Source organism: Leucoraja erinacea, chromosome 2, assembly GCF_028641065.1.
Source record: "Leucoraja erinacea ecotype New England chromosome 2, Leri_hhj_1, whole genome shotgun sequence".
NCBI classification, from domain to species: domain Eukaryota; kingdom Metazoa; phylum Chordata; class Chondrichthyes; order Rajiformes; family Rajidae; genus Leucoraja; species Leucoraja erinaceus.
In genome coordinates this window covers 104,954,808-105,098,986 of record NC_073378.1, presented here as the reverse complement: position 1 = coordinate 105,098,986, position 144,179 = coordinate 104,954,808, and the positions used below count along the sequence as shown (strand labels likewise).

General features: G+C 42.2%; 1 protein-coding gene across 5 annotated transcripts; it reads left to right on the top strand.

Annotated features, from left to right (window-relative positions):
• Positions 1–26,611: 26,611 nt before the first annotated feature.
• ppp1r9a (protein phosphatase 1, regulatory subunit 9A) lies at positions 26,612–143,513 on the top strand. 5 transcript variants are annotated; one of them, XM_055662542.1, is made up of 20 exons: positions 26,613–28,558; positions 53,917–54,049; positions 64,322–64,442; positions 69,676–69,780; positions 70,106–70,241; positions 78,791–78,949; positions 83,039–83,092; positions 83,871–84,100; positions 84,176–84,272; positions 92,947–93,142; positions 97,052–97,102; positions 99,706–99,863; positions 110,149–110,461; positions 110,903–110,987; positions 113,170–113,253; positions 118,166–118,364; positions 128,067–128,186; positions 135,356–135,379; positions 137,022–137,204; positions 139,870–143,513. In XM_055662542.1, the coding sequence occupies exons 1-20, from the start codon at positions 27,071–27,073 to the stop codon at positions 140,077–140,079; spliced, it is 4,146 nt and encodes a 1,381-aa protein (XP_055518517.1). In that variant the 5' UTR covers positions 26,613–27,070; the 3' UTR covers positions 140,080–143,513. The 5 variants fall into 5 exon arrangements, with proteins under 5 accessions (XP_055518542.1, XP_055518517.1, XP_055518552.1 ...); XM_055662550.1 differs by having other exon boundaries at positions 26,614–28,558; positions 92,947–93,136; XM_055662567.1 differs by lacking the exon at positions 113,170–113,253 and having other exon boundaries at positions 26,612–28,558.
• The last annotated feature ends 666 nt before the right edge of the window (positions 143,514–144,179 follow it).

Genomic DNA, 144,179 nt, shown 5'->3' with positions numbered 1-144,179 from the left:
ACTAAGAAATATTTTGATGAGTACTTGAAATGCCTAGAAGGCTGAGTGAAGGAAACTGGGATTAGTGTAGGTTCGTACTGAAAGGCCAGAATGAACACAGTGGACTGCAAGAGCATCTGTGATGTATGACTGTGATTCCATGTGATATTACTCATGAGAGATGTAGGAGTATAAGGCTGCAGAGAGGTTCAGAAAGGGAAAGAATTGTATTCACGATCACGACTAACAATTATTTATAGCTATGGTTTGTACAATCTTACTTATAATCAAATTGATATTATATCAACTCTTTTAAAAAAGCATTATAAAAAGCAAATAATTCTTATAATTTTGATACTTTTATATATATTGCTAGCAATTTTTTTTCAAGGAATTAATCTTGAATGGACAGTGCGCTTGCTGACTAAAATGTGCTTAGGTCAATTCTCTCATTGTTAAAGGATCTCCATTAATTATTGGCTAGTATATTGTTTATTTTTCAGTGAAGTAGAGCCATTTAAAAATATATGGTATAATGGTAATTTTTCTATATGGCAATAAGGGAAATATTATTTTAAAGTATAGTTTATTTTCTAATAATTTATTAGGTTCCCTTGTTTATAATCTTTTTCACTCGCAAACTGAAAATTTAATTTTAAAACAGTTCTACTTTATACAGGTTTTTTCCGTGTCCAATTAATTTAACTTTTAAATCATTCTATTTCAACATTTAATCACTTATGATTACTTGTTTTTTGCAAAATAAAGAACTTGCAAGGTCATCAGAATTCCAATTTTAAATGCGATATAGTGGTGAGTTATATCACCTTTCTTTGGTTTTCTGAAAGTGATAAAAAACCACCTTGTGTTGAAAATACAATAATACAGAATTGCTATGGTAACCGAATGCTATTTGGTTGAGATATGCCAGACATTTTACGTCCTTGAAAGAACATCATAAATATGCATAATGCTGCTTCTGATTAGTTAGGAGTAATGAAATCAAACAGGAATATCTGATTTAAATTATATAATGATTTAAAAATGATTTTTTTTTAAACAGATAGAATTTAGTGAATTTGTGAGACTAAAGGGCCTGTCCCACAGGCTATTTTTAGGTGGCTGCCGGCAACTGTCATAGTCGTAGCAAGTTGCCGAAAAACCGGCAACTGGACCCTCCTTCGACATAAAATTTGAAACAGAATCAATCTTTAACAACAAAAAACGGTCAGCACCGGCAACAACCTACGTCACCTGGCGACAACCTACATTAACCTGGCGATAACCTATGTTAACCTGGCGACAACTACAACAGCACCTACGTCATGAGAAGTTAAGCTACGCTCATTGGAATCAAACCCACTGTCGCTGACTGTCTCCGAAAAAATTTCAATATGTTGAAAATCCAGCAGCGACCAGAAAGACGTTACGCCTCTTTGGGCGACTGAGGAGACTACTCACGACCATACAGGCGACACCCTGGCAACCATGTGGCCACAGCCTAGACGCCTGTAGTCGCCTTTAAAATAGTCTAAAGTGGGACAGGCCCTTAATTTGAGAAATTGTACAAATTTGTGCAAAGGCATTAATGGGATTCATAACATGAAGGTTTTGAGTGAATTTCAGTCTAAATTGAAATTTAAACTTGATTGCACTCACAGCTAGATAAAATAGAAGATGCAGTAAAAAGCAAACTACAAAAGGAACTCAGCGGGTCAGGCAGCATCTATGGAAGGAAATGGATAGATGATGTTTTGGTACTTTGGTGCGGTACTTTGCACAGACAAAGTCTTAGTGTAAAAGGCTGTCTATCTATAAAAAAACTGTTCCTACTCAAATCTTCAAAATAGCACTTTATTTCCTCGAACAAGTGCCAAACAATGATAGTGGTTCACAGATGCATGCAAAATTCTTCACATCAAATGCATTGCATTGAAATCTGGTGAATATTATCAGGCAGGAAAATACAAGAAGCAATCTGGCCCAGGCAAGATTCTTCAATATGTAGATAGATGATCAACAAGCTAATTTGTTTTAACTAAATAAATGAGGAATGTTGACCAAGAGCCAGATAACTCCTCAGCTATTTTTAGTAGGAGTTCTGCAATCATTAATTGCAGAATGGATCTCAGTTTAACATTCCCTTCAAATACCAACTTTTCTAGAAGGACAACAGTCCTTTAAAACTGTAAGTTTAGTTTATGAATTTAGGTAGACAGAGATTTGAATCCTTTTAATTCAGAGAAAAGCTCACATTTGATTGCAAACTAGGAATGAAAGTGCAGAAGAGAGGTCATAATTCTTCGGGTTTTTTTCATTTACATTTATTTGCAAAAGCATCTGGTACTTTGTTGCAGTGAAGCTGAGTTTCATAAAATCTTTGAATTGACCCATGAGTGAAAGACTCGTGGTTGTGTACGAGATTCCAAGTTTATGATCAAGAGTTTAACTGAGTTCCCACGGATATGAATACGTTTGCCGTTTACTTGTCATTTCTGCGATGTTCCAAGTTCGTCTCCAGAGTTACCAAGTTCCTCTCCCGAGTTACTCTTGAGCCAACAACGTCTACTGACGTGTTGAAAAATCATCACATGGTAAAAATGACTTTGTTTTATTTAACTTTAAGTGTGGATTTATGTTTTCATTTTAGTGTAAATAATTTCATTGCATCTGTCTTTTCTTTAAAAAGTGGTTATCATGCATCTGCTTATCTGATGGTAGATCTCAAAACTTGCCATTGGGTGCTTTGCATTGTCTCTTTTATTGCCTGAATTTAGGCTTGTGCTCTATTTCTCAGCTGAATGAGGGTATATACTGGAAATACTTTGTGCTCCTTTTGTTGATTTTTGCATGTTTGAGAAGCCCTTTTTCAGACCACTGTGTTGTTTGCTGTGGTGCTCCTTTCCTCAATATGTGCAAAAAAGCATTTTTTATATTGAACAAGATGAATAAAGACTTTGCTTCACATTCATCGTGCTGTTTGTCTTATTTTCTGATCTACTGAGCGAGGACAATTTTTAACATTTAAAATGCACAGCATATGTCATGATCTATCCATAGATAGGACAGGATTGGAGGGTTACATAGAAACATAGAAATTAGGTGCAGGAGTAGGCCATTCGGCCCTTCGAGCCTGCACCGCCATTCAATATGATCATGGCTGATCATCCAACTCAGTATCCCGTACCTGCCTTCTCTCCATACCCTCTGATCCCCTTGGCCACAAGGACCACATCTAACTCCCTCTTGGTTGTGGACCAAGTGCAAGCAAGTGGGACGAGGGGAGCTGAAGCATTGTTGGCCGGTGTGGGCGGGCCGAAAGGCCTGTTTTGCACACTGTTTTAATCTAGGAATCTATCTGTCCTCTCTGATTTGACATACAAATTGGTATTTTCACTAAGCTAACTATCACTGACTCTCCCGACTCAATTCTGTGATACCGTCTAATCAAACGTCTTCAGTAAATGGAATTATAATGACACGCACGGGTTTCCCGCATTACATGCTGTAATAACTGAAGAAGGATCGCGACCCGAAACCTCATCTCTTCCTTTTCTCCAGAGATGCTGTCTGACCCGTTGAGTTATTCCAGCACTTTTTGTCTACCTGTAATAACGTTGCTGGGGTTGAAACAGCCGTCACAATCTTATGGGGAAGATTGACCGACACAAAGTGTTAATGGTGTGTCTCAATTGTTTTTGCTGAAGTAGTTTAATAGGCATCTTCGCACTGTTTCCAAAGTCAGACGGCCAACAAGGGAGACGATGCCCTGTGTGGACCACAACACCTTACCTCAGCTGTCGGAAGTCACAGTGAAGGTGGGCCATCATTTGACAAGTCACGTCTGATTGCGATGGATTGTGGTTTATTGTCATTTAATTTAGATTAGTTTAGAGATACAGCGCGCTCCGCACCGACCAGCGATCCCCGAACATTAACACTATGCTACACACACTAGGGACAACTTTCAATTATACCAAACTAAACAACCTACAAACCTGAGTCCTTAATTCTCACAAATGATTGTGAGAATCAAGATGTGAATATATTGTGCCACTTCCTCAATTTTGTGTTGTATGATGAAAGGAATATTACATTCAAGTCATGAGACTTTGTAGTGATATTAAAGTGAAGACTTCCAGACATCAATTTGTTTTGATAACAAAGAACTCTCTTTTATTACTTTTCAACACTTTAAGCTATTAGAAAAAGTGGGAGTATCCAAAAGAAATTAAAACATGCTCAAACAGGCAAAAAACAACATAAACATACAGATAAGAATCAACATCAGAGGGATAACGGAACTAATCTCCCAGATCACTGTTCTCTGTCCAGCTGTGAGTTCAGAGTGCCCACGAGTTAACACGGTAGACTCAAGAGTCACTAAGGTAAACTCAAGGGCCACCAAGTTCTTACAACGAGTTTAAATGTTTCAATTTTTAACTTCAACAGTAAATTTCTCTCGTGGAAAACTTTAAACATGTTTGACATTTTTCAAGAGTTAACAAGTTTCACGGGTACCTGCCGATAGCGCCACAAGTCGCTAAGTTGCGTCCACGAGTTCCTACGTTAATCGTACGTGATTACCACGAGTTTAATTTGTTTTAAACTCGGGGTCACTTGTGGGTCGACTTGCACCATGAGACAGGGGTTTGAATCTCAATAAGCTCAAGCACCAAGTGCCAACACTTCATTGAAATCGATTGTAGAGTCTGAAGACCTGTGAAAAAACAACTTCTAATTGCTGCAATGAAGAAGAAAAGATAAAGATTGGACATGTGAGGACTGTAGAAAGGTGTTATTCGGTGACAAAAACATTTTCCTGGTTCAGGGCCAATGTAGCTAACATAAAGGTTGTTTCAGCTACCATAGTTTTGGTCCGCTGCACCCTGTTGACGGAATGATGAGATTTGCCGTAACATATCAATGTATTGCAGAGAAGAATGGTGCCAGGAATGACAAGGATTTTTCCTGCTGGATCTGGGATATTCCAGAAGACATTGCACCATGTCACACATCAAAGATGGTGACCCAGTTTTTCCAACAGAAAAGAATACGTGTCTTGGACTGACCTGGTACGTTGCCTGAACTGAATCTGATTGAGAGGTTGTGGTCAATAAGCACACACTGAGAGGAAAGGACTGTACCATGACACATAAACTCATTGAGGCCATAATTCAGCTGTGGCATTGAGATGAAAAAAAAAATTGTAAACTGTTAGAATCTGAATGATTCTATGCCAAATTGTGTCAAAGAATTGATAAAGAACCGTGGTGGACATATAATGAAGTAAATACTTTATGGTACACAGATAATCAATAAAAGGTAGTCCTGCGACGTATGTTGACTTATTATGTCCGAGTATGTGCCTGATTCAATTTATTTGAGCTAGGATGTACATAAAAGATGAAAGAATGGCTAATCCTCTGCAATAAGGGTAGAAATTCAATAATTGTCTTGTTTTCTGATTTTCATAAAATTTATCTCTATAGCATTGAAGCTGTCAAAACTGTAACAGCATTACCTAGTTATCCGAGGTTACAAGGTTACCTTGTATGTATGTTGTAACCTTGTGTCAAGACAACAACCTTTCTTTCAATGTCAGCAAGAGAAAGGAGATAGCGATTGACTTCAGGAAGCGATACACCTACCCTAGTATATATTGATGGCGCCAAAGTAGAGATGGTTGAACGTTCTTCGGAGTAAATATCACCAGCAACTTGTCCTGCACCACTCATATCGAAACAATGGCCAAGATAGCACACCAATGCCTCTACTTCCTCAGAAGACTTAGGACGGTTTGGCATGGCCCCAACAACTCTCACCAACTGCTACAGATGCGCTATAGAAAACATTTTGTCGAGTTGCTTCACAACATGGTTCAAGAACAGCTCCATCCAAGACCACAAGAAATTGCAGAGAATTGTGGACGCAGCCCAGATCATCACACAAAGCAACCTTCCTTCCATTGACTCCATCTACACTTCATGCCTCCTCGGCAAGACCACCAAATTAATCGAGGATGAGTCTCACTCTCTGTTCTCCCCTCTCCCATCTGGCAAGAGGTATAGAAGTATGAAAATGCATACCCCCAGATTCAGGAATACTTTCTTCACAGCTGTTATCAGGCAACTAAACCATCCTATCACCAACTTGAGAGCCGTCCTGAGCTACTATCTACTTCATTGGATATCCGAGGACTATCTTTAATTGGACTTTACTGGACTTCATCTTGCACTAAACATTATTCTCTTTATCCTGCATCTATACACTGCGGACCGCTCCATTGTGATGTGTTGTGTTTCCGCTGACTGGCTAGCACACAACAAAAAGCTTTTCATTGTACCTCGGTACACATGACAATAAACTAAACAGCTTAGCAGATTCACAGAATATCTAAATAGCTCATCAGATGAATTTAATAGCAAACTGCCAAGGAGAATGAGGAAAACTGTTATTTTAGTTTTGCATTAAATCAGGCTTAATATTATTGAGTTATAACCAGCAAGAAGTTACAAGTTGCACTGTGATATGCATTGGACATTGAGTGGGACTCAGGGCTCTATAACATGAGCTAATAGTTTATTATGGTAAAGAAAAAAGCCAAATAAATGTAAATGCTTTAGGTGGAGCAGATTTTTTTTAAAATAATGAATCTTGGATCAACAAGATTCAGAGATCGGTGGCCAATAAACAGATGAGATCAGAACGATTAGGTTATTTTGGACAGGAAAGTATTGACTTGTTTGTGTATGGGTGTACTCCCCTATCATTCCTGGCCTGTTCTTGATTTTATCTTTCCCAGTAAATTACTCAGTGGTCGAGATGAACTCTTTCCACATCGTGGAGCAGGAATTAAGCCTAAGTATTCTCTTTATCTCATGTCACACAATGACATTTATAAAATGAATGTGTCCAGTATCTACAGGTTGATTTAAATATACGAATGTGGGATAATGCATGCTACAATGACAAATCACCTGAAACGTGTGCAGTGAAGAAGCTTCCGTTAGCAAAAAACTAATGCATTAATGTGATTACTTCTCATTCAATTAACTATCCCAGTTAATAAAGTTGTTATTAATTATATAGCTGGGGTTATACTATAGAAATCCATAAAGATATCATCTAATTTCTATTCCCTTTTAACCCCAATAAAGCTTTTATCTGTGCAATTATTTTAGCAGACGTTTAAATATATGACATTCTGGGCAGTATAATTCGAGATAATCCATTGATCACAATTTCAATTTGTCTCAGACCAAGTAGTTAGTACTAAGAATGCTTATTTTGCTGCTATAAATTCCTTTAATGCAGAAAATGCTATTTAAAGTTGATAGAGCATTGAGGCAGTGCGTGCTTTGAAAGCTCTACATGATATCCTGCACTGGCACTATGTACAGTTCTAAACAGCTTGGTTAGGCAAATAATGAGTCAGTTGAAGACATCGAGGACATGCCAGAGGGAGGGTAGTTGATGAGGTACAATATAAGCCACATCGATCTACCACACTTTGATATATTTCCTAGTGGCAAACCACAGATTCCAAAGTTTTCCAAGATTACCTCTGTTCATTTTTTTCCCTTGGCATAGATGCTGTGGCTTCACTGGAAAGGTCACTTTTTAGTCCCCGTCTCTTGCTGCACTTTATCTATTTTTCTTTTCAGATTTTTTAAACTGATATACCAGGGATAATGTCCTTGCTCTTCTATAAAATATTCAATGGGATCTTCTACCTGAAATAGCTAACGTTGCTTCAACTGTGCATCTCATCCAAAATAAGGCATCTTTAAGAAAGCAGTACACCCTCTGCGCAAAACACAAAGTGCTGGAGGAACTCAGCAGAACAGGCAGCATCTGTGGACAAAATGGGCAGATGATATTCTACAGATGCTGCCCAACCTGCTGAGTTCCTCCAGCACTTGTGTTTCATTCAAGATTCCAGCACAGCAGTTTGTTGTGTCTCCAGTGCTGCCTCTGTATTGTACTGAAGTGTCAGCCTGGACCATACATCACAATAATTCTGAGGCTACCAACTTGTCTGTAGATGACAATCAAGACAATATAGTTTATTCTCTCTCACATACCTATCAATTTCCCTTAATTCTCCCTCCACCCACCCCATGGGGTGATTTACTGTAGCCAATTCACCACAGGCTGGCACACTTTTGGGACATGGGGGGAAACCAGAGCAGCTGGAGTAGTCTTCTAGTCACAGAGTCTGCAATCTCCACACATCTAGTGTTAGAGGTCAGGACTGAACCTAGGTCATGGGAGCCGTGAGACTTCAAACAGATCAAATGGAGGGTTCATGTCACCACTGAAACATCTCACCAAGAATTGGTAAAATTAAGTGAAATCTAAATTAAATATATAAACTTTATATATTTGGTGAGATGTAAATTACTCCAAGTGAGGTAGGTGGAGGGAGAAGTAGGAGAGAGTGATGGGTATGTGAGAGAGAATTGACTATAGGAAAATAAGTGGGATTGATAGGAATTATCTGAATGGTCAGTCAGAAGGAAAGATGAATAAAATTAATGTTTGTTAACAACATCAAAAAAATATGGTATTTGCATTCTTCATCCCTCATAATTACAGACTCTCTCCTCCTTGTCCGCGTTTATATTTTCCTCTGCTTCACAAGCAGTGAGGCCACATCACGAGTGTTGAATGCAATGGACAAGGTTGGCATAACTACACATGGACTGCAGTACTGCAAAAAGTGGTGAACATTGCCCAGCCTATCCAAGGTTCTCCTCACCATCAATTTACAGGAGTCGCTGCCTCAAAAAGACAGCCAGCATCATTAGGGACCCACACCACCCTGGCCACACACTCATTTCGCTCCTGCCATCGGAAGGAAGATATAGGAGCCTGAAAACTGTGATGTCAAGGTTCAGGATCGGCCTCTTCCCTACATCCCATCAGGCAATTAAATACTACAATCTCCAAATAAGCTCTAAACAACACAAACATGGGGGCATTGGTTTTGTCTTTTTGCACTATTATTGTTTGTTGGTTTATATATATATATATACACAAACATTGAACATTTTTTCTCTTGTTTGTTATATTGTTTAACGAGTGCAATATTTATATATGCTATTGTGCTGCTGCAAGTAAGAATTTAATTGTTCTATATGGAACATATGACAATAAAACATTATTGACTCTTGACCTCCCTTGGAAAAGCTGCTGGGGCCTTGGATGGAAGTGACAGGAGTTTAGGGAAAGGTGTTACATCTGTCCCTAGGTTGCCTGGGAAGTGCCCAGGAAGGAAATGGGTTTGGTGTGGCCCCTTCTACATTGGCAAAAACAAATGTCGCCTAGACCATTTTGTTGAACACTTGTGTATGTGTATTAACAATGAATTCTGCAATTTCAATATCCCCCAGCCACCTGTTTCTTTCCCAGCCCATCCACAGCACACAGTGTGGACCCATCTCTCCTTCAATCTTGCACCACCCCAGTCACCCTTTATCCTTCCCCCACTCTCCCCATGCTCCTCACCCATCCTCTCGTCCCATATTCCCTTTTATTCCCTCTTTCTCTCCCCTGCAGGCCTGCACCCTTCTACCCATATCCATCCCTTCGGCTCTACCTTTCACTTCTCTTCTTTCCTTATCTGACACCCTCTTGGCTCCATGTGACCCCTGACCCTTTGTCACTATCTCCACCCATCTGTCCCTCACCTGCATCCACCTATCACTTGTCAGGTTTTGTCTCTTTTCCACCTTTCTCCTCCCCTACATCAGTCTGGAAGAAATGTCCTGACCTGAAATGGTGTCAATCCACTCCCTGCACAGGCTGACCCACTAAGTTCCTCTTGCCTCTGCTGATCCGAGCTGACAAATGCCTTTTCTGTAATATAAAGGAACTGCAGATGCTGGTTTATACCAAAGATAGATACGAAATGCTGGAGTAACTCAGCAGGTCAGGCAGTATCTTTGGAGAAAATGGATAGGTGATGTTTTGGGTCAGGAGCCTTCTTCAGACTGATTCTGGTAGGGAGGGCGAGGGAAAAAAACTGGAAGCCAAGAAAAAAAACAAGACAAATCTGGGCCTGCAGCTGATGACCTCAGGCAAGGCTGTTCCCTGATAGGGTCAATGTCGACCAGCCCAAGAAGGATATATAGTTGCGAATTGTGGAACTGGTTAACGGACTTTTAGTGGAGGAAGGAGAGGAAAGAGGGGGGAAGGTGTTTGTAGAAGTTACCTAAAATTGGAGCATTCACCATTCATACCATTGGATTGTAAGTTATCCAAGTGAAATATGAGGTGCTGTTTCTCAATTAGCGTGCGTCCTCATTATGGCAAAGGGTGAGGCTCCGGAAAGAATGGTCAGTATGGGATTGAGAAGGGAAATTAAAGTGGTTAGTAATTGGGCGATCCAGAAGGCTTTGGTGCATCAAGCCCAAATGTTCAGTGAGATACTCACTGAGTCTACGTTTGGTCACGCCAATGTACAGGAGAATGCAATTCTATGCTCTTTATGTCACTTTGTTAGAATTATCTATTCACATTGTAATCCCTCATCTAGATATAATACAATCGAAAATGTAAAAAATGCAGATGCTGGAAAACTGAAATAAAACCCAGAAAATATTGGAAATAATAAGGAAAGAGGACAACATCGTGAAAATCTGTACTTTTTCAGGTCAAAATCTTCCTCATCAGAACCAGAAAAGTAAAAAGAAAAGGTTATTTTCTAATTGCAGAGCATGGTGAGGGATGTTAGGACAAAGAGAATGTGTTTGATAGGATGCAGCCAAGGAAAATAGTTCAATATTTAGTTGTTCGTTTAATAGATTATCCAGAGCAATTAAAGAGAATGGGAGAGAAAACAAAGAGCCTTATTAAAATTGATAAATGTACATTAGAGCTATTGTTGAAACTGTAAAAAGAAAATGCTTGCAATGCTCCAATCATAATCATAATCAGAATAGTACTTTATTACCCAAGTATGCTTTGCAACATACAAGGAATTTGATTTGCCATACAATCATACCAATAAAGTGCAACAAGACACCCAAATAAATTTTTAACATGAACATCCACCACAGCGACTCCCCCACATTCCTCACTGCGATGGAAGACAAAAAAAGTTAAATCTTCTTCCCTTCTTTATTCTCCCGCAGACGGGGCACTCGAATCTTCCGTTGTCAGGGCGATCTTGGCTCCCTCAGCCGGTGGTCGAGCCCTCCGTGCCGGGACGATCAAGGGGGGCAACAGGGGGATCTTGGCTCCCCCGCGCCGGGTGATCCGACCCCGGGTCGGGGCTAGTTGAACCTTCTGCGACTTGGATCTTCCCGACATCAGTCTATACCCGAGACTGCAAGCTCCTCGATGTTGAAATCCACAGGCCGCAGTTGGAGCGTCGATCCCAGGCAAGGGATCGCAGGCTCCGATGGTAAGTTCAAGGCCCCGCGGTTGGGCTCAAAGTCAGTCTCGAGCAAGGCCGCCAGCTCAATTATGCTAGTCCGCAGAGCGACCGAAGATACAATCCGGAAAACAATCGCATGTCCAGCAAGATAAGAGACTGAAAAAAGTTTCCCCCGACCCCCTCCCCCATCCAGCACATAAAACAAACCAGAGAACATTAACACATACTTTTAAAACACACTAAAAATAACAAAAAAGACAAAAAGATAGACAGACTGCTGGCGAGGCTGCCATCGCCACTATATTGGGCAGTATCTATTGAGTAATAAGCTGAGTTAATATTACCTGCGGAGATCGCATTTTCCATTCATTACCTTGTTGGTTTACTATCCCTTGGGTCTATCCAAAACAAATTCTCTTTGATTTAAAACTCAGCTGGTCAAGCAGTCTCTGTGGAGGGAAATAGACAGTGCATTTTGGGTAAAGGCATGAGAGCCCTCATCTATTGAAATTATACCAATCATAAGCATCTATTAGGATTTGCTGATTAACTTGGTTACTTGTCAGGATATTGATCTTGGTGAACATGGTGAAGGTAATGACAAACATTAGACTAGATGGAGATAGTTATTTCCTGACATTTTTGTAGTGTGAGTGGTAGTTATCAATTATTAGTCATTCTCTGAATGTTGTCTGTCTTGCTGAACGCTGTTGCTTCAATTACCAAAGAGTTACAAATGGACTTGAATATAATGCAATCCTTGGTAAATACACCCACTTCTAACCTCATGATGGAAAGAAGCTCAGTGATGAAGAGCATTTTTTTTACATTTTCATGTAGATGCCAATGTTGTAACTGTACTGAAACAACTTGGATAGAGGTTTATCTAGCAGTCAAGTGTTGTTAATTGTCTTATGCACTTGGACCAGAACAATTAAATGTTTACTTGCTACAGATATACAGGCACATCTATATAATTAAAAGTCTCATCTTGACCACTTCCTGGCTGTGCTGTATATTGGGGGGAGCAGGACTATGAAACTCCGGATGCCTGGACGTGAGTCAGTCACTCTGCAAGATCATAGGGAGAGGCCACGACTGTCATTCTAAGCTGTGAATCAACTGAACTGTGAGTCTGCAATGTACTTGCAATAAATGATTTGTTAGCCCTTAATGACAATGCCATGAGTTGTTTGGCCTGCTGCCCTGCTTGTGCTTGAAAGTGCAATGCTTAATTGGAAATGAAATGACAACGCCATGAGTTGTTTGGCCTGCTGCCCTGCCTGTGCTTGAAACTGCAATGCTTTATTAGGTCCGACTGTGTTTGGAAGGAATAAATGCTTCATTTGGTCCGACTGTGTTTGGAAGGAATAAATGCCTTATTAGGTCCGACTGTGTTTGGAAGGAATAAATGCTTTATTAGGTCCGATTGTGTTTAGTCCAAAAGTCCCGCTCATTTCATGACTTACGCTGATTGCGTAATTTCCGGTGAGTGCAGAGGTCGCTCTGATTGCGGAAATGCCGCTGACTACGGAAGCCCCACAGTGGAGAGGCCGCACTCAGCCGTGTGAGTAGATTCAAGAAAGTTTACTGTCAAATATATGGTGTGTGAGTGTGAATGTGTGTGTGTGTGTGCGTGTGAATGTGTATGTGTGTGTGTGTATGTGTGTGACTGTGTGTGTGTGAGTGTATGTGTGAGTGTGTGTGTGTGTGTGTGTGTGTGTGTGTGAGTGTGTGTGTGTGAGTGTGTATGTGTGTGTGTGTGTGTGTGTGTGTATGAGAGTATGTGTGTGTGTGTGTGTGTGTGTGTGTGTGTGTGTGGTGTGTGTGTGTGTGTGTGTGTGTGTGAGTGTTTGTGTGTGTGTGTGTGTGAGTGTATGTGTGTGAATGTGTGTGTGTGTGTGAATGTAGTGTGTGCGTGAGTTTATGTGTGAGTGTATCTGTGTGTGTGTGTGAGTGTATGTGTGTGTGTATGTGTGAGTGTGTGTGTGTGTGAGTGTGTGTTGTGTGTGTGTGAGTGTATGTGTGTGAGGTGGCGGATATGTGTGTGTGTGTGTGTGTGTGTGTGTGTGTGTGTGTGTGTGTGTGAGTGTGTGTGTATATTGGAATTGGCGGAGAGGTGGAATATTGCGTTGGGGGACCAGCCCTCCCATGTGAAGGTGGGACCCAACGGTTCACACTTAGTCTAGTTAAACATAACAATACAACAAATGAATATACAATAAATCACCCATCATTGTAATAAACCAAACTATGATTGTGCAAGCCAAAAACAGCAGTGCAATCTTAGTAATCCAAAGTTCATAGAAGTTCAGTGCTGAGATAGGGATGTGGTTAAGGTTGTGCAGGGTGGTTCAGGAGCCTGATGGTTGATGGGAAGAAACTATTCTTGTCTTCTTATGAATCAATTCAACGGGAGTATTGCACAATCTCCCATAGCTGGAATGTTGTCTAGTCGTTGCTGTATCCAATGCTCTCATGGGTTTCTTGGACTGATTTAAATTGGCTGCCGGCTGGCTTCTGGGATGGTGCTGATAGGTGGAAGCCACGATTGACCGTTTGTACTCTGGCTAAGTTGACTTTTAAATTCTCTATCCTACTCAAGTTCTTACGACGTTCTTAAAGATTCCATGGTTCTACTTCTGAATAAGTATGCATGTGGGGTTGAACAACATTATTAAAAAAATATTTATATATATATATGTAATTACCAGTGTGCCATCTTTTTATCTACGAATTGCCCGTCATGTATGCCATCCTTTTATCTATGAATCATCCCTTCATCTTTATACGTTTAAAACTCTGTGTGTTACTACTCCCCCCTCTTACTCTCTCCCTCCCCCCTCTTCCCTTCCTCTCTCTCCCCCTCTCTCTCCCTCCCTCTCTCTCTCTCTCCTCTCTCCCCCTCCCCCTCTCTCTCTCTCTCCCCCCCCCCTTCTCTCCCCCCCCTCCCTCTCTCTCTTGCTCTTCTCTCTGCCTCTCTCTCTGTTTCTCCCCATTCTCTCTCTGCCCTCTCTCTCTACCCCCCCCCCCCCCATCGATGCGTCTGCAAGTTGGAGGCTATGCGTCAGTGGATAGGATTATGGGGTAAAAGGAGCAAATTAATAATATCTCTTTAATAATATCAAGGGGGGTAGTTAGTGTGTGTGATGACACCAACGGGTCTGCACTTGGTCTAGTCTATATCACTAAAACTCTGTTCTCGACCGGTTTTGGCGATCTGTGCTGCGATTTCCGAGAGAACGCCGCCACCTACGGCCGCCATTTTTGGCCGCCATTTTTGGCCGCCTTGCTCAGAGCCCTCCTCCACCGTATATGTGCCGAGGATTTTTCCTGTCGATTCAAAATGACAGAGCTATTAATGATTTTACAAAATTCCCCATTCTCTCTGCTGCCCCTGCTGGAGGCAGGGGGGAGGGGCTATAAAACCAGGAAGTGGTGTGCCCCAATCAGTCTGCAAGTGGTGTGCCTCAATAAGTCTCTACAACATGGAGGTCTGAGCTCTGAATGACTGAACAAATGTCTACACAGCTATGAGTAAGTACCCTTAATTTGGTTTGAAAATGAAAATATGGTTATGGTTAGTTTGAGGAAAAAAGCACTGCCTGCAAATGGTTGTTTGGCGGGTTTGGGTTGAGTAAAAAGGCATTCTCTCTCTCTCTCTCTCTCTCTCTCTCTCTCTCTCTCTCTCTCTCTCTCTCTCTCTCTCCCCTGTCTTCTCTCTTCTCTCTCTCTCTCTCTCCTCCCCTCTCTCTCCCTCTCTCTCTCTCTCTCTCCCCTCTCTCTCTCTCCCCCCCCCTCCCCCTCTCTCTCCCCCCTCCCCCCCCTCCTCATCCCTCTCTCCCCCCCATCCTCCTCTCCTCTCCCCTCCCCCCCCCTCCCCTCCTCCCCCCCCCCCCCCTCTCCTCTCCCCCCCCCTCCTCCCCCCCCCTCCCCCTCCCCTCCCCCCCCCCCCTCTCCTCTCCCCCCCCCCTCCTCTCCCCCCCTCCCCCTCTCTCTCCTCTCGCCCCCCCCTCTCCTCTTTCCCCTCCTCTCTCCTCCCTCTCCCCCTCTCTCTCTCTCTCCTCTTTCAAGGGGGGTAATTAGCGTGAGTGCGGGGGGGGGGGGGAGATAGTTAGTGTGTGTGACGCTGCATGCTGCCTCCTCCCCCCCCCCACAACCACACGTTGGGGGAACAGACCAACGGGTCTGCACTTGTTACATAGAAACATAGAAATTAGGTGCAGTAGTAGGCCATTCGGCCCTTCGAGCCTGCACCGCCATTCAATATGAACATGGCTGATCATCCAACTCAGTATCCCGTACCTGCCTTCTCTCCATACCCCCTGATCCCCTTAGCCACAAGGGCCACATCTAACTCACTCTTAAATATAGCCAATGAACTGGCCTCGACTACCCTCTGCGGCAGAGAGTTCCAGAGATTCACCACTCTCTGTGTGAAAAAAAGTTCTTCTCATCTCCGTTTTAAAGGATTTCCCCCTTATCCTTAAGCTGTGACCCCTTGTCCTGGATTTCCCCAACATCGGGAGCAATCTTCCTGCATCTAGCCTGTCCAACCCCTTAAGAATTTTGTAAGTTTCTATAAGAGCCCCTCTCAATCTCCTAAATTCTAGAGAGTATAAACCAAGTCTATCCAGTCTTTCTTCATAAGAAAGTCCTGACATCCCAGGAATCAGTCTGGTGAACCTTCTCTGCACTCCCTATATGGCAATAATGTCCTTTCTCAGATTTGGAGTCCAAAACTGTACACAATACTCCAGGTGTGGTCTCACCAAGACCCTGTACAACTGCAGTAGAACCTCCCTGCTCCTATACTCAAATCCTTTTGCTATGAAAGCTAACATACCATTCGCTTTCTTAATAATAATAATAATAATTTTATTTATAGAGCACTTTAAAAACAAACATAGCTGCAACAAAGTGCTGTACATCACTAATCATTAACAAAAAAGTTAATACACACCAAAAATAACAATCAAAAGAAATAGTAGGAAAAGACATGTAAAATAAAGAAACATCAAAAACACCACAAACAGAAGCAAAGCCTCAGGCATGGTCAAAAGCCAGGGAGTACAAATGCGTTTTAACACTGGATTTGAAGATGGACAGTGAGGGGGCCTGTCTGATGTGCAACGGCAGGGTGTTCCAGAGTGCCGGAGCAGCAACAGAGAAGGCTCTATCCCCTCTGAGCCTCCGACTAGACCTCGGTACCTTCAGGAGCAGCTGACCAGCTGACCTGAGGGACCGGGCAGGAGCGTATGGGTGGAGCAGCTCAGAGAGGTAAGGCGGGGCGAGCCCATTCAGAGATTTAAAAACAAATAACAGTATCTTAAAATGAACCCGAAAGTGCACCAGGAGCCAGTGTAGGGAGCCATTCTTCACTGCCTGCTGTACCTGCATGCCTACTTTCAATGACTGGTGTACCATGACACCCAGGTCTCGCTGCATCTCCCCTTTTCCTAGTTGGCCACCATTTAGATAATAGTCTGCTTTCCTGTTTTTGCCACCAAAATGGATAACATCACATTTATCCACATTATACTGCATCTGCCAAACCTTTGCCCACTCACCCAGCCTATCCAAGTCACTTTGCAGTCTCCTAGCATCCTCCTCACAGCTAACACTGCCCCCCAGCTTAGTGTCATCCGCAAACTTGGAGATATTGCCTTCAATTCCCTCATCCAGATCATTAATATATATTGTAAATAGCTGGGGTCCCAGCACTGAGCCTTGCGGTACCCCACTAGTCACTGCCTGCCATTGTGAAAAGGACCCGTTTACTCCTACTCTTTGCTTCCTGTTAGCCAGCCAGTTCTCTATCCACATCAATACTGAACCCCCAATGCCGTGTACTTTAAGTTTGTATACTAATCTCTTATGTGGGACCTTGTCGAATGCCTTCTAGAAGTCCAGATACACCACATCCACTGGTTCTCCCCGATCCACGCTACTAGTTACATCCTCGAAAAATTCTATAAGATTCGTCAGACATGATTTACCTTTCATAAATCCATGCTGACTTTGTCCAATGATTTCACCACTTTCCAAATGTGCTGCTATCCCATCTGTAATAACTGACTCTAGCAGTTTCCCCACTACCGATGTTAGACTAACTGGTCTGTAATTCCCCGTTTTCTCTCTCCCTCCCTTCTTAAGAATAGTTTCTTTATTGTCATTGTAACATGAGCCATGTACAACGAAATTTAAAATGTCAGTAAAAAGTGGGGTTACGTTTGCTACCCGCCAATCCTCAGGAACTACTCCAGAATCTAAAGAGTTTTGAAAGATTATTACTAATGCATCCACTATTTCTGGAGCTACTTCCTTAAGTACTCTGGGATGCAGCCTATCTGGCCCTGGGGATTTATCGGCCTTTAATCCATTCAATTTACCCAACACCACTTCCCGGCTAACCTGGATTTCACTCAATTCCTCCACCTCCTTTGACCCGCGGTCCCCTGCTATTTCCGGCAAATTATTTATGTCTTCCTTAGTGAAGACGGAACCAAAGTAGTTATTCAATTGGTCCGCCATATCCTTGTTCCCCATAATCAACTCACCTGTTTCTGACTGCAAGGGACCTACATTTGTTTTAACTAATCTCTTTCTTTTCACATATCTATAAAAACTTTTGCAGTCAGTTTTTATGTTCCCTGCCAGTTTTCTTTCATAATCTATTTTTCCTTTCCGAATTAAGCCCTTTGTCCTCCTCTGCTGGTCTCTGAATTTCTCCCAGTCCTCCGGTATGCTGCTTTTTCTGGCTAATTTGTACGCATCATCCTTCGCTTTGATACTATCCCTGATTTCCCTTGTTATCCACGGATGTACTACCTTCCCTGATTTATTCTTTTGCCAAACTGGGATGAACAATTTTTGTAGTTCATCCATGCAGTCTTTAAATGTCTTCCATTGCATATCCACCGTCAACCCTTTTAGAATTAATTGCCAGTCAATCTTGGCCAATTCACGTCTCATACCCTCAAAGTTACCTTTCTTTAAGTTCAGAACCATTGTTTCTGAATTAACAATGTCACTCTCCATCCTAATGAAGAACTCAACCAAATTATGGTCACTCTTGCCCAAGGGGGCACGTACAACAAGATTGCTAATTAACCCTTCCTCATTACTCAATACCCAGTCTAAAATAGCCTGCTCTCTCGTTGGTTCCTCTACATGATTCACCCAATCTATATTTAGATAACTATCCCGCATACATTCCAAGAAATTTTCTGTTTGATACCATCTGTAACTTCACTACTACTGTTAGGTGGCCTGTACACAACACCCACCAGCGTTTTCTGCCCCTTAGTGTTTCGCAGCTCTACCCATACCGATTCCACATCCTCCAAACTAACGTCCTTCCTTTCCATTGCATTAATCTCCTCTCTAATCAGTAACGCTACCCCACCTCCTTTTCCTTTCTCTCTATCCCTCCTGAATATTGAATATCCCTGGATGTTCAGCTCCCAGCCTTGGTCACCCTGGAGCCATGTCTCTGTGATCCCAACTATATCATAGTCATTAATAGCTATCTGCACATTCAACTCATCCACCTTATTACGAATGCTCCTTGCATTGAGACACAAAGCCTTCAGGCTTGTTTTTACAACACTCTTACCCCTTATACAATTATGTTGAAAAGTGGCCCTTTTTGATTTTTGCACTGGTTTTGTCTGCCTGCCACTTTTACTTTTCACCTTGCTACCTATTGCTTCTACCCTCATTTTACACCCCTCGGTCTCTACGCTCACACATTTAAGAAACCCTTTCCCTTTAATTCCATCCTCCACTATCCCATTCGACACCCCACCCCCCTTATTCAGTTTAAAGCCACCCGTTGTTCTAGTATTATAATAAAATTGAATAGGATTTTGAAATGCTGTTTATCACGAGGCTGTCTGCCCTGCAATTTAACACTGAGGTTTCACTGTTGGGTGTTCTGATGTGATAAACAATGTAACATCGCAAAAATCGGAAACAAAAACATTAAAATATTGTGTAAAGCGTCAATGATTGATCAGATCTGACGTGGAAAAGTCCTACCATGAATGGATACAAAGTGCTGGAGTAAAACCCGTCTCACGGTGCGAGTCGACCCACGAGTGACTCAGAGTTTAAAACAAATTAAACTCATGGTAATCACGTATAATTAACGTAGCGGGAACGTCGGAACTCGTGGACGCAACTTAGCAACTTGTGGCGCTAACGGCAGGTACCCGGGAAACTTGTTAACTCTTGAAAAACTTTAAACATGTTTAATGGCTAGATCTCACGGTGCGACCTGATGCAAGATGTCACCCGAGTGAAGTGGTCGTGGTCCAGTAAGAGTTCCGCACGATATAGCGGGAGGTAGATAAAGAGTTCCCACGGTACTCTGCAATTCTGTCATTTTTGCGAGTGACTTGTCCGTCTCCCGATCTTTCCCGTTAATCGTGAATGAACATCGTGGACTGTAGTGTAGTTAACCACGTAGCACAAATGATGTTACTTTGTTGCCACACACTATATTGGTTTTTTTCACACGAGCCCTTTAATGAGCTGAAGAATAATCTTGTGTTTTTTTAGACAAATGTTGTTTGGTGTGATGCACCTTCTCTCAATATGTGCAAGAAGTCGTCTTTTTATTTTGTCAAATATGAATAAAGACTGTGTCTCACATTGACCGTGATGATTGTGTTATTTTATGATCTACTGAGAGGTGAAACTTTCAGTCTGAAGAAGGCTCTCGACCCAAAACGCCACCCGTTCCTTCTCTCCAGAGATGCTGCCTGTCCCGCTGAGTTGCTCCAAGCAACTGGTGTCTATCTTCAAAGGACTGACCACCGGGCTGGTTGTCGGGGCTGGCGTGTTGCGTTTCACAGACCGAACTTGGGACGGGACTGGAGTTGGGAGGGAAGGGTGGGGGAGTCGAGGGAGAGGAGGGGGAGACAGATGGGGGTGTCTTCATTTAGTGGCGGTGGGTGTCTGTCACTGAAACAGGCAGGTGAGATTTCACATTCACCTTGTGTGTGCCTCTCTCTCTCTCTCCCTCCCTCCCTCCCTCTCACACAGGCATGAATGGATGAACTCCGCGGGCCAGGCAGCATCTACGGAGGAAAATGGACAGACGACCCATTCTTCAGGCTGCCATGTCTCTCTCCCCCCCCCCCCCCCCCCCCCCCCCAACTCCCACCCACACACACGAATGCTGGAGAAAATCAGGGTGCGGGTTGCTGCGGCTGCTGCAGCGGGGTGGGTGGGAGTTGGGGGGGGAGAGAGACCGAAACGTGTGTCTATTTCCTTCGTTCCATAGATGCTGCTGCACCCGCTGAGTTTCTCTAGCATTCGCGTGTGTGGGTGGGAGTTGGGGGGGGGAGAGAGACATAAGGAGATGTGTAGAGAGATAAAGCAGCCTGAGGAAAGGCTCGCCTGTCAATTTCCCTCCGTAGATGCTGCCTGGCCCACGGAGTTCCTCCAGTTAGAAACTGCTTTCAGACAAAAAGAGACACAAACTGCTGGAGTACAATAGCTCAGCGAGAGTACAATAGCTCAGCAACACTCAAAAATGAAAAATAATAAAAATGTGATTATTTCACCTCCCTTCAACTATTTTGTGTTTCAGCATGAGAGGGATTATAACATTAGAGACATTCCTCTTGTAGTGATGTGTTAATGAAGAGTTGCAGACATCAATCTGATAGTAAAAATTATATTTATTTAACCTCACCTTATGTCCCTTCTGTCAAGATTCCGGGTTTGCCATTTGCAGGAGTTCCCACGGTACTCGTAAGAGTCATTACGGATATCGCACTGGCATCTGCACTCATACAATGTTGCAACGCTGCTCAAGACACTCTTGGAGAAATTCAAAAATGTTTGAATTTTCTCCCGACCTTACCAAGTCCCACGACTGCCTGCCGTCAGCGCCACGGAGGTCCTAGGTGGTCCACGAATGCCGTACTGCTATCGCAGAAGGATCCCACGATGTTAAACTCTTGTTAGGTCTTGCTTCAGGTCGCACCGTGAGATCGCCCTTTAAAGATTTCCACGAGTCAAATTTACTCTTGAAGTTAAAATTTGAAACATTTAAACTCATTGTAAGAACGTAGTTGCCCGTGATTTTACCTTAGTGACTCGTGAGTCTATCGTGGGCACTCTTTAACTCAGCAGGCAGGCAGCATCAGGACGGGACTGGAGTCCCCCCTCCTGTCTCCTAACTCCAGTCCCGTCCCGACCCCCTGGGAAACTGAAGAGAGTGACAATCAACCGTCACGGATACAAATAATGTCATACACAAGAAAGGGCAGATGCTGGTGAACACACAGTGCTGGAGTAACACAAAGACGGAGCAGAATTTTGGAAACGTCATCCCATCGCCCATTCCTTCTCTCCAGAGATGCTGCCTGACCCGCTGAGTGACCAGACTGAGGGAATTCCCACCTATATGAAGCAGAGAGAAACGCTCTGCCCGAATTTTGAGAATGGATTCCGTGGTTTGTGCCCACTCCCCCTCCCTGCCCACCCACCTAACCACCAAGCCAGGAAGCCGGACCCCTCCTCGTTGCAGCGGCGGAAGCGACATTTCCGAGAATGGGGCAGAGAGCTGGGACAGGGCTGGGATGGGAGCAGGGCAGATGACGCGCACCAAAGGAACAAACAAGTTGATGGCTGCAAGGGGCAGGCGGCAGAGGTCTTGTGCCCCAGCGAGCCAGATCACTCTTTCCCCTGCTAGTGCACACACAGAAAGAGAAATGAGCAGAGAATGATCCCAGCCTAACCCAAAAGCCTTGTCACACCAGACAGATTAATGACGTCAGCACATCCTCCCCCCCTCCCTCCACCTCAACTCGCGCCTGGGCACCAAAGCAGCTCAGGAGGCGAACCCTGAGCTTGGTCTCCCAACAATCTGATGTGCAACTGATGTGAAAGAACAGCGGCTGCGGCCGGCCGGCACCCGGAATGAACTTCTCACACCCTCACACACGAAAGGTGTGTGCGAATAAACAAAAACAAGGAATAAAACCAAAGCCTGGCTTGAAAGGCAACTAAAAATATATTCCGCTTAGAACGAGAAGGCGCGGAGACATCCGTCCACATTCAAAGATTTCATCTCACTCTGGCAGGCAGGTTTGCCACTGCTACACGGGTGGCTTTAAACTGAATAAGGGCGGTGGGGTGTCGAATGGGATAGTGGAGGATGGAGTTAAAGGGAAAGGGTTTCGTAAATGTGGGAGCGTAGAGACCGAGGGGTGTAAAATGAGGGTAGAAGCAATAGGTAGCAAGGTGAAAAGTAAAAGTGGCAGGCAGACAAAACCAGGGCAAAAATCACAAAGGGCCACTTTTCAACATAATTGTATAAGGGGTAAGAGTGTTGTAAAAACAAGCCTGAAGGCTTTGTGTCTCAATGCAAGGAGCATTTGTAATAAGGTGGATGAGTTGAATGTGCAGATAGCTATTAATGACTATGATATAGTTGGGATCACAGAGACATGGCTCCAGGGTGACCGAGGCTGGGAGCTGAACATCCAGGGATATTCAATATTCAGGAGGGATAGAGAGAAAGGAAAAGGAGGTGGGGTAGCGTTACTGATTAGAGAGGAGATTAATGCAATGGAAAGGAAGGACATTAGTTTGGAGGATGTGGAATCGGTATGGTGGAGCTGCGAAACACTAAGGGGCAGAAAACGCTGGTGGGTGTTGTGTACAGGCCACCTAACAGTAGTAGTGAAGTTGGAGATGGTATCAAACAGAAAATTAGAAATGCGTGCGACAAAGGCAAAACAGTTATAATGGGTGACTTCAATCTACATATAGATTGGGTGAATCAAATTGGCAGGGGTGCTGAGGAAGAGAATTTCTTGGAATGTATGCGGGATAGTTATCTAAATCAACATGTAGAGGAACCAACGAGAGAGCAGGCTATTTTAGACTGGGTACTGAGTAATGAGGAAGGGTTAGTTAGCAATCTTGTTGTACGTGCCCCCTTGGGCAAGAGTGACCATAATATGGGTGAGTTCTTCATTAGGATGGAGAGTGACATTGTTAATTCAGAAACAATGGTTCTGAACTTAAAGAAAGGTAACTTTGAGGGTATGAGACGTGAATTGGCCAAGATTGACTGGCAATTAATTCTAAAAGGGTTGACGGTGAATATGCAATGGAAGACATTTAAAGACTGCATGGATGAACTACAAAAATTGTTCATCCCAGTTTGGCAAAAGAATAAATCAGGGAAGGTAGTACATCCGTGGATAACAAGGGAAATTAGGGATAGTATCAAAGCGAAGGATGATGCGTACAAATTAGCCAGAAAAAGCAGCATACCGGAGGACTGGGAGAAATTCAGAGACCAGCCGAGGAGGACAAAGGGCTTAATTAGGAAAGGAAAATAGATTATGAAAGAAAACTGGCAGGGAACATAAAAACTGACTGCAAAAGTTTTTTTATAGATATGTGAAAAGAAACAGATTAGTTAAAACAAATGTAGGTCCCTTGCAGTCAGAAACAGGTGAGTTGATCATGGGGAACAAGGATATGGCGGACCAATTGAATAACTACTTTGGTTCCGTCTTCACTAAGGAAGACATAAATAATTTGCCGGAAATAGCAGGGGACCGCGGATCAAAGGAGTTGGAGTAATTGAGCGAAATCCAGGTTAGCCGGGAAGTGGTGTTGGGTAAATTGAATGGATTAAAGGCCGATAAATCCCCAGGGCCAGATAGGCTGCATCCCAGAGAACTTAAGGAAGTAGCTCCAGAAATAGTGGATGCATTAGTAATAATCTTTCAAAACTCTTTAAATTCTGGAGTAGTTCCTGAGGATTGGCAGGTAGCAAACGTAACCCCACTTTTTAAGAAGGGAGGGAGAGAGAAAACGGGGAATTACAGACCAGTTAGTCTAACATCGGTAGTGGGGAAACTGCTAGAGTCAGTTATTAAAGATGGGATAGCAGCACATTTGGAAAGTGGTGAAATCATTGGACAAAGTCAGCATGGATTTACGAAAGGTAAATCGTGTCTGACGAATCTTATAGAATTTTTCGAGGATGTAACTAGTAGCGTGGATAGGGGAGAACCAGTGGATGTGGTGTATCTGGACTTCCAAAAGGCTTTTGACAAGGTCCCACATAAGAGATTAGTATACAAACTTAAAGCACACGGCATTGGGGGTTCAGTATTGATGTGGATAGAGAACTGGCTGGCAAACAGGAAGCAAAGAGTAGGAGTAAACGGGTCCTTTTCACAAAGGCAGGCAGTGACTAGTGGGGTACCGCAAGGCTCAGTGCTGGGACCCCAGCTATTTACAATATATATTAATGATCTGGATGAGGGAATTGAAGGCAATATCTCCAAGTTTGCTGATGACACTAAGCCGGGGAGCAGTGTTAGCTGTGAGGAGGATGCTAGGAGACTGCAAGGTTACTTGGATAGGCTGGGTGAGTGGGCAAATGTTTGGCAGATGCAGTATAATGTGGATAAATGTGAGGTTATCCATTTTGGTGGCAAAAACGGGAAAGCAGACTATTATCTAAATGGTGGCCGACTGGGAAAGGGGGAGATGCAGCGAGACCTGGGTGTCATGGTACACCAGTCATTGAAGGTAGGCATGCAGGTGCAGCAGGCAGTAAAGAAAGCAAATGGTATGTTAGCTTTCATTGCAAAAGGATTTGAGTATAGGAGCAGGGAGGTTCTACTGCAGTTGTACAGGGTCTTGGTGAGACCACACCTGGAGTATTGCGTACAGTTTTGGTCTCCAAATCTGAGGAAGGACATTATTGCCATAGAGGGAGTGCAGAGAAGGTTCACCAGACTGATTCCTGGGTTGTCAGGACTGTCTTATGAAGAAAGACTGGATAGACTTGCTTTATATTCTCTAGAATTTAGGAGATTGAGAGGGGATCTTATAGAAACTTACAAAATTCTTAAGGGGTTGGACAGGCTAGATGCAGGAAGATTGTTCCCGATGTTGGGGAAGTCCAGAACAAGGGGTCACAGCTTAAGGATAAGGGGGAAATCCTTTAAAACTGAGATGAGAAGAACTTTTTTCACACAGAGAGTGGTGAATCTCTGGAACTCTCTGCCACAGAGGGTAGTTGAGGCCAGTTCATTGGCTATATTTAAGAGGGAGTTAGATGTGGCCCTTGGGGCTAAGGGGATCAGAGGGTATGGAGAGAAGGCAGGTACGGGATACTGAGTTGGATGATCAGCCATGATCATATTGAATGGCGGTGCAGGCTCGAAGGGCCGAATGGCCTACTCCTGCACCTAATTTCTATGTTTCTATTCCCGTCTCCCTGCAATGTGTAGTCCTGGCAGGAAATTCAGGATGGAGCTGTCTTCTTTATCACTGTTGCTTCGCCGCCACCGCCTCCTCGCGAGTGCGGGGCCGAGATCCTGCCTAGTTTTTTAACGTTCTGAAATGAAATAACTTTCAATACTGAATCAGATTATACTTACTGTATGAGATGCTGTCCAGCTCCTCTATTTGATACTTAAAACAGACTTTCATTCACGGTTGGCTCAAGATTCAGATTCAATTTTAATTGTCATTGTCAGTGTACAGTACAGAGACAACGAAATGCATCAAGAGTAACTCGGGAGAGGAACTTGGTAACAGGGGGCAGGGAGAGAAAAGGAAAGAAATCTGAGCCAGACTACAATCCAAGACTCCACAAACTCCACCAATTTTTCTCTAGAAGAGCTCCATACCTGAAACTCCTTTGGTGTAATCAGGATCTGCATTTCTTTAGTTTTGATACTAGCTGCCTCCTCTAATATGAGTTAGAAGAACTTTTTTCACGCAGTGGTGAATCTCTGGAACTCTCTGCCACATTAGTTGAGGCCAGTTTCCTTGTATCACCATTAGATGTGACCAAAGATCAGGGGGTAGGAGGAGCTCAGGTACGGGATCTAATGATCAGCTTTGATCATATTGATTGGTGCACTCGAAGGGCCGAATGACCCACCTAATTTCTATGTTTCTATGTTTCTATAGCTTTGATTTTGACTCTACCATTGATGGTTAGTATACATTCCTAGTTGCGTTGCAATGGGATATTTACCCTGCAACGTGTTGTTGACATGTTTACCCATTCTTGCAGCAGGCCGCGTGGTTTGTTGGAGCAGTGCTGCCGCACAAGCCGAACAAGCCGCCTCCCCTCCTCCAGCCCGTCCCACGCCGGACTCCGGTGGCATGTGCGGTTGGGCGGCGGTTGGCCAGCGGGCGGCGACGCAGTGACGTAGCGGGCGCGCGGAGTAGCCGGGCGTTTTGTTTCGGCGGAGCGCGAGGAGCTGTCAGCGGGAACGGTCGCGTCGGCGCGTGGCCGAGGCAGCGGCGGCGGCGGCGGCGGAGGAGAAGAAGCGGAGCCGGCGGCTGCAGCCGATCCCACTCCCGACCCGAGCCCGCCTCCCACCCCCACTCGAGTCTCCCTTCTCGAGTCGCCGGCATGGTAGCCGGCAGCCGCTGCTCCGCTTTGGCTTCGGGGGCACCTGTCCCGCTGTGCCCGCAGGCATCTTCTCCTCCTCCTCCTCCACCACCACCACCACCAGGCGTGACAGCGGCCGCCTGAGACCTTCCTCCCTAGCAGCAGAAGACCTCTCTCTGTGCGTTCATTTCGGAGGAGCCGGCGGCGGTCGGTAGGCCGGCGCCGGGGCCAAGTCACGGGTAACCGCCCCCCACCCCCAACCGCCGTCACACTTCTTCACCGTCCGCCGCTGACGGCAAACCATGATGAAGACCGAGGCTTCGGCAGAGAGATCGAGTCTCCGCAGCTCCTCTCCGCACCGCAACGCGTACAGGACCGACTTCCAGGCGCTCAAAACCACCTTCAGTAAAACTGGCAGCGACGGAGGGACCGGGACAACGGCAGCCGGGGGCGACTCCAAGGCTAGGGAAGTGTCCCAGAAACCGCCGTCGTCGCAGCAACAGCAGCAGCTGCTGCTGCGGGGAAGGAAGTATGGCTCCAATGTTAACCGGATCAAGAATATGCTGTTCCTGCAGATGGGCATGGAGTCTGGCGAGGAGAGCGCGGTTGCTGTCCGCGTCCGCGGCGGCAGAGGGGCTCCCTCGTCCCCGCACCGCAGGCTACGAGCCCGCGATGTTGCGCAGGTGGCATCCAGCGCTCGGGTCAAGCTGCCGGCTGCTGTGTCCGACCGGACTAGTCGTACGGACTCTCGGAGAGAAGGCCCGCCCAGCGGCTCCAAATTTTCCGAGACCCGTAAGCTCTTCGAGCAGAGCGCCCGTGACTCGGCGGCTGCCCCGCAACCAGGCTCGCCCAAGAGGGAGAGGAAATGTCTCCAGGACCAACCGCTGGATGAACTGCAAGAGGTCCAGAACCTATGCTGGGATAAAGGAAGCGCCGATTCATTGGACAGCACCTGCCCCAGAACAGAGACTTCGTCGTCTGCTGCCCCACTTTCTGCTGCTTCTCAGAACACCGAGCTACCAGCCTTGACAACTGGCAAAAGCTTTCCGGCTGGACACAATGCATGTGTTCCAAATGCTTCGTCTAAAACACTTGAACTGCAAGAGCAGGGAAAGCAACAGCCGGCTGCTTCCAAAATTCCTTCTGTTCAGGGCCAGCTTGGAATTCATTTTGCAAACCAGGATGGTGGTACATGTTCGCCTCGGAAAGGTGAAAAGAATCACATTTCGAGCCAACAAGCTTCTCCTTCAGAGACTGCAAAATCCACTACCCTTTGCCAAAGCAGCGCAGTGAAAGCAAAGCAAATTAAATCTGGGATTAATGAATGTACGGATAATCGCAACGGAGGATCTACTGGAGATTTGGGGAAGCACTTAAATACTGGTGCGAGTGTGAATCATCCTAATGTTGCCGACCCTCCGAAAAACGATGCAGTTGCTGCCGAAATATCGATGGGTACGCGAGGTTCAACAGCGGGTGAACATTTCTCAGAGGAAAGTCCAGCTGACCACCCTGGGTCTTCGGTCGTCAGTCGATCAACTGACAAAGGCGACAAAAATGAATGTTCCGGAACTGAACCTTTTGTTCAACATGCGGAAAATGAAGGCGGCGGTGTGGAATCCGGCGATGACACTGGTTGGGACCAAACTTATGAGGACTCGGAGGAACAATTGGATAGCGATGAAAATAATTACGAACCCGTTTTGGAACGTACAGAAGTAACAGGATTGTCCGATGAAGATAATGTTCCAGCCAAGAGGAAAATTAAGTTCAGCACGGATCCCATAAAAGTAAGTGAATCATTAACCTATGTATTGTGATGACTAAACCCGTTATGGATATTTTGACGAATTAAACCGAAACGTGTATAAGCAATTAGCAGTGTGGTTAACAAATGTATTCTTTATATTATCTTTGAGCTCAAAATGTTAACCATATCTATGGATTTAGAAGGTATTATGTTTCATTTGTGCGCAGCTGCAAGGTGATTTGACGTAAAGAAAGATTAATCAACAATTTGGATTATTTAATTGAGACGTGAAATAATTTTGGTCTTTTTCTCAAGCACCAATTTTTTCTTGCCAATTGATCTAGATTGAAACTGTGTTACATTGATAATGTTCAAAAATGTAATCGAGGCACAAGATAACTGGTGAGTTAAGGGGATCCAAACATGTAGCCCTTTCGGGGGAAATGCAGTCCTTCAATCAGGATCGTAATTTGCAGAAAATTGAATAAAGTTGGTTTTAGCTTTTGTGAGACATTTCCTGAACACTCAAAGTGCTGGAATAACTCAGCAAGCCAGGCAGCATCTGTGGAGAACATATGTCCATGTATTTCTGGATATTTGGACGTTTTGGGTTGGGACCCTTCTTCAGACTGATTACGGGGGTGGGAAGGAGAAGAAAGCTGAAGGAGTGAAGGGGCAGGGCAAAGTCTGGCAAATTAATAGGTGGCTATAGGTTCTCCCCCCCCCCCCCCCCCCCCCACCCACACACACACACACACAATCAGTGTGAAGAAAGGCCTTGCCCGAAACATCATTCATCCATGTTTTCCAATGATGCTGCCTGGTAACTCATAACTGTCTGTAGTTACTCTGGCACTTTTTTTTTTCATACACCACCTGCAGTTCTTTGTTTCTACATTTCATGAAGTTTCACTGAATATATTCATTTGATGAACACAACTATCTCACCTGCAAATACATATGCATGGATATATCTTCATTACAATCTTTCTATTGCTACTGAGGGAGTGCTGCGTAGGTTCACCACGTTAATTCCCGGGATGGCAGGGCTGACATATGATGAAAGAATAGGTTGACTGGGCTTATATTCGCTGGAATATAGAAGGATGAGCGGAATTCTTATAGAAACATATAACATTCTTAAGGGATTGGACAGGCTAAATGCAGGAAAATTGTTCCCAATGTTGGGGGATCCCAGAACCAAGGGTCACAGTTTAAGAATAAGGGGTAGGCCATTCAGGACTGAGATGACAAAACACTTTTTCACCTAGAGAGTTGTGACTCTGTGGACTTCTCTGCCACATTAGGCAGTGGAGGCCAATTCATTGGATGTATTCAAGAGAGAGTTAGATGTAGCTCTTGGGGCTAATGGAATCAAGATATATGGGGGAAAAAGCAGCAACAGGGTACTGATTCTGGATGATCAGCCATGATCATATTGAATGGCGGTGCTGGTGAAGGGCCAAATGACCTACTCCTGCACCTACTTTCTATGTTTCAAGGATATCTAAATTTACAACAAGATCTAAATCAGTTGGGAAGGACAAAGGAATGGCAAATGGAATTTAATTTTGACGTGTGAGATGTTGCACTTTCCTGTGCCGAATCAGGGTAAGTCTTCTATGGTAAATGGTAGAGCTGTGGGGAGAGTTGCAGTACAGAGAGATCTTAAGTACAGGTGTATAGCTGCCGAAAAGTGGTCAGTCGGGTGGACAGTGTGGTGAAGAAGGTCCACCCGGGGGGGGGGGGGAGACACGGGATGGGTGGATACATGTGAGGGAGGGGGGTGATTGGCAATTGGGAGGCGATAGTGAAAAGGGCTAGAGGTGAAAAAGGAGACAAACAGGTGTCAATTACGGTTCTCTCAGCACACCAACCTTAATTCATCTCCCCCTCTGTATGCTGATCTCCCATTCCTGGGCCCCATATTTCACTACCACTGGCTTTATATTACACTACTACTCTTCTATCAATATTTGACACCCGTTTATTTCATTTTCAGTTAACTAATTCTGTCAACAATCTAATATATTTACTCCCAAAACCTTGTATATTCTCGTTTATATTTTGGTTGTAGATAACTAGAATCTGAGCACATAAATTAGTTTTGGCAAATTATACAGACAATCATTTGCTGCTTTTTATTTTAATTTGTATTGGTTTTACTCTTGTTCTTGCTGTTGTTTGTTATCTTGTTCTTGCAAGTTCAAAAATTACTTTTACATCATTACATGGAATGAGGGGAATGAAGTGAATGAGATTTTGCAGGGTGCTTGGTTGAGCAAATTAGTGGCACCTGCATTTTGAAATCTTACTCTTGGTGAGCTCCTTTGTAAGCATTTTGTTGGTTATTTTTCACAGTCTGTTTTGCACAACTGTGCGCAGCATTTTGTGAACAATAAAGGTATGGTAGTTGTTAATTCTTAAAGAAAAAAGTAGAAAACAATATCAACACAATTTAAAGTTACACACACCTTTAAATGTGGCGGCCATATAGTATTTAGTTATTATCACAAAATTAAATGGAATATTTTATACTGTTCACTATAAAACTGGTTTACTGGGAGCTACAATTGCCAATGTTGTTTAGGACTTTGGTAATGAACAGTTGGAGATAGATTGGTTTCTCATATGCTTTAGATTTCAAGCTAAAAATTCAATGTTTGTAACCAGAGGGGCAAAGATGAATACATTCTGCAGTATTGAGGGTGAGATTCGAATCACTATTTTTTCCTTTTCTGCGCTATAAGCATTCATAAATGACCATTGTTACTAGTTTTTACCACCATTTATGCTTATTGGTTTTAAGACAAGGGGCAGAGCAAGTTTCAGAGACACCACCACAGTCTCATCTGTGAAGTTCATTATATCTCAGCATTTTGCATCTGCACACTAGGACGCACAAGTTATAGAAGTATTGAAGACCGGATTCAGCACATCTGTCTTCCAAATTTGTTACTGGAATCACAAGAAAGTGTAGGTGTGGTTGTGGATTGTACTGGGCTGTACCAGTTGCGGATTGTACCAGATGAGTGCTCTGCAACTTTACACCGATCATGGCTGAAATACAAGCAAAAACACCATTCACTTAAATTATGTTGCTGGTATTCATTAAAAAATCTAAGATGATTATGTTGCTTGCTTATTTTGTCGCTTCATATTTGTGTACATACATATGAATCAGGATCAGGAATTGGCCTCTTATCCCCACAAACTTGTTCTATAATTCATAAAGGTCATACCTGTTTAGCTTGTAATATTAACCCTTCCAGCCTATCCCAATGACCTGCTTTATCAAGAATAGATCTGTCCTTGGTTTATTGATTTGTAAATTGTAGATCCGCTGACAATGGGATCGTTGTTTGCATCCGACCTGCCAAGCTCCCTCACTATCTTGTGGTTTCTCCAGGTCCACTCACTCTCCTCAACTGAAGCAGATATAAGTCTAAGGTATACAAAAATGCTGGAGAAACTCAGCGGGTGCAGCAGCATCTATGGAGCGAACAAGGTAGGTAACGTTTCGGGCCGAAACCCTTCTTCAGTCTGATTCGTTACGGCCCGAAACGTTACCTATCTCCTTCGCTCCATAGATGCTGCTGCACCCGCTGAGTTTCTCCAGCATTTTTGTGTACCTTCGATTTTCCATCATCTGGAGTTCCTTCTTGAACACAGATATAAGCCTAGCCTGCCCAATCTCTTTTCTCCTAAAACAACTTAACATTTAGCATATTAGTACTGTAAACATTCTGAACTACCCTGTACTAAACAAATTAATGCCTTTCCTTAAATTTGGAAATAAATTGCCCATTCTGCATGCATGTTTAATTATCAATAAATTAATTTATTTTTAACTCAAATATTTTAAAGTGGAATATTTTCTTGCTAATTTATTTGAACTGTTTTTAAATTTTATCTGAATATCTTTATAGGATGTTTTTGTCACTTGAAATGTCCACAAAATCAATGCATTCAGCACAGCTCATCCTAAGTGTGCCATATCAGTTAAGAGCAGCTGGAGGGTTAGTGCAGGGGCTGAGCATAGGTCGTGGGAGGCTCAAGAACAGAATAAAGGCTTGTTGTATTGAAACAATACGTGGGTGATGATGTATTAAAGATATTGGTTGCATAAAAATATTCTTGTCATGTCTAAATCAAATTTTCCCAATCTTGTTTGCGGAGGCAAATATAAATTCTTTCAATTGCACGTGTAGTGGAAGTTATTTAATAATTATTTGCATTTTCTTGAAATTAATTAATTCAAGGTAAAATAATGAATAATGTGTACAGAATTGCTTGTTTCTAGATTCAATTAGTATTTCAGGAAACAATAGCTTAATTTTAGGTGCTCTTTTTCAAGTGTGATACAGACATGTTGAATTTCAACGGGCAATGGATTAATGGTTTTGAAAGTTTTCACCCATCTCTTTAGTTCTTGGCCCTGGAGACTCTGTGGTTTTTGGACTAAAGCTCATGGACACATTTCTTGTTAGAAGTGTTGATCCAGGTTCAACATTTCTAATGTTATTGTTTTAATATTTTGAAACATGAATAATGGGCATTGACGTTCAAAGCCTCTCGTTTTAAAACTAGACCATTTTAGTTTACAGGCAAAGTAGACACCTTAAAAGAATAGTCAAGAGTGTTTAATTGTCATGTGAACTGACACCGAAACAATGAAATTCTTATTTGCAGCAATTTAAAGGGCCGGTGAAATCAATATACAGATAATATATAAGTTTAAAACATTCAATGATTAATAACCAATACCAAAATTCAAAAGTCCTTTGTAGAACCAAAGACAGTCTGTAGAAATTCATATTTGCTGAGATGCTTATGTAGTGTTCAAGAGCACTCTGTCATAGATATATGGAGAGGGATAATATTTGACTGTTGGAGTTGTCTTTTTATCTTTTGGTGATTGCTTGCATAACAGCTGTATGCCAGTAAGTTTTAGCGTGGGTCACTGTTCAATCTAGGACTCTGTACTCATTCATGGAGTGTACAAATACAATAATTTCTGACGATAGTATCTGCTTTCTGTCAGTTGCAATGAAGCCTCTTAATGTTTAGCCTCTGAGAGCACAGTTACATTGTAGCTTAAGATCAGATCACTTAAGATATATTTTCATTATGGTGATGGCCCGTTGCTTTGCCAATGTTGAGAGATGTCTTGTGTATGTGGAAGATGTATTGTGAATAATGTAAATGTACATAAAACAAAAATAGTGAAATAATTTGGAATTTATGATTAACAATTTGGCCACTTGGTTTCAAAGAATTTCCCAATAAAAAAATACTTTGTGGATTTGAGCTAGAATTTTCTGGATTATTTTCCAATTTTTTGGATTGCACAGATAGTTACATAATCTCTTCATTTTCATAGCCTTGATTTGATAATTGCTGCTGCAGTGTATATATAATTAGAATTCATAACATGAAAGAATTGGCACCATTCTATGATTACTTGATAAACCATCAACACAATTGTCCTTGATTGAATTGTTTCAGCTTTATGCTATTGTAGTAACCTTCTATTCTAAATTAAATGTTCATGGTTTGTAAAAGTAATTGCTATTTATTTTCCTGCATGCAGTTTAAACCCTTGAATCAGTCTTTTTATTGAGTGCAAAAATATGCACTTCATCATCTAAATATTTCTTGAACACATTTTGTTGAAAGTTCAGTTCACTAATTCAAATAGAGACTGCAATCTGAGAAAGTTAAGGGCCTGTCCCACATACGTGTCCTTGTCATGCAATTTACGCAAACCTCGCGGTCGCGTTGAGCCGCGATGGTCCCGCGAATATTCGGCGCAATTACATGCATACGCACAGCCGTCTGGAGCGCGTGACATCATTTGAAGATGGACACAAAGCTGGAGTAACTCAGCGGGACTGGCAGCATCTCTGGAGAGAAGCAATGGGTGATGTTTCGTGTCGAGACTCTTCTTCAGTCTGAAAAGAAGGGTCTTGACCCGAAACGTCACCCATTGCTTCTCTCCAGAGATGCTGCCGGTCCCGCTGAGTTACTCTTGCATTTTGTGTCTATCTTCAATTTTCTTGGCCCCGCTCTGGGAGTTGAAGTGGGGGCAGATCCAGACCGTAACGGCCATGAGCTCCAGGCCGAGCTCGGCGATCATTTGCCTGCTTCTGCTGCTGTTGAAGGTGAGACGTTGTGTTGCGCCAGGGTCTTGTGCTTGTCTCACTTTGGCCACCAGTTCCACGACAGGCCGTTGGCGAGTGAAGATTTTGTTTACTACAAAATTGTCGGAGCCCCGCGCGATGTCGTGCACTACTACAAACCTCTCCGCATTTCTAAGTGAGACCGGCCCCGCGCAGTCATACGATGCCCATGCGCCTCAACGCGACCATAAGGTCGCGTAATTTGTGTGCCAAGGACACGTAAGTGGGACAGGCCCTTTAGTTTCCACTCAAAGACTTTTCAGAACTGGGAAATAGAAAGCAATTTTTCCAACTTGGCAAACTCTTTGATTTGAAAAGTTAATTGTTTCTCATCTCAGTACCTAATCTGCTGAATGTTTTCAGCATTTTCTGTTTATGATTCAAGTTTCCAACATCTGCGGTTGCCATTTGATTCACTTGATTCCATTGGGTATGACTTTGTCAAGAGTGGATTACCAGCATTGCTTGGGGTCAACCTATCTTGTGTTTTGAATGACACAGCTGACAGATTTGGTGTGTGACATATCGTGAGCGAATAAATATGAAAGATAAATCTACTTGACCATGTCCTTGCATTTGCCACGGGTACATTTATCGATGAAAGTACTAGCAGGAATGACAACTGCAATCATCGACAAAAAAATACTGCTTAACTCCCTTCTGTGTTATGTGGAACTGCAGTCACATTAAATAGACTGAATAGAACTGGCTGTCCATATAATTTTGAGGATCATCACAGGCAAGAATATACACTGCTGCAATCAATTCCTCGAACCATTGAACAGTTCAATGATTGAAGGATATGCTGTGAGCAACATAACATACACCTCAAAATGAGGCCTCAAACTGTTGAAGCTCTAGCACAGGGGAGTATGCATGCTCAACAGTAAAAAAAAAAACAACAGCATGCAATAGAGAACCAGACAATCCCAGGATGATTTCTAAGGTCTGCATTCCAGCTGCAATTTGATGTGAGAATAACTTAAAGGGATGTAAGAGGCAACCAAGGATATCCCAACATGCCAGTTTTTCAGCCAATTTGATTTAATCCACATGGCATTAGGAAATTCTGAAATCACAAGAAACCTCCAACATCTGACACAAGATAAATCCTAATTGTGGTCCTGAAGACATACTTCCGAAACTGCTGCACATGTAACCACGGTATCCCAGTACAGTTACGCCATTGGCATCCACCTGAGATCCTGGAAAATTGGGTAGATATGTCCTGTTCACAAAAGACAGGCAAATCCAATTCAACCAATTTCTACTAATCAACCTACTTTTAATCAGAAAAGTTATGGAAATGTTAACAATGTGATCAGGTGGCTATTTCCTTCCCAACATTCTGTTCACCCATGCGCAATGTGGGTTTCACCAGGATTACTTGACAATTGATTTCTTCACAGGCTTAGTCCAAGAGCAGGATCTTGAAGATGATGTGATTAACTGTCCTTGATTTGAATTCACCTTTTGATGGTGCATATCAAAGAGCTTGGTCGAAACACAAGTCTGTGGGCATCAAGAAGAAAACTCTTCCAGAAATGAAGTTATAATTTGTAGAAAGGACATTGATTGTGATTGTTGGTCAGTCATCGCAGATCTAGCCAGCGTTTTTGATTAACCATACTTCAAATACTTCATCATTGTTTTTCCTTCTATAAAGTGTGGATATTCACGTTGCACACTTTGTAAACCCTCATTTTAATGGATCCCTTTATAAAGGATATTGGTAAGAGCGGACGGACCTCCCGATGGCTGCTAATGCCGCCTCATCGGCCACTCGCAACGCTGGCTCCTCCCACACCTGCTCATGTCACCTCTAGGCCAGGTCTACTACTGCCGCTGCTGACACACACACACTAGCTTCCTCTGCTGCGTCTGAGCTGTGCCTCCCCCTGCCACTGTCACCGCCGACCCTTACCTGCACTCCTGCTGGCCGCGACCATTTACTCCACTGATCCTCACCTCGCCCCCGGCAGGCCTGGGCCATTAACTCACCTGTATTCCAGGCCTTTTCCAGACAAAGAGTCTGAAGAAGGGTCTTGGGCCGAAAAGTCACCTATCCATGTTCGCCAGAGATGCTGCCTGACCTGAGTTACTCCAGCACTTTGTATCCTTCTGTGTATTAACCAGCAACTGCAGTTGTTTGATTTTGCTACATATACAATGATAATAATTTACTTGGTTATAGTGCACAATCGGCAATAACGGACACCATTCCTCTATAACGAAGGTCACTGTATTCAATTTAATTTGTAGCTTTTGAGGTGAAGTGGTTCTCGCCTACTTGTTGTAGATAACATTCAGGAATGGATGGAAAGGTGACATTTGTATCTTCAAATTGCCAAGTTGGGTAATGACCTGCTCTATGGAGAGAGTGTGTAATCTATCTTTGATATATAACGCATTACAATTGCCATAACACCATTAAACATCCTTGGAGTTGTCATTGACATGGAAATTAATTGGACTAACCATTTAAGAAAAAAATTAAAAGTGCTGGAGTAACTTGGAGGGTCATGTAGCATCTTGGACGACATGAAAGATAATATTTCGGGTCAGGACTCCTTTAATTATGGTTGCAAAAGTAAGGCATAAGTTGGATATCTTTTGGAAAGTAATTCTCCTTCTGACACCCAAAACCTTTCCGATCTTTGAGGAAACATCGCACTCTTGTGGAGTGAAAGCGTGGCCAGGTTCATGTGAGTCTATGATATTGGTTGTCTTTTTGTGGGTTGGGGAGGGGTTGGGTTAGTATCATGTTATTGATCGATGTTGAGGTAGGATTGTGGTTAGTGTGCACTCTTCAAGAGACTGATGGGAAGAACTGTTCGTGATCCTGGAGAACACAGTCTTCTGGCTCCTGTACCACCTTTGCGATGGTTGTAGCATGAGAGTGTGGCCGGGGTCGTGTGGGTCTTTGATATTACCTTCCTTTTTGAGGCGGCGTCTCCTGTAGATCCCTTAGAAGGTTGGGAGGTTACTATTCCATGATGCATCGGGCAGTGTACACCAAATTCTGCAGTCATCTTCGTTCCTGGGTATATGAGTTACTGAACTAGATTGTAATGCAGCCAGCCAGTGTCCTCTCTGAAATACACTTAAAATGTTTGATAAATTGGTGATTATACATTATCATCAATCTTCAAAGGAAGAGTTGTTGATAAGCTTCCTTGGTGATTGCATGAATGTGCTGGGCCCAGGACAGATCTTCTGAGATGAGCATACCCAGGAACTTGAAGCTAAAATCAAGTTCATGGATCTTTGGCTTTCACTTCCTGAAACCAATCTCAAACATTGAAAGCAAGATTGTTGTTCTAGTGCCAATCATCAGATTATCAATCTCGAGGGAGAGTGATAATCTGATGAATGGTGCCAAAACAATAATGTACTCTGACTCATCATTAGCTGTTATGCCTCCAACAATGGTGGTACTGTTGGTGAGTTTAAATTTTGCATCGGAGCTGTGAATGGCTACACAGTTATGGGTATAGAGGAAGTAGAGCAGGGCACCAAACACAAATCCTTGAGGTGCTTCTGTGTTCATGGCCAACGAGGAGGAAGTGTTTTTACCAATTCTTACAGATTGTGGTCTGCCTATGAGGAAGTCAGGAATCCAATTGAATAGGGACGAGCAGAGACTCGGCACCTTGAGTTTGATGATAGATTTTGGGGGGGGATGATGGTATTAAACACTGAGCTGTTGTCGATGAATAGCAGCCGACATTAGTGTTCCTATTGTCCATTCTGGTTCAATGCAGAGTGGAGAGCCAGTGAGATAGCAACCTCTATTAATCTGTTGTGGTGGTTAGTGAATTATAGTCAGTCCAGGTCCTTGCCATACCATGAGTTGATGTGTGTCATAACCAACCTCTTAAAGGACTTCATCGCCATGGACATCTGTGCTGATGGTCTGTAGTCATCAAAGGATGTCTTCTTTTTTAACACTGTTGCTTATTAAAACAGACCTTCATTCACGGTTGGCTCAAGAGTAATTCGGGAGAGGAACTTGGAACAACGCAGAAATGACAAGTAAACGGCGAACTTAGTCATACCCGTGGGAACTCGTTAAACTCTTGATCATACACTTGGAATCTCGTACACAACCACTAGTCTTTCACTCGGGGTATCTCGTGGGTCAGCTTGCACCGTGAGACAGGGCTATTATACCCAAAATAGATATCTGGAATGTAACTGGCAGAGATGATGTTGGAATCGGAAACAGTCACAATGTTCAAAGAGGTGTTTAAACAGATAAATAGGCAAGGCATGGAAGAATATGATCATAATACAGATAGCTGGGATTAATGTAGATGGACAGAAAGGTTAGCAGACATTTTGGGTGGAAGGGCCTAATTCTGTGCTGTAGGTCTCTGTCACTGACCTAACAAAGAATGTTGCTGAAGATTGTTATTGCCCGTGTATAGTTTTAAATTCAGTGCTGAATTCTAAATTAAAATGGATACCATAGTGAGGCACAGTTTGGCTCAATTCCCCAAACTATTGTAGTATCTCAAACTACAGATGCCTTTACATCTGAAGAGCAAAGATTGTAGTCCATTTTCAGGACATGAGCATATAATTATTTGAGATGTATTCATTGAGATGTCATTGAAATGAAATGTTGAACAAAGGCTTTATCTGACCAGGTAAATGCAACACATCTTAGCATATTATTTTTCAAGCAAGGCTGAACTCTATAAAAGTAGTTTCAAATCATTTGCTGCCGGAGAGATCATGGATTCAAATTGGTGGGTAACTGCAACCAACTTCAAAAGCTCTTGCCCCATCCCTTCCACTCACCTTCTCTATCAGTTATGTTCTCTCTCCTTCAGTCCAAACAAGGATCCTCACTGGAAACATCATCTGTCCATTTCATGCCACAGATGCTGCCTGATGCACTGAGCTTGGCTTCATGGATCCTTCATTGAATCACATTGGAAATCGCTAAATAATGTGAAGGAGCGCATTCCATACACTTTAATCTGACTGTTTCATCGGGTAAACTCTTATTGTGCTAGGATGTAGTTGTCTTGTCCGGCACCTACTTCTCCACATGGAACATATAGAAAAGTATTGTCCCTTTTACCTCCAAAGGGAATTCACCTCCATCATCATGGCTGCAGTCTACTTCCCACCGCAGGCAGTTATCTGGATTCTGTGGGCGATGTTGGAATCTATGGGGTATACTGTGAGCAACAAACACTAGATGGCATATCCCAACACCTTTTCCATCAGTTAGAGACTTCAACTAAGTTAGTTTAAAACTGTCACTTATAAATTACCACAAACACATTTTCTGCAATACCAGATCAAGTACTCTCAATCACTGTTACTCCACCATAAAAAATGCTGGTAGACTCAAAATGTTGGAGTAACTCAGTAGGACAGGCAGCATCTCTGGAGAGAAGGAATGGGTGATGTTTTGGATCGTGACCCATCTTCAAACTATCAAAAACAGTTATCGCTCTATCCCTTGCCTTCACCTTGGGTGAGAAAAAATGCCCCACCCATCTAAGCTCCTCCTTCCTGCATATGGACAGCAACTTAAGAGCACAGCTCTGGTGGAGAGGCTTGCACAGAGCAGATCAGGGGAGGCAGAGCAGCAACTTTGTGAGTATTTGGTTTTGGTGAATTGGGTGGTGTTCAACCACTCAGCAATGAACCTGAACAACTTCATAAAGAAATGCACAGGAGTGTGTTCCCACCAAGACTATCCAAATGTTCCCTAACCAGGAGGACTGCAGCCTATTGAAGACTCGATGTCGAGCATTCAAATCTGGCAATATCAGATTTGAATGCTCAATGCACACTTTGAAAAGGAGAACATCAGGGCCCCACAGCCCCCAACAGCACCGTAATCTTAATCCAATACTGTTGCACGAGAAAGTGCCTGGGGAGGGGGTGCTTTGGGTGGGAAGGGATGAGTGAACCAAGGAGTTGCAGAGGGAATGGGCTCCGTAGTAAGTGGAAAGGGGTTGGGATGGGAAGATGCAACTGGTGGTAGGATCATGTTGAAGGTAGCAGAAGTGTCAGAGAATGTGTTGGATGCAAAGGCTGATGGGGTGAAAGGCAAGGACAAGGGGAACTTTATCCTTGTTCTGTCTGGGGGAGAGGAAGCAAGAGCACAATTACAGGACATAAAGGAGATGCAGGTGAGGGATCCATCTACAACAGCAGTGGTGGAACCATGTTTACAAAATAAAGTACATTGTGGATGTCCTAGAATATAAAGTCTGATCTTGGGAGCAGATGCAGCGGAGACGGAGAAATTGCGAGTAGGAAAACATACTTGGCATAAAGGAACTCCTCTAGTATCTTTGCTTGTTACCGCCGCCGACACAAAACGTCACGTTCCTTCCTCCAGTAATGCTGCCTGACCCGCTGAGTTACTCCATTTTTTTGTGTTCATCTTCGGTATAAACCAGTATCTGCAGTGCCAAGCCGGGCAAAATGACTCGGCGTTTAGGTTGCCCGGCGGCACTTTGGGTGGTCATTGGCACCCAGGCAACCGCTAATTTTGAGCCCTGAAAGTACTGTAACAAGTTCTTCAGATAAGAATCTTAATTCAAATTTGGTTTCATAATATAAGACATCGACAAGAACAAAGGACATTTATTGTCACATACACCAATTGGTGCAGTGAAATTTGAGTTATATGCAGCACACAAATAAGATAAACACAACACTATAGAATTTAACATAAAACATAAAGCATCCCCCACAACGGAATCAACGTTTCCCACTATGAGGGAAGGCAATAAAAGTTCAGTCCTCTTCATCTTGTTCACCCGTGGTCAGGGCCTATTTGAAGCCTCTGCAGTTGCCACTACGGACGGGTCGATGTTTCAGGCCCTCTCGCCTGATGATGGTAATCCGGCGTCAGAAGATCACTCTCAGCGGCTTGGAGTTTCCGATTCGGCCGCTTCCTACCACAGACTGTTGCTCCCGACGTCCACAGGCCGAGCTGGGCGGAGCTCCAACACTGGCGACCTCGGCGAAAGATCCCAGGCCTCCGCGATGTTAATGTCAGCGCCGCCCGCGGCTGGAGGCTCCGCAGACCACAGCCCCATGGTGTTACAGTCGGCAATCCCAGCACTCCGGAGCCTCCAACACGGTGACCCCAGCAAGGCATTGGCCGCTCCGCATTGGTACCTCAGTGCTGCGCCAATCCAGATGATAGGCCGCGAGAAGGGGGCGAAGATGCGGCTCGGAGGAAAGACGCATCCTCGACCCAGGCAGCGACTGTGAAAAACAGTTTACCCCTCAGAAAAAAAGCAGAGAAAACCTCGAGAAAGACGACTTAAATTTATACTGTTTTGCACAGGTGTCCATGTGCTGTTAAGCAGATATAATACCATAAAAATCCCAGGAATATTGGGTTTCTAGCTGCATGGTGCAGCTTCCTGAGATTAAGAAGCTTTGGAACTGCTCTCAAACTGGCTGAGTTGTGCTTGCTGTTTATATGGAAGTTGCTTTAAATTAATAGTTTGGTGGGGAAGTGAAAGTTCCATTTACAAGCCCACATTAGCAATACATTTGATTAGCTTTAATAATAAATGCAATGTTTCCCTTGTCCCATGTAGAGTATTTTTTCTTCTAATGCAATCTGTGGACTATTTATGTCTACGACACTGGTTCCATACTGCCATGAATGTGGAAATTAGATTTTCTCTGCTTTTTTTCTGAGAAAAAGCATCCATGGAAACTAAGTGCGACATCCTCAGCAATTCTTGGGAATCCTTGGCCCATTACTGCTCAAAGTGGAGAATTACAACCTGGCAAAGTACCAAAAATCTTATTTCACGAAACATTCAAAGACTACATAAAACAGGAGCACATGAACCTTAAAACCTACATTCCAAACTTCCCTGGCAATGTCTCTGATTTTGAAAATTATGTTTTTCTCTTTGCCAGTTCTGATGAATGGTGTTTAATCTGAATTACCCAGCTTCTTCCAGCATTTTCAGATGTTGAAGAATATTTTATATCATGTAGGATACTGGATAAAGTAGATAAGGAGAAACAGTTACCATTGGCAGAAGAGATGGAGCTATAGAGCAAGGTGATTGGCAAAAGAACACAGGATTTTTTCTAAACATTGGTCAGAATATGGAATGTACCAGAGGAAGAAACGGAGCATGTACCAGAGGAAGAAACATATGACCATGGAATTTAAAAAAACAACTGGATCTTTACTTGGTAGAGGGGTGGGGTAGAAATACAAGGCTATGGGGAGAACGCCGGTTCATAAAAAATAACTGGATTACCTTTGTATAGAACTGATATGGACTTGATGGCAGTGTTCCCTAGTGGACGCGTTTTGAAAAGTTTTGAAACCAGCGCACAACGAAAGTTTATGTGCGCACAAAGGATTTTGAAATCCGAAAATCTCCGCTATAAAATTTCTCCGCTATAAATGAAAGCGGAGACATTTTTTTCCCGAATTTCAAAATCCGCGGCCTGATCCGGCTCCGGGGACAGCTGCACCCCCCTCTGGCACTGGGGAAATCCAGTCCGCGGGCACCGCATCAGTTCCAGAGCTTCACCTAGGGGAGGGCAGGGCTGCCCTTCTCAAAAATGGCGGCGCTGCTGGCAGGAACCCAGCGGTAAATGGACGGGACTGGACATTGGAGAGGAGGGAGAGGGATGGAACTGGGGTAGGGAGGGGATGGGGGATCCTCAAGATGGGGTTCTAGAATTGGGGGGCTAGAGCAGGTGGAGGGGTGAAATATGTGATGAGTTGAAAGGGGAGAGGGGGACGTTTTGACAGTGTTTCCAATATCAAGATCATGTTTCATTTGAAAAATGAAATTTGCCTACAGTCAAGTGTAGTCTGTATGGTCATAGACACTACAATGTAACCTAAAATGTAGTAATCAATAATTACGCCGTATCATACAGTATATAATTTATACTTATTTGTAAAATTCTCATCATATTGACTTTGTTGTTCAGGTTACGAAGATCCATTCTGTACCTGGCTTATTGAGTTTTTATTGAAATAAATTTTGATTCACCATGTCAAATTCAAAGGATGCAAAGGGTGTGAAGCGCAAAAGAACTGCAAGCTGGTTTAAAGTAGAATGGCTTAACGAAATAGTAAAAACTGCTACCCCAAAAGCTCATGAGGTCATATATTTGCACAAGAATTCAGTGCGCACACACATTTGTAATAGCATAGAAAATTGCACAATACAAGATTTCTGCGCACACGAACTACTAAAAATTAGAGGGAACATTACTTGATGAGTAATGGAACTTTCTTAATTTCGTCCATGTTGCTTTCATGCTTTATTTTTGATCCTCAAGATGGGCTTTCCTCTGTTCTAGAATTGACTGGAACCTTCTGCTAGCAGCAAGCCTATACTGCTGTGGAAATATGTGATGAGTTGAAACAGGAGAAGGTAACCTTTTGAACCTTCTTTCCAATTTATCAAGATCATGGCTGAGATCAGATCAGCAAATGTGAAATTTGCCTACAGACGCCACCCATGTGTATGGTCATGTATGGTCTGAACATTTATTGTTATAGCCTGAAAATATTTATTCAAAAATGGTATCATAATTTAAAAAAAAATAAGAGTAATCTATTATCATAATTATAATGTCTGAATCATTGATGTGATGTGTGCAGAGAAATAACATTGATTATTAGAAAGATTACAATATCCATCTTGTTTCATGGAGATAATTCCAGGATAAACAAACAAAATGCAGCATTTATTTCTCAATTGGCTATAATATAACCAAAAGGAGCAAGACATTAAAATCTTAAATTTTACTTCGGAGTCACGTGAGTGACTACCTGAAGAACCCGCTCAGTGCGCAGGCGCGGCATTACGCCAGCAGTGCAACAGCGGCGGCAGCTGGAGTCAGGCTCTCCAGCTGCACTTTAAAAACGGACCGTTAGGTAAGTATACTGAGAGTGGAAAATCTAACGAAGAAGGAGAGTCGAGTTTGTGTTGTATTTCAGAATGAGTACACTCAGGAAAAGACTCTCGAAGAAAATTGCCCCTGCTCAAACTCCACCAGAGGAGCGTTCAATCCCAGGGGGGCAGCAACCGACGGCAGGACCGTTTATAGAGCGCTCCGCTATCCCCGAGACCGAGCCAAGCCCAGTCCCGCTAATGCCTGAACGACGGACAGGGAGAAAATCCACTAGAAAATCAAACCGGCCGGTCATTTCCGATTCGTCGGAGGGGGACATGTCTCCACCCAAACGGAGGAGAGACAGCCGCCTGAGCTGCATACAACAGCTCTTGGAGCAGATGCTCCAGTGGGATACGCAGAAAGAGCGTTCTCGCGGAGGAAGGTCAGGCACCTCCTCCACAGGGTCTTGTGCACTGCCCTCTGCTCCCTCATTACTGGAGGCTAGCATTGGTGACCAGGGCTGGGCTGGTCTGGAACAGGGGCAGGCGGACGAGTTCGGGAGTATGCAAGGGGTGCAGGAGCAGGAAGAGCTGCTGGGTGTGGTGTGGTGGACCGCTATGTAGCAACCCCACGTGCTGGAAGACCGCTGGAACCAAGATTGGCGGCCAGCATCAATCATCTTTCAAATAAGCCCTTGCAGGAAAAGGTGCTTTCTGAGGCACTAGAACTCTACACAGCACCAGAGAACTGTGAGGCCCTCAGAGTGAAGAGTGTGAACAGCCAAATCTGGGGGCACGTGGGGTCACACATCCGTAACCATGAATTAAAGCTACAGCGGATCCTAAGGCTCCCGACGTCGGCCATCACAGCCTTTGCTCGTTCCGTGGAAAGCACGGAGATGGATACCTGCCAGCAGGATGTGCTGGCATTGATGTGCAACATGCAGTTTGAGATCAATAATCTCCGGCGAGAAATCATAAGACCTGCCCTCAATCCCAAATTTGCTGGCTTGTGCAGAGCCCCACTGCAGAGACGGACGCTCTATTATTTGGGACAGACCTCAACAAAACTGAGGGACATGGAGGAAGCAGCAAAAACTTTCGGCCTCATGAGGGCAGGGCCCGGGTCGAGCAAACCAAGACCTACAATACCCAAGCGGCCATACCCCACGGCATCCACCACTCGACGTCCTCAATATGGGACTGGTGAAAGCTCGGGGACCGCATTTTATCCCCAAAGATCTTTTTTAGATCAGGGCCCGGAGCGGACCCCATGGAAAATGCGCCACCCCCCAAAATTGCCAGCACATCAGACAAACAAAGTCTTCAAGCAAATGAGGAAACAGAAGAGACGCCAATAACCATGGAGGTAGGTGGGTCTGGTTCCTGCCAGCATATAGAGAATAAGGGTGCTTTACTAACAGGGGGGAGATTACACTTGTTTAAAGAAGCATGGGGTACGGTCACGAGTGACAAGTATATACTCAACAGCATTAGTGGATATAAAATACAGTTCATGACAGAAAAAACGCCGCCAGTTCAACATTGGCCCCAAAGGGTATTTTCTCCCTCCGTCAAAGAAAAACACGTGAGGGACAAGCTGAACTGGTGAGACTTATCACAAAGGGGGTCATCGAAAAGACCAAACATGAACCTTTGGAAGTTGTATCAAATATATTCACTAAAACCAAAAAAGATGGTGGATGTCGCATCATCATTGACTTAACATCACTAGATAAGTTTGTTAAGTGTATATACATTTCAAAATGGAGACATTTGTTACTGCCAGACAACTGATTTCCAAAGGATACTTCATGGCAAGCATTGATCTTAAAGATGCTTACTATCTAATACCCATACACAAGGCTCATTGCAGATACCCTAAAATTTGATCTGGTTGGGGCAGCTGTGGCAGTACAAAGCATTCCCGCCCAATGATCTAAAGGTCAGCCCCAAGATGTATTCACCAAAAGTACTGAAAACCACAAATGGCAATACATACACGAAAAACAAAAACCATATTGTCATGGCATATCTGGATGATATATTCTGATAGTAGGGAAAACGATCGAATTGGCTGTGGCAGCAGTATCAGCTACAAAGCAGCTCCTCGAAACTCTGGGGTTCGTCCTATATCCAGATAAATCTAAGTTGAAGCCATCCACTATCATGGACTACCTAGGCTTCACAATTAACTCAGTCCATATGACTGTTACCTTGCCGAAGGCAAAAATGGTTGCATTAGCACAATCATGCAACAATTTAATGGTCAACAAACGACCAACAATTCGACAAGTAGCAAGAGTGATTGGTAAAATGGTAGTAGCATTTCCGGCTACACAATTCGGACCTTTGCACTATCAAAATTTACAAAGAGCAAAGGTACAGGCACTAAAACGACATAGAGGTCATTATGATCGTGTCATGGAATTACCCACTGAAGCAATATCAGAGCTACAATGGTGGGCAAAAAATGTTTGGCATAGTTTCAGCCCTATTATCATCACTAACCCTACTTTAGTTCTTCAAACAGATGCCAGTGCTCAAGGCTGGGGAGCAACTAACTCCATATCCAGCACAGGTGGTAGATGGACTAACCTAGAGTCATCATTACTATTTACACCGGGCATTAACTATCTAGAGATGTTGGGCGCCTTTTATGGTTTAAAAGCATATGTATCTAATATGCAGCACTTGCATGTTCAGTTACAAATTGATAATACTATGGTGGTGGCTTATATTAACCATATGGGCGGCTTAAAATCATTATCATGCGACAAATTTGTCAACATGATTTGGCAATGGTGTGTCGAAAGACATATTTGGCTATCAGCTACCTATCTACCAGGTAAGCTACACACAGTGGCAGACACCAGGTCACGCAAATTCAATGATAACATCGAATGGATGTTAAATCCTAAAGTATTTGTTAAAGTTATTAAGCAATATGGAACGCCAGATATCGATTTATTTGCATCAAGACTAAATCACCAGTTACCTATGTATGTCGCTTGGGAACCAGACCCAGAGGCAGCAGCGGTAGATGCCTTCACTCTGGATTGGGGACATTTCTTCTTCTATGCTTTCCCCCCCTTCTGCCTCATCAGTCGGGTACTTCGCAAAATACAGATGGACTCTGCTTCTGGAATTTTGTGTGATATTTGGGAGCACGAGAAATTGAGAGGAAAAGGTTTGCATAAGGCAAAAGTGTGCAACGGTGGAGGGATTAAAATTAAAATATATTGATGATAGTGCCACATGTTAATGGGTAGGGCAGAATGGGGATTATTTATAACTCAACTAGAATGGGAGACAAAAGAAGTTGTGAGGCCTTAATTTTGTTTTGAGTGATGGGTTAGATCAATTGAATCTCTGGATAAAAGGGACAGGCGGATTCTTTGAGGTGGGAATGATATGGAAGGCTTGGCATGTTGAGAGGGGGTAGTGTGGAATGCAACGCTCATTAGAACATTGTCTTGGCGGGAAGAATGAGTTACTTGTATTTTGACACTGAAAGATGAGAGAGCAAGATTCAAAAATATTTTATTTAAGGGGAAAAAGAGTCATCTTCTTATCTGCAAAGTAGTGTACAACTTTGGTCAAGCATGTTGGGCCTGAAAACACAATGTTCCATCGGGTTCCTGTGTTAATGGCTAATTGATTCATGTGGAAATAATGCTTCAGTTAGGGTGCTTGAAAATGTGGAAGGTGTTCTGACAATGTTGTGGGATCAATGAGAGAGAGAAAAGTATGTGGATGTCTGCAATTAAATTGAGGTGAAAGCAAGACTAAAGTATACAAAAATGTACTTTAGATGGTCCGGAGTAATCTGATGAAAGCTTTTACTGTGACGCTTGAGAGGTTGAGGTACAATGAGTTATGAGAATGGCTTTGTCTGATAAACAACCTGAATGTTGAGGACTGCAAGGCTGAGGGATGCCAGTAAATGTGGACCCCCTCAGAAGTCTTCCAAAATTCAGCATGTCTCCACTGATTTATCATTTTCTATAGATGCACCATGGAATACTCTCGACCATTGTTAGTCCACCATCAATGATGTCTTTCGCTACATTCTTCACTGTCGATTTGGAAAATCAGACCACCCAGCAGTGTTTCTTCTTGCACATAGGCAGCAATTGAAGAGTGCTGCTCCAGTGGTGAGGATTGTACAGAGCTCATCACGGAAGGCAGAGAAGCAACTTCACAACTGCTTGACATCAGTAAACTGGGCGATGTTGAAGGATTTAGCAATGGACAGGAACTAATATGGCACAGCCGATACAAACTTTATAAAAATAATTTGAGGAAGAATGTGTTCCCATCAAGACCATCTGAGTGTTTCCCAACCAGAACCTTTGAATTTGGATGTCCATTATCTACTGAAGCCCAGATTTAAGGCATTCAAGCCTGGCAATACCGGGTCATTATAAGAGATCCAGACAAGACCCCAATAAGGCCATCTAGAAAGTGAAAAGACACATTTGGTTTAAACCAGAAGATGAGACAAATATTCAGCAGCTGTGACAAGGGCCTGCATGTCATTACTTCCCTTAAGATCAAACCACATAGTAGTTCAAGTGCCATCATTGCATCATTCATTCCCAGATGAGCACTATATTTTCTATGCTTGCTTTGAAAGGGAGAACATCAATGTACCTTCTCGGGAGCCCCTTAATTCCCAACAACACTAATCTCCGTCACCGAGGCTAATGTCAGATCTTTCACATTGGTGAACCCTTGTAAAGCCTAGCCCCAATGGTGTAACTAGCAATGTTCTTAAAATCTGCATGGACCAACTGACTGGAGATTTTACGAACTCATCGACCTTTCGCTCCTAAGGTCCAAGGTCCCCATCTGCTTTAAAGAGGACATCCAAATCCGGGTGCCCAAGAAGAGTAAGGTGACATGCTTCAATGATTACCTATTTCCTCGGAAGATTGAGGAGATTCAGTATTTTCAAGGTTTCAAGGTCAGTTTATTGTCATGTACCAATTAAGGTACAGTGAAATTCACGAGTAGTGAGTATTTTGACGCCTACTCTAGGTGTACGGAAGATAGCATTTGTTGTATCATGGCCTGGTTCAGTAATTTGGAACAGGAATGAAGGAGGCAGCTGGAAGTGGTATTCATTATCTGGTCCATTATGGGTATTGACCTTCCCAGCATCAATGGGATCTACAAGAGAGTCTGCCTTAAAGGCAGCTCATATCATCAAAGACCCACACCATGCTGGCCACGCTCTTGTTTTGCTACTTCTGTGAAGAAGGTACAGGACCCTGAAAACTCTGTGGACTGACTCTGACTCAATGAGAATTGAGGCAGAGTTGATGGGCATGGGAAGCAGTTACATGGAAATAAGTGTCAGAAAAGATTTGTTCCAACAGCCAGCAATGGGCCAGATGGCTCCTTCATGATGTTGTTTGGAAATAAGATCAATAAATGGTTGGACATTTGCGAATGGTAGAATGGTTAATTCACTGATCTGTTATCCTGACATGTGCATTCTGATTTAAATTTGATTTCAGATCCCACTGCAACAACTGAGAAATTTCAATTAATAAAATAATTCCTGATTCCTAAGTAAACACGGGAATGACCATGCAATTAGATTATTACAAACTCATTTGGTTCACTGAAGTCCCGCAGGGAAAATTATCTTTCTTAACTAGTGAGGCTTATATTTGACAGTGGTTCATTGTTATCCCTTGTGAAAGAGACCTTTATAAATCGGTTGTCAAACTTTTCTGCCATAGATGTCCAAATCTAAAGGGGATAAATTAATGAAAGAAAGCTATCATTTGTATGACAAACCATTCATTTTTGAGAACATTTACATTGATTGAATCTTGAACATGTTAATGATTTTCTGGGCCATAAGTTGTCTATCATTGGCAATATCTTGTGCAAACTTTTCTCATTGACAAGCATTGATAACATTAATCAGAATCGATATGTGTGCTTTGGTGTTCATGTTTTTTGTGCTTTGGGGGGGGGGGGGGGGGGTTAGGGAAACGGATTAAAAGTTCTACACAACTTAAAATGTTGCTTCCTCTATCATCCATTGATACATTTAATTACTGCCAGCATTTTATTTTTTATGGGGAAGAGATAGTGGACATGTGATAGAGAAAAGTTTGCACAGAAACAAGTTGGGGCATTCTATTGATGGAACCCAAAGGGCCAAAGGTCTGCTTCTTTTGTCACAAGAAAATATGAAAAAGGAAAAATTGAAAGGTTTGTGGAAAGATTTAATAAGAGTGGCACAGCTCATAGAGCTGCTGTCTCACAGTACCAGCAACCTGATTTCAATCCTGACTGTGGGTACTGTTTGTGTGGAGTTTGCATGTTTTCCCTGTGACCACATGGATTTTCCCTGGGTGCTCTGTTTTCCTCCCACATCCCAAAGGGCAGGCCGGTTTGTAGGTTAATTGGCCTCTGTAAAATTGCCCTTAATATGTAGGGAGTGGATGAGAAAATGGGATAATGTATCATTGAATGTACCAGGTAATGAAAGAGTGATCAGTAAACAACATGGATTCAGTGGGCTAAAGGATCTATTTCCATGCTTTATCTCTTTCTAAATAAAAGACAAAACTTGAACAGGGATAGGAAATGTCATTTGTATAAATTGACCAGTTTAAAAATTACAATATGCAAAGAGAAGTGAAGCTAACATTTTAAGAAAAATTGGGGTCATGCTAAGGATAGCATTCAATTATTTTTTTATTTGAGTAATTTGAGATAGGAAGCACATTAGAAATTAGCCTGGAGCCCTCAAGGACATGCTTCACTAGAAATATAGGGCAGGAGACTATGCAGCCTATGGAGTTATACTGGCTCATAGTACAGCTATCAAATAGCTCATTCCTTGGTCTTTCTCCCTTGCCTTTGAATTATTCTATCTCGGCTGCCTATCCAATTCTCTTTTGAACTTTGTAATTTTTCTACTGAGTAGCGATTTCCCTTGCATCCCCCATGTAATTGTGGTCCAAGTTTTAAGCGTGATGTCAGGTCTTTGAATTTTTGGCTGGAACAATCATGATCTTTTAGCGCCTCTATCAAATCTCGGTGCAACATTTGCAAGGGGAACAGTCCTGCCTCTCTGTTATAACTCTACAACATCAGTCGTCCACACCATTCTAGTAAACCATTTCACATAGTTTTGAAGCTTTTATTTTAAAGTGCAGTTATCAGAATTGGACCGAGTGTTTCAGTTCTCGCCAAACCAGTCTTTTAAATTGGCTCTTTGCTTTTGTACTTTGCCTCTTAATGAATCTCAATACTTTGACTACCATTTCAAAGTACTTTTCTAGACGTACCTGTAGCTCGTGCAATTATTCTTTGAAGATCATCCATTATTCTGTTAAGCGTCCGATGCAGCTTAAGTTATGACAGCCTTTGTATTTCAGCTAACTATGGAGTTTGAAGGTCATCTTGGTATTGAGCATATCAGGTCTGCATACCATCAATTTGAGCAGGAGTTAGGGTATTAAGTAAAGATATGCTCAAAAACTAGAGTGATATTTTTTTGATGGAAAATAAAACTGTTCTGTAGGAATTTCTGGAATAGGAGCAGGGAGGTTCTACTGCAGTTGTACAGGGTCTTGGTGAGACCACACCTGGAGTATTGCGTACAGTTTTGGTCTCCAAATCTGAGGAAGGACATTATTGCCATAGAGGGAGTGCAGAGACGGTTCACCAGACTGATTCCTGGGATGTCAGGACTGTCTTATGAAAAGACTGGATAGACTTGGTTTATACTCTCTAGAATTTAGAAGATTGAGAGGGGATCTTATAGAAACTTTACAAAATTCTTAGGGGTTGGACAGGCTAGATGCAGGAAGATTGTACCCGAAGATGTTGGGGAAGTCCAGGACAAGGGTGCTTAAGGATAAGGGGGAAATCCATTAAAACCGAGATGAGAAGAACTTTTTTCACACAGAGAGTGGTGAATCTCTGGAACTCTCTGCCACAGAGGGTAGTTGAGGCCAGTTCATTGGCTATATTTAAGAGGGAGTTAGATGTGGCCCTTGTGGCTAAGGGGACCAGGGGGTATGGAGAGAAGGCAGGTACGGGATACTGAGTTGGATGATCAGCCATGATCATATTGAATGGCGGTGCAGGCTCGAAGGGCCGAATGGCCTACTCCTGCACCTAATTTCTATGTTTCTATTGCAATGTTTAAAATAGTGAATGCCTGATAACAGATGAAGACTGAGCATAAACTAGGATATCCTAGAAATTCCAGCACACTCGAACAGTTGTGATCAACTAGTGGCATGGCAGACCCCAGAGTTCTGACATAATTCCTGTAAATCTTTGCACTCTATCCAACTAGGTTTCCTAACTACTTGCTGTATCTGAATGCTTACTTTCACTGCAAGGTTGTGCAAGGTCACCCAAGTCTTGTGGCACCTTCCTGGTTTCCAATCTATGGACATTGTTGATAATCTGTCTTTTGTTATAGAAAATCAACATGGATAACCTCACATTTTACCCAACCTGTCTAAATCACTTTGGGAACCTCTTGGTACAGTTCTTGGAGTTCACATCTCTAACTTTGTCGCTTGCCAATTTGGAGATGTAATATTTAGATCTATTGTGTTTAAGTAGCTAAATGGAGTCCTGGCATTGATCTCTTACACACAACTTGTCACTGCCAGTCACAGAGGATAAATCAAGAACTGCAGATGCTGGTTTAAACTAAAGATAGACACAAAGTGCAGGAGTAACTCAGCAGATCAGGCAGCATCTCTGGAGGAAAATGATAGGTGATGTTTCGGGTTAGGGCTCTTATTCAGACTAAAGGCTAGTCAGAAAAAGGGTCCCAACCTGAAATGTCACCTATCCTTTTTCTCTAAAGATGATGTCTGACCAGCTGAGTTCCTCCAGCTCGTTGGGCAGCATTTGCTGTGATGCGGGGTCACGACCCGAATGTCAACAATTCCTTTTCGCAGATGCTGCTTAGTTCCTCTTTGTTTTGATTTGCTCTAGACAGATACAGTCTTTTGTGTCTAATCACTGAATTGCTCTTAAATTGAGTTGATATGGACTCAATTGACCAAATGTCATCTTGTTCTATAACAATTATTTCCATCATGAATTTTGACTTTGTACATGAAATTCTCTGTACTGCCTTGTTAGTGTTTTCTTACTTAAAAAAAAAGTTAAACCATTATGACATATCAATATGTGATTTGTACACTAGTTATGGTTCTATTGGTTTTGCAACTTTTGAACAGATGTGCTTACAAAAAATTAAGCGATCCCTGTTATAGATGAATTGCTTTTGTTTAATCATTCATTTTCTAAATCAACAAGGGCAATTATTATTTTTACAGGTATTCCATACTTACTCTAATGAAGACTATGATAGGAGAAACGATGACGTCGATCCAGTTGCAGCATCTGCTGAATATGAATTGGAAAAGCGTGTAGAAAGGCTGGATCTTTTCCCAGTGGAACTTGAGAAAGGTAGGAGTAAGAGCCATGGTTTATTTGAACATTTCTTGACCTGAGCTGCACTTTGAAGGGAAGTTCAGATTTAGACAACAAGACCAAAGGACCTGCAGGCGAGCTGGTATGTCTCAGGTAACATTTGTACCATAAAATGTTCAAGAAGGAACTGCAGATGCTGGAAAATCGAAGGTAGACAAAAGTGCTGGAGAAACTCAGCGGGTGCGGCAGCATCTATGGAGCGAAAAAAATAGGCAACGTTTCAGGCCGAAACACTTCTTCAGCAGGGTGGGGGTTGGGCGAGGGCGAGAAGAAGAAAGGAAGAGGAGGAGCCAGAGGGCTGAGGGAGAGCTGGGAAGGGGAGGAGACAGCAAGGGGGCTACCGGAAATTGGAGAAGTCAATGTTCAAGCCGCTGGGGTGCAGACTGCCCAAGCGGAATATGAGGTGCTGCTCCTCCAATTTCCGGTGGTGCTCACTCTGGCCATGGAGGAGGCCCAGGACAGAAAGGTTGGATTCGGAATGGGAGGGGGAGTTGAAGTGCTGAGCCAAGGGAGATCAGGTTGGTTAATGCGGACCGAGCGGAGGTGTTCGACGAAACGATCGCCAAGCCTACGCTTGGTCTCACCGATGTAGATCAGCTGACATATAGAGCAGCGGATGCAATAGATGAGGTTGGAGGAGGTGCAGGTGAACCTCTGTCGCACCTGGAACGACTGCTTGGGTCCTTGAATGGAGTCGAGGGGGGAGGTAAAGCGACAAGTGTAGCATCTCCTGCGGTTGTACCATAAACGTGACAGACAATGATCATGTAAGTGAATCGAACCACCTGCATTTGACATTCAAACTGACCAGCCACACTTACACATTATTGTAACAAGAGTGTGCCAGGTACTTGGTATCCCACAGTGAGGAACTCGTCTTCTGAAGATTTTCCAATCGCTCTCTCATTTTGAAAAAGCACATCCTATCCATGAAGATGGATCATCTCCCTTTCCCAATTATTTCCACTCAACAACTGTCCAACTATGATGCACGGGTTTGGAGTATGGAATATTCTTTGCTTACCTGAATGAGTGGAGCACCAAAAACAAATAAGTGTAACACCATTAACCAGATCAAAGCTACCTTCTTGAAGTCGTCTCATTCAACATCTTGAACATTCGTTCTCCCACCGCCATCGTATTGCACAACTGTACTTGGTAAATTCCACCTGAAAAGCCTTTGGCTTTCTCTAAGCCACTATATTTCTCTAGGTGATTAGTTCCCTTAGCTCCAACTGAGTGCCTTTGAGTCCTTGAAACACTGTCTTTCTGTGCTGTGGGTTCATGACATAACTGATCCAGTACTCTATGAACAATCCATCTGCAGATCTAGTAGTATCATAAAATACTGTTTGACTGTGCTATTCTTGTCTTTAGTTTCTTTCCAATAGCTCTCTCATTTTGAAAAAGCACACCCTATCCATGAAGATGGATCACTTCTCTATCCATTTATTTCTACGAAACAATGATCCAACTAACAGCATTTTCTTGGGTCTTATCCAGAAAATAGTTCAAATCCCTTTCCAGTTGTTGGGGGGGATTTAATTCTGTTAATTGATCTAATTTTTAATACGATCAGTATTTATGAATGTGAAACTGCCAGATTTTAGAAACATCTGTATAACAGATATCTGTTTTAAAATAAATTTATAATACTCGCAGAGTCGATCAGCATGGAAATAGACCTAAGATAAACACAAAGTACTGGAGTAACTCAGCAGGTCAGGCAGCATCTCTAGAGAAAATGGATAGGTGAATTTTCAGGTTGGGGCTCTTCTTCAGACTGAAGGCAATCCATTTTCTCCAGAGATTCTGCCAGAACTGCTGTTACTCCAGCATTTTGTGTCTATCTTTTGTATAAACCAGCATCTGCAGTGCTTTGCTTCTACATGGAAACCGGCTTTTTGACCCATCTCATTTCATGCTGGCCAAAAAGCCCGTCTAAGCTAGTCCCATGTGACTGAATTTGACCCATATTCTTCTCAATCTTTGATATCCATGTACTTGTTCAAATGTTATCAGACTGAAGAAGGAAACCAATCCAAAATGTCACCTGTCCATTCCCTCCACCGATTTTATACAGCACTAGACTAAGTGTCACACAGGAGGCTTGGTCCGCCAACGCAATATTCCACCACTCACCCATAGCCCCCAACTGCACAGGCACAGCTCATTTTCCCTCATCCGTAGCACTGTCTCCCCCTCCTCTTCTTTCCCTTCTCCTCCTCTCCTCCCCTAATCCCTCCCTCGCCTCTCTCTCCATTCCCCTACCCTCAGTCACTCCCTCCCTCCCTCCATTACTCCTCTCTCCTCCCTACCCCCTTCCTATTTCTCTATCCCCCACCTCCACATTCCTCACCTCCCCCAATCCCCCCCCCATCTGCCCTCCTCTCCCTCTTATCCCCCCACTCCCTGCCTCCCATCCTCCTCTACTCCCCCCCCCCTCTACTACTCTACTACCCCCTAACCCTACCCCCTCCTCTACTACCCCCTCCACTCTCCTCTACCCCCCTCCCTACCCCCCCCTCCTACTCGCCACCCCCCTCCTCTACTCCTACCCACCCCCCCCCTCTACTCACCCCCTCTCTCCCTCCCCCACCTCCTCTACTCGCCCCCCCCCCCCCCCCCCCTACTCCCCCCCCTCCTCTACTCCCCCCCCCCCCCTCTACTACCCCCCCCTCTCTACCCCCCCCCCCCCCTACCCCTCCCATACTCGCCCCCCTCCTCACCCCCCTCCTCGCCCCCCCCCCTCCTCTACTCGCCCCCCCTCCCTCTACTCGCCCCCCTCCTCTACTCGCCCCCCCTCTACTCGCCCCCCCTCTACTCGCCCCCCCCTCTACAGCCCCCCCTCTACCCCCCCCTCTCTCTACTCCCCCTCCCCCCTCCCCTACTCTACCCCCCCCCTCTACTCGCCCCCCCCCCCCCCCCTCCTACTCTCCCCCCCCTCCTCTACTCGCCCCCCCCTCTACTAGCCCCCCCCTACTCGCCCCCCCTCGCCCCCCCCCTCCTCTAGTCCGCTCCTCCTCTCCCTCTATTCCCCCACTCTCCCTCCTCTTCTCTTCCCTCTTTGGGACTCGCAGCGGGTGCTGGACACTCTCCTCCGCCGGGATCAGACTCTCCGCTTTCCGTTTGGCGACATCTCCGACTCCGTGCCAGGCCGCTTCCGATCCCTCCGAAAATTGTGCCCTGTTGGAGACCTCCGCCAGCCATCCCAGCTCCAGTAAAGACGCGATGGCTCAGGAAGGGGCGGACCGTCCCGGGGAGTGACAGAAGAGATCAATTCTTTTAAACTTTTAAACCTCGCTAACTTTTACAATATACTACCGATCGGAACGAAACGTGCTGCATTTGCAGCACAGGAGAACGGTGAGCGAGCTGACGGAAAATCGTAGCTCTATCGTGTACCGTTTTTGCGCAAATAGAAAAACCGCGCAAACCACAAGATCAGAATTTTAGTTATGTATAGATAGATGTACTTGATCTTTTAATCTTAACCTTGGTTATTGAATTGGTTTTTAACAAAAAAATTTAAAGTTAGTGCTGGGATTTCACTAGCTACCAACGGCAGACAAATGGTGAAATCAGAATAGTCCACAGCTAAAAATGGGAAAGAGATGATAAAAGGGAATGGAAGGTTAACTGCACTGAAGCTGGTAAGTCAAGAAGATGAAGATACAATGAACTAAAAAATGTACATTGTCAGCGAATATAATATGTGAATTTTCTTCAATGCTATGAGTGGAATCAAAATTTCAAAATCAAAAAATAGAAGATGTGAAAAGCTAAACATGTATTTCAACACTGAGCACTTCTGAAGAAGGCTATTTTAAGGTTTTTAGTTTAGTTTATTGTCACGTGTACTGAGGTACAGTGAAAAACTTTTTTTGTTGCAACTGAATCATCCTACCACAACTATCGAGCAGTCCTGATCTACTACCTAGTTCATTGGTGACCCTCGGACTATCATTGATCGGGCTTTACCATGCATGAAACGTTATTTCCTATCATGTATCTATACTGTGTCTTTTTCACACATAGTTGTGAGTGTGGAATTCTCTGCCTCAGAGGGCGGCGGAGGCTGGTTCTCTGGATGCTTTCAAGAGAGAGTTAGATAAAGCTCTTATGGTTAGCGGAGTTAAGGGATATGGAGACAAGGCAGGAATGGTGTCATGATTGTGGATGATCAGCCATGATCACATTGAATGGCGGTGCTGGCTCGAAGGGCCGAATGGTCTACTACTGCACCTATTGTCTATTGTCTATTGTAAATGGCTCGATTGTAATCATGTATTATCCTTTTGCTGACTGGTTAGCACGCAACAATAGCTTTTTATTGTACCTTGGTACATGTGACAACAAACTGAACTGAAATAATTACAAGTTACACTTGTAATTGATCATATTCACTTTCTCTATCTGGCTATGTAAGCAGCAGAATATTTAATGTAGTTTTCCTTGATTATGTTTTGTTTTTAGTAGGTTTAAACATGATGTATGGGCCAAGTTGTTTTTTTAACGCAAGCTGGTGGATGCCTGGAATATGGTGCCAGGGTGATGGTAGAGGCAGTAACAATAGTGGTGTTTGAGGCTTTGGGTAGTCACTTGGATATGCAGAGAATGAAGGGATTTGGATTATGTGCCACTTGGCTGTCCCACTTGGGCGACCTAACCCGTGAGTTCTGGCAAGTTTTCCCTCGACTCATACTCGCAGCATGGTCGACACGAGGTCCTAGGAGGTCTTTGTAACTCTCCTTCATGCGCAAGAGTAGTCCCCGTGTACTCGAGGTCTCAGCTAGGCCGCGGCGTATTTTTCAACATGTTGAAAAATGCCCGTGAGTAAAAAAAGGTCGCCATGGAAAAAATTGATACTTTTTTTACTCGTAGGTTTAGTCGGCATGTTAGTCGTGGGATGTTACGATGTTACGATGAGAGATTACGTGAAGCAGGCCCGTTCAGCCGCACGTGTGTCAATCTTCAAAGCAGCGGTGTGAGATCACAGATAATAATAGTGACTGAAGTATGACAGTAAGATGAAAGAAGACTAGAACTACCAGATGATCTTAATGAGGGCTGGGAGCGGAGGGCACGTAATCCCTCATCGTAACTCCTCATAAAATAAAGATCAAACTTCAAATTGGTAAGTTCTCGTTTAATCTTACTATTTTACTTCGGATTCACATGAGTGACTACGTGAAGATTTCAAAGCTCGGTGATTTCATGCCGTGAGAAACAAGTCTACACAACCACAACTGCCTCATTGACAAATGAGGGAAAACATTCATAATGCATACAGTCATGACATAGATTTAAATATGCTGATGCTGTTAAATAAGCAATAACAATAATCACATCTCTCATCCGGATGGAACCTATAACAGAACATAAAATAAATTGAGAAATACCCCTGGTCTGGCAACGGGTTATTATAACATGTTTGAAATTTTTGGTTGTTTGACCACGCTACAGCCGTTAGGATGTGGTCCAGCGGAACATAATTAACCCTTGCTGCTGCTGTTATAGCAGCCCTGGTGGAGTGAGATCCGGATCAGTATCTACTCCTGCATAACTCAACTCAGTTTTAACACCTGGCAAGATCTGAGCAGATAGGTTCTTATAACGTCTTTTGTAACTAACAATCGTAGTTAGCTCAGAGTCTCAAAGGCTCTTTGACGTATTGTTGTATATGTGTGTCCCCACATAACGAAAGGTCCCTGTGTATGTCTTGAACTATCTTGAGACCTGACACCCCTACTGCTCTGCTTAAATTAATTATAGCATAAAATATTATGCATATATTCGCAGATATAACCATCCTCTCCTGTCACAATAATGTAGCGAGTGACCTGTTGCGCTAACCAGCGCCAGGAGGATAACTACCTAATGAGGTCCGATCAAAGCTAAGAATGTAGCTAAGAACCCCCTGGTGAAATAGTGGTAACACAATGCCAATCTCCCATACTGCATTGTACTTGTCCTGGGAAACTTGTGTAACGGATATCCTTTACTTAACTCGATATCCGAGGTGAACCCAACAACTTGGACCTTGTTAGCTGCAGTAAGTCTGATGGCAAGCACCTTGGCACAGTTAATGACCCTATAACTCAATATTGTCAAAGACCATAGCTCAGAATCTGTACCATTTTGAATGTAACATGAGCATTAAACAAACACTTCCCATCTCCTGAAGCAGCAAAGTACCGCTTTTTGGTACCATTCCAGCACTGTGAATACATACAAAATAGGCGTGACAACCCAAGCCGTAAACAGTCTATTGAAAAACTGTGGAACATATATTGATTTTATCATACAACGGCTGACCTCCCAAGCCACAGCCTTAACCAGCAAGTTACTTTTAAAATAACCATATAACATTGCATTAAAGACCATTCCTCATGCTTGTAGTGAGAATTTATCTTTCGCCACTGTTATGCCACACATTTTTGCAACCTTTGAATTAGCATGAAAACACCATATCCATATTCGGTGTTGCATTGAATCAGAATTTCATAAATACTGTGTGGTCCAACACCCATTCTGTGTTGTCATTGATCTGTATTTAATGATACTCCAGTGGCAAAAGAGATTATGTACCTTTTACCGGATCTTTTACCTGATTGCACCCTCGTGCTTATCATATGCCACATCATAGTGTATCAACATGAAGTTGAGCATGCACCTATGCATATTCACTCAATCACTCTTTAACCCATAAAATGCACTTAGGGTCTATAGATAGTTGATACCAATACTGAAGAGTTAATAACTCATTGCAAATCTCCTGCACCTCCAACTAGAGATGACATTCGCATGTTCCCACCTTAAGCCATAGCATCTTTCTACAATATAATGACATATTTATTGATCAACTACTGGAGCAATGCTGAATACTGTTTGTCCATCATAGTGACTTTATTAGCTTCAGCTGGTAATAGGAAATTTGTATTATCAATGACCTTCATGCCCCTTATAGTTTGACATTAAGCATGCTGTCAGTTCTCCCACTTGCACAGCTGCATCACATCTCTTACATTGCCAGTTAGTCTAATGAATAGAAACTGCTTTATAACAACAAGGCTGTTCCAGGTTTCTATTGACTCCAATCTGTTGCCCAGGGCAGAGTCACAGGCCAACCGTCCATTTGATAACAACCTAATTTACTGGATAGTAGAGAACAATTTCTCAAGTAGCTTGAGACTGAGTGGACTTTAGCCAAATACAGCATCAAAATATAATCCAGACAATACATCACAAGTGTTTTTGAACTCTTAGTCCTTTGAATGATTTATTGTTATCATACTGTTAAATTGCCTCATCATAGCAATGCCTGCAAATATCTCTGATGATCATTGTACATGGAAAACCCTATGAAATCAGTTTGATCACCCTTCTTTAATAATGAACAGGCCACACCTCATTTCGAGTCTGCCCTGAACGGCAACTCTGGCCCGGTTCCGATAATTCTCACATGTCCCAAGACAACTCTCGACATAATTCTGACCTTGCCTTGAAAGACAATTCCCCATATCTCCAAGCCTGTCTCGAAGTCAACCTGGCTAAAATACTGGACCTGGCTCAACACTCTTCTGGCCAAATTCCAACCTTCTTGGAATACTAGTATTGTCCAGTTTACCTGGTTAAAATGCCTCTGAGTAGATGACAATGCCTCAATCATTTGTGTATTGCACAACCAATTGTAAATCTTACCAACTTGTTCATGGTCACTTAGTTGTAGAGTAACTCTGGTCAGCTTTAATGCTGCTACCAGCTTCAGTGAACCGCTTCCTGCCGATGAAGCCGTGGGGTGCGTTTTCCCCTAAACTATGAATCCTTACTCGTCGTTGGCCTAATTGGTCCAACAGTTTATGCTTCGCCCTTCAGGTTTTGCCTGTGGAATAGGTCTTACCTGAATAGTATATTCGGCGGGTGGCTCTAACTTCCCCTGATAGCGGTGTTCTCTGCATTGTGTTGGGATGGCAACCTTGCTGCCAGGAATCGTACCTCTGACATGTGTCCTTGATCCCTTGAGGTATACTCCACGCTATACCCTCAGCCTCGGCATCAGATTACACTGACCCGGCATGTTCTCCTCTTCCATAAGTGAGACATTAAGCAGCCCTACTACGAGGCGCTGCTGGCATAGCCTCTCCACCAGGCCCACCCTTCAGGGTCAGAAAATGCCCCGGTAAGCTCACCTCCTCCATGAGGGAGACATCATTGCAGCCCTACTACAGGTGCTGCTGCCATACATTTAAGCAGCCCTATTACAAGGCGCTGCTGACACGGCCTAGAGCAATAGACTGCCATAGACTCGGCATCCCCGTTATACAGCCTGTTACAAGGCGCTGCTGGCAAGGGCTCTCCCATCTGCCCAACACTACCATATCTCCTGATGTTAGGGTGTATCTATCTTGAGCCTCCTCTCAATGAGGCTCCATCCTGGTCAACTTCCTACATTATTCATTTTACCGGAAGGGAACCCTCCCGGCACCAGGACTGACCACTTGGGTCGATTTACCCCATATCTTGGGGACCTCTGCAGTCTGGGCACTGCATAGCTGGTGGATTTCCTCTCCCCCGGGAATCCCAGCACCCTTATATATTACCGGAGGGAAAACCCCTACCGGCACCAGGGTTGACCGTTCCGGTCCGTTTAACCCCTTTCCTGGGGACCCCTGCGGTCTGAAAGCCGCATAATTACTGGATTCTCCTACCCAGGAACCCCAGTATCTGTGTATATTTCGGGGAACAACCTCCCGACACCTGGCACCTCTATTATATCGGGGAAACCCCCTCCCGACACCCGGCATCTATATTATATCGGGGGGGAAAACCCTCCCGACACCCGGTCTACTGGAGGTGCCCTCCATGGGAACCCCAGCATTAATATTCATATCGGGGGGGAAGCCCTCCCGGCACCCGGTCTACTGGAGGTCCCCTTCCCCGGGAAACCCCCGCATAAATCTTTATTGTCGGAGGGAAGACCCCTCCCGGCACCCGGCCTACTGGAGGTCCCCTTCCTGGGAACCCCAGCGTCTCTGTGCCTATCGGAGGGAAACCCTCCCGGCACCCGGAGCACCTGGAAGCCACTGACACCCGTCAGCGACCGACTTCCGCGACACCCGACAACCCAGCTACCCGCTCTTGACGGCAAGAAATGGGGTTTCCCCACAGCCCATAGCTGGTTCCCTTGTTGGGCTTCATGAATCCTCCGGCAGGAAGCCTCTGGAACAAGAGGTTCCTGCAAGGAATAAAACAGGTAAGAAAACAGGCTTACCTTGCGTTTAAAACTTACCGGGCTGGGGAGCTCCTGCTCCCCAACCGGTCGCCTGCACCAATGTGTCTGACGTAATGACGCACGTGCGGCTGAACGGGCCTTCTTCACATAGTCACTCACGTGACTCCGAAGTAAAATCGAGGGTAGTTGAAGGTAGTTGTAGATAGTCTTCAGCATAGTCAAAGGGAGGTCGAAGGAAATCGAAGGAGGTCGTCTTCACTCTCCACTATTTGGTGTTCAATTTTCCAGACGTTAGTCGTAGCTAGTCGAAACTAGTCTTCGACATAGTCGAAGGAGGTCTTCTACATTGTCGAAGGAGGTCTTCAACATGACATTTTTTTCAAACTCTCCTAAACTCTTCTGAACTCGTCAATTAGGTCGCCTAAGTGGGTCAGCCCCTTTAAGTTTAGATTATGTAAGATTAGTTTGTTTTAGCGTCATGTTCAGCACAGACATCATGGGCTGAAGAGCCTGTTCCTGTGCTGTACAGTTCTGCATCTTTGAGCTAATTAATTGAGTGAAGCATACCCTTGGATATAACAAGATAATGTCCCAGGGCTACCTTTTATTCATTATCATTGCAACATTATATCTTCCGTAAATTTTATGTCCACAGATTCATTATCAAGTCTTTGCAACTTTGCATCAAGTGTTTTGTAAATTGCTTGATGTATTCTTCTGAAATAATGATAGAATAATGGGCAGATAATGCAGTACTGACACAATGCTGCTGTAAAGTTGTTATTTTATCTTGCATTTATTTTGAATGTTATCGGTATTAAATATTAGAACATAGAAATTCATCATATGAAAAAAGAGCAAAATCAGCTCAAGATTAATTTGCACAAGGATGGTTGTTCTATCCTAGTTAATAAAGCTTAATGTTGGATAATGAAGTGAAGCATTAACTCATATTTTCAATGTATTGTTTCAGCTTGACCCCATGGCATTTAATTATCACTGTTGCTCCACAGATGAGGATGGTCTAGGTATCAGTATTATAGGAATGGGAGTTGGAGCAGATGCAGGATTAGAAAAGCTAGGAATTTTTGTGAAGACCGTTACAGAGGGAGGCGCAGCTCAAAGAGACAGAAGGTAAGAAAATAAGTCTATATGTTTGTATCATTTGTAGGATTTCTTTTGTACACACAAGTATAGAACAACTTTAAGTACAGGTGCACAACCTTTTATCCGAAAGCCTTGGGACCAGACACTTGTCGGATTTCGGACATTTTCGGATTTCAGAATGGAAGATTTTTAGCGTAGATTAGGTAGGTAGCGCGGGCGGCTTGAAAAGTCTGGAGCAGCTGCCTCCTCCCCGGAGACCGGGAGAATCATTGCATAAATGTTAGTCAGTTAGTTTGGAGGGATTTTATGTGGTGGTGGTGGTGTAGGGGTGAAGGGGGAAACTTTAATTCTTAGTCCCCTACCTACCTGGTCGGCGACTCCCAACCTCGCGGAGCTGGGGGCTCCGTCCGGCCGCGGGCGGCGCCGGTTGGAGCTCCAACCCCGGCAACTCTACCCCTGGCTGCGAGGCGCTCCAAATCCAGCGCGGCCCGCGGCCGGACGTCCCAGCTCCGCGAATGTCGGGAGTCGGCGGCGTCGCGAGCAATGCCTTACCGGGTCGCCGTGCGGCAAGCTCCGGAGCGCTGTGGCCGCCTTCTTCCAACATTCGCGGAGCGTCGCTGGATTTGGAGCCGCGGAGCTGGGGGCTCCGTCCGGCCGCGGGCGGCGCCGGCTGGAGCTCCGACCCCGGCAACTCTACCCCTGGCTGCGCGGCCCCAAATCCCCCGCCGCTCCTCAATGTTGTGTGGCCTCGGCCCACAGCGCTCCGGAGCTTACCGCACGGCGACCCGGTAAGGCATTGCTCGCGACGCCGCCGACTCCCGACATTCTCGGAGCTGGGACGTCCGGCCGCGGGCCGCGCTGGATTTGGAGCGCCTCGCAGCCAGGGGTAGAGTTGCCGGGGTCGGAGCTACAACTGGCGCCGCCCGCGGCCAGACCGGCCACAGCGCTGCGGAGCTTACTGCACAGCGACCCGGTAAGGCATTGACCGCTCCCCGCCTCTCCGACCAGGTAGGGGACTAAGAATTAAAGTTTACCCCCTTCACCCCCCTTCACATAAAAGCCCTCCAGACTAACTGACTAACATTTAAGCAATGATTTACAGATGTTTAAGCGTCTCCCGGTCTCCAGGGAGGAGGCAGCCGCTACAGTAGTACAGACCTGGGTTGACCGTGGGTCGTTTCGGGTCATGTTTGGCGCCAAACGCGAGCTTTGGTGCGCAGACGACATCTGGAAAAAATGGCCGGTTTTCGGAGCTTTTCGGTTTCTGGAACACCGGATAAAAGGTTGTGCACCTGTATAACATTTATAAGATGTGTAGTCTAGATATCACTTAAGTTGTCACTCTTTACATGTCTTTCATGCTTAGCTGTGGTTAACTACCAAACTGCAGGGCAATATAGAGTGACTTCAGTGTTTATTGATGTAAAATAAAAGTGACCTCTTTCATTGTGCAAATTTCTAAGTTTCTTAAATTATTGTTTAAATAAATCATATTGGCTAGAAATCTGTGAAAATTGAACCTGCAAGTAAATTGAAATGATCTGTTTGGTGCTTTAATTGAAATTCTTTGGAAATACTAGTTTTGCACTTATGCCAGCTCATTCATGATTGAGGATGGTTATGTTTTCAAAACCAGCCCTTTGCCATTTAATTATGTTTTGACTTTGTGGTAGAACTTTCAAGTTTTATTCTGATCCATTGCTTATGGGAATATTTAATTTTTCATTCTATTTGGGTGTTTGGTCATCCAATGGCTTTGGGTTCTGTTTTTATTACATGGTTGACTGGTTCTACAATAGGACTAGGTAGACAAAATGCTGGAGAAACTCAGCGGGTGCAGCAGCATCTATGGAGCGAATGAAATAGGCGACGTTTTGGGCCGAAACCCATTGCCTATTTCCTTCGCTCCATAGATTTATGGATTTATGAGAGGGAAATCATGCTTGACTAATCTTCTGGAATTTTTTGAGGATGTGGCAAGTAAAATGGATGAAGGGGTGCTAGTGGATGTAGTGTATCTAGACTTTCAGAAAGCCTTTGATAAGGTCCGCACGAGAGACTGGTGACTAAAATTAGAGCACATGATATTGGGGGTAAGGTGTTGACATGGATAGAAAATTGTTTGGCAAACCGGAAGCAAAGAGTAGGAGTGAACGGCTCCTTTTCAGAATGGCAGGCAGTGGCGAGTGGAGTGCCGGAAGGCTCGGTGTAGGGGCTGCAACTGCTTACCATAAATATTAATGATTTGGAAGAGGGAATTAGGAGCAACAATAGCAAGTTTGCGGATGACACAAAGCTGGGTGGCAGTGTGAACTGTGAAGAGGATGTTAGAAGCTTGCAGGGTGACCTGGACACGTTGAGTGAGTGGGCAGATGCATGGCAGATGCAGTATAATTTAGATAAATGTGAGGTTATCCACTTTGGCGGTAAAAACAAGGGGGCAGATTATTATCTCAATGGGGTTAGGTTAGGTAAGGGGGATGTACAGCGAGACCTGGGCGTCCTTGTACACCGGTCACTGAAAGTTGGCTTGCAGGTACAGCAGGCTGTGAAGATAGCTAATGGAATGTTGGCCTTCATAACAAGAGGATTTCAGTATAGGAGTCACGAGGTTCTTCTGCAGTGGTATAGGGCTCTGGTGAGACCACATCTGGAGTATTGTGTACAGTTTTGATCTCCTAATTTGAGGAATGATATCCTTGTGATTGAGGCAGTGCAGCGTAGGTTCACGAGATTGATCCCTGGGATGGCGGCTGTCATATGAGGAAAGATTGAAAAGACTAGGCTTGTATTCACTGGAGTTTAGAAGGATGAGGGGGTATCTTATAGAAACATATAACATTATAAAAGGACTGTGGGGCGAGTCCAGAACCAGGGGCCACAGTTTTAGAATAAAGAGGAGGTCATTTAAGACTGTGAGAAAAAACGTTTTCACCCAGAGAGTTGTAAATTTATGGAATTCCCTGCCACAGAGGGCAGTGGAGGCCAAGTCACTGGATGGATTTAAGAGAGAGTTAGATAGAGCTCTAGGGATTAGTGGAGTCAAGGGATATGGGGAGAAGGCAGGCACGGGTTATTGATAGGGGATGATCAGCCATGATCACAATGAATGGCGGTGCTGGCTCAACGGGCCGAATGGCCTCCTCCTGCAACTATTTTCTATGCTTCTATGTTTCTAGATGCTGCCGCACCCGCTGAGTTTCTCCAGCATTTTTGTCTACCTTCGATTTTCCAGCATCTGCAGTTCCTTCTTGAACATTTTGTCTACAATAGGCCTGTTGACATCAACTTGCTTTGAGCTAATGCCAATTCTACTGTCATGTTCACCTGGGGGAGAGGAAAGGGGGTAGAGGCTGATCTGTGTGGTGGTCTGGGCTGCATTGTGGGCAAAAAGGCTGTGATCGGCGCTTTCTATGGTGCATTTGAAGATTTTGGTAAGAGTCATTGGGGGCATGCTAAACTTCCTTAGGCTTCTGAAAAATTAGAGATATTGGTGTGCATTCTTGGCCATACCTTCAATGTGATTGGTCCAGGACAGATTGTTGTTGAAATTGAAGCTCTTGGCAATCTCCATTTAGGCACCATTGCTGACTGGGGCATGTACATTATCCTGCTTTCTGAAGTCGATGTCCAGCTCCTTTGTCTTGCTGACACCATGTCACTAAACTCTCTATCTCCTTCCTGTACTCCATCTCATCATTGTTCGAGATCTGGTCCTCTGCAAACTTGGGAATGGAGTTAAGAGAAAACCTATGTTGCACAGTTGTGACTTTGTAGGAACTATATTAAGGGGTTGAGAACATGTCCATGTGGGAAACTGATGTTGAGAATTATAATGGAGCATGTTTTGTCACCCACTCTTGCTGTTAGTGGTCTTTTGGCCTGGAGGTTGAGGATCCAGTTGCAGAAGGGGGTGTTGACTCCTAGGTCCAGGTTTGATGGTGAGTTTGGTTGGGATTATAATGTTGAGAGGAGAGCTATAATCAATAATTAGGAATCAACATTAGTGTTCAGTTATCCAGATGTTCCAGTGATGAGTGTACGGCCAGGGACATGGCATCTGCCTTGGACCTGTTGCCATGGTAGGCAAACTGTAGATCAAGGCTGTCTTGGAGGCTGTAGTTATTGGGTGCCATAACCAGACTCTAAGCACTTCATGATGGTAGATGTCAGAGTTACTGAATAGTAGTCATTAAAGCCTTTTCTCTGGCACTGGAATCAATATGGACATCTGAAAGCAGGTGGGCATCTCAGAATGGAATAGGGAGAGGTCAAAGATGTCTGCAAATACCCCTGCCTGCTGTTCCACACCTGAGGATACTGCTGGGGATTATAACCAGGCCAGTTACTTGCCACTGGTTCACTCTCAGAAGGTGAATATGTCTTCTGCGACAGTCTTCCATCGACCTTCAACCTAATAATGATACACCCCGCCACAGCTTTGTATTACTTAGCACCATGCTAACAAAAATGCCACGTTATTAAACTTAAGTATGCTCCCAGCTATCGCACCATTGAGGTCATGTCAGATGGACACTATAAATCACTATCCAACATCTTTGGGAGAAATTATTTAAAATTGTTCCTAGCAGTAACAGAATTTTGCAAGGGCTTGGAAATGAGCCGTGGTGGGGCTTTATTAAAGTGGCTGCAACAGAGTTCGTAATTAATAGCAGTGCAGGGATCACTGAGAAGAACAGGGTGTTTTTATTTAGCGTTTCTAATTGCTTCTCACTTACCTGCTACTCACAATCGCTTTGGATGTAAAACACCAGATGATTTAAGCAAATTCTTGCTTGACTCTCCTATCACAACAATAATACCTTTCCATTATCAATTAGTCAGATTCCAGGTTTACCAGGCACTGGCAGTTCAGAAAGCCTGGCGGCTGGAACTAACGTGTGTATAGTGGGTACTTGTGCCGCGGACAGAGGGTGCTGGTTATCATTTGATGATGCAGTGATTAAGGATAACAGTAATATTCGTTGCATCCCATTCCTATAATTTCATGATATTTTACCGTATTGTGTAACTTAATATCCACAGCCACTGATTTGGATGCTAACATTCAATATGCAGTAGATGCATATTGGTGATAATGTACATTAAAGGGAAATTGGAACTGCTTTCTTTTTAAGATTGTTATGGCTTAATTTACTGTTCAAACCACTGAAATCTAACATGTTTTTATCCCCTTCATTTAGTATGCACAATGATATATAATTATCGCAATTTTCTTGCTGATTTTTCTATGAAACAGAATTCAGGTCAATGATCAGATTGTGGAAGTAGATGGAATCAGTCTGGTTGGAGTTACCCAAAGCTTTGCCGCTACTGTTCTACGAACAACTAAAGGCAAAGTTAGGTAAGGAATGTTTCATTTACCCATAGCAGATCTTGGGTAATGTAACCATTGCGATATCCTGCTGGACAGCACCTGTAAACAAATATATGTTTAGAAGCTTTCATTTTTAGCCTGAATTCAAGATAAATTGGAGTGATGATTTGGAACATTCTATATTCAATAATATTTGCTCTGTGTGGATGAGGCTTAAGCAGTTCAAACATAATATATAAAGTAGTGCAATAGCATAGAGAGAAAATATATTTTCTTAATGTTTATAATATTACCACAAATCATGATGAGTAACAGTTGTTCAAAATTAAACAAAAAATCGTATGTTCTTTAGGTTCCTCATTGGCCGAGAGAAACCTGGACAGAGCAGTGAAGTAGCTCAACTGATCAGACAAACTCTAGAGCAAGAACGGCATCAAAGAGAACTGCTTGAACAGCACTATGCTCAGTATGGTGAGGATGATGATGAGGTAAAAATGAAATTCACAAACTTGTCATTTGTTTCTTGTTTGCTTCATGATGATGTCTACACTAGCTTGTCTGAGCAAGTCATGGTCTTGTTCAGTTTGCATGCATGATAGCTGTTGGACAAATCTGGAACCAGAAAGCAAGACCTCCTCACAGGCAATTTGGACTTTGGTTTAAATGTACTAAATGGCTGAAATACAGTGGGAAATCTTTGTTTTACTTTCTATCGAGGAAAGTCATGCATACTTGATTACAGTCAATACAGGAGTACAACAGGTAATGCAACAAAGATAAATGAAACAGAGGGCAAAATATAATATTACAGCTACAGAGAAAGCAAAGATTTAAAAAAGGGCCTCAACAAGGTAGATTGGGAGATCGGCCTTGCTGACTGAATAATTACAACATTCGGTGGATAATAATATTTTTACTTTAGTCTCAACATCTAGAGTTGCCATGTATAGTGCTTTTATTTTGTGCAATTGGAGCATCTTCCTTTGTAATAATAGGACATTGTTCAAGTTTTAAAAACATTTCTATGGATCTTTGAGGAAAATTAGTTATTGCATTGTGGACTGGCTCAGATTCTCTCTGAGGTTTATGTGCATGGAAGAGATGTATACTTTCACAATGATAAATGCGATGATCACCAAGATTTAATGGTTAATCTGTAATCACTCTCCAAGTCTGCAAATGTTCATGAGATCAGGAGCATCTTTAAAATATTCCTTATTTAAAATGGCCTTAATCAGGAAAGTAACTTTGATGTCAAAGCCTGTAGTTTGAATACCTGGAATATTTTGGAGAACCAATAACTACCATGGAAGTAACGTTTCCAGTCTTCTGAGACAATTGTACTTATAGTATAGGCAAGTTGCAGTTTATGGACAATTAAATTGAATTGAATAAATTTTATTAGCCAAATATGTATACATACAAGGAATTTGATTTGCTTGCAAGTAACATCACGATATACAGTAAGCAATTAAGAATAAAACATTATAATTTAAACACAATAACAATTACGTGATTTTTGAGCTTTTCGGTTATCTATATTATGTATCTATTCCTAATATTATTTGCACATATCTATCCCTTGAAATGCTCATGAAGCATTTCTTTCCAATTAAAAATGTATGTTAATTTTAATTATAATTTATCTAACTTAAATATTTTCATCTGCATCCTTCGTCTACCAACATTTTATTTGATGGTGTCAAGTATTAAATGGAAACTGTAGAAGTGTAAAGTAAGTCTTTTGGCCAAGTATTCACATACAAGGAATTTGCCTTTGTGCTCCGCCCACAAGTAACAACATGACATACAGTGACAGTTACGAATGACTCAGAAAACACTAAACATTAATCATAATAAAACATTAATGATAAAATACCATGATCAAGCATGTGAACCAACAAAATACCAGATCAAAGGGAGGATACAGATTTTTGGCTGTTGAGTAGAGCAACTACTCGTGGATAAAAACGTTTTATGTCTGGCTGCGGTAGCTTTGACAGTCCGGAGTCATCTTCCAGAGGGAAGTAATTCTAAGAGTTTGTGGCCAGGGTGAGAGGGGTCAGAGATGATCTTGCCTGCTCGCTTCCTGGCCCTTGCAGTGTACAGTTCATCAATGGAGGGAAGGTTCAGGCAAATAATCTTCTCTGCTGATCGGACGATTCGCTGCAGCCTCCAGGTGTCATGCTTGGTGGTTGAGCCAAACCAGACCAGGATGGAGAAGGTGAGAACAGACTCTACGATGGCCATATGGAATTGGACCATCATTGCCTGTGGCAGATTGTGCTTCCTCAGCTGCCGCAGGAAGTCCATCCTCTGTTGTGCCTTTTTGACTGTGGAGTCGATGGTAGCCCCCCCCTTAAGGTCCTTGGAGATGATGGTTCCCAGGAACTTAAAAGACGCCACAGATGTGACTGTGGTGTTGTTGATGGTGAGTGGGGTGAGGGGAGGTGGAGCTCTCCTAAAGTCTACAATCAATTTCACTGTCTTAAGCGCATTGAGCTCTAGGTTGTTGCAATGGCACCAGGACGCCAGCTGTGACACTTCCTGTTTGTAGGCAGATTCCTCTCCATCCTGGATCAGTCCAATCAGGGTTGTGTCATCCGCAAAGTTGAGAAGCTTGACAGAGGTGTCTGTGGAGGTGCAGTCGTTGGTGTAGAGAGAGGAGGGGAGAGAGTATGCAGCCTTGCAGTGCTCTATGCTGAGTGTTTGCGGGTCCGAGATGTACTTTCCCAGCGTCACATGCTGCTTCCTGTCTGTTAGGAAGTTGGTGATCCACTGACAGGCACAGTCAACTCGGAAGGTTTGGAGTGTAGTAGCTCTGGCACAATGGTGTTGAATGCAGAGCTAAAATGAACAAACAGGATCCTCGCATAGGGGCCCTGGCGGTCTAGGATGAAGTGCAGGCCCAGGTTGACTGCATCATCCACAGATCTATTGGCCCGATATGCAAACTGCATATCATTTCATTTCATTTATTGAATGAAATTTGGCTATATACCTCAAAATATAATAATTTGCCATACGCATGGGATTTATTAGCAGCTTCATTTATTTTTGTACTATTTCTCCTTAAAGTAGTCCTCATCCCAAAGAATTTGAAGCGTTTACAGAATAATAAAACAGTTCTGTTTGACAAAGGAAATATCAGGTTATTGTATAATAAGTAAAGATCCTGCACAGAAGCATAGTGGAATCTGCGAGCTCGTCGAGTGGCTTCTGTACCAGCCAGATTGAGGAGAATGGAGGCACGAATGTCTGGCGCTGTGGCATGATGCGCTGCACGGATATACGCAGTGAAGTCCTCTTCAAAGATGCGGCAACACTCGGCGAGGTCACCATCAAACACTAAAGGTTCAGGCTCACGAAGTGTGCCAGCCAACTAGGCGAGTAAGGGGTCCGTGATCTATGACACCATGTTGATCGCCGCCACTTTACTTCCATTTGTAGGAGGTGCAGTGCTCCATGTTGGAAGAGTCGAGTTACAGTGCCATCTAGCATCACGTGTCTGCAATCTGAGCTTCTTTATTGTCCGAAAAAATGTGACTTCTCTGTCATTGATGCCTGAAACAAGACATTGACGCCTGAAACGACCTAGGTCTGGTCCCCTTCGGTACGGCAGTTCATCAACTTCAGGACGCCTCCAACGTATGTTGCTACAGCTACAGATGTATGACATTGTTCTAACCTACAAACGTGGCAAGGACATGCACCTGGCTGACACCCTGTCACGTGCTCCATGGATGACCTGCGAGAAATCATCCACGGTTGAAGACGGCTTCCTTGTCATGACGGCCTCCTATGTTCCTTCGTCCTGTTTGGAGGACTTGGTAGCCCAAACTGCCGCTGACGATACCTTACGTTGCTCTCCTCCATCATTAAGTGTGGGTGGCCAGACAAGCAATACAGATTACCACTCCCAATCTGGCCATTCTTTGCCGTTCGTGATGAACTAGTACTACAAGAGGGCATTATCGTAAAGGGCCACAAAGCTGTAATTCCTGCCTCCTTACACAGCAAATACTTTGATGCTGTCCATGCTGGCTACCCAGGTGCAGAGGCAACTGTCCTGCGAGCGAAAAGTATGGTTTTCTGACCTGGCATGACTGATTATATTCGTGAGAAAGTAAAGTCCTGTGCAGTGTGCAACAGTTTGACACCACACCAACAAAAGCAGCCACTTCTCTCACACCCGGTTCCCGACCTCCCATGGTCCACATTGGCAACTGACATTTTTGAGTGGCATGGCAAACAATACCTGATTCTAGTCGACTCGTATTCCGGATGGTTTGAAATTGATCTGCTCAGTAGCTGCACCTCTGCAGGGGTAGTCCAGAAGCTGGCATGCCATTTCTCAGATGACGGGTCTCCTTATCAGCTACTGTCTGACAATGGCAGTCTATTTACCAGCCGGTACTTCTAAGACATTGCTACACGCTAGGGTTTTCGTCATATCACCAGCAGCCCCGAATACCCACAGTCTGGCTGAACACAGTCAGCCCCGAATACCCACAAACGGGCTGGCTGAACGTGCCGTCAGGAGTGCCAAACAAGTGATGGAACGATCCCACAGAGTAGGATCTGAGACCTGCTCAAGCTGCGCAACATCTCCCGCGACCTGATATTTGGTTTACCCGCCCAGCGACTGATGTCAAGGCAAACCCAAGCCACACTGCCTGTGGCGAAACGGAACTAATACAGCATGTGACCCACCATCTGAAATCCAGCCCAGGCCACAACAAAAGAGTAACGTTCAAAAAGGATGGTATGATAAGACGAGTAGACCACTTCCACCACTAGCCAAGGAACAGGTGGTCCGTCTACAAACCAAAAAGGGTCACGACCGCCTCGGTATAATTTCTGGAACTGCTTCCGAACCACGTTCATATTTGGTCAATGCCGATGGCGGCACCTACAGAAGTAATAGACAGCACATCCTGCCTGTGAACGAACCACTTCCATATTATCCTGACCGCACAGGTATACTTCCATCCCCGTCCAGCGGCATCGACCCTTCTATACCACCACTACCATCCGCTCCTGATCCGGTAGCTTCGCTCATGGCCATGCCGCCTCCACCCCTGCCAAGGTCTCCAGTTTCATCGCCGGGGATACATCTCCGGTGACGGGTGAAAATGCAGGACTGTACCGTACGCGTGCAGGTCGCATCTTCAAGCCCACCCTAAAGTACCCGGGTTACGTTTGAACATCCCCCCAGCTTACTTACACATACTATATGTACTTTATGTAATCAGTAGTACCTACATTTTGCATGCGATTATCATATCTATTTTATTTGGAGTTAATTCTTTAAGAGGAAGGATGTTTATTTTTAGTCCAGATCTTCATCCCCACCCTGGCACACCGGTCCAATTAACCGGTGCGTCACTCTCTCTTTCGATTTGATGCAGACCATGGGGATGAAAGCACGTTGTGTTCCCTCCACTTGTACTGCAATAAAGACTATGGTCTAACCTCTATGTGCAAGTCTGATCACTCAACAGAATGCAAAGTTGAAGTTACAATCAGATCAGCCATGATAACATTTGTAATGGAGGGAGTAGGCTTGTGGAATGGAGTGATCACTTCATGATCTTAATTATTTTATTTATGTATATTTCTATGATGTACAAAATTGAAGGCCTAATTATGTCCTTCCAATTTAATCCCACTCCCTGTGTTGAGGAGGCACGGGCTTAAAATAATTGATAGAAGGATTAGAAGAGAAAGGAGGATAATTGATATAGAACTGGAACTCACTGCCTAAGCAGGTAATAGACGCAGAAACCGCTTTAAAGGTGTATTTAAAGAACTGTGACCTACAAGACTAAAATCCTCATACTGGAAATTGCGATTTGGTTGGATAACTGCATTTGACTGGCAAGATACAGTAGAGTAAATGACTTGCTTCTGTTGAAAATGTTCGTTCAAATGTTGTGATTTATTCCTACCTTCCCCAATGAACAACGTTGTGAGTTTTATCTTCATTTAAAAATGCTGCAAAATTTAGCAGTCTAGCAAGAAAGTGGCTCAGCAGCACCCGCTCAAGGTGAATTAGAAATGGTCAACAAATGGAGTCCAGTAAGTAGAGTGATTGAGTGTGAACTATCTACTGATCTCTCATCCCTACAGTGGGGAATCTGCCAATTTATCCTGTGCCCGTTTGGACCAATTTAATTGTGAAAAACTTGTTGCGTGCTATCCAGTTAATGATAAAAGATTATACGAGATTACAATCAAACTGTCCACAGAGTACTGATAAAGGATACAACATTTAGTGCAGGATAAAATCCGATTAAAGATGTCTTTGATGAGGTAGATTGGAAGTCAGGACCGTACTTTCACTTGTGTGAGGACGCTTCAGTTACCAGATAACGGGTTGGAAGAAACTGTCCCTGTATCTGGAGGAATGCGTTTTCAAACCTCTGTAACTCTTGCCTGATGGGAGAGGGGAGAAGAGGGAGTGAGATTGGTCCTTGATTTTGTTAATGGCCTTGCAGAGGCAGCGTGAAGTATAGAAGGAAATGAGGTTTGCGTGATACTCTGGGCTGTGTCCACAATTCACTGCAATTTCTAGGGGTCTCAGATGGAGCTGTTGCCAAACCATGCTGTAATGCATTCTATGGCACGTCAGAAGAAATTGGTGAGGTTTGTTGGGGATATGCCAACATTTCTAAGCCTTCTAAGGAAGTTGAGGTGTGCTGTGCTTTCTTGGCCGTTGCTTTGATGTGGCGAGTCTAGGACATTGAAGCCGATATTGGAAATCTAAAATAAAAATAGTAAATACTGGAAATACTCAGCAGGTCACGCTGCATCTTGACTTAAAATATTAACTCCCTTTCTCTTTCCATGATTCCGGCCTGACCAGCTAAGTATTTCCAGCGTTTTCTGTTTTTATTTTGAGCAAGTTTATAACTTTTATGTGCTTGTTATAATTTTAATTCATGGACATTTTAATTGTTTAATTGATGTTTTTAAATCATCTCAGAAAATGGAAAAAGCCAAACACAATTCTCAAAAGTAAACAAATGAAAAACACTGGAATATTAACCATGTATCAAGCCACATAGGAGAAAGGCAGCTGTCAATTTAACTAAAAAATTTACTTCTGCAGAAAATTGTGACACTACTTTTCAAGTGAAGCTGAAGACCACCTTATTGATCTTCAAATTCTGATCACAGAACAAAAAAACTAGATATATTTTAGGTGCACTGGAAGCAGTATTTTTTGATCACTGATATCATTGTTGATGTGCTTTGCCATAAACGTAATATTAATGGGAATTTGGACGGCATCTCATCTGTATCATTTAATTATCTACACTTGCTCCATGGAGTATTAATATGGTTTTCAAACAGAAAATTGTATGCCATGACCTTTCAGGGAATAGAATTATAATATATTTTGAATATTCAGGTATCAGACTTGGTAGACGCAAAAAGCTGTGGTAACTCATCGGGACAGGCAGCATCTCTGGAGAGAAGGAATGGGTGATGTTTCGGGTCAAGACCATTTTTCAGACTGGTTAGGGATAAGGGAAATGAGAGATATAGATGGTGATGTGACTTGGTAACCTGATTAGCTGTGGAAGAACATTTGATATAAAATGTAAAATAATCAACCAATAATACAGGCAGATATTTTAGATTTAGAATTTATTTTACTTATTTTACATATGCCTGGCTGCACATTCTCACTGTAATATGCCTTTCCCTTGGATGTGCTGGTTTCCTTCTACATCCGATGCATACAATATCTGCAAGCAAGAGTTAGATGTCGCTCTTAGGGCTAACAGAATCAAGAGATATGGGGAGAAAGCAGGAACGGGGTACTGATTTTGCATGATCATCCATGATCATATTAAATGGCAGTGCTGGCTCGAAGGGCCAACTGGCCTATTCCTGCACCTATTTTCTACGTTTCTATCCCAGAGATTTTCTGATAGGTTAGATGACTACTATAAATTGTTCTTAAGTGCCTGTCCCACTGTACGAGGTAATTCAAGAGCTCTCCCGAGTTTAAAAAAAAAATCATATGTACGTAGCGTGTACGTCGGAGCTCGGGACGTCTCTTAGCGGCTCGTAACGCTAACGGCAGGAAACGCGGTAAGCTCGTGAAGTTTTTTCAACATGTTGAAAAATGTCCACAAGAGCCCCGAGTACCTACGAGTGGTTATTACCGTAATTCTCCCAGTTCGAATCGGGAAACTCGGGAGAACTCTTGAATTACCACGTACAGTGGGACAGCCCCTTTATTTGTAGGTGGGTGGCAAGAAAATTAGAGAAAATTTGATGAGAATGCTCTGAAAGCTGGCATCATATCAGTGGACTGATTGGCGTCCTATGTCATGAGGAAATATTAAAAGAATTATAACTAAAAACCACAAGTGAGCAGACTATGCATGCACATGGAAGCTCACGATTCAAAATTAAGGATATATTTCTTCTAATATCAGTTCAGTCATACTTGCTGTGAATAAAGTCTTCTATGTGTTTATGGAAGAGGTTTTTGTGACGAACCATTTATCTTATTGTCTGACATTTGCATTACATGCTGATCTGTATTTGTAGAAAGATCAGGCACAATTTGTTTTCATAAATGTAAATCATTCTTTTCATATTCTCAAAACCTTTGAAAGAAATAATTTGATTGGACTAAAAAATGAATAGTCCAATATTATAACTGGCATACCATTGTACCCATTATAAAACATAAAAATCACATCCTGCCAAGCCTAATGAGATAATATCAATTATTGTTAATATTGCACCTATTATTCTGCAACTAAATAAATGCATTCAACAGAAAACTATTCCATTTTAATTGATTTACTAGTTCCCCAGTTGTTATGATGCAAATTGAAATCATACATCTGTATCGGAAGTCTAGCTCTTGTCCAGCAACTTGCCCACACACTAAGTACACCTAAAATAAATGTACAGTTTGTTGTATCTTAAAGCCTTTCCATAGTTTGAAGTGTCTTTTGTAAGTTTTGCTCCAGTATTCATATGTGCAAAACTGTGATTTGATGTTAAGACAGGAGAATATGCCACTGATGAAGATGATGATGATGAAGTGGGCTCAGTACTTACTGGTGATGAGGTGGCGATTGAAGTGTTTGACCTCCCTGAAACCGGTGATGTGCTTTCTCCCACAGAGGTGGATACCAACAAGATTGCTCACAAATTCAAAGAGGTAACTAGGAATAGGAATATGAAAGTACAATCTAATCATAAGATTTCAGAAGTGAAGAAATTGGATAAAATAAAAGTAGGCACCTTAACACAAGTTTGCAGAAATGTAATGTTGGTCGTTTATAAAAGACGGGTTGGGCCATTACTGGAGTTCTGTGTCCTGTCCTGGGTATCACTTTTTGGGAAACATATGAAGGCCTAAGTGAGGGTGCAATAGGGATCAAATAAGCAAATTTTAACTATGAATCATCTGGAGAAGCAAAAGTTGTTTTCCTTGGAACATAATAGGTTAAAAGGGAACTAATGAATGCAATCATGAAAGGGCTTAACAGAATAGATAGAGACTGCCCCCATTGGCAAATGCTTTCTGAATTAGAAGCCGTAAAGTGTCATGAGGTAAAACCTTTTTGTGAAGCAAGTGATTAGAATTTAGAATGCACTGCGACGGGAATAGTGGAGGCACATTCAATTCTGGTGTTGGAAAGGGAATGACATAAGGTAATGTGAAGGGAAAAAAAGTAGAGTTAATGGGAGAAAGTAGTGGAGTGGAGCAAGCTGCAATGGAATCTGACTAAAATATCATTTGTTTTCTCTCCCATAACATCATGCAGTATGCATATAACATTACCAGTAGATATTTTCAATCTTAGATTTCTGAGCTAAAAGTCTGGATTTGTACCACATCTTTTGCATTTGTTTTGGAATCAACCAAAGTTCTTGATTACCAAAATGTACAGCTCTAGTATTCACTGTAGTAGTAAATGTGGCATTCGATTTCCATATAATGAGTTCCATCAAATGGCAATAAGATTGCAAGTTGAGTAAGGGAACAATTCCCCTGTACATAATAAAATAGTATTTTTACCAGTGCAGTAGTTTGGGGCTGGAATGTTAGGCTGGTTTATTGTGTAAATTTTCTCGATGAAGTTTACTGGTACTAACTGATGAAGAAAATAAAGCAAGTCATGGGTTCTCCTCATGTTCAGTTCATTTAACAGTCATATGATAAAGCACACATTTGAGGCCCTGAACATTTGCCTCAAGGATAGATTGTCTACATTCAAACGTTGTCACCAATTCAATTCAGTGATTCAATTATACTTTACTGTCACATGTACCGAAGGTACAGTGGAATTCTTTGTTTTTGCATACAATACACAAAGTATGTAATCTGCTACGTATTTGGTGCCAACAAAATTACAAAAGTACTCATTATAGTGCAGATGGGACTCTCTTTGTTCTCAGTGCTCCACCCCTCACCGGGTCCCTCCGTATTCTCGGTGCCCACACCATCAGGCCCTCTTTGTTCTTGGCTGCCCGACCACCTCTCCGCGGCTTGTTCTCGGCGAGGCCGCATCTCCCCCTCACACACTTCACCTTCTCCATCCCTCTCCTCTCTGGTCCTTCAGCCGTCATGCCCTGGGGTATGCCTTCCGCAGCCGACCTTGAAGGTGAGACCCCCCTGGTCCTCCTCCTACCGGCCCTTTTGTCCAGCATTAAACCCTTTAATGAATAGTAAAATATATTAACTATGAATGTTCAAAAGCAGGGAGAAACCAAATCATACAACAGTGGTTAGTCTTTACAGTAAGTGTTGTTATGTCTAAGTTGAGGCTGCAATGCGTTGATAATTAATGCAGCATGAGATCTTTGCTCTTTTAACATAATCATGTTTGATGATGTGGTGATAATTTCAGTTGGAGTGACAGGATTTTATAACAGAATATTAGTTACATATGTTTATAATGCCGAGGTCCAGCAGAGACTGCACTTCCTGAGGGTGCTCAGGAGAACAACATCACTCAGAGGCTGCTGCTGTCCTTCTATCGGTGCTCCATTGAGAGCATACTAACATACTGTGTATGCGTGTGGTACACCAGCTGCACAGCGGCTCAGAGGAAAGCGCTCCAGAGGGCCATTGACAACGCCCAGAGGATTGTCGGCTGCCCTCTCCTTACCTTGGAGGACCTACACAGTTCCCGCTGCACCAAAAAAACCCAGAATATAATAAAGGACATCTCCCACCCCGGACACTCCCTGTTTGAACTGTTGCCGTCAGGCAGACGGTACAGATCCACAAGGACAAGGACAAATAGACTAAAAAACAGTTTTTACCCCACTGCTATAAAAGCACTAAATGTGGCCGCCAAGGAGCGCAGGGGCGATACAGACTAAGGGACTGTGGTAACGGTGAAATCGACAGAAGGATGGAGGGTTGGGTGTGTATGCGTGCTTTGTCTGTGATTTTTATTTATTTGCTTATCTTTATTATTTTACCGTGGATGTTTCGTTAGCTTTAGAAATGTTTGAATGCTGCACTGACTGGCTGACATTTTAAATTTCGTTGTACATGGCCCATGTTACAATGACAATAAAGAAACTATTCTATTCTATAAAGATCAATAAATTACTTTACAGACCCAATTTCTCCTCTTGCAAAATATTTGCTTGCCTCTTATTATGGCTTAAGTAATATTGATATTCATGTGACCTTGAATCTACACTTATAAATTGTGATTAGTTTACATATGGATAATTAGTCTGCCCCATTTTCCTCTTGGAGATGTAATCTATGCATAATACGACAGAATAGTTGAAGTTATAGCACAGATGGAAGGCACTGATCTATTGACTCTGTTCAAGATAAATCCATCTACTCCTACTCGCCTAGTCTCGCCCATGGTCCTGCACATTGTTTCAGTTACGTAGTTACCTCTTGACCAATTATTGCAAATGTTTAATGATTTATTTAGCAGAAAATATTAGCATTACAAATTAATAAATCATTTTAGTTCTAGAATTACACTTTGTACCTTTTCTTGAGTCAAGAATTTTTCTAACTTTCTTTTGAAAGTAATTATTGAATGTGCTGTCATCCGTTCTGCTAATAACAGATTAAATGATTGTCAGCTTTATTGAAAATTAATTGTGAATGTAAAGTTAATATGATATCCTAGCAATACTTTTCATGTTAAGAGAAATTAGATGAGATGATTTAATCTCTGAAAGTTGTGCTGGTACCCGTGTTCTGTTTAGGTATGATTATGCCCTGTGGTTCAGTTGTTCAGTTTTTATCAGGGTGTGTTAAAAGAAGGGAACATTTTCTTAGTATAAGATATATTCTCTCCAATTGTTAGGTACCACTGAAACTTTGGTTTCAGCTAACTTTAACAAATGTAATTTCACAACTTGTATGGCACTATCCAAACTATTGCAGGTTGTCTTGCATACTTCTGGATACTTGCTTTTAGAGCAGGTTTGACAAAGTTCCAAAGCATTTGACAAGGCTGCTCTGGAAGGTTGGAAGGTTAGAATATGGATCACAAACAGACCTTTCTGTCCTGGGCCGCCTCCACTGTCAAAGTGAGGTCACATGCAAATTGGAAGAACAGTACCTCATATTTTGCTTGGGCAGCTTACAACCCAGCGTCATGAATATTGACATCTCTAACTTTGTAGCCCTTGCATTCCCTCTCTCACTGTCCCTCCACCAACGTAGTCCTCTTACTAATTTTACTGTTTGTATTCCATCATTATCACCTCGACCGGAGCCAACAATTGACCATTGTGGGCTCCTTATTTCCTGAGTCATCCCAGACTCTTGGGCTGATGAAGGGTTTCAACCTGAAATGTCACCTACTCCTTTTCTCCAGAGATGCTGCCTGACCCACTGAGTTACTCCAGCATTTTGTGTCTACTTTATGTTTCGAGGGAAATGGACCAAACACAGGCAGGTTGGGACTAGCATAGACAGGACATGACTCTGAGGTCATAGACTTTTTGACAGTTGGACAACAGTAGTAGTGAAACTTATAGACTGAGAAGTATCAAGACTAATCAGTGTGTAAACATTAATTTTGACAGCTCATGTCCCTAGTGTAATATTTTATGGATGAACAACTGAAGAAAAGAAAACACTGATAATGGCTGCATATAAATAAGAATAACAATCCACATGTAGCATCCTTAAATTTGTAATTGCAGTTCAGATGGAATTGTTTTAACTTTGAACCCTGAGCATTTGTTTTAAATCGGGTCTTTTCAGCTTTGTTGGATGTACTTTCTGACCATTTTATTTTGACCCATCTAGCTACAGATTAAGCATTCTGTTACTGAAGCTGAAATTCAGAAAATGAAAGCTAAGGTAAGATTCTACAAAACAAATTACTGTATAATGTTGTAGATCATTTAGCTCACCAAGTCATGGTATAAAGCCACTTCCAATTAAATTGTGAAAGGACCTCCTAAACCTGGTTAATATAAAAAGTTTTCTACGGCACAAACCTAAATGAATTCTTCTCTGTCTTCCTTTTCCTTAATTTGGGATTTTTTCCAGTGTAGAAGGCAAAGCCTTCAATTACGTTTGTTTTTGTTCTTACTCTTCGATTACCCTTAACCCTCACACCAGAAGGACAGATGTTTCCCATTTTGAATGCATTGAATTAGTTCATGGAGTAATTGAATCACTTGAAGTATTTACAGAGCAGGCTTCTATATTTACATAAGTGTTTTTGTTGAATGGGAGCTGGGATAAAATCTTTATTATGCATTTAGCTATTATTTTAACTGTGTCGTGATTCCTAATGTATCTGAAATATTTATTTTTAAATTTTCTTTTCCTTAAGTACAAATTTTGAACAAATAATTTTTTTATTGGCCATTAATTTAAGTTAAATTATTTGATAATATGTTCAATGTTTCAATCATTATCAAATTATTAAATGCTCTAATTTTCCATATCTTGCACTCTTTTTATATCACCTCAACTAAGTATCTTCAACTGAAGGATAATTTGATTGTATCTTCAACTGAAGGATAATACTCCCAAACCTGAATTGCGCGCTAGAATTTTGATGTAGGAAACATGGCCAGGTTCCTGCGCTTATGTTGATTTTTTTTTACTTCGTGCTTGTGCTACCTAGCTTAAATTAGCAGATAATGAAAAAGTTCAATGGGAACTCGAAAAAACACAACTGCAACAGAACATTGAAGAGAACAGAGAAAGAATGTTAAAACTGGAGAACTACTGGATTGAGGCACAGACCCTATGTCATACCGTGAATGAGCATCTGAAGGAAACCCAGAGCCAGTACCAGGCTCTAGAAAAGAAGTACAACAAAGCCAAGAAGCTCATTAAAGATTATCAGCAAAAGTAAGAAATTAAATTTATTTTTAAAAATATTAAAATAAAGCTGCGAGAATCATTCAATGAAAACTTATTTTTTAGGGAAATAGACTTTGTTAAGCATCAAGATGCTGAAAAAAAGAAATTGGAAGAAGTTGGAAAAGCACATGCAGCAGAAGTTAAGAAACTTCAGAGCAGGGTAAGATTTGAGACTAAGATGACTACTCAGATTTTGGTAAATACCTTGAATTTTTCAATACTATATATGCAGAAGTCTTAAACTTTCACTATATGTGTCCTGTATTATAGACTGTTCATCATTCAAAATGAACTTAGTGCCTGGACTTATAACTTCATGAATGTTAAATGTCTGGCAGTGAGAGTGATGAGGCTAATGGTTCTGCCTACTTAATTTTTCTTTTGGATCATATGTGCAACCATTTGGAATGACACTCCAAAAAAAAAGCCATTGCACCTGTTTACCCCTCCCCGATCAAAGGTTCTTAATGTGGCAGAAAGCAAGACCAAAGAAAACCGAAAGGGTAAACAGAACTTTTTTTCCTGTATTAGATTCTTCAGGCCTCACGTTCTCTGCCTTGCACTGAACAAAGAACTTCAAATTTTGTAGCCATCAACACTGTTACACTTACATTTTTGGTAGCAAAGCAACTAGCTTTTAACCTTAATTCCAGATTCAAGCTTCCAGGATGATAAGAGTATTTTGGGGGAAGGGGAGTGCATGGTCGCGCATATTAATGATCAGAACTCATATCCACTGAGGGTAAATTCCAGCATTTACCATATGGGTGTTTCCGTAAATAAGGGTACCAACCTGTGACATGGGTGGCCAAATTTGAAAGTTATTAAATCATAAACTACATGATTAAAAATGGGCCCACCTATGATCCCTCTAAGCCAATTTGTGATCAAAATTGATCAGAATTTGACCAAAATTTAATACACTCAAATTATTTTTTTTATGAGATTTTTTATTTATTTATAAAACATAAAAGACATATGGGACACATTGATTTCGAAGCTCCCTTAGAAAATGTCGGAACCTAACCCACCACGTAGCCCATAGTTCAAGCCAGGGTCATTATAATTGGGTTGTTTAAATTTTTTTTAAATCCCTTTATATCCCCGAAAAAAAACCTTTATAACGCTATAAATAGCTACAGAATGAGGCATCGCTAAAATAGGTGAGCAAACTAGATTTTTATTTCACGATTTAAAATTCTAGTCATTATTAGGTATTTCAATGGAAAGCTTAAACAAAATATAAACAATAAAAAGGAAACAATAAATATAAAAACGGTTCACAGGTGACCAAAGGGGCACCGCTACTCACGCTCTGCTGCAAAAACCTGGGGCATCAGAACACTATCTTATCGGGTAATAAATGATAAAAATCATAATCTGAATTTGGCTTATATAGAGTTATTTAATTGCAAAATTAATGTAATCTTTCTGGTATCAATTAGCCTAAGGATTTGATGAAAAATGACCCAAAACAAGACAAGAAAACACAGGGACATATTTGATATTTTTCATTGTAAAAACAGATTTTTTTTATTTTTGTCTCATCTCATTTTGGCTATATACCATGATCTATACTACTTAAAATACAGGATATGAAACAATGGGAAAAATACATTAAAACAGGAAAATAACCTGAAAGTTCGGAGACGTTTCACTACTGAGTGCTATATTTATGGAAACACCCATATCCATGTCGTATGTGAATGGAATAATAGATATTTTCCAACAGCTTAGTAATTTTTCTTCAGGTTTTCTTTCCCTTATACGTGCTTGTTTGAAGATCACCATCTTTTGTGCTAATTTACATTTCTGGGTGTTGTTTGGGAATTTTAATTGGTGTTCCTGCTTCCTTAAGTGAATGAAAATTCATACAATTTTAGCCTGGGTCTTTCTATTCTTGATTCATGTTCCTTTTTGACAGTTATGCTGTATTGATCATTTGTATCCACAAATTATTCCCATATCTGTTAAGTGCTACAATCCACATTTGTCTGTAAAAAATGAAGTTAAATATTTATCAAACATTTTTGCTAAATGCATAAATCTGAGATTTTACTTCGGAGTCACTACGTGAAGACCCCGCCAGTACGCATGTGTGTCATACCGTCTATCGCATTGTGTGACGACTGGCAGGATGGACGTGATTCTCCTGCCAGCAACAGACCTGAGGTAAGTTATTAAAAAAAAAATTTCAGGTTTTTCATCTTCTTGCAGGAACCTCCACTTAGAGGTCCTGCTAAAAGTCCGGGGCAAAGTCGGGACTAGCGGGAACCCCAGTCACAAACTTCCAGGGAACCCCGATAACGGGGATGCCTGCCCACGGACCAAGTCGCTCGTGAGACCGCAGAATGCGGGAAGCGAGCGGAGGTGGATTAGCCTTTCGAGCCGCTGGTGGTGGAGCCAGCGGCTTCATATAGGTGGAGAACCCGCTCGGGAGACCGCAGAACGTGGGGAGCGTGCGGCGGTGGTTTCGCCTACCGAGCCGCTGGCGGTAGAACCAGCAGCTTCATATTGGTGCTGGGGGCACCTGGAGAACTACTCCGGAGACCGCAGAACGCGGTGGATGTGCCTTCCGAGCCGCTGGCAGAAAACCAGCGACTTCATATTGGTGCTGATGGCACCCAGAGCAGATACCCCCCCCCCCCCCCCCCCCCCCCGACATTGCAAATCGCGGCTATCCCTTTTATAGGGATCGCGGGGATATCCCGGCTGCAGTTACTGCGGGGATACCCAGCTCAGGGGGGGGGGGGGGGAAACCCCGACTGGAGAACATCACGGAGAAGCCCTGCTATAGGGACCGCGGAGGTAAAGCTCGGGGGAGAAATACCCGACATGGAAACCTTTATACAAGGAGCACAGAGGGAACCCCAGCTGCAACAACTAAGACCAGGAGACCAGGCTCGGGAGGAGCGTTGCCCCTGCAGCAGAAGGTTTAAAACAGGACATGCAGGTAAAATCCTCTCAAAGGTTGTTTTGTGCTATTTTATGAGAATGTTACAGGAATGGACCGCATCCAGACTGACTGAGGAGGACCGCGGAATTGCGGGCAGTCAGCAGCGGTAGGCCGCACCTGGATCGCTATTGATCAGCTGTCTCCGACCTGGCACCTGCACAGTCGGAATCGATACCACAGACTGGCGGGAAGGCCAAGCAGAAGTCGGACAGGCCCGAAGACTCGGACGAGTCGGGCTATGAAGACTCACCGCCGGTGGGAGTGACTATGATCGCATATCCCGCATGGAGCGGTTGATGGAGCTGATGCTCCAATGTGACATGTATTTGGAGTTCTAGTCACCATGGGGGTCCTGGACAGAGGAGAGCATTAGGAGTCACTTCTGGGCTGACTCTGAAGACAGGGGTTTGGCTGAAGATACCACAAGTGTGCTTGGGGTGCAGGAACAACACAACCAGCAGTAGTAGAAGGCTGTGAATAACAACTACCAAATACCCAGCACCAGGGAACTGTATTTCGCTCAGTGTCCCTGCGGTGAACAGCTATCAGGGGGATACTGCCATTTGGGCAACCTGATGAAACAAGTCAAGAAGCTCGACAAGGGCCGTTGGGCTCATGAAGGCCACATCATCACACAAGACCTCACATCTCCAGCAGCAGCACCCCTACGCACCCACCAGCAAACCACGATACACTGAAGCTGGTGAAAGCTTGAAGGCCGTACAACCAAGACAAAGGTCTTTTTAGGCCAGCCCAGAACGGCCTTCCTGGAAGATGCGCCAACCCCATACTCGAGCTCCTCTACCTCCCAAGAGCAGGTGCAAAATCATGCACACATGGTTGTGGCAGCTCCTGGGTCGGGTTGCATAAGTCCTCCCAATCGGATGTGGAAGGATGAAGCTGATTGAGGCAACTCCTGGAAGTTCCCCATCCGGCGGTGTGAATGTAGGGAGCCACACCATGATGTCTCCTGTCACGGATACAAGTTGGTAATATTTACACTGGTTTGAATATTTACCCTGATTTGGGATAACATAAGATTAGTTTATACTGCACAACAGGTATGGTTGGAGTAGCCTTTCAATGCAGGCTCACAATTATGGAGATGTGGACTGATCATTGTCAACAGCCTCAAACCGCGTGCAGTATAGACATTTCTGAATAACTTCCATGTGATCATTTCCGCTCACAGGGTTCGGAGATAATTGAAATTTAACTGGATGAGGCAATGAGACACTCAGTAGCGTTGCAAAATGGGTTAACTTCAGTTTCCAGATTATTTACCAAATCACTACAATCAGTGCTTTGACTGCACAGAGCTAACAAATAAGTGTTATGGCCAATCTGGATGATATTGAACATACTGAATTTTACTAAATTAGCCTATCAGCCACATAGCTATATTTGATAAATTGGGGTTCTAACCCATCCAGTTAAATTTAAATCAAGCTGATACCAACTGAAACTATTGATTATTGGAATACAATCAATCCATTTATTTGTCTGGGATTCGGCTCTGAGACAAAAGATTAGACATCTGCTATTCGCAGCTGAAACTATCAAAGTCACAATGGTGGACGAACAGTATTCAGCGTTGCTCCACTAAACCTCTCATCCGTAAATCTTCAGTCATTCACAAACTGATGCTATTGCTCAAAGATGGGGAATTTACTAATACCATCTCTAGTTACGGAGGCAGATGGGATTAGCACGAGTTATCAATTGTTCAGTCATGGTATCAACTGCCAATGGACACCAGGTGCGTTCTGTGCATTAAAGGGTGTGTGAATATGCATAATCTGCATGCACAAGTCCTAGGTGATACACTTTGGTGGTGTAATATGTTAATCACTAAGGTACAATCAAATCAAAGTATCCGGTGATAGTTTTACCTAACCGCATTTAGCACTGGTGTATTATCATGCAAATCAATGACAACACAGAATGAATGTGCGATCACAAGGTATTTAATGACATTGTGAATCGATGGAACACTAACGATCGAGATGCTTGCATCCAGGCTCAATCACCAGTTGCAAAAATACGCGGCATATCAGTGGCGAAGGGTGCATTCTTGCTACACAAGGGAGGAATGGTCTGTTATGTCTTCCTCCATTTGGCCTCATAGGACGGGTCATTCCCGCTTCCGGCTTTTCATAGTGCCTGCCTGGGTGATTTACCCATGGTTCCCGCTAATGTGGGGAATGAGCATAAAACCTTACATGGTTATTTCTGGGCACAAAGATGCTGGTTCAGTTGTGATGTTGATACCATCCTCTGCATGATATAATCAATTCATTGACTTACAGACTCTGAGAGACCGTTCCGGCGGCTCGGGTTGTCAAACTTAAAGCATTCGGAGTGCTCACTGCAGATTGCAGGAATAGCATCAAATAGCAGCATTCCTCATAGGAGATGGGAAGTATTGTTTATGCTTCTTTACGTTTAACTCGGCACGGATGACTGACATCTTGAAATTCAGTCTTATGGGATTATAACATTAAGTTAATATTCCATTTACTGCGCCTGAAGTACCTCCTCATCGTTTGACTGCGGTGAACATAAACCACTCTGTCCGGTCTCACCCTCTGACATCTAGATTATGAAGGGTATCATCAACTTAAAACCTCCCAGGTCTAGGGATGCAGAGATATGGGTTGTTAACATTGTGCTACGTCACTTCGCCGATGGGCACCAGCGACATCCCTGTCCTTGGTCAAACTCACTTACTAGTGGTTATGCCATGGTGCTGAGTACAGCGCTACGGGTCCAGTCAATGCTGCACTGGATAGGATGATCATACCTGTGGGCTATAATAAACATGTTTTGTTCATGATTAGTCAAGCAGAGTAGACAGGGACATAAGACCAAACTAGATGTTGCATATCCCATGGACCTTGGGTTGCGTGTAATCACGCATCTACACCAGTATGTCAAGGTCCTTAAGAGTCTTATAGACTCTGACTAGCTATATTGTTAGTTACATAACCTCGTTAGAAGGAATCACTACAAACCTTCTCCAGAGGATTAAATGGGTCTGGCATATACTGGAGTGAACATTGACATTTTGAGTCTCACTCCACCAGGACCGCTATACCTCAGCAGCAGGGTAATGGACCACATCCTAGCGGCTGCAGGATGGTCAAACTATTGATCTGTCCAAATATTCAGATCAAACTCATTGCCAGATTGGGGGTATTTGCCAACTCTATGTTAGGTATGTTTCCTCCCGGTTGAGGGAGGTTACTATTGCACTATTGTTCATTAATAGCATCAATATGTCTATATCAATGTTATGTCTGAATGCAATATTAATGTTCATTCATCATTGGCCTACTGATGCAGTGTGTGACGCCTGGACTTGTTTTTCACGGCATGAAATCACAGCGCTTTAAAATCTTCACGTAGTCACTCACGTGACTCCGAAGTAAAATAGTAAGATTAAACGAGAACTTACCAGTTTGAAGTTTGATCTTTATTTTATGAGGAGTAACGTTGAGGGATTACGCGCCCTCCGCTCCCAGCCCTCTATCATAAAGGTCAACTGGTATTATGGTTCTCTTATCTTACTATGTTCAGTTCAATAACTGTTGTCTGTGATTTCACACCGCTGCTTTGAAGATTGACACCCATGCGTACTGGCGGGGTCTTCACGTAATCCCTCAACGTTACTCCTCATAAAATAAAGATCAAACTTCAAACTGGTAAACTCGTTTAATCTTACTATTATCCACTATTGTGGTAAAAATAGCAAGGCAGATTACAAGGCAGATTACAAAGGTAGACAATGGTGAATTTATCAAATTGTATACCACAGAAAGCAGTGAAGCAAAATCTTTAAATACATTTAAGGATCCAAATGTAGTTTTTAGTGACCAAGGGAAATGAGAAAACAGGAACAGGATAGTGAATTTGGATGATTAGCCATGGCCATATTGAGTGATTAGCCATGGTCATATAGAGTGTCAGAGCTGGCTTAAAGGACTGGAAAGTCCTGCAGAGTCTTGAAGCTGGAACGTGTGCAGAGGAGATGTACAAGATGTGTCAGTGCTATAGGAGTTCGATTTATGATCAGGAAATACTACTGAATGGATGTAAAAGTGTTCAAAACCATGAGGATTTGTTCTAGCGGTTCATGGACCAATAACCAAAGAGCATAGATTTAAAACAATTAGAAAAATATATTTTCAGCAGGAATCAACATTCAACCATTTTGATGCGAGTCACTTGCATCACATATAAGTGATGCAAATCCAGTCTTTTTGGGAATCCTCTGAGATATTACGGTGGAGAATCACTATTCGGATCTACTACCAGTTAAAATCTGTGATTGGCACGCCCTCCCTTCTTCCCCATCCCTTCCCATTCCTTTCAAATCGAATGGCTACGTGGTTAAGAGAATAATTTTTTAAATGTTTTTCAGTGAATATTTCATTTTAATCATTAAATATTCTTAATTTTAATTGTTTGCATAAACATTAGTAGCTTTTAAATGTTTCTGAATGTCAAATATGATTAATATTGGGATTGGTTTATTATTGTCACATGGCCAAGATACAATGAACATTTTGTTTTGTATGCTAGAACAAAAAATAAAAATTAAGTTTAGAATTTACATCAATGAAAGCCAAGTGCATGGTCCACAACAAGGTAGATTGGAAAATTCAGAATTTCCCCCAACATATGAGCGATCTGGTCTGTACAATAGTCTGATTACAGCAGAGAAGAAGCTGTTGTTGAATCTGGTATACGTGCTTTCAATCTTTTGTATCCTCTGCACGAGAGGAGAGGGTGTAAGTGGTCTTTTAATATTTTGGCTGATTTCTTGAGGCAGCATGAAGTGTAGACGAAATCTGTGAAATTAGGAAGGGGGAGTAGTATGGTTTATGTGATGGAATAGACTTACTGCAACAGCCCAGCTGATTACAGGTGGATGGGGATTCCAAAAAGCAGATTGGGTCCTGGAAAAACTGGGCCTTAGATTTTGAAATTAAGAGACATATGTTAGTAGCAGAAGAAGGGGAAAAAATAGTGTAGTTGGTGGTTAAGAGTTGAAGGAGGAGTTAATTTAACAGGACAACTCACGGTGACGCAACAGTAGAGTTGCTGCCTTACAGCACTAGGAACCCAGGTTTAATCCTGAATACGGGTGCTGTCTATACAGAGTTTGTACGTTATCCCCGTGACCTGTGTGGGTTTTCTCCGGGAGCTCCAGTTTCCTCCCACACTCCAAAAACGTAAAATTGTAAATTGTCCCTAGTGTGTAGGATAGTGTTAGTGTGCGAGATCGCTGGTTGGCACGGATACGGTGGGTCGAAGAGCCTGTTTCCATCCTTTGACCCACCGTATCCGTGCCCTGACCTTTCTTCACTACTGATCTCTGTCATTTCATGGTCTTCATGATTCGCCATCCTGCCTGGTGTCAGGGGATTTACTGCCTTGTAGCTAGCCCAGTGCTGCTGGTGGATGGAAGGAGGCCACCCGTTTAAATTCTGCCTTGCAGTTAAATTCAGCAAAATATTTGAGAAACACCAAGTCTATGATTCTACAAAATTAAAAACAGGTTATGCTGGACCATATTATTCTACAATTATTCATGATCTTATTAAGTTACAACCAGAGGTCATTACCTAAACTTTGTAGCCATTAGTTAATAATAGACCATGTAGATGTACAATTATAGATTAATTTAAATATGATTGGTCATATATAAAAGTTTGTTAACTTCCCTCAAAACAAGCTGCCTAATGTCAAGCAAACGGATTAATATTATAAGACCCTCACTTCCTTATTTAATGGATGAAACCAGTTAAATTAATGTTTATTATGTTTATGATATTGTATCTCACCACAGATGAAATAAAACATAATTTTCTAGATTACAGAATTGAAGGTCGAACTTCAAAAATTGACACGAGCCAATGGGACGCAAGTGAACAACAATAATAATATCTTTGGAGAGGAGCAAGACAGGAGAATATCAATGGATACAACTAGAGAGACACCAATTGAAGCAATTGAAACCTTGACAAGAATACAGAAGAATCACCACAACAGTTCAATTGAAGGTGTGGGTAGGGATAAACTCTGATACAAGGATGCTTAAACATTTTCTACCCTTTTGGCCTGGTTTGGTGAAGTTGACTGGAATATCTATTATTACTGATGATAAGGCATGAAAACAGTATCTGAAATAGAGAATTTTCGGCTAGAAATTAAAAACCAGAAGTTAAAAAAGTTTTTAAAAAAATGTGGAGTTTGATTCATAATTTGTAGACCATACAGGGTTCTACCAGTCTGAAGTAGGTCCTGACCCGAAACATCGCCTGTCCATTCCCTCCACAGATGCTGCCCGATCCACTGAGTGTTTGCTCAGGATTCCAGTATCTGCCGTTTCTTGTGTCTCCAGGTTTCTACCATGTCAGCTGAGAACCTGGAATTGGACTTGGTGTTCAGAATAACAGACTGGGTAACAAAAAACAGTGAGCTAGTTTGTTCAATTTCCCAAGTTATATTGGAGTAGCATTTTTCTGGATATGTAGAAAATATTTCATTGTTTTTCTCATTTGTGGTATTGGGAAATTAAGACAATCCATTTGCTGCAAAATATCCAACCTTTGATTACTACCTCTGGCAGATAACATTAAGGACTCTGACAGATAACATGAAGGGAAATCCTAAGAGATTACATTAAGGGGAAAAACGGTAACTAGAAAGAAAATAGGGCCACTTAAAACAAAGTGGTCACTTCGAGGAGATGCTGGATGTCCTCAGGAATATGAAGATAGATAACTCTCCTAGGCCTGTTCAGATATATCCAAGGTCATAGGGAAGTTAGAGAAGAAATTACAGGATCTCTAGCTGCGATATATGAAACATTATATATCGGTGGGGGGCGCTGCAAGCTGACAGCCCTGCCAGCAGCGTGTCAGTTTTTTCTACTTTTTAAATTTTTTTAGTGTGTTTAAATGTATGTTTTTAATTTTTCTTTGTGTGTCTTGTGTGGGAGGTGGTTTGGGGGGGTAAGGGGGATCCTCCACGGAGAGGCGACTTTTTCCATGTCGCCCCCCCGTGGCATAACATCGAGGATCGGTGTGGCCTTTCCCGGAGATGCGTCCGGGGCTTCAGCAGCGTGACTCTCGGCGTGGGGCGGGTGAGCCCTCGCTGGGGCTCGCCGGAGGGGAGCGCTCCATTCACTGGCCCGCGGCAGCCTGAAGCCGCGGTCTGCAGAGCTCCAGCTGGCGTGACGTCTGCAGCCTGGGATCCCTCGTGGGGACCTGGGAGAAGAAGAAGCTCCCACCGCCGGCCCGCGGCCAACTTTTACCGTGGGCGTGGCGTGGACTTACCATCAGGAGCGGGGTTCCTTGCCAGGGACCCCTGGAGGGGAGCTTCGACCGCCAGCCCTGCGGTCTGCGGTGCTTCTGGCTGCAGCGCAGCGGGAAATTTAAATCTTCGACCGCCGACCTGCGGCCTACACCAACCTGAAGCCGCGGTCTCCGGTGGGGGCGGCACCGATTCAGGACTTACCTTGACTTTCATTCATCTGGACGCTCGCAGCGGCGGCTGCGGAGGGGTGAGGTCCCGACCATGGGGGAAAATGGAGGAGGACTGGCCAAATTTTGTGCCTTCCACCACAGTGATGAATGCTGTGGTGGATGTTTGTGTTAAATTTTTTATCGTGTTTTTGTGTGTTCTTTTTCATTGTACCGCTGCTGGCAAATTCATTTCACTTGCACTTTGTGCAAGTGAAATGAACAAATAAAACTGATTGTATTGTATTGTATTGTATAACATCATTCGGCACGGGTGAGGTGCCAGAAGACTGGAGGGTGGCTAATGTTGTGCCTCTATTTCAGAAAGGCTGCAAAGAAAATTGTGGGAAGTATAAACCAATTAGCCTAACATCTGTTGTAGGCAAGTTACTGGAGAGTATCCTGAGGAATAAGATATACAGTAAACCCTCATTTTAACAGACCCCCTTATAAGGAAAAATGTATAGATGCGATTGGAGCTGTCTGACTACATATTCATGAATTAAGAGAAACTGCATCGATGTTTTCCCTTTTAAAACAAGTATTCAAAGCATGGAGCACATTCAGGAGTGATGATTGACAAGCTATTAGGTTTTGTCTTGTAGGAAGTGATGGCATGCAAACCCTTTTATATCTACCGAACATCCGTCTCATATTCCAGTTCAAATGCCTCTTTGCTTTACGGATGGTCTTATTAATGTCTTACCTGGCCATCCTAAACGACCCCGCATTGTCAGACTTGACTAAAAGATCAGGTCCTCAGATGATCGTAGTGGGAACTCGCTTCTCCACACGAGGGAACAGCACCTCATATTTTGCTTGGGTAGTTTACAACCCAGCAGTATGAATATTGATTTCTCTAATTTAAAATAACCCTTGCATTCCCTCTCTCTCCGTCCATCCCCATCCTAGTCGTCCTGCTAGTTTCACTGTTCATATCCCTTCGATATCACCTCTTCCACAGCCAACAATGGAACATTGTGGACTCCACCTTTCCTTGGTCATGTATCTTTTCATACCTTTAGTTTCCCTGTCCCCTGATTCTCAGTCTGAAGAAGGGTATCGACACAAAACTTCACCTATTCCTTTTCTCCCGAGATGCTGCCTGATCCACTGAGTTACTCCAGCATTTTGTGTCTACCCTTGGTATAAACCAGCATCTGCAGTTCCTCCCTAAATGGTAGTAGAATGTTCTTCAAACTAGCATTGTTGAAGTCCCTGGCTATGATAGGGAAGGGGCTAGGATTTGCCATTTGGTGTTTGTTGACCAGAGTGTACAGCTTCTGCAATGTCTGCTTAGGATGGTTTGCAGACCGCAGTTATGATGATGGAAGTAAATTCCCTTAGGTGGTAGAAGGGACCATACATCACTGCTAGATGTTCCAGGTGTGAGGAACAGGGGTTTTACAGCCGATTTACAAGACGATTACACATGTGCATAATGATGAGTTTACCATGAGGCAGACACCGCTGCCGCTCCCTTTACCTGATGACACTGTTTAGTCCATGCGATGGATCGGGAAACCTTCAGACGGTAGGGCTGAGTCTGGGGAGTTGGAGGTAAGCCATGTCCCTCTGAAACAGAGAATGCATCATTCTCTTACTTCCCTTATTGGTATAGCAATCTTGCCTTGAAGTCCTCAATCTTATTTTCTTAGCACTGGCCAATAGGATACAACGGGTAGTGTAAGTTATAAATCTTATAGTTATAGTGTAGGTTATAAATCTTCTCTGCACCCTTACCAGCTTGACAATATCTTTCCTATAACATGGTTACCAGAACTGAACACAATACTCTAAATGCAGCCTCGCCAACGTCTTGTATAACTGCAACATGACCTCTCAACTTCTAGACTCAACACTTTGACTGATGAAGGCCAATATGCCAGAAGCCTTTTTGTGCACCCTATCCACCATGGTGCTACTTTCAACGAATTATGTTTTACAGCATACATACAGGCCATTTGACCCAACAAGTATCAGTTCAGTTTTTAATATTCGCATTGATAAAAGTATAAATGCAAAGAACATTACATAATTGGAACTGTATGTTGCATTTGCTGTTTGTGATATTATCTTGGGAGATACAGGCTGGCAGTTGAGCAGCTGGTAGAGCTGTTGCCTCGCAGCGCCAGAGCCTCGAGGTCAATCGTTTGCACATTCTCCCTGTGACCACATGGGTTTCCGCCGGGTACTCCAGTTTTGTCCCACAATCCAAAGACGTGCAGGTTTACATGTTAATTGGCCTCTGTAAATTGCTCCTATTGTATAGAGGGTGGGTGTGAAACGGGGATAGCACAGAACTAGTGTGAACAGGTGATCGATTGTCATCGTGGACTCAGTGGGCTGGTTGAAGGGCCTGTTTCCATGCTACATCTCTAAACATACATAGTTTTGATTTCATGAATATTTGTTGCTCATCTGTAATAGATGTATTTTAATCATTCACAGGAGAAACTGAGTCTTCAACCATAAAGTCAACTGACACTGATGAGGTTGTCGGTAAGTTTTCCATAACATTCAGATGTATCTGCACCACTGTTAGGGGATATGGAGAAAAAGTTCAGGATATGGGGGAAAAAGCAGGAACGGGGTACTAATTTTGGATGATCAGCCATGATCGTATTGAATGGCTCAAAGGGCCGGATGGCCTACTCCTTCACCTATTTTCTGTTTCTATGTTTTACTGTATTCTATGCTCAAAGATGTAAAATGTCTTGATAGATAAGGTTTTAAATTGCATGGCTGTAACCAAGTTCATTTCTGATGATCAATGATTAATTATGTACAAAGCTTTAGACTTAACATTATATATTTTGGTATTTCTAAACATGCCTCAATGGTGTAATAGGGAAAGAGGAGAAGTAACTAAAAGGATGGTTAAGGAAGGAAGATTTTGAGATGGATTCTTAAAGGATATGGAGATTCATATGCAAGATGAAACCTCCGAGTTTTTTTAATTATTATTTTTTAATTATTTTTTTATGTTTCTTAGAAGCAATTGTACATATAAAATGATCGACATAGCAGATATACAATTTTCGTACAGCTTCAGTTTTAACATTTTATAAACTATTAACTAGATAGAAAAAAAAGGGAAAAAAGGAAAGAAAGAAGAAAAGAAAAAAAAGCAAAGAAAAAAAAAACAGAACTAGAAAAAGTGAAAAAGAAGCGGACATATATCCAACTACCCTTCCGTACGCCCGCTCACCCAGCCCTACCATCGGTTTTGAGTTTGTGTTCAACCATTATGTTGTTGAAGAAATTCAACAAAAGAAGACCATATTTTTGAAAATTGGTCTTGTTTGTCAGTCAAGCCGAACCTTATTTTTTCTAGATGTAGTGTCTCGGTCATTTCTGTGATCCACATCTTCACTGTGGGGACTGTTAATTTTTCCAGAAATTAAGTATACGTTTTTTCGCAGTTATTAAATCGTAATCAAGGAAGCATCTTTGAAATATCGTTAGATCAGCGGTTCAGAGTTGTTTATATCGGAGTGGAGGTTGGCTGCTGGTTCTGCCAGAAGTATACAGAATTATGAGGAGCTTAGCTATAGTAGGAAACTTCTCCACAGAAGAAGTGTCAAAAAAACAAGAGGGCATTGGTTTAGAATAAGAGGCAATAGTTTTAGAAGCATTCTGTGGGAAAACGTTTTCATTCAGAAAGCAGTTGGAATCTAGAACGCACTGCCTCTTTGGATGGTGGAGACAAATGCTGTCAGTAATGAAGTATCTTGACAAAGACAAATTGGCAAGGCAGAGAAGGCTATGAACAAAGTGCTTGTTGATGGGTGGTTCAGAGAATGTTCACTTGGCTAATGCTAAGTATGGAGAAGTTGTCCTATGAGAAAATGTTAAATAAGTAGTTACTCTGATCTCTGATGTTCAGAAAAATGAGAGATGTTTATACTGGAAGATTTAAGATTCTTCGAGAGCTAGATAAGGTAAATGCTAATAAGATATTCACTTTTGTGGAGAGTGTATGATCTCCAAATAACAGGTGCCCATTTGAGAGTAAAAGGATAATTAATTTATCCTGAGTGTTTTAGATCTTTGGTAGTTCTTGTCACAGAAAGCTGTGGGGACAGATTTTCTTGCGTATGTTTAAAGCTGAGATAGGTAGATTTCCAATGTAAGGAGTCAAGGGGTAATGGAAAATAGCATGAAAGTGGGCTTGAGGAATATCAGATATGATCCAATTAAAAAGCAAAGGAAGCTCAAAAGGCTGGATTATCTATTCCTATTGCTGCTCATGGTGATCCTCTGGTTTTCTTCTGTTAATGCAGGTATTTATGTAATAATGTGATAGTTGTATTCCTAAGATACCTTGTATTGTAGAAAATCATGTTACAAAGACAACTTTGTCAATGCCCGTAGGGGATTTGGATCTAAAAAGTTTCCGATTCATAATAATAGATACTTTTTTCCACAAGATTTTCAAAAATAAATGTCTTTTCAATAGCAACAAATCGATTTTTGTTGTTGCGGGCTACAAATACAAAATGCTCTCTACATCATCGTAGATATCTCTCATTTCCCTTTCCCGAGACTTTCACTCTAAAGAAAGGTCTCAACCCGAAATGTCACTCATTCCTTCTCTCGAGATGCTGCCTGTCCCGCTGAGTTACTCCAGCTTCTTGTGTCTATCTTCAGTTTAAACCAGCTTCTCCAGTTCCTTCCTACACAAATACTAAATTATGTCTGTTGCATTGTTTAATATAATATCATTGCACAAGAATAGAAGCGATTGCTTGTCAATTTCTATGGTCATCCATGTTTAAAATGCCAACAGTGTTCTTAAGAGGCAATGATGTCTGATTACCGTGAGGTTACCATTAAATGGGTTATCTGCTAAAAACCAAGACAGCTTATTTTCTGCTGGTCAATTTCCAGCATAACTTTTCAGTGGTTATCCAGTTCCCAATTAAACTTGCTTTTTATGACCTATTCGGCCCGCATAATGCAGATAATGTCCTATAGTTCGTCACTTGTATTTTATCCGATTCTTGTTATGGGAACATATAGCAGAACTATCTGTACATATGAATTAGCAACTGTCCACCAATTTCCATTTGTTTGCTGTAAAATCTTTTGTATCATTACAGATTTCAATGCAGCTGTCCCTGAAACAGAAAGATTAGATAGTAAAGCCCTAAAGGCTCGAGTTAATCTTTCAGCCAAATCAAAGCGACAACGACCTTCCAGGTCTCGACAACATGACAGTGTTAGTTCAACTGATGGCGATGACAGTCTTGAACAAAAGGTAAGTGCAGCATTTTCTTGAACGATGCTTCAAGGTCATTGATTTGCCAAGGAAACTGCTTAAATTGGAACTTAGTATTAAAAAAATTACTATATATTTAAATTTATTTTCTGATAAATATTTTAAAGGAGTAGAATGAACACTCTTAATGAATTCAAGTGGCTACATTTATCATTTGAAAGCACAACTTTATGTTAAATAGAAATATTAGGTCTAGATTTATTATTTTCACATGTACTGAGGCACAGTGAAAAGCTCTGTTTTTGCATCCCATTCCAAACAGATCAGATATACCGTGTGTATGTATATCAGGGCTCTCACTTAACTTTTTTTCGCTGTTGCCAGCCGGGCAACCTAGGCAGCTTATTAGGTTGCCGAATGACAGTTTAGGTGGTCATTTAACACGGCTTGCATTACACGTGCGACAATGTGCTCGGACGAAGTGTGTAGTTACCAGTCGGAATTATGCTCAAATTTCTGCTTCAAATACAGTCACAAACTAAACATATTCACCAATCAAGACATGATATATACCACAATGACATGCAGCAAAATTATAATACAGTATATACAGTATCTCAACTCTTTTTACACGTTGCAATGAATGCAATTTCTATTAACTCTTTCCACTTCCATACAAAAATGTGGTTGTATTATTCAGCGTATGATCAACCTCGGTGAGACCAAGCGCAGGCTTGGCGATTGCTTTGCACAACACCTCCACTCAGTTCGTAATAACCAGCCTGATCTCCCGGTGTCTCAGCACTTCAACTCCCCCTCCCATTCTGAATCCGACCTTTCTGTCCTGGGCCTCCTCCATGGCCAGAGTGAGGCCCACTGTAAATTGGAGGAGCAGCACCTCGTATGTCGCTTGGGCAGTTTACATTGTATGAACATTGACTTCTCCAATTTCAGGTGGTCCCTGCTTCCTCCTCCCCTTCCCAGCTCTCCCTCAGCTCACTGTCACCTCCTCTTCCTTTCGTCTTCCCGCCCCCCTCACATTAGTCTGAAGAAGGGTCTCGACCCAAAATGTCACTTATTTCCTTCTCTCCATATATGCTGCCTCACCTGCTGAGTTTCTCCAGCGTTTTTGTCTACCCATTCACACAAGTTCTGTTATCCCACTTTCCTCACCCACTCCCCACAATTTAGGGGCAATTTTACAGAGACAAGTTAACCTACAAAGCCAATGCGTCTTTGGGATGTGCGAGGAAGCCAACACGCTTGCAGGGGCAATGTGCAAATTCAACACAGACAGTGCCCGAGGACAGGATTGTACACAGATCTCTGGCGTGTGAGGCAGCAAGTCCACCAGCTGTGCCACTATATTTTGTTTTCCAACGCACAAAAAATTATACGTAGATAGCCTTGGTTACTAAAAAAAAATAAACTATCCATTTTCAGTCTTAAATCTCGCGACGCTATGTCCCCCTTTACAGCTACTGTATGTTTTAATTCAGTTCAAGACTATGGGACAGTACATTGGCCATAAAGTTGCTGCCTAAAAGTGCCAGAGACCCGGAATTTATCCTGAATATGGGTGCTGGCTGCTGTCACCCACACTCACACACACACACACACACACACACACACACACACACACGCGCGAACACGCACACGCACCTAAGGGGGACCTGTCCCCACAAAGCGCGATTGCGGTGAGGGGCCTGCGGCATCACTACTAACACACTAACCATCCCCACACACACAGGGGGGTGAGAGGGGGAGGGAGAGAGTGGGGGAAAGGGGGGGGAGGGAGGAGAGGAGGGGGGAGAGGTAGAGGGAGAGGAGGGGGGGAGTGATGGGGAGGGCGGGGAGGGGGAGAGGAGAGGGGGGGGGGGGGGTAGAGAAGGGGCAGAGGAGGGGGAGAGAGACGAGGGGGGGGGTGGAGGTGGAGGGGGAGGGGACAGGAGTGAGGGGGGGGAGGGCAGAGGGGAGGAGGAGAGAGAGGGGAAAAAGGGAAGTGGGGGGGGAGAAAGGAGCGGGTGGAGGGGATGGGGGGATTAGGGGGGTGGAGGAGGGGGAACATGTAACTCAGCCCTGGGGGGGTGAGGGCTGTGGGCGGGGCGGGGCGGGACGCTACGTCCGGCAGCACTCGGGTGCTAGGGTGAGGGCTGTGGGCGGGGCGGGCGCAAATAACTTGCAGCTCCTGGAAAAGAGTGGCCAACAGGCTGCGCCTTGTTGCGGCGTCACACAACACACTAACCACCCCACACAAACATATGGGGGGGGGGGGGGGAGGAAGTGGGAGAGAAGGGAGGGAAAGGGGTGAGGGAGAGGAGGGGGGAGAGGAGGGGAGAGTGGGACATGAGAGGTGGGGAGACGGCGGAGGTGGAGAGAGAATGGAGGGGGAGAGAGCAGGGGGGGGAGAGAGCAGGGGGGAAAGAGGGTGGGTAGAGGGGGAGGTAGAGTAGAGGGGAGAGGAGTTGGGAAAGAGGAGGTGCGGAAGAGGGACTAGAGGGACCCAAAGGCACAGAGAGGGGCACAGAGAACGACAGAGGCAGAGAGAGGGACATGGAGGCAGAGAGAGGGACATGGAGGCGGAGGAGAGAGGGACACGGAGGCACAGAGGGGGACACGGAGGCACAGAGGGGGAGGGGGGGCGAGAGGGAGCGTGAGGGGTGGCAGAGAGGGAGGGGGGGGGAGTTTGAGGGATGGGGGGGGGGCGCATCAACAGAGGTGAGGGCTGGTTCTCGAACGCAATAATCACTCGCTCCCGGCAGCGCAAGCAAGAAGACAGCGTGGTTTTTTTCAAGGGTCTTGTGAGCGGCGCGGCCAGGCGACGCGACGGTTAGCAGCAGGAGGGAAGGGGCGGGGGAGCAGCATGACTTTACTCGCTGCTCAAACCAAATTTACAGAGGAGTGGATATTCAAAATCATTAGGTAAATCTCTACTGGAATATGTAAAAATTTCACCGTTTCGGTTTTCGACGAGACTTGAATCAAGGGCGAAATCACACACACACACACACACACACACACACACACACACACACACACACACACACACACACACACACACACACACACACACACACACACACACACACACACACACACACACACACACACACACTACTAGACCAAGGGGGAGGGCCTGCAGCGTCACACACACACACAGGGGTGGGGGTGAGAGTGGGGGTTGAGGGGAGAGGGGGGAGGAGAGAGAGAGGGGGAGGGGGGACAGAGAGGAAGGGGGATTGGGAGGAGGGGGAGGGGGATGGGAGAAGGGTGGGGTGGAGGGGGGACTGGGGGAGGGGGAGGGAGGTGGATGTAGAGGGGTGAGGTGGAGGGAGGGCAGAGCGGGAGAGAGGGGGGAAGGGGGAGAGAGGAAGGATGAATAAGGGGGAGTGGGGGAGAGGGGGGAAGTGGCGTATTCCCGGGAGAGGGGGGAAAGAGTTTGCAGTGTGGGGGCTTGATGACAGATGCAACTAAATACTATTATCAGCGCACTCGACCAGGCCTCTGTACGACGGGTTAAGTCTTTTCTCCGCGCCCCCCCACAGGCTAATAAGTAGGAGGCTAGGGCCACGATGCTCGTGCATCCACAGGCGGATGTACCCCCACAGGCGGTCGACGCTTCCGATGTAGTGGTTGGAGCGGTGCTGGAGCAGCTGATCGATGGGCGTTGGCGGCCTCTCGCCTTCTTCAGCAGGCGCACAGCGGCACTATAGTGCCTTTGACCGCGAGCTCCTCGCCCTTTAACTCGGCGTGCGCCACTTCCGTTACTTTTTGGAGGGGCGGACATTTACCGCTTACACCGGCCACAAGCCCCTCACCTTTGTGTTCACCAAGGTTTCCGACCCATGGTCCACTCGCCAGCAACGACAGTTGCCGTTCGTCTCTCAATGCACTACCCACATTCGTTTAATCGAGGGCAAAGAAAGACTAGCCGACGCCTTGTCTCGTCCCGCGGTCAACGCCGTTTTGCAGGTGTCCAATGCAGTGATAAGAGACTCTAATTGTTAGGGAGATCGCGTGGAGATTCTGCAGCCATGAACAAGACTCTGGGATGGTGTGTTGCCTCCAGGGTGGCAGGGTCGAGAATGTCTGAGCAGTTGACATTCTCAAGGGTGAGGGCGAACAGCCAGATGTTGTTGTACACATTGGTACCAACTACATTGGCTAAAAGAAAACGGTCCTGCAGTGTGAACAAAGGGAGTTTTACGTTCATTATTGTCGCATGTAATGAGTTAAAGTGATAAACTCAGTTTTGCATGCTAACCAATCAAATCAGATAATACTTTACAGAAATACAATTGTCAAACTTGTGTACAACAAATAGCGTAAAGGGGCAGATAGAGAGCACAAGATATACAGTGCCCTCCATAATGTTTGGGACCAAGACCCATCATTTATTTATTTGCCTCTGTACGCCACAATTTGAGGATTGTAATAGAAAAAAATTCACATGTGGTTAAAGTGCACATTGTCAGATTTTAATCAAATCCATTTTTATCCTTTTTGGTTTCATCATGTAACAATTACAGCAGCTTTTATACATAGTCCCCCCCATTTCAGGGCACCAAAATGTTTGGGACACAGCAATGTCATGTAAATGAAAGTAGTCATGTTTAGTATTTTGTTGCATATACTTTGCATGCAATGACTGCTTGAAGTCTGCGATTCATGGACATCACCAGTTGCTGGGTGTCTTCTCTGGTGATGCTCCACCAGGCCTGTATTGCAGCCATCTTTAACTTATGCTTGTTTTGGGGGCTAGTCCCTTTCAGTTTTCTCTTCAGCATATAAAAGACATCCTCAAATAGGTTCAGATCAGGTGATTGACTTGGCCGCCCAAGAATTAACCATTTTTTTCGCTTTGAAAATCTCCTTTGGTGCTTTCGCAGTATGTTTGGGATCATTGGTTGCTGTAGAATGAACTGCCGACCAATGAGTTTTGAGGCATTTTTTTGAACTTGAGCAGATAGGATGTTGTATACACTTCAGAATTTATTATGCTGCTACCATCAGCAGTTGTATCATCAATGAAGATAAGTGAACCAGTACCTTCAGCAGCCATACATGCCCAGGCCATAACACCCCCACCACCGTGTTTCACAGATGAGGTGGTATGCTTTGGATCTTGGGCAGTACCAATGCTAACATTGCATTTGTCGTCCTTACTACTGACCCAGACTTCAAATCAACGTTTTGAGAATCCTGCACCAGCACTCCCAATTCGCTTTATACCTCCAATTTCCGAATACTCTCCCCATGTAGAAAATAGTCTACACCTATAATCCTTCTACCAAAGTGCATGACCATACACTTTGCTATGCTGAAATCCATTTACCACTTTATTGTCCATTCTCCTAACCAGTCCAAGTGCTTCTGCAGACTATCCTCTTATTCAACACTACCTGCCCCCCTACTATCTTCATATCATCCCCAAATTTGGTTACAAAGCCATCAGTTGTACCCTGCAGATTATTAACATTTAACATGAAAGGTAGCAGATCCAACACCGACCCCTGCAGAACACCACTAGTCACTGGCAGCCAACCCTTTTATTCCCAATCTTTAGCTGGATCAAAGAATGAGGACAAACTCAAAAAAGCCTTAGTGGGGAACTAAGAATAAGGGATGAGCCACTGGTGGCTTGTACTGCACAAGTTAGAATGAAAGTGTTTGCTAGAGCAGACTTCAGTTGCATATATTCTCACCAACGTGTAGAGGATCAAACTGTAGGCAGTAGTTTTTCCATCCTTCCCATTTTAATGCATTTTTGTCCTTTGTTTTCATGTGTTCTTTGCTTTCGTTTCAATGCTTGTGCATGTTGGTTGACTAAACTGATGTATTAATTTATTTACAAAGATTTGGGAATTGGACAGTAAAGTAGATTATGCATAAAATCAGGCATGATCTTATTGAATAGTGGAGCATATTAAAGTGAAGAGCACAGCTGGCAGGGTTAAGGCAACCCTGGCTGATGAGTAATATTGATTGCCTAGTCAGTTTTAGGTAGCTTGAATCAAGAGAGTCCCTTCACAGGCATAAGGGTTGTAGGAATACACTTAAGGAAATTAGAAAGACAAAACGAGGAGATGAAATATGAACGTTTTTCACTGAACTTTATTTTTCTCTCGTTTATTATATTGTTTACAGTGTACTATGTTTACATATTCTGTTGTGCTGCAGCAAGTAAGAATTTCATTGTTCTATCTGGGACTTATGACAATAAAACAGTCTTAAGTTGAAATATTCTTGGCAGGTAAGATAAAGGAGAATTCTAAAAATTTATATGTACGTTAAGAGCAACAGTAGTTAATGAGAGAAAAGGTGCCTTAAGGGTCAGTGTGGTAATGACCCTTGCCTTGGGTCGTGACCCTTGAGTGGTAATGAGGAATGAGCAAGCTCTTTCATCTGTATTTACTATGGAAAAGCTAATGGAAGCTGGGAAATTCAGGAAAGGACAGCTGAATTATATCACTATTATGAAAGTTGCTGGTCTTGAAGCACAAATAGTTGGATACATTTTCTAGGCCTTTCTAATTATATCATATGATGTTGTAGGAAGTAAGGGAATAAATTCCTGGGGCTGTGGCTGATTTTATATCTTCATTAGCCACAGGTGAAGTACTAGAAGGTGGCTAATGCTGTGTCTTTATTGAAGAAGGACTGCAAGAACAAACCAGGGAAATATAGGCTGGTGAGCCTGGCAGCATGGTGGGAAAGTTACTGGAAGAGATTCTTTAAGTCAAGATTTACTTGTATTTATAAAGGCAAGGACTGAGTATGGGTAGTCAGCCTGACTTTGTGCATGGGAAATTACTTCTCAAATTTGAAATAGTTTCTTGAAGAGGACTGTTGAGGGCAGAATGGTAGACATTACATTGGTAGCCTGATCTGAAACATTGGTTCACATGGGATCCTAGGTCAATTGGACACAAAATTGGCTTGGTGGAAGAATTCAGAAGGTGATAATGGAAGGTTGTTTTTCAGATTGGATGCCTGTGACCAGTGGCGTGCTGTGCTGTTGTCAGGGGATATGGTGTGAAGGCAGGAATGGGGTACTGAATGTGGGTGATCAGCCATGATCACAGTAAATGGCAGTGTTGGCTCAAAGGGCCGAATGGCCTACTCCTGCACCTATTGTCTAATGTTTGTCATGTATTAATGATTAGGATGAGAATGAAGATGTCGCGATTAACAAACATGCCAATGCCTCTAAAATTGGTGGTATAATGAAAGGCTGCAACAGAATACTGGTCAATTGGGAAAGAAAATATAGGAATGGCAGATGAAATTTAACATTAACAAATGAGAAATTATACTTTTTGGGAAGTTAAACCAGGCTGGGATATACACAATGAATGTAAAGTGTATTTGAATGGAGAGCTCTTGGGGTATAAATATATAGTTCGTTGAAAGCGACGTGCGGGTAAATAGGGTGGTGATGAAGGCAAATGGCATCCTTGTCTTCATTGGTCAAGGCATTGAAGACAAGAGTTGGGATGCCATGTTAGATATAAAAAATGTTGGTTAGACTACACATGGAGTATGGTGTACAGTTGTTGTTGCCACACTAATGGAAGGACATGATTAAGTTGGAGAGGGTGCAGAAAAGGTGTACAAAGACGAGTTAGGCTGAAGGACCTGTTTCCTAGAACACTATGAATTTATGTTTTCAGGGACCATATAATTAACAATCTATTTCTTATGTTCCAACATATCTGTTTTTTGGTAATTATATTTTCCCAAAATGAATAACATGATGTTCTAATTTATTTAAACTCTTTTATACTAATATTATAGGTTTAATGCTTTCTCATTACTTTTTGCTTCTGCATTCTTATTTATAAAATCTGGGGTAGCTTGTGTCCTTTTAACGTTTTTTCAAATGTTTTTAATTTGAAACATTTATGTATCTAAATCCCAAAGTCTGTCTATTCCTTTTAATGTTTTATTGTTAATATGTATGTCCTCTTATTCTTTGTCCCAAAATGCATCACCTCACATTTCTCAACACTAAATTTCATCTGGTATGTATCAACCCAATCTACTAATCTGTTTGTCTTCCTGAAATTGTTTCTGTCCTCTTCGTGTTAACCGCAATTTCAGTCTGTGTTTTATTTTCAAATTTTGATATTATGCCCTTACAATTAAAAGCAATTAAAAGATGTAAAGCAATGGTAGCAATACTACACCATGATGGTCAAGGAGGGTACTTGTCATGTTCTGAAGAGTAGCATTGAATCACAAATGTCTGCATTTATGTTCCTTAGCCAAATTTTGTCCACAACATTTAACACACGTTTAATTTTTAACAGGAAGTCTATTGAGTAATATGTTTAGAAAATCCACACAACACAATTTTATTTCATTTCCTAAGATACTTTTATTTCCTTAATTTTATTAAATTCAATAGGTGCAGCTAGATTTCAAATTGTGGAGAGCAGTAAAATTGTTGATAAAGCACAATTTTAAATTAGGAGAAATCCATATGATATGTTGCCTTTAAAAGTGTTTTTGGTGACTTGACCATTCATTGACCTTTATACATTTAAATCAAGGCCCATAAATCCTTGATTAAACAAAATTATTACAAGGAATTGACTATGCCAAGAAACACTGAGGAAGAAATTTAACTTCAAATTTCAGATTTGAGAGTTTCTGTCAGAGTCCTACCTTTGGATTTAGATTTGTGATTTAACTGTTGCACATAGATATGTCTATTGAGCTTTTTTGTGAGATTCTCTTGAGTGTCGTCAGATACTACAAAGCACTATTTTGAGCCATTCAATCTTGTTCAGTGACTCTCAAAAATTATTCCAGAAATCTCAAGTTATCTAAACACAGTCTCTGAATTACCTCAATCGAATTTATAGAAAAAATATATAAATATATAATTGCATTTACACTAAAAAGTTTAAACCAGTTTCTGTTTTTTTTAATTGATATTGCCTGACATTTCCACATGAAGCTCATTTTCCAGTGCTGGAATGAAAATGTGTATGAAACAAATGTAAATTTAGTTCCATCAATAGTGAGTGACTACTTGTGTCATGGATACTCTTCATACATCTTTCTGTTGCTCTTCCCATTGAATCATTGTTAGAACAGTCCTTCCGGAAGATGATTCCAACTACTCATTTCTTCATGAAAGTATAGTGTAATATACAAACATTAGGTGCACTAATTCTGGCAAGATGACATGAGGAGTATGTCTCTTAGATTTTTTTAAATATATGCAAACAATCAAAATTTCTCAATTCCAATAATTCTGTGTAAAACAGAAAATCAATTACATTTTATAGCCTGAAGAAGTGATGGACTGAGAGGGAACAACACAATATGTTCATGCAGTTTATACTGATAGTTCTAGAAAATTCCAGGTCAAGAACTCTAAACTTCATTTGTTTTCATTTAATGTTTAAGGTTTTTCAAATGATATACCGATTGTTTACTTGAATTTGTGAAATATATGTTGAGCTCCAACATTGGCAAGCCCCAATTTTCCATGGCCAAAGATGTCTGTTCAGAGGGGAACATGTTCATTTGTATTCATGATACTCTTTGCAAATTGCAGAGTAGCATGTAATTTTTCTTAGTTTATTTTATTTCTGACCAAGTGGATCATATTGTGGTAATCACAAAATCAATGGAATTAAGAGTTTCTATCCATATCACCACACAATAAAGGTTTCCCATCTTTATATCTGGTTGCCATACTATTGGAGGTTGTGCTTAAGCCAGACAGGATGTAGAAATGTTTTACGTGGATGTTGCTGGGACTGGAGGGCCTGGTGAAAGGGAGAGATTGGATAGGCTGAGACTGTTTACCCTGGAGCAAAGGAGGCAGAGGGATGGCCTGATAGAGGTTTTATAAAATCATGAGGAGCATAAATAATGTGGATCGTCACAGTCTTATTCCCCGTTAAGAGAGTCTAAAATTTGAGGGCATAGTTTTAAGGTGAGAGGACAGATTTAAAGGGAATTCAAAGAGAAGGTTTTCCATACACAGGGTGATGGTTATATGGAACAATCTGCCCAAGAAAGTGGTAAAGATTGCAATGTTTAAAAGACATTTGGACAGCTTCATGGATAGGAATGGTTTAGAGAGATATGGGCCAAATGGGACATGATCAGGATGGTACCTAGATCGACATCGATGAGTTAGATGATGGACCTATTTCTTGCTATGTTGCTCTGACTCTAAGTTCACATCTATATTTCCACACAGATTAAATTGTTCCCATTTGCTCCCATGTTATGATCTTGGATTGCCATTTTCTATGCTATTCAAAAATTCATATGCTTCTTGTATTTCTCCCTACAAAAGCCTACAGATGGTTTTGGAAGCCCCATGCATATTTCCAGATCTCCATTGTCAACGTCTTTGAGGACCTGTTCACCGGCATCAGATTCTGGAGCATCATCATTGTCTCCAGTAGTCAGCAATACAGTCTTCATGTTTGATACCACAGTGGAAAATCAAATTCTGGGAGACCATAACCATCAACCACCATCAGAGGGCTCTTCTCAGGATACTGTGGGAGGGACCCCAACTTCATCGCCTTCAAAATCCTGCCACATTGCTGCTTTGCCTCCATTGCATCATGTGGACAACCACAGCAAAATGAGAAAATCTGCAGGTAGATGATACAATGTCCCTGAAGATCTAACTTTTGCTTTGTGAACTTATTACTGTGATAATTTAAGTTGTTATAACTTTAAGAGAAGGCTGATAATTGTTTAAATGGCTGTATTGTAACAATTTAAATCTATTTTATAGAGATGATAACTCATTTTAGGTGTTAAATTGGGAAAGTTATCGTATGTGGATGTGACTGTGTAATTTTAAACAAGAATTTTGTGGTTTCCACTTTTGATAAGTTTTGGACATTTTCTTGGAATTATTCTTCTCATTCTAAAATGAATAAATGGAAACTTGCAGCAGTGGATTCTGAAGCTCTCGGCAGATATCCTGTAATTGACCAAATCTGATAATGATTTGTTTTCTTGGTCCATTGATTTCTAAGGGCTTCTTCATTATTCCGAGTGCCTTGCATCTAAAATAGCATTTTTGTTTCCAGATGACAGCAGAGCTGTTTCTTCAAAGAAAGTCAGATCTCTTCTTCAGAAAGAGAGCACAAAGCTTAAAAAGTTTCATGATTTTGGGTAGGTTCCTATTTCTATTTTCCAATTCATATTATATAGCAATTCTTTTTTTTTTAATCATCTTTAAATTAAGTGATAATAGAGATTTAAGTATCTTATGAAATATAAATGGAGTAGATGGGAGAAAGGTTGGTTTAAGTGATGGACTGTTTACAACTCTCTAAAATCTTTTGCAGTCCTGGACAGAGCAGAAGCCTTTAGGCATGAATCAGTGTGATTATGTGCAAGTGCGACAAGTAATTAACTAAGCAAGTTGTTTGTTGTCCTTCATCAGTCAGAGTATTGATTATAGAAGTTGGGAGGTCATGTTGCAGTTATATAAGATGTTGGTGAGGCCGCATCTGTAGTATTGTGTTCAGTTCTGGTCACCATGTTATACAAAAGATGTTGTCAAGTTGGAAAGGGTACAGAGAAGATATTGAGTTTAATTTTTTAGTTTAGAGATACAGCGCGGAAACCGAAGATCTCGGAGAAAACCCATGCGGGCACGGGGAGAACGTACAAACTCCGTACAGACAGCACACGTAGTTGGGGTCTATGGTGGTGTAAGGCAAAAACTCTACTGCTGCGCCACCGTGCCGCGATTACAAGGATGTTGCCTGGACTCGAAGGTCTGAGCTATAGGGAGAGTTTGAACAGGATGGGACTCTATTCCTTAGAGTGCAGGAGGATGAAGGGTGATCTCTTAGAAGTGTATAAAATCAATAGATCGGGTAGACTCCCAGAGTAGGGGAATCGAGAACCAGAGAACATAAGCTTAAGATTAGGTGGAAAAGATTTAATAGGAATTTGAGGGGTAAACTTTTACACACAAAAAGTGGTAAGTGTATGGAACGAGATGCCAGAGGAGGTGGTTGAGTCAGGACTATCGCAACGTTTAAGAAAAAACTAGATCGGAACATGGATCGAATAGGTTTGGAGGAATATCAGCCAAATGCAGGCAGGTCGGACTAGTGTATATGGGACATGTTGGTCGGTGTGGGCAGGTTGGGCCATAGGGCCTGTTTCCACTCTCTATGACTCTAAGTAACATATATCTTCACCATGAAGTGTGCAAGGTCAGTTACTCAGTATGTTCAAGAGAGGGTTTGATGTTAAATGAAAGGAGGGATATATCATTGGTACAGGAAAGTGTAGCTAAAAGGAAAGGATTCCCCTTATCTTATTTTATAGGGAAACAAGTGTGTGGGATTAAATGTCTATCTGTTATGTCTTATATTCTCACTACTAACAGAAGCCCGTTGGAAACTCCTGTCACAAGAATTTTGATGGAGGCCCCCTGAAGCTCCCTTCACATAAAAGAAAATTGTGGCTAATGTTCATCACGATCATATTCAGATCCCTCTCAACCTATTCATCCTCTTTTCCATCATTACAGTATGCTTTTCTGAAGCAGCATCTCCCCAGCATCGGGTAGAGTGCTGCTGATATTGTCTATATGTCTTTTTAAAAGCTAGCTCCCAATCACATTTGTGATATTTAGTATCTACTTGTGGAGATTTGTGCTGAAAATGACATCATGTGCCTTTACACCAGAGAAATAAAACAATGTGAGCTTTATGGGATTTGTGATACGTTTGCATGACGTTTGCATGGAGTTTTTTTGGCCTCCATCACAGTTATGTGATGGATGTTTATGTTAAATGTAATTATGTTGTGTCTGGGGTCTATTTGTGTGTTATGTATGGCTGCAGAAACGGCATTTCATTTGGACCTCCAGGGGTCCAAATGACAAATAAATTGATTCTGATTCTGATTCTGATGACATATAATGCCATTTTATGGCCCTGCACCTTGAGAGTGGAGTGGCATGCCAAAACAAACTTCAATTCTCCCCCAACTCACCTAAAGTTCTGGATTCTTTCAACACCCTTGGGTAATCAAATTAACTCGGAAAAATCAATTTGCTGTCTTATCCACCATAATACTTGGCATCTACTGTATATGATACAACCTCTACCCCAGTCAGAAATCATGGAGCTCCTTATTGCAGCTTTGTTCTTGTTTGATTTCAATTCCAAAAGTGGGCCATTTTAAAAATAGGAATAAAAAAATAATTAATCTTACAACTTCATTTTCATTCATTTTTAAGCAAAATTATTGAATAATAACCATGAAAAATGAGTTTTAGTGATCTATAAACATATTCAAACCAGATTGTAACATGGCCAATTTATTGCAGGTTTCCATCACAAAAAACTTCAAGTAAAGGGAAAAAACAGAAGGACAAAAAGAAAGAAGCCAATAGACTTTCATCTGGAAGCAGGTACAGTATACTGCTGTACACTTCACCAAAGATTTTGGAACATTCTCACTTCTAGGTTCCATAAGAAATGATCATGTAATTTCCTTTTTAAATGAGAGAATTTTATCAAACCATGAATAGTACTGACCAAGTCCTTCAAGTTCAAGTTTACATTTATTTGTTATATGCACCAATTAAGGTACAGTGAAATTATTTTACCATACAGTCATGACAGTAAAAAGCAACAAAACACACAATTAACACAATTTAACACAAACATCAATCACAGTGAATCTCCAGGCACCTCCTCACTGTGATGGAAGGCAAAAGTCTTATCTCTTCCCTGCTTCTTCTCCCACCGTCAGGCAGTTAAACTGCTGCATGAGGCGATCGAGGCTCTCGATGCTAGGCGATGGCAGATCCCGCAAGTAGACCAAGTCCTTTGGGAGCAGTTACTGTTTCAGACTTTCACCAATGATAATTATTTTATTCAGGAGGCAGTTTCTTAACTGTAATCATGAAGTAAAGGAGAGTAGAAAAGTACATCTTTGGAAGTTATCCCTTTGTTGAGCACTGGTAACAGTGAAAATACATACTTTGGTATCAATGCATTTCTTTTCCATACAAAAACATTGCTGTTTTTATCTTAGTGCACTGAACATTCGCATCTTGACTGCATTTTCCTTCTGAGACCGGGTAAATTTAACGCTCATATTCTGCCTACTGAGTTTTTACATCCATAAAATAAATATTTTTTTAGTTTACTACATTATCTAAGCTTACTATATTTCATTATTATACCAAGAGGTGAAATTAAAGCTGTTTCAACCAAGTATAGAACAGATAATTGTGCATGGTTGATTGGAGAGACAGTTCAAAGTACTTCTAGGCTGTGGGCCGAGCATCGAAAATGTGTCTATAAATCGATTTTCGTGACCCACGTCACGGAACTACATGAGATTTTCCACAGATTTAGATGAAATATAATTGAGAAGGAAGTCATAACTTATCAGTGCCGAAAGTTGAACATTAATTAATTAAACAAATTAGGAAAATTAGATTGGGAAAGTAAGCACCTTCTAGTGGCCAATGCCCATATTACACCATGGGCAGCCTATTTCCGTGTTGCAGTCCATTTAAACTATGTATTATTATACCTATATATATATATATATATGACGTAAATATGACTGTAATCATATATAATTAAGTATAATTGTATTATATAAAAATAATATGGTGAATATAATTGTGTGTTTTTTTAATGACACTGTCGCAGAGGTCCTGCTCCTGAAGCAGCCTAATTAATGGGCGAGGGCAGTTCTTGTGGGTTCCTCCCTTTACTGAACCCCACTGACTGCCAGTGTGCAGAGTGGGGGTCACGGCCATTGTGGGACTGGGGCAGTGCCAAGCTGGGGGACAGTCCTGCAAGGCATCTTCCAGTCGCTTTAATAGGAAATTTAATAAGACTGCAACAGAGGTCCCAGGTTTTAAGGGCTCATGAACCTGCCTAATTAAAGGGTCAGAACAGATCCTCTGGGTTCCCCCGTTTACTGAACCCCACTGACTGCCATAGTGGGGAGAGTGGGGGTAACGGCCATAGTGGGACTGGGGCAGTGCCAGGCTGGGTGACAGACCTGTAAGAGACCCGTCTTATTTCTGATGTAAATGTCACATCCTGACCAAGAATCGAATGCTCTGATGTTTACTCGATGAGTATTCATTTTAAGCTACAATGAGCCTATATTTATGTTTGCAAATGAGGGCTATTACCTTTAACCTAAAATAACCCTAAAAGTGTTGCATTGTTTGAGTATCTGTAGTTTGTGTGTGTGTGTGTCTGTGTATACCTGTCAAACGTGTATCTGTGGATGTGTGGATGTAAGTGTGTTTATATGTGTGGATGGATATATGTGTGGATGTATGTGTTAATGTTTGTGTGTGGATGTATGTGTGTGCATGGATGTGTACATGTATGTCTGCGTGCGGATGGATGTGTGTGCGGATGTATGTGTGATGTATGTGTGCATGTATGTGTGTGTGTGTGCATGCATGGAAGTGTGCGTACGGATGGATGGTTGTGTGTATGTGTGGATGGACTGTTGCACTGTCATTCACCAGCACGCCATTATCATAAGTAATTCACTCATTGTTCTAATAATTTGACCAAATAAACAGTGAAACGATCGACATTAAAATAAAACTTTATATAACTTATTTCCCCAATTTATTTGTTTACATTACATCTGATCTTCATCTGAATATTCTTCATCAGATTCCAAGTCTTTTGATATGTTTTGATAAGTCCATTGATAAGTTAGTTCAAGTTCGAGTGGAGGGTCAGGCAGAGGCTACAAAAACAAACATCTCATAGTCATTGTCTGCATGGACTTCAATTCATAAAATTTCAACCTCTTCGTAATGTAATGAGAATAACACTGTTACTACCATAGATAAATTAGTTTGTTCAAGTTCACATACATCAATTTATTTCTACATACACATCAGCCATTTCTGACCATTTCTCACTCCAATGGAAGCCTATAAAGTGCAATGAATATTCCTCAGTTTTTCTCCCGTGGTCGGGGCCTGGAAACGGCCGCTAGGACGGCACTATGTACAGCTCCCCCCCCCCCCCCCCCCCCCCGCAGAGATGATCCAAACACACTCCTCGGCTCTGAGTTCGCGAATCGGCCGCTTCTTAATTGAGACCGCGGCTTCACTATGTACATAGGCCCCGCGGTCGGAGCACCTTTACTCGGTAAGTGATCGCAGGCAGCTCTGAGATTAGAAGTTAAAGACTTATTAGACTACAACAAGCTGACATTAGTGAATTTTTTTAATTTACTTTGCTATGGATACACATAGTTTAGGCCCTCAACTTCATGAATGAGTGAGTGAGTGAGTGAGTGAGTGAGTGAATGTACAGCCTCCAAATCTCATTTTTTCACATTATAACAGGGTGCAATTTAATTAATTAAAGTCCATACAGATTCATTTTCATAAATTCACACTTTAGATCTTACCTTTCAGTTCCAGTTGATTCACAAAGTTTGACTGGTTTCACAACTTTGTTGCAGCATCTCAGCAGTGACTTTGCTTTCAAGACTCTCTTCCACTTCTATCCACATAGCTGCACATTCTTCAGACTTCCTAATGCTTTTCTCACTAAATTCAATTACCCTGCTGCAAATTTCCACGACTTGTATTCCACAGAACTAGAAAGAACCTTAATCGGAATCTCCAGTAAAACAGGCATCAGTGAAGTCCTCTCAGCCATGATGTGTGCTTCCTGCCTAGCTAGCCTGAAACAAAGCATGTGATTGGCCAACTGGCGTCTGACTCAATGTTAAACGAGCTTTGATTAGACTAAAAATACCCGAAATTTTTCAGTTTTTTCTCTAATTTAATAAAAATGTGCTTGTTTTGTTCTTGACGGGTTTCAGGGATGATTTTTATAATATTTTTACACAATATGTGAAAATTTCATGTAATTCGGTGAGTTGGGTCACGAAACTGCGCAAACAAGCTGCTCGGCCCACAGCCTATTTCTGTGCATGGGTTACTGTCTTTAAATCAACAAAAATTGCTTGTACAATTGCCACAAAAATAAAGGATGCTGGATGTGCCCAGCATGTCAGGCAGCATTACTGAGCTAGAATCAAGAGTCAATGTTTTGTCAAGGCCCTTTCAACAGACCCGAAACATCATCTTGCAAAATAAGCATTTATTTCTTCTTCTTGATAAGTAAAGCACAGTTAATATATTATTTATTTTGTTCTTAATATTTTCAGAATTATTATTTTGTCAAGAAAATACTGGTAATAAAAAAAATATTTCTCCACATAAGTGTTTCTCCACATAAGGCTTTGGTTTTAATTGACAAAGATTAAAAATCTGGTTGAAACATTTCTGTGCAGTCTGTTAACATCTAATATTTTAATATCTAATTAAGATACATATATCTGAAGGCTGGTGGAGGAACTCTGAAAATGATTTGTGTGGCCATACCAAAGCTTGCATTTATTGGACATTGTTATCATTATAGACAATCACCTTAAACTTATCAGTACCAGCCCACCCACACATCAGTCTGAAGAAGGGTTTCGGCCCGAAACGTTGCCTATTTCCTTCGCTCCATAGATGCTGCCTCACCCGCAGAGTTTCTCCACCATTTTTGTCTACCTTAAACATATCTCTGCTAGTTTTCGACTCGCCTACCCTGAAAAAAGACGCGTACCTTTTGAACCCTATTTATGCACTTCATAATCTTATAAACCCCTATATTGTCACCACTCATTTTTCAATTCTCCAATGGGAACAAACCTAGGCTATCCAATCTCATGGAGTGTCAGGCTATAGAATGTCATAGAGTCATACAGATTGGAAACGGGCCCTTTGGCTCAACTTGCGCACGCCGACCACCATACCCCATCTATACTAGTCCCACCTGCCTACATTTGGGCCATATCCCTCTAAACCTGTCCAAATATTTTTTTTAACATTGACAGTACCTGCCTCGTTCCATATACCTACCACTTTTTGTTTAGCAAAAATAGCTGCCCTTCAGTTTTCTATTAAATCTTTCTCCTCCTCACCTTAAACCTCTGTCACCTGGTTTTTGATTCCCCTACTTCTGATAATAGTAATGTTACCAAGAAACTGTAAAAATGTTGGTTCTTGAGAACTCAGAATTGAACAGGAGACCAAAAATTCAATTTACTTAAAAAGTTGCTTTAATTAAATTGTTGCTCAAAGTAACCTCTTAGTAGAGCAGGTATCTTGCAGATTTGAATGTTGGGAAATAGCCTGAAGAATGAACACCATTTCTCTCTGTAATCGAAACAATGGAAAGCAGCATTTATTGGTGCGAGATTATTTTTAGAAACTTTAGAACCTTAGATTTATAACATTCTTTTGCTTGTAATGACAGGTTTGCCAATGATGCACTCGGAAGCTCAACAAGCAACCTTTCAGTAGGAGAGTCATCGTCCTCCATCCCACCTTGTGTACTTTTATCCTGGTTTGGAGAAAGTGGTAAAAGATACAACTCTTCCAGCAATTTGCCATCCCCTAGCAGCTCAACAGGACCATCTTCTGAGAGCCTAAGCCCAGAAAAACAGAGATTTAAGGTAATTTACAACTTGCTTTGTGTGTGCATAGAGGATCAAGTAAATTATTCAGCAGTGGTTAAGTCTTGGTTGTAGAATATTTAGAAATATGTAGAAGATTCAGCAATAATAATTCAACAACATTTAATTGTTTAATATATCAAGTTTAGCTTTATAAACATGGCGCATTAAATTATTTCCCATTTAATTAACAAATTAACATCTGAAGAGAAATTACACCTCTTATTTTCTCTAACTCAGAAGGGCTATTAAAGATAAATTGGCCCAGAATTTGCCTGATCCAGATTATCTAAATTTCCATTGGATTGTACAATGCCCACCAACCTTTAATCAAAACTCTGGATTCTTCCATACCTGATATTGGCTGAGTCTCGTACAGAAAGCCAATTTCACCGGCTCTCTGTATCCTGGAGACAGACAGTAAAGTCTGAGTGGTAAATTAATGTTTAATGGAATTTGGCATAATAAAGCTCCAATTGTATCGTCTTCCTTTAAAATAAATTGCTTTTAAATAGGATTAAAAGGTGTTGCCATGCACAAATCGTTGAAAGTTCACCGAACGTAAGGATGATAAATTGTGTATTTGCCTCTATTACAAGTGGATTTGCAGACGAGGAAAGACATCTGAGTGAAATTAATTACCACCATGGGGAGACTGAAGCCTGAATATTGTGTGCACATCTGGTCTCCTACCTAAGGAAATATGTTTGTGATTGAGAGAGTTTTGGCTGATTAATTCCTGGAATGGGGAGATTGTCATATGTAAAGAGAAACAGTAGATTGGGCTAATGCCATTGGGTTTAGAAGAGTGTGAGGTGATTCTTTGAAAAAAAAGCAAATTATGGAAATTGTCCAAAATCAAAGTTGAGAGTTTCAATATAAGTGGTTAAACATTCAGGACAGGAAATGAGATGGTGGTGAACAATGAGGTTTCTCTACTAAATGGGGTTGAGAAAGCTCAGTTGCTGAATATATTCAAGATGGAGATCATTATGTTTTAATATTTAAAATAATCAAAGAATGGAAGATTACTGCAGAAATGGTATGTTGGGTAAAAGATCAGCCATGATCTTATTGCCTAGTGGAGCAGGTTCAAGAGACCACTTGTATTACTTATGTTCTTATATTTATAATTTAGTGTCAGATGTCATTAAAATTCATTCCAAATTAGAAATAAGTACAATGCAGAACTCGGTGCAAAAGAAAAATATCTTTTAAAAATACCAACAAAGTGACTTTGGGTTTGGCATCACCTCCATTTTTGTCTATAAAATTGATCTGCTTTGACATGTCATAAATGCAGGAAATTTGCTTTTCTGTATGGGGCTTCAGCTCTTTCAATAGGTTAAGTGAGCACTAATATGGCGCCGTGCGCGGCAGCTTTGCCAGCAGTTTGTCTGTCCTTTCACCTTTTTTGTTATTTTTAGTCTGTCTAAAGTATGTTTTTGGAGGATTCTTAGTCTTTTTAGGGGGGTGGGGAGGGGGAAGAGGGGAAACTGTTTCCCAGTCACGACCTGGTCGAGGATGTGTCTTTTTCTCCGAGTCGCATCGTTGCCCCCTCCCACTCGCGGCCAACCATCTGGATTGGTACGGTCTTTCCTGCCGGAGACCGGCCAGAGCTTCAGCAGCGGCGCAGCACTAAATTACCTTTGCGGAGCGTGCGATGCCTTACCAGGTATCGCCATTTTGGGGCTCTGGAGTGTTCGGCCTGCTGATTAACACCGTGGTGCTGTGGTTTGCGTAGCGTCTAGCCGTGGGCGGCGCTGACTTTAACATCTCGGAGTCCTGGGATCCTTTGCCAGGGGTCGGCAGTGTTGAATCTCTGCCCGGCCTGTGGACTTCGGGAGCCGCGGTCTCCGATAGGAAGTGGCCGATTCAGAAACTCCAAGCCGCTGAGCGTTATTCCATTCCGACGTCGGAGTTCCAATCATCCCGGCGAGAGGGCCTGAACATCGGGCCACCGTAGCGGTGACTGCGGAGGCTCAAAGGCCCCGACCACGGGTGACAATGAGGAAGATGACTGAACTTTATTGCCTCCCCTCACAGTGGGAAACGTTGATTCCACTGTGTGGAGATGTTTATGTTAAATTCTATTGTGTATTGCGATCTTTTTATTCGTATGGCTGTATGGTAACTCAAATCTCATTGTACCAATTGGTGCATGTGACAATAAATGTAACTTGAACTTGAATATATAGCACTAAAATAGTGCAAGTGGTTGAAAACGATCTGTATGGTCGATCTGTAAAAATAGTGCAAGTTATTTGGGCATGAATTTCCTCAGCAATTTCCTCGGGTGATCATTCGATTGAAAAAGAAACCTGTTACTCAAATGATGAGAGATGGCAGAACTCTAAGATGCAGGGAGATCTAGATGCCCTGGTGCATAATTTGCAAAAGCCTCGAACACAGATAGAGCAAATAATTGGAAAAGCGACAGACATTATCTCAAGAAGGTAAGTTATGGTGTCATAGACATAAAGCAGTACAGCACAACAACAGGCCCTTTCGCCCCGCATGTCTTTGCTGAACACGATGCCAGGATCATCACTTATCTACCTGCACATAATCCATATCTCTCCATTTCCTTGTTGGCCATAAGCCTGTCCAAGGGTCTTTTAAATGCGACTAAAGTATCTGCTTCAACCATAATCAACATTTCGGCATTGTGTTCCAGTGTAAAATAGCATGCCCCACACATTTCCTTTAAACTTTGCCCCTCGCCACTTAGAGATATGACCTCTAATATTTGATTTTTCCATCCTTGACAATAAATTCTGTCAACCTGATCTATGCCTCTCATAATTTTACATATCTATCAGGTCTACATGCAATCTCCTTCATTCGAGATGAAACAATTCAAGTCTGTCTGACCTCACCCTATAGCTAATACTCCCTAATCCATGCATCAATCTGGTAAACCTTCACTGTACCCTTTCCAAAGCCTCCGCACCCTTCCTGTACATGAAACGTTTTTAATAAGCAATAATTGGCCTTGAGTAAACCTTATCAGCTAAAGTTCCATAATTCTGTGCAGTATAAAATTATGAGGAGAATATATAGGTGAATCCATAGAGTATTTTACCCAGAGCAGGGGAATTAAAAACTAGACAACATAGATTTAAGGTTGGAGGGTGTATGGAACGAGCTACCAGAGGAGGTAGTTGAGACAGATATCGCAACAGCATTTCAAAGACACAAACAGGTACATGGAACGGAATGGTTTAGATGGATATGGGCCAAATTTGGGCAAGTTTAGACAGGCATCTTGGTTGGCTTAGGCGAGTTGGCCGAAGAGCATGCTTGCATGCTGAATGTCTCTATGACACCATAACTTACCTTCTTTGGCAATTCATGATTGATTGATTCATCCTCCCTTTAGGATCTTTCCTCCTGATTTGGATGTATTTTTGCTGGGAGTTATGAATCAGTTCATTAAATGTTTCCTTGTCCACCATTTTATTTGATATTTTTACAGTCCACCTTCGTCAACTTTGACTAAACACTTCACTTGAGATAATGTGTTCAAGAAGGAACTGCAGATGCTGGAAGATCGAAGGTACATAAAATTGCTGGAGAAACTCAGCGGGTGCAGCAGCATCCATGGAGCGAAGGAAATAGGCGACGTTTCGGGCCGAAACCCTTCTTCAGACTGATGGGGGGTGGGAGGGGAGAAGGAAGGAAAAGGGGAGGAGGAGGAGCCCGAGGGCGGGCGGATGGGAGGGTGGGAGGAGACAGCTAAAGGGTTAAGGAAGGGGAGGAGACAGCAAGGGCTAACAAAATTGGGAGAATTCAATGTTAATGCCATCCGGACGCAAGGTCCCCAGGCGGAATATGAGGTGCTGTTCCTCCAATTTTCGCTGTTGCTCACTCTGGCAATGGAGGAGACCCAGGACAGAGAGGTTGGATTGGGAATGGGAGGGGGAGTTGAAGTGCTGAGCCACCGGGAGGTCAGGTTGGTTATTGCGGACTGAGCGGAGGTGTTCGGCGAAACGATCGCCCAACCTCCGCTTAGTCTCCCCGATGTTAATCAGCTGTTGCGGTGCTCACTTGAGATAATGTCTGTCGTTTTTCCAATTACTTGCTCTATCTGTGTTCGAGGCTTTTGCAAATTATGCACCAGGGCATCTAGATCTCCCAGCATCTTAAACTGCTAAACCAAGCGCGAACCCATTTGGTCCCCTTCCCCAACGCAATATTCCGCCACTCACCCATACATGAGGCGATGTTCAGTGAAAATGGCGATCCTGGCCCGGCAAGCCTCCCCCAACTGCAAAGGCACGGCTGACGGGCCCCCATTGTGATGCCAGAGATGCCCGTTGTGACGCAATCTCAAATTGGCAGCGGGATGCATTGAGTATAGATGGTCAATGGGCGGGGGTGGGGAGGCTGGTTTGTGTGATGTTTTGGGCTGATTACGCACCTAAAACATTTGCAGTCTTGGCAGAGCAGATACCATGCCAAACTCTGATACATCTGCATAGGATGCTTTCTACAGTGTATCTGTAGAAATTTGTAAGAGTTGTTTGAGACCATACTGAATTGTGTGTTCATTGTTACTGACTGAACTATCAGGATGCTAGTTTTCCACTCCAAATGCAAACCAAAATCCTAATTTCTGCATTGAATTTAAATTGGAAATTATTGCATTCAAATGAATTTTACTCAAAACTATAAAACATACGAATGTAAAAAAAATGCTGGATAGAAAGATACGTTGGCTTGATGGTATATGAAAGATTGCTGTTTCAGATCAGAGACCTGAGAGCAGCAGTGTGTTGCAGCGATTTGTGGCAACACCGCTAGATAGTGGGGATGGTGGTATTTATTACGCTTGCCTTCATCAGTTAGGGCACTGAGTACAACAGACTGCAGGAATCTTGAGCAACATACAAAGTGCTGAAGGTACTCAGCAGGTCAGGCAGCATCTGGAGGGGGAATGAACAGGCAACATTTCGAGTCAAGACCTTTCTTCAGGATGAATGGTTGCTGCCTGGAGTTGTGGAGGTAGATGCGATGGTAGCATTTAGGAGGTTTTTAGATAAGCATGTGGATATGTTGGTAATGGAGAGATATGGATCGTATGCCGGCAGATTCGATTTGTTTATCTTGGCATCGTGTTTGGCACAGACATTGTGGGCCATAGGGCCTGTTCCTGTGCTGTACTGTTCTACGTTCATAACATAAAATCATTTCTCAATCGAGAAAGAGTGCTATTTCATTCAATATGATCATGGCTGATCATCAACTCAGTATCCCATACCTGCCTTCTCTCCATACCCTCTGATCCCCTTGGCCACAAGGGCCACATCTAACTCCCTCTTAAATATAGCCAATGAACTGGCCTCAACTACCCTCTGTGGCAGAGAGTTCCAGAGATTCACCACTCTGTGTGAAAAAAAGTTCTCCTCATCTCGGTTTTAAAGGATTTCCCCCTTATCCTTAAGCTGTGACCCCTTGTCCTGGACTTCCCCAACATCGGGGACAATCTTCCTGCATCTAGCCTGTCTAACCCCTTAAGAATTTTGTAAGTTTCTATAAGATCCCCTCTCAATCTGCTAAATTCTAGAGAGTATAAACCAAGTCTATCCAGTCTTTATTCATAAGACAGTCCTGACATCCCAGGAATCAGTCTGGTGAACCTTCTCTGCACTCGCTCTATGGCAATAATGTCCTTCCTCAGATTTGGAGACCAAAACTGCACGCAATATTCCAGTTGTGGTCTCACCAAGACCCTGTACAACTGCAGTAGAACCTCCCTGCTCCTATACTCAAATCCTCTTGCTATGAGGACATCCTCTTGCTATGAGCCAACATACCATTCGCTTTCTTTACTGCCTGCTGCACCTGCATGCCTACCTTCAATGACTGGTGTACCATGACACCCAGGTCTCGCTGCATCTCCCCCTTTCCCAATCGGCCACCATTTAGATAATTGTTTGCTTTCCCGTTTTTGCCACCAAAATGGATAACCTCACATTTATCCACATTATACTGCATGTGCCAAACATTTGCCCACTCACCCAGCCTATCCAAGTCACCTTGCAGTCTCTCAGCATCCTCCTCACACCTAACACTGCCCCCCAGCTTAGTATCATCCGCAAACTTGGAGATATTGCCTTCAATTCCCTCATCCAGATCATTAATATATATTGTAAATAGCTGGGGTCCCAGTACTGAGCACTGCGGTACCCCACTAGTCACTGCCTGCCATTGTGAAAAGGATCCGTTTACTCCTACTCTTTGCTTCCTGTTAGCCAGCCAGTTCTCTATCCACATCAATACTGAACCCCCAATGCCGTGTGCTTTAAATTTATATTCTAATCTCTTATGTGGGACCTTGTCGAAAGCCTTCTGGAAGTCCAGATACACCACATCCACTGGTTCTCCCCTATCCACGCTACTAGTTACATCCTCGAAAAATTCTATAAGATTCGTCAGACACGATTTACCTTTCGTAAATCCATGCTGACTTTGTCCATTGATTTCACCACTTTCCAAATGTGCTGCTATCCCATCTTTAATAACTGACTCTAGCAGTTACCCCACTACCGATGTTAGACTAACTGGTCTGTAATTCCCCGTTCTTCCTCTATTCCGTCTTGTCATTGTTTATGATCTGGCCCACCAAAGTGGTGTCATCTGCAAAATGATATATGAAATTAGAGCTGAATTTGGTCACACAGTTATGAGTGTATTGGGGCTATAGTAAATAATTCCATATAGGAGAATGAGAACGCATCACTGTAGGGCAGCGGAGTTGAGATTTATTGTGAGAAGATGTTATCACCTATCCTCACTGCTTGTGTCTGTAGATCAGAAAGCTACAAAAACTTTGTTGTATATATGGAACATTTCTCAGTCAATCCAGCTCAGGTCTCATCCTTTACCTACTTGGGTATATTAATGCCTGCATTAATGCTGCTTCCTTCTCACATAATGAATTATGAAGTTTCGGCAGCCGTGCGGCCTTTTTTCACCTTGCATTAAAATTTACATGATTCTTCTCCAACTTCAACTTCTCCATTTCTGTTTCAGGATATAGGTTATCTACCTCAACCCAAGTACTCCTGCATGTAGCCTGAATTAACCTCCTCATGTACTGTTTCCCACAAGGATTCCATTCCATTCTCAAGTCTCTGGTGATGGCCAGCTATGTTTTTATAAAATATTGTTCATAGAGCCATAGTCATACAGCATGGAAACAGGCCCTTCAGCCCCATTTGTCCATGGGGCCAAGATTATTTTGTTATAGAAGTAATTTACCATTCCACCTTATCATATACTGACTCTTTTATTTTCCACTGACCTGTCTCTGTACTTATATAACTCATCACATTTCCAACTAATGAAAATGTTATCACATTTCATCTTAATAAGCGCTGTCTGAGCTGCTGAGTATTTCTTATAACTTTTAGTTGTTTTGAATGAGCTATTCCTGTTCAACTAGTCAGTTCCAAACTCGGCTAAATAGCTTGAGATAATTGTAGCTTCAAACTTAAAAAATATGGATTTAAACTCAGTTCGAAGCAAAGTTCACCTGGGATGTCAATAAAGATTATGAGGCAAAGACACAAAGAAATAATCAGATTTAACCAGGGGTCATAGAGTCATAAACACGTAAACAGGCTATTTGGCCCAATTTGTCCATGCCAACCAAGGTGCCCAATCTACACTATTCCCAAATGCTCGCATTGGGCCAATATCCCACTAAACATTTCCCATCCAGGTATCTGACCAAATGTTTTTGAAATGGTGCTTTTGTACCTGCCTCAGTGACCACCTCTAACAGCTCATTCCATACACCCACCACCCTCTGTGTGGCAAAGTGCCCCTGATCCCTGTGGGCTCAACGGCCACCAGTCTGAAAATGAACCTTCTACCATCACCTTCTGTTTCCTTCCATGAAGCCAATTCTATGTCCAGTCGGCTAGATCCCATGTGGTCTAATCATCCAGAGCAGCCTACCATGCAAACCTTATCCAGTGCCTTGCCGAAGTCGATATAAACACATCTACTACTTTGCCCTCATCAACTATTTTGGTTACTGCTTCAAACAAATGTAGACATGACACGATCTCCCATGTACAAGATCATTCTGACTATTGTTAATCATTCCCTGTCCGTTCTTGCCGACCACTGATGTTAGACTCACTGGTCTATAGTTCTGAGACTTTACATTAGTCATCCACATTAGTCATCCTCCAGTCCACTATCACCTCACCAGCATCTAATGATGATTCATATATCTCGGCCAGGGCACATGTACTTTCTTCTTTCACTCCCACATTATCCTTGGCTGTCAGGCCTGAGCGATTTATTCTACCTCATTCGCCTCAGAACGTTCAACCCCTCCTTGACCATAATTCAGACTGTCCTCAAGATAGCCCCAATAACTGTCCCAAGTTCCTCAGTCTTTAGGTCTTTCCCCACAGTAAAATCAAAGGAGAAAAACTCATTGAGGACCTAGCCCATCTCCTGCTGCTCCACACAGAGATGCCCGCTTTGGTTTCTGAGGGGCCCTTTTCCCTCTCTAGTTTCCCTCTTTCCCTTACTGTACTCATAAAATACCTTTGTATTTTCCTTGATAATATCTGCTAGCACTATCCTTGCCCAAGAGAATTGTGTCAGCAGCTCAGTACATCATACAACCCAGCCCTCCCGCATTGACCATCTATACTTCATGCTGCCTCGAGAAAACAGGCAACGTAATTGAGCATTGTCAATACGCCATAGATATTAGATTGCTTTTCGTATTCCATGAATATTAGGATATTGATTTTATTTGTTTTTCATCATAATATGAAACAAAACATAAACATGCATTAGATATACTCACACCCTCTTTTACTTTTTTTTTGTTGCTGTGCATCTCTTCACATAATTTTCAAAAATTGTACACTTTTGATAAAACTTTCAAAAGATTGTCCAGAATAAGCTCTTGAATAAAATGCCATCAATATGACCATCTATTTTAACCCAAGATTGCCACTATTTTCCACAAAATGACACCTTGTTCTTGGAGTCATTCAGCATAGGAATCAGCATACCATTCAGCCCATCATATTTGTGCTTACCATTACCCATTTGCTTTGATCCTACATTAATCATTTTCATTATGCAGCCATTCTCATCAATTTCCCCTTGGATTCTACCGCTTGCCTTACACACTAGGGGCGATTTATAATGGCCAATTAATCTACCAACCTACACATGTATCGAATATGAGAGGAAAGCAGAGCACCAGAGAAAACCATGCAGTCATTGATAAAGCATGCAAACTCAACCCAGATGGTCCCTTGAGGTCACGATTGTATCTATCTATCAGGTGTTGTGAGGCAGCAGTTCTGCTGGCTGTGCCACTATGTCACCTACTTCTGAAGTTCTATAAGAAACCAAAATAGGCAGATTTTTCATTTTTTACCACAATAAAGTTGATTTTCTCTTCTAATAATTAATTTGTATAATTCTGTTTCCATTTCAAAGCTGCATTGCTGCAACTAGTTTGAGAAAAAAAACATGTTTTTCCATTTTCTAATTGACTGTGGATCTTGCCCATCCAAGTTTGTTTCACTTTGGCTCACATCTCTTGTTTATTTCAGTAGTGTGCATTTGAATATTAATACTCTTGTTATTTTGGGTATTCATTTACATCTAATTTAAGTAAAGAACTTATTACCATTCAGAATCTTTGATTTGCAGAATTTCACCTACAATGATGACTTTAGTCCCAGTAGCACAAGTTCTGCTGATTTGAGTGGATTTGTTGCAGAACCAAATTCTACAGGGCGCTCACACACATTGGCACTATCCTCTGATGAAGTAAGTAAATTATGAATAGAAGTAAAATTGAAATACTTAGGTTTGTTTCATTATGGATCCAACTAAGAATAAAGCAGGCATTTTTATTGGAGAGCTAGTTTTCTGTATTTTCTTTGGGGATGAAAAATGTATCTGCTTCCAGTAGTGTCTCAAAAATGTGCTTTCGTGATAATGAGCTGCTTGGCGTGATTGTCTCTGAACATGATTTCAATCCTGTCATGAAATTTTCCATCATCAACTCACTAATGAGGTGCCCATGATATATTCACTAATTAATAGGCATTCAAAAGCAATGAAATATCATTCTTCCTCAAATTTGATGTATTTTTACTTGGGCCTAACTGTACTGTAACAAGGAGAACTGAATTGAATCCCAGGTAGACACAAAATTCTGGAGTGACAGACTGAAGGGTCGCAACCCGAAACGTCACCCATTCTTTCTCTCCAGAGATGCTGCCTGTCCCGCTGAGTTACTCCAGCATTTTGTGTCTACCCTTGATTTAAAACAGCATCTGCAGTTCTTTCTTACACATGAATTGAATCCCAGTTTGCTTTTACCCAAGAGGAGAGAAAACTGAACTTCTGATGTTAAAATTGATTGTGGAACTGAATTGTACTTTGAATTATAAGATTAGACTTTCACTTTTAGAACTAAATTTACTTTAATTCTAGGTAGTCTAATGGGATAACATAGTTTGTGGTGAAATGATTTAAGTAGGGCATTGAGTAAGATGATGAACATAATTGATATGTAAATTTTCAAGTAATAGACCTTTCTGAACTTTGGACTTTGGATGACTTGAGGAATTTTAATCCCCATATTTCAGGGAATTGGAATTAATATTTCAGGACGGATGTTCAGCAGCTGTGGCAGGGCTTGCACACCATCACCTCCTAAAAGACAAAACCAAGCAGTAGCTCAATTGACAACAATGCAATATTCCTGACAAGATCAATACTTTCTTTGCTCGCTTCGATAGGGAGACCATCAATGTACGTTCTTGGACCCCTACAGCCACCAACGATGCTGCAATCTCAGTCATCGAAACCGATATGAGTAGATTAATCGCGAGGGCAAATGCTCAGTGTCCAATCTCGATGTTGTAACCTGCCTGCATTCTTAAAACCTGCGCTGATCAACAAGCTGGAGTTTTTGCACCATCTCCAACCTCTCACTACTGAGGTCAGAGGTTGCCACCTGCTTTAAAATGACATCTGGAATACCAATGCCCGGGTGCAAGGTGAAAATTTGCCTACCGGTATGATAGATCAACAAGGGATGTGATCCTGCTGGCTTTCCATTCTGCACAGAACCATTTGTACAATTAGTACACGTACGTCAGCCTGTTGTTCATGTACTACAGATTGGTGTTCGATACCGTTGCTCCTCTAAACGTATCAGCAGACTCGAAAAACTGGGACTCTACTCATCCCTATGCAATTAGATCCTCAAGGTCCTCATCAGCAGACCACAATCAGTATAAATTGGCAACAATACTATCTTCTTAATAACCATCAACACAGGAACTGCTCAAGTCTGTGGATTCAGCCCACGACCCTACTCTCTCTGTACCATGACTGTAGCTTGACACAGCTCCAGCATCATATTTAAATTCGCTAATGATACCACCTGTGGTGGCAATTTCAAACTTTTCCAATGTCCAACTTTACGTTTCGTCGTTCTTCAGATAGCGCAGGAGTCGAGCTTGTCGAGTTGATGGTGTCAGGCAGATCCTTTGTCCCAGGTTTTCACAAGCTCCAGCTTCACTCATAGAGATCAGTTCTTACTTTAATGTAATGGCAATTTCAAACTTTTCAAATGTCCCAACTTTCCGTTGCCATTACTACACAGGTGGGAAGGAGTGATCAAAAGATGATAAAAAGAAACAGATCCAGTCGTTATTTCCAGTTTAATTGATTATTTATTGAAGTAGTTTACAGACAAAGTGAACATACCAGATCCGTGTCGGCCGTGGCGTCGAAGGACGAGAAGCCGAAGCAAAGAAGTGGAAGCCAAATAACCGAACGGAAACCAAGCCGAAACGCCAAATAACCAAAAGCGTACGAAACCGAAATGCCAACTAACCAAAAGGGTGGGACGTCTACAAGCTCTGCCAAAAAAGTCAAATAATGGACATGACGTCGCTGGGGGGGGGGGGGGGGGGGGCGGGAATTTTCAGAGATTGGTCCAGACCCCCGTGTCCATCACATCACTGGCCGATGGAGACGGGAGGATGGGGGTCATTTTCCCACACAAGCCATAGGTGACTGGGCACTGTGAACCCGAGCACCAAATTGTAAGCGGCCGAAGGAGCGCATCCCTCGGGATAGCCCCCACTCTCCCATGGCCACGGCCGCCCTCCGCCTCGTCTCCGCTGTGCAGCCGCACTGTGACGGGCTGTGTGTCGGCAGCGCCGGGTGGAGCAGAGGTGTGGGACAGGCTGGTCCCTCCACCCACCCAGAGTCACTGACCGCAATGCACCGCCATCGGACCCCAACCCCCACACCAGGGTGATTCACCCGACCCCTGGACGCCGACCCACACACGGGTTGATTCACCCCCGACACCCACACTGGGTGATTCACCCCCCCACCCTTGCTGCCATAATAAATTGCTTTTAAAACATGGGGGGGGGGACACAAATTCCCTGGTGTGCTGATGACGAGTGTGCATGACAATGAACAATTTTATCTCCTCCTTCTCCCCCCTCCCCCCCCTTGACAACAAGAAGCACGTTTTATTTATTGTTTAAAAACAGTAATACCATCTGGTTGCCGGCATAACACACACAAGCTCCCATGCACAAAACAGCAGATAATCTGTAACATGTTTTAACCAAAGATAGACACAAAGCTGGAGTAATTCAGCGGAGCAGGCAGCATCTCTGGAGAGAAAGAATGGGTGATGTTTCGGGTTGAGACCATTCTTCAGACCTGAAGACTGAGTCTGAAGGGTCTCTACCCGAAACGCCACCCATCCCTTCTCTCCAGAGATGCTGCCTGTCCCACTGAGTCACTCCAGCATTTTGTGTCTATCTTTGGTGTAACAGTTGTCTCATTTCATCGGCTTCATGTATTGCGTGCATGGAAGAGATGCTTTACATGTTGCTTGTATCTATTCATCCAAGTGTGCTCTTAATGAAATCTCACATCTTTGCAAGGGAGGGATGGAATGGATGTAACCACCGGCTAAAGCAAAGGCATAGTTAGGACAGGGAAATAATCCCACCACTTAATTAACCAGGTTCCTGAATGTAAGAACTATTTATACATGTAACATCTTTGTTTTTAAATCAGTAACTCTCTTTTGAGCTTTAATGTCGACCCCGTCCTGTGGGAAGGGCTTGCGGCAGCTGGTTTCATAGTGCCTTCATTGTTGGTAGGTGCTGATCTTTCACGGACCGCTATTAGTGCCAGTTTTCCCAACTTTCATAGCCACTATGCATTAGTGGAGTCAAACGTGAATCCGCTGTATGATCTTTGGCAGTGACTTGTCCGTGCTGCGATTGCCACGGAGGGTCGAGGACGGGGGGTGAATCACCCTGATGTGGTGGTTGGGGTCCGATGGCAGTGCATCGCGGTCAGTGACTCTGGGTGGGCGGAGGGACCAGCCTGTCCCACACCTAAGCTCCACCTGGCGCTGCTGACACACAGCCCGTCACAGTGCAGCTGCACAGGGGAGACGAGGCGGAGGGTGGCCGTGGGAGAGTGGGGGCTGTCCCGAGGGATGCGCTTCTTCGGCCGCTTACAACTTGGTGCTCGGGTTCAGAGTGCCCAGTCACCTATGGCTTGTGTGGGAAAATAATCCCCACCCTCCCGTCTCCATCAGCCAGTGATGTGATTGAAGTGGAGGTCTGGACCAACCGCTGACAAGTCCCTCCCCCCGGCGATGTCATGTCCATTATTTGACTTTTCGGCAGAGCTGCCATTCAGTGAGTTGGCTTGTAGGCGACGCAGCCTTTCGGTGAGTTGGCGTTTCGGCAGAGCGGCCTTTCGGTGAGTTTGCTTTGAGGCATCCCACCCTTTTGGTTAGTTGGCTTTTAGGCGTCCTGCCAATTTGGTTAGTTTGCTTTTAGGCGTCCCACCCTTTCGGTTAGTTGGCGTTTCGGCTTCGTACGCTTTCGGCTATTTGGTGTTTCCGTTCAGTTATTTGGCTTCCACTGCCTTGCTTCGGCTTCTTGTCCATCGACGCCACACCCGGGTACCTCCAGATCCTCTTTATTCTGATACAAATTGTAGCTTTCCGTTCTTACGATCTGGTAAGAACTGTATTTTCTCTCCCGTGCCTGCTCGGCTGATCTGCCCACACCCTCCCCTGGTATGATGTATGTAACGTTCATCTATGTATCAAAAACCCACCCCCAAGTGTTCAAAATAATACTGCTAGAAATATCTAGACAAAATAAAATAAGATGCTAACAGTAACTAACCTAAGGATGAATGGCTCCTACGCTGCTCAAATCCTCTCGTTATGAAGACCAACATGCCATTAGCTTTTTTCACTGCCTGCTGTACCTGCATGTTTACTCTCAATGACTGGTGTATAAGGAGACCCAGGTCTTGTTGCATTTCCCTTTTTCCTAATCTAACACCATTGAGATAATAATCTGCCTCCTTGTTTTTGCCGCCAAAGTGGATAACCTCACATTTATCTACATTATACTGCATCTGCCATGCATCTGCCCACTCAACCTGTCCAAGTCACCCTGCAACCTCCTAACATCCTTTTTGCAGTTCACACTGCCACCCAGCTTTGTGTCATCTGCAAACTCGCGAGTGTTACTTTCAATTCCATCATCTAAATCATTAATATATATTGTAAATAGTTGCGGCCCCAGCTCTGAGCCTTGTTGCACTCCACTCGCTACTGCCTGCCATTCTGACAGGGACCTGTTTATTCCTACTCTTTGTTTCCTATCTGCCAACCAATTCTCTATCCATGTCAATACTCTATCCCCAATATCATGTGCTCTAATTTTGCCCACTACTCTCCTGTGTGGGATCTTATCAAAGGTTTTCTGAAAGTCCAGATACACTACATCCACTGACTCTCCTTCATCCATTTTACTTGTCCCATCCTCAAAAAATTCCAGAAGATTAGTCAAGCAGGATTTCCCCTGCATAAATCCATGCTGACTTGGACCAATCCTTTTACTGCTATCCAGATGCGCCATTGTGCCTATCTCAGTAACTATAATCTATTTATATCTGAATTTATACTTTGATTTGGTTGCACTACAGACTTTTGTTTTGCTTTGTTGTAGTTTGGTTAGCTAGTATTGCTGATTATTAATTTATTGTAATGGTTATTGTACATTTATTTGCGTGCTGTGGCATTAATGGGCCTATAAAGCTGCAGCAACTTAGAATTTTATTGTTCCATTGCCAGTACATTTGCCAATTAAACACTCTTGGCTCTCTTGATCAAATTCAGCAGGATATGAAACATGATGTAAACATGCCCACTACAATAGTTGGGTGGTAGGTGGATTGAAGAAGGGCTTGTACAGATATCTTGAACGTATATCTGTTGATCATTTTTTCATTAGGCCTGCATATACTGAAGGTAGATTTCCACCTCAAGCTAAGAGCAGCAAGAATATTTTGATCAAGTTCATCTACCTCAGTCTTCATGATCTAGTTCCGCTTTATGAAGAAGGATCCAGTCCTGAAACATCATCTGTCCATTCCCTCCACAGATGTGGCCTGAACGATTTGATTTATTCAGCAATTTGTGTTGTGCTCCAGATTCCAGTATCTGCGATTCCTTGTGATTCCACTTTATGTACTTTGTTAATACATAGACCTCTAGACCGAAGTCCTCCCATAATCTGAAGCTTCGTCACTTCAACATACTAAAGATTCCGACCCTAAACATTCATTCTCCCCACCATTACAGCATCATGGATATAGTGTGTACCATTTACAAAGTTACTGATATACCAACATGCCATTAGCTTTTTTCACTGCCTGCTGTACCTGCATGTTTACTTTCAGTGACTGGTGTACAAGGAGACCCAGGTCTTGTTAAAAATCACATATCAAATTAAAAACCTCTACAACCAAGAAATACAAGTGTCCCAAGTGCATAGGAACACCATCACCTGCAGGTTCACCTCCAACTCAAACACAATACTCATTTGGAAGTCTATTGCTATTCCTTCCCGTTGCTGGGTTTAAATCGAGGAACTCCCTACGCATTAGCATTGTCAGGATAATTTCACCAGAGCTGCACTGTTTAAAGAAGATAGCTCATCATCATTATCTTTTTGGGGGAAGTTCAATGGAGCAATCAGTGTTGGCCATGACAGCAAAAGCCTCCTCCAAATAAACCCAGAGTAAATAAGAACATCTTCCTCAGTAACCCACAGGGCTCAATATAAAAGTACCTTTCGACCCAATTCTAGGCAAATGCACAGACCACCTCCCACCCTCATCTCTGTTCCTCTTATGCAGGCATTTCCTGCCTAATATCTGGTCTCTCAATCTGCTGGTTGGAGAACAGATAATAAAAATACAAATAAAGAAGTGAGTGGCATCTTGTATTACAACATTGCACTTGCATTTCTCAGGTCTAAATTTGGCTCTTGGCATGTTCACAAAAGGAACATTAAATTGAACAAAATCTCCATGGGGAGCTTTATTTTGTATTAGTTCCAACTGTACTGGAATTGCTGGTATAAAAGATCATGAAGCCACAATTGCTGTAGTGACTTTAGTTGTCTGTTACCCGATGCATACACAGATTTTGCCATTTTTTAAATAAAGGACCAACAGAATAATACACAGTATAATACACCAGACTAATACACAGTAATAAAATAGATTTGATCTCTGTTTAATTATTTGTCTCCTTCCTGGAGACCAATGTTGCCACCTAATCATCATATTATGCAATTTCTAAAATAAATTCAAGATCCTGGATTTATTTAAGATGTGGATACTATTACAAGGGTTGGAATCATGGAATGCGATTGGAGTGAAGTGATTTGAACAGCAACAAAGCAAGATACTTTTTCATTACTGCGACACATTGTTCATCTCATTACATTTAAAAAGTACATATTGGGCATTATTTGAGAAATAAATAATTATATTAACATTTCTTTGCATCATTTTTTATGTTCTGAAATATTTTTTCTTCATTTCTCTTGTTGCTAACTCGGCAGAGCCTGGATATGATAGATGATAAGGTGAGATGCTTGAAATCATGTTTGGCCTGTTTTGTTTTTAATTTTACCATCTCATCATTAACCTAGTGCACAGTATCTTATGTAAACACTCTCTTCAGATGCAATCTGATAGTTATAAATATACCTAATAAATAGCTCCTGGTTTTACTGTTGGGACTTAAGGTACTTATAAATTGTGACAGTGGATGGTTTATAATCTAATAGTACATTTTCTATAGCATTTGAAAATAATATCAATTCCTAACATTTGGAACACATCAAAGACATTTCCAAAATGTCTAACCTACACAACACATTTGCAACAGTTTGTCACTTTATATTAAAAATGTAATTAGCATATAATATATTGGGTGGATTTCGGTCACCACAATCATTCTGTCGTGCCCACTGAATTTATCTATATTATTTCACTAACATTTAAGACAAGTTAACAATGCTAACAAAACTTTAAACAATGTGGTTGTATTGGTGACTCCAGGAAATTTCAACTGGAAAATATAATGCAAGGTATAGAAAGCAGATTAAACAGAAGAAATTTAGACTTGAGAAAGAATATAGTAAATAAAGAAGGGAATCTTAAACTTCAATTAAGGTCTGAAAAAAGATACCACAGTTGTAAGAATTTATCGTTAATTAATATCAATGCACCATTTAACAATTAAGGTTTATTCATTCAATTTTTTTTCTGGTACATGTTAATGTTCATATTTCATAGATATATAAGTGTACAGAAAACCACATTGTTCCATGTATTTCATTACAACCTTCCCATTGAGAGATCATACTTGAACAACATTTGGAGAAGTAAGACAAGTTGTATAGCAACTTCCCGTTCTTGCATTAAACTGAACGTTTGGTTACCAAACATTACAGTCTGATTTAAACACTAATAAAAGGGAGCACTGTTGGGTTTTATCTTTATCTCAAAATAAGATTCTAGTGTGAGCATTTTTGTGAAGGAGCTTTGTTTGGAGGTATTCATTACATTAACCAAAAGAAGATATTGGCAGAATAAAATGTATATCATAATATACTACAAATTGATAGATGAGGAATATCTATCCTGGCAGTTAAGGCCACAAGATTTAACAAAATCAATAGGAAATGTTATTAAGGGGTTGGGGTAAGGATTAGGGGTGAGGGGTGAGGGGCTGGTGTTGGGGCTGGTGTGGGGGGGGGGGGGGGGGGGGTGGGGAAGGGAAGTGGGAGACCTTTGCCCTCTTGCAAGTGATGGCTTAAAGTCAACATTAGAACAGAATAAGAAGGCACTGCAATAACAGGGATGTTCTTGCCTTTATTTTAGCTCTCCTTTCTCTTTGCCTCGACCCCTCCCCACCACAGCATTAGCCAGATAGAAAAGAAAAAAAGATTAATGGCCATAGCAGACATAAGTGTCACACATGTAATAGGTAGTTGTTGAAAGTACACAAAGACCTTCAAATATTTTGCACAGCCTTTGACAGATTTCAGCAAGCAGCATTTGAACTTCAGCCAAAGAGATTTCAGATGATATGTATGTCTGAAAAATCAGAAAAAGTCAACAAGTTAAAAGGTAGTCCATTTCTGCTGGGAACCTTAAGTTTAAAGATATTGGTAATAACAGCACAATCACTACTATAAATTTATGTTTTTACTTTGAAAGATTCTTGATGAAGGACAATCACCCAAACATAATCAATGGAAGACTTGTTCTGTTTTGGATTGGACCACACATCAGGTTTCTCATTGGCTTATGGGACTAAACATGGAACAATATATTCCACAATTTGTTGCCAAAAACATTGATGGAGAACAGTTGCTCCAGTTGGATGGAAACAAACTGAAGGTAAGCAAGTTCTCAAATAAATGTTTTCCTTTTTTTTGGTTTGCCTTCAATTTAAATATTATAGTCCAACAATTAAAAATGTTTAGGCAGAAACTGCAGATACTGGTTTATACCGAAAATAGACACAAAATGCTGGGAGTAACTCAGCAGGTCAGGCAGCATCTTTGGGGAAAAGGAATAGGTGATGTTTTGGCTCGGAACCCTTCTTCAGACTAAATGAAAGAAGGGGGGTGAGGGGTGGGGGGGGACTGGAGGCAAGAAAAGGCCAGAACAAAACAGGGCCGGCAACAGGGGACTTCAGGAAGGGTGGAGTCCATAATGACCCAGTGTTGGCTGGGGAAGATGTACTAACAACTGAAAGGTACTGAAGGTGTTAGCCGAAATCTGAAATATTTACAAATGAGTAAGGAATCAATGGTGCTTAATTGTCATATGCACTGGGAACAGAACAATGAAAGTATTTCTTGCTGCAGCATAATTAGCGTATTAACATAGCAACACAACAAATAAGAGTATGGTAAACAATAACACCATAAATTATCAGCTATATCAGATAACCAGACTATAATAGTGCAAGCTGAGGTACGTGGTGCAACTTTATACAAAGACTATAGGGTTTGGTGATGAGATAAAGTTGTGCATTGTGATTCTAGATGGTTGATGGCATGAGAAAAACCTGTTCTTGAACCTGCAGGTCATGGTTGGCAGGCTTCCTATACCACCTTCCCACTAGTACTAGTGAGATGAAAGCCTCATTATCTAGGATTTGATGTGAACCTTAATTGGGTTGCAGAGAAGCGAATAGTTATTGTTGGAATTGTTTGCATTAATTACAGGAATCATCGTTTGATGAGATACTGTATTGTTCCAATATGTGAGTGGGAGAATAATGTCATTCAGCTGATTAGCAAGCTATCACATTTTTTGTTGGCTATTTTTAGATATTAAGAGGACTTGGCATTGGTGCAGGAAAGTGACACTGAAATGAAAAATTAACTCTGGCTTTATTATCTTAAGGGAATCTTATTGAAACATATAAGATTATTAAGGGTTTGGACACGCTAGAGGCAGGAAACATGTTCACAATGTTGGGGGAGTCCAGAACCAGGGGCCATAGTATAAGAATAAGTGGTAAGGCATTTAGAACAGAGATGAGGAAAGCTTTTTCACACAGAGAGTTGTGAGTGTGTGGAATTCTCTGCCTCAGGGAGTGGTGGAGGCTGGTTCTCTGGATGCTTTCAAGAGAGAGTTAGATAGAGCTTTTAGGGATAGTGAAGTTAAGGGATATGGAGAGAAGGCAGGAACGAGGTACTGATTGGGGATGATTAGCTTTGATCACATTGAATGGCTGTGCTGGCTTGAAGGGCTGAATGGCCTACTCCTGCACCTATTGTCTATCGTCTATTAAATGGCACAGCAGGCATAACGTATCAAATGGCTTCTTTCTGCTTCTAATTATTATGTTTTCTGCTGATTGCAGGCTCAAACCCAGGTTTCTCAGTTATCGAATAAACAGCTTGTAAATTGGCCAGAACAGAACCAAACAGATCAAAAGCAGAAAATGTTGGCCACATTCACCAGATCAAATAGTGTGTGTAAAGAGAATACGTCTGTTTATTATAGGGTGCTGATTCTTTTTTAGAAATGCTGATGAATAACATTTCAAAAGATGCAACAAGGGCAACTCGCAATGATCACACAAGAGCACAGCTCACTTGTATTCTCTCATCAGATGCTTTCTAATCCACTCTCTCTATTTTTGATATCTATGTTTGATATCAAGATTTACTGCAGCATGTTGCATTTTGCCTCCATAGGATCTGAGGTTTATATCTGTTAGTTTTGGCAATCTGATTGATTATGTCAGATTGATCCACTGTTCACAACAACACTGTTCATTAGCACTGATAGAACATTAGAATGTCACCTATGTTTAAAGACTGGATTCTTCCAAGTCTGCTCCAGATAACACCAAACATAAACACAAAATGCTGGAGTAACTCAGCGGGACAGGCAGCATCTCTGGAGAGGAGTGGGTGACGTTTCGGGTCGCGATCCTTCTGAAGACTGACACCATGTCATTGCCTTAATGTGAAGACTAATTGTGACTCTAAAGTTGTGAAAGCTTACTCGCACTCTTATTAATAAGTAGCAAGCTGTTTGTTTGAAGATGCTGGTCCACAGATGCTGCATGACCCAATGTGATTGTTTTTTTTGCTCAAGCTATTTTGTTTTTATTAGATTGGGGAGTTCTTTTATCTCCATTCTTGCTAACTTGCACCTTAGTTATGTGACTAGGTATCAAGAGGAAGAAAGAGTTGATTCTAACAGAGAAATGAGGAGTGAATAACATCTTGTAGTGATGTTATTTGGTAATGTTTAAAAGGAAGAGATGCACATTTGGCCACCTTCAAATAAGGTACTTGATGTCTTTTGAATATTTGACTTTCAAGTTTTACCATATGTTTTCTTGATATACTGTCCTGGCTATTAAAGCCTTGATTTTTTCTTTTCTCTGTTTTGACAAATTATTTATTTCCAAGAGAAGCCCCAATCTGTTCACAGGTGTGCAACACTTTTATTCCCAGATACAAAGGAGAATGTTCAATCCAAATTGTTTTAGTACCCCATATTAACTGCCATTACCAATATTGTTTCAATGCAGGTATTGGGTATTAATGTTTCTCAAGATCGAACCATCATCAAAAAGAAACTCAAAGAGTTGAAATCATCAATTGAGAAAGCACGTAAAGCACAGCAGAAATTGCAGAAACAAAGGGAAAAACAGAGAAAAAAGGAACAGGAACAGCTTCTGAAAAAGAATAAGAAAACAAGCAAGTTAACATTTGTAGCAACCGAACCTGATACTGAGTAAGGATGTAGAAGTTCTGACTTTAAAAAAGACTGAAGGGATTTTAATAGATTCCCAGGCTGCTGCACCCTGTGTACAGTTTTGAGAGGTATGCACATAATCTCATTTTACAAACACCTCAGAATTAGTTGTCCTTTGATGCCATCATACAAGGACCTGAAAACAGCAGCTTTTTAAAATTATTGTTAGTTTTCCAATGCATACATTGGCTCGTGTGTAAGACTTCTGCATAACTTCTCTGCATTAAAATTATACAGCATGAAGCCTAATAAACTATTAAAACAACTTGTGGGAAAAGTGATCAACTTTAAAAAAGGTTTTTTTTTTTTTAAATGGTGTGGAACTTGGCCTCTGCATTAACTGCAGCCTTGTCCTAGAATTTGCATATTTTAGAAAACTAAAATACACAGTACATTACATACAATTACTAAATCTGCTAACTTTTTGCTCAGCAAAATATTTTCTCATTAATCAAAGACAGCCCCAAATACCAATTCTGAATTATGTTTGCATTGAAATTCATTGCTTTGAACTTCTTGGTAGAAAGCCATGTCAATCGAAAAACCCTGAAATACATGAGGATATAGCTATGGATGAGGGCAAATGTGTATTTTACTCCACCAATAAGCAAGTTCTTTACATGATTTTTTGAGTAGAATATTATTGCACACTCCATTTTTCTTTATATTTATTACAAAAATGTCATGTTTCAATATTTCACTTAAAGTTACATAAATAACTGATAACGCACTGAAAACATTTCAAAAAAGAAAATAGATTTGAAATAAGCAGTTAAGATAATGTTTTGATTTATAAATTGTCACAACAAAAATTATGTGGCAGGCAAATGATTAAACTATTGGGAGTTTATTTGCTGATGTTCTAAGGCATGGTTTGATGTTGAAAATGGGGGGGGTGGGGGGTTAACAGACAGCAGTTTAATAATATCTGATCACTGTTATTCTATAGTTACAGATTTTTTTTTTGAAATTCCACAATAGATGGTAAGGTTTATTTATGCCAATTCGGCAATGATAGCACACTACGACTTTGATTTGATTGTTAAGGTAGGTACAAGTAGGTATTGTCTGCATTGATGGATTTGCATAAGATAATTATGTATTTGTGTCTTTAATGATTTGGAACATATCCCATTTGACTGAGAATATCATATTATACCACACTAGGGTTAATGAGGTATTGATTCCTCATTTGGATATTAATCTGCCACACATGTATAAATAATATATTTCCTTAACACCAACATCTTAATTTTTAGTATTGCCATGTATTCTTGCTCATGATTTGAGGGATAATGAAGGCTTTGCTGAGATCTTATTGGAAGCATTATTACTTTAGAGGTAATTAAAGAATGCCCTATCTCATGAAATATAGTTTGGAACATGATTTACGTATTTAAAAATCTAATTTTCAGCCCCCTTTGTATATTGTTTGAATTAAGCCTGTTCGGTTTTTGGATTATATAGATTTGCATTTAGTAGAAGCTCTGACTTCATTAATGAAAGCCTTTAAAGGTGTCATTTTTCATGTCTTCTCCATCACATTGTAGTCTGTGTATTTTGTTTATGATCACAACAGTTTGTAATTTGAGCCAGTAGTTAATATTTAATGTAAGTGTGAGCAGAATCAAATATTGAACATATTTTTATATGAAATTTTGATAATGTGGCATTACGCACTTTCACCATCACTGTTTTAATTTTCATTTTGCTACTTTGAAAATATTTTGTGGCTGTCAATTTTTGGTTCTTGTGCATTAGAATTAAGCAGCAAAAGAAGTATGGGCATTTAATTAAACTAATTCAACAAAGTTATTGAGGGGTTTTTTCCCATTTAGAGATTTACTGTAGTTTAGTTTGCCACTGATAATCTTGTTTTTAAAAGTACCAGACTAATTAAACTGTTATTCCAGGGATTTATTAGTATTTATTACTAGTCATAACAAAGTATACATTTGAAAGAATATAAATGTACCAGTTATAATAGGTTTATCATTTGTACACTGCCTTGAGCTGAACCAAGGTGCTTGGGTACAAGTGCAGTTTAGCCTACTGAATTGTTCAGACAAGTGGTTTGATCTACTGTATTTCTTTTACATCTCTGACCAGTAATGCATTTGAATTACCCTGCTATAGTTCTATCCTACATTTGAAATAATTCCTTCCCATTATAAAAAATATCATCTTTTCAGTTAACCTTTCTTAGCTTCCTTTCGATCAGGTAATCTGTCACCTAACCTACTAAATATAAATATTAAAGCCTGAGAAGAAAGGAAAAATAATGCCAAAAGTGACATTTTACATGATGCTGTACAGATGCCTTTCATCCATTTAGGTCAAAAGGAAGGTTTATACCAACTCTCCAATTTAGATTGCTGCAATTGTTCCATCTCAATCTCATCTTTCCTAGTTGCAGTAATGACATTTTTCCATACCATTTGTTGCAAGATGTTTTTTGAGCTACATGTAAAATGTTCAATATATAAGCATCAAGTCTCAGTTTAATGACACAATTATGTCAGGTAATTTATCTATTATGTTTTTACACAAGCAAGATATTGTCTCACCATTAATGCTGGATAATTATTCACTAAAGTGAAAACTGCAGAAACATATCTAACTAATTTCTGAAGTTACAATCACCATTCTGTAATAAACTGAATCAGTTGGTCTGGTATTTATTGTTTTTGGATATATTTTAAGTGTAGATAACTACTTTCCAGTTAAACACTGTGAAACTGATATGGGGGGGGGGGGGGGGTGGAACTGAAAATTAACTTTACATATAATTAATAAATACCCAAAACAGTGAAATAATTCTAGCAAATTTCTCAGATAGAGATAGTAATCCACAATAGGAAGACCTGTACAGAAGGGAGTGTTTTTTTGATATATAACAAACTATTAAAGGATGTTGTATTGGTGTTTTTGGTATTCATAATTGTGTAACAGTTAAGTAATTTAAGTAATACAGTTACATGTAGCTGAAGAATGACTGGGCAGCTAACTAAAAAAATGCACTGAGGATGTTGAAATTGTTTTTATTTGCTGGATCTACTTAATTGTACGATAAGTACCAAAAGATGAAAGAATTGACTTTGAATAAAATGTGCACAAATAACATAGCTTGACGTCTGATTTGAAGAGCTATTCAGTGTTCCTCTTCCTGCATGAGAATGAAAACAGTGCCATGCCTGAATTTAGTCTGTGCTAGTGATGTATAGATTCCTATGTTACGTTTACAAACTCTCATTTTCAATGTTTTATTTTAATGTTAATGACTGATGGGAGTTCATAATGACTAGTATGTTTTTTTAATTTTTAAATGCCTGTGAAACTATTTGGATAAATGTAAATAAACAACTTGCCAATGATTAAGCACTGTTGTCAGACAACATGCATTAAACAAGTGAAAAAGTCTTAACAATGGTTTCTTTATTATTTAACTTTTAAAATTGATTATTCAAAGTTATTTTTCCAAGCACGGCATCATCTTAGAGGTGTATGCTCAATATGGAACTATCCTAATCTTTACAGCGCTATGGCTGGACTTGTCTTTTCGCGTCCCACAATAAATATTTCCTTACATCATTCCCTAAATAACAACCTTTAGTTACTTCGGCATTTAAACTCGGAGTGAAAATGATCTTAATCATTGGTTGTAAGCTAACTATTCCTGATCAAAAATTTATCATATCACTCTACAAAATAAATGCCCCAGATGCCTTAAGTGGACAAATGTTCCTGCTAATACTAGAATTCGAAAATAATTTTAGCCCAAACATACTTGAGTCAGTTTTTCCCCAACTGAAATCAGGCATCTTGGAACAGCATTGGGCCGTGATATTAATAAATCACCAGATTCTGTACAAAAGAGGATACATCTAACCTGTACAATGCCAGGTAAAGCTGCAGCTGTTGTTGTTAGAAGTCGTGTTATATTTTATGCAAGAGCATTCTCTCTTCTACTTTTAATGGAAAAGTGCATTTTAAATTGTTTGTTTAAAGTAAAATTCACTTGGTAGCATCAGTAACTTTTAGATACAGTATGGCAGAGAAACATGCAATGTGTATTCTGAGTAT

What these genes read in the sequence shown, in the direction of transcription:
- ppp1r9a (XM_055662542.1), top strand. Translation starts at nt 27,071, where the DNA reads ATGATGAAGACCGAGGCTTCGGCAGAGAGATCGAGTCTCCGCAGCTCC. An exon ending in CCCAGTGGAACTTGAGAAAG is followed by an intron (nt 54,050 to 64,321) that starts GTAGGAGTAAGA and finishes GTTGCTCCACAG; the next exon opens with ATGAGGATGGTCTAGGTATC. An exon ending in CAAAATGAGAAAATCTGCAG is followed by an intron (nt 110,462 to 110,902) that starts GTAGATGATACA and finishes TTTTGTTTCCAG; the next exon opens with ATGACAGCAGAGCTGTTTCT.